The sequence below is a fragment of the Mustela nivalis genome (assembly GCF_964662115.1).
Source record: "Mustela nivalis genome assembly, chromosome: 9".
In the NCBI taxonomy this organism is placed as follows: domain Eukaryota; kingdom Metazoa; phylum Chordata; class Mammalia; order Carnivora; family Mustelidae; genus Mustela; species Mustela nivalis.
The window spans coordinates 119,258,078-119,394,288 of record NC_139028.1 but is presented as its reverse complement, the minus strand read 5'-3'; the positions used below and the strand labels follow the sequence as shown (position 1 = coordinate 119,394,288).

The 136,211-nt window shown below is 65.9% G+C and overlaps 3 protein-coding genes across 3 annotated transcripts; 2 read left to right on the top strand and 1 right to left on the bottom strand.

Annotated features, from left to right (window-relative positions):
* Positions 1-15,055: 15,055 nt before the first annotated feature.
* Positions 15,056-26,478, bottom strand: MUC6 (mucin 6, oligomeric mucus/gel-forming; the record flags this gene model as incomplete). Its single annotated transcript, XM_082684197.1, is given in 24 exon segments — positions 15,056-16,207; positions 16,338-16,478; positions 16,592-16,748; positions 16,877-17,224; positions 17,398-17,838; positions 17,918-18,059; positions 18,177-18,328; positions 18,817-19,046; positions 19,098-19,114; positions 19,158-19,407; positions 19,505-20,071; positions 20,284-20,421; positions 20,508-20,580; positions 20,700-20,804; positions 20,888-21,026; positions 21,133-21,500; positions 21,502-21,656; positions 21,812-22,316; positions 22,320-22,457; positions 22,589-22,715; positions 22,785-23,247; positions 23,468-23,530; positions 23,681-23,752; positions 26,421-26,478. Coding segments are annotated over 24 exon segments (5,382 nt in total). The 3' UTR covers positions 15,056-15,674.
* A 28,101-nt stretch (positions 26,479-54,579) lies between these two features.
* On the top strand, positions 54,580-81,232 carry MUC2 (mucin 2, oligomeric mucus/gel-forming; the record flags this gene model as incomplete). Its single annotated transcript, XM_082684196.1, has 49 exons — positions 54,580-54,655; positions 55,429-55,699; positions 56,176-56,290; positions 56,670-56,760; positions 56,851-56,960; positions 57,073-57,283; positions 57,438-57,563; positions 58,074-58,191; positions 58,358-58,496; positions 58,591-58,701; positions 58,794-58,863; positions 58,969-59,106; positions 59,201-59,365; positions 59,730-59,824; positions 60,090-60,216; positions 60,455-60,710; positions 60,832-60,884; positions 60,974-61,074; positions 61,414-61,565; positions 61,757-61,895; positions 62,203-62,313; positions 62,400-62,579; positions 62,728-62,967; positions 63,096-63,252; positions 63,448-63,579; positions 64,082-64,229; positions 64,593-64,633; positions 64,989-65,195; positions 66,191-71,980; positions 72,066-72,213; positions 72,899-73,248; positions 73,520-73,749; positions 74,057-74,231; positions 74,636-74,883; positions 75,430-75,613; positions 75,868-76,090; positions 76,723-76,901; positions 77,263-77,347; positions 77,471-77,571; positions 77,661-77,692; positions 78,333-78,507; positions 78,669-78,773; positions 78,883-78,923; positions 79,137-79,259; positions 79,342-79,440; positions 80,068-80,196; positions 80,314-80,353; positions 80,623-80,749; positions 80,841-81,232. The coding sequence occupies 49 exons, from the start codon at positions 54,580-54,582 to the stop codon at positions 81,076-81,078; spliced, it is 12,702 nt and encodes a 4,233-aa protein (XP_082540322.1). The 3' UTR covers positions 81,079-81,232.
* Positions 81,233-101,917: 20,685 nt separating this feature from the next.
* On the top strand, positions 101,918-131,434 carry MUC5AC (mucin 5AC, oligomeric mucus/gel-forming). Its single transcript, XM_082682476.1, has 56 exons — positions 101,918-102,023; positions 103,274-103,345; positions 103,919-103,978; positions 104,228-104,489; positions 104,778-104,892; positions 105,157-105,247; positions 105,896-106,005; positions 106,122-106,335; positions 106,414-106,539; positions 106,706-106,823; positions 107,079-107,217; positions 107,408-107,518; positions 108,033-108,102; positions 108,180-108,317; positions 108,403-108,567; positions 108,815-108,909; positions 109,322-109,448; positions 109,622-109,877; positions 109,956-110,008; positions 110,333-110,433; positions 110,605-110,756; positions 110,891-111,029; positions 112,055-112,165; positions 112,256-112,435; positions 113,137-113,376; positions 113,545-113,701; positions 114,229-114,357; positions 114,555-114,717; positions 115,096-115,139; positions 115,228-115,416; positions 115,949-119,067; positions 119,154-119,309; positions 119,394-119,656; positions 119,748-120,015; positions 120,309-120,656; positions 120,837-120,944; positions 121,029-121,394; positions 121,480-123,652; positions 123,940-124,148; positions 124,526-124,700; positions 124,973-125,223; positions 125,306-125,489; positions 125,894-126,101; positions 126,386-126,564; positions 126,930-127,017; positions 127,122-127,225; positions 127,419-127,450; positions 127,835-128,006; positions 128,336-128,437; positions 128,660-128,697; positions 129,080-129,202; positions 129,290-129,388; positions 129,751-129,870; positions 130,086-130,149; positions 130,264-130,378; positions 130,760-131,434. The coding sequence occupies exons 1-56, from the start codon at positions 101,951-101,953 to the stop codon at positions 131,097-131,099; spliced, it is 13,404 nt and encodes a 4,467-aa protein (XP_082538602.1). The 5' UTR covers positions 101,918-101,950; the 3' UTR covers positions 131,100-131,434.
* Positions 131,435-136,211: the final 4,777 nt, after the last annotated feature.

Here is a 136,211-nt window from a genome sequence, read left to right as displayed (position 1 = left end):
CTTCTCGCTGCCGCCCCTGCCTCTTTCTGCCCGTCCCAGCGCAGGCGTCCTGCATGCGTGGGGCCAGTGGCCCCTTCCTCAGGCCTACCTCTAGAGAGGCCTTTCTCGCTACCCCACCCAGGTACCTGCTGCTCTGGCTGTTCCCAGGGACCCGTTCTGGGAGGGATGAGAGGCCTTCTTCAAAGTCGGGGAGGCTGTGTGGACAATCTGCGGGGATGGTCAGGAGGCCACCAGTGTGGTTCAGCTGGCTGGGCTTGGTCAGGGTCTGCGGCCCCTGCCTGGCAGCCCCCTTTCCCTCGGCTGCCCCGGTAAGTCACGTGCCAGGGCTCTTTGAGGCCTTGCCTTGTGGAAGGAGGGGGGCTGCCAGGCACGGCAAGCCAGCGCCGGGAGGGGGGCGTGGGTGGTGGGAGCGCTGCTTTGCCCTCACGCCGGGGGGGCCGTGTCCCCTAGCCCCCACAGTGCTGTGGGCTGCATGCACAGCTGCTGAACATCTGTAGGGTGAGCACCAGTTGCCGGCCCTGCGCTGCAGGGTCCGGGCAGGGCAGCACAAACTGCTTCTGGTAGGAGCCGAGGGGTTCGCAGCAGCTGCAGTGGGTCTCCGGCTGGTTCGTGGGGATGTCAAAGCTGCAATGAAGCAGGAGCCAGGAGCCTGGGTCAGGGCCGCTGCCCCAGGAGTGAGTGCTCCTGGGCGTCCCGGACCACTCCAGAGAGGAGGGTGGGTCCCAAGTTCCCAGGAGGGGCCTTTGGGCCTGCCCTACCCCTCCTGGCCCTCGCTGCCCTCCCCGGCTCTGAGGCCGTCGGCCGGGGTCTGCCTTTGCCTTCCGCAGGTGTGATGGAGGGAGGCTGCTGGCCAGGGCGACCTGACTGCTGGGGAGCTTTCTCCTGGGTGGGGCAGGCTCTGCGTGTCCGGCCCAGCCCTGTGGGGAGGCTGCTCGGGACCGGCACTCACCTCGTCGAGGAGGCACAGAAGCCCTCACAGCGGGTCACTGTCACATTGGCAGTGCACCCTCGGTAGGTGACCTCCTGCTGCAGCTCCTTCACGTCACAGGCGCCTGGGGGACGAGAGAGGTGCGGTCAGACGCCAGGCCAGGGCGTGGCTGCGGGGCTGACAGACCTGCCGCCGGGCACAGGACCTGGCAAGGGGGATGGACGTGGCTCCGTTGGGTAAAGCTGTGCGGCTGCTCACGTGGGACGAGTAACCCTTCCTGCTGCGGTGGGTCCTCCCCGGGCTCCGCCCCCTGCCCTTGGCGGCCCCAGGTGGTCTCGCCTTGTCCCGGCCGCGCTAACCTCGGACCTCAGAGCTCTGCATGGGAACAGACGCTCATGGGCTCTCCGTTCGGGCGTTCCTCCTGAGACCTGGGTACCGTGGGAGTCCCCCCAGGTCAAGAGTTTTCTAAGCTCTGGTGGGCAACCCTCAGGCCCCTCCTCTCGTGGTCCAGCAGCAGCCTGTGGGCATCTCTGGCCTGTTGGAGCCAGAGGCTGCCGGAGGGATGGGGGCAGGGTCTGCACATCCGTGGGGGAGATGGATGGCGCCCCGGAGCTCCCTGCAGGGGTCTGTGCTCCTGGGGGGGCGGGGTGTGCGCCCGGCTGGAGACCTGGGTCTGCTTGGCGAGCTGCCTCGGCCGGCCTGGCATTAGGAGCTGCCCGTGGAGAGGTGAAGTGACACAGTGACGGCGTTCCTGAGCAGACTGCCCAGTTGGCCTGCGTGGTTGCTGGAGGAGGGGAGAGGAGGGCCGTCTCCCCGGGTCCCTGTGGCCCTCAGCTGTCCTCCTCTGACCCTGTCTCCTGCTTCTGCTCCCACACCCCCTGTCTGCTCACGGGCAGCCTGTGCCTGGCCCGTCTCCCAGGAGGACGTTCGTCACTATGGACAGGCCTGCCTGGGGGACAGCAGGGCACGTGTGTGGGGAGCCCACAGTACAGTGCAGTGAGCACCTGGAGGGGAGGGGAGGGGTGTCTCTCGAGGACGGTGCGGGGCAGGAACACGGTGGAGGCCTCGGCTGCTCGTCCTGCCTGCCGCCAGCGCTGTCCAGGGGGGACACTTGTAGTTACAGCCCTTCCTTTTTCTCTCTCCGTTTTCTCAGGCAGGGCAATACCTGAGACGGGACCCCTGCCACCCCTGAACGCCTGTGAGCTCCCGAAGGGGCAGCCGTGGAGGGCTTCTGAGCGAGCTGGCTCGCCGGGAGGCCGGGATGATGGCAGGGCATGGGTGGGCCAGGCACGGGGCTGGCGTGCAGGCTCAGGTGACGGAAAGGGTGCCCCAAGGGGAGGCCACGCACCCACTGTGGCCAGATGGCAGTGTCTGAAGAGAGGTGTGTAGCGAGACGTGGGGAGAGGAGGAGGCAGCTAACGGGAGGCTGGGAGAACTGTCCTAAGGACTGGGGGTCACGCAGAAGAGGGAGGCACGGCGCAGCCCCTGCCTGCTGGGGGATGTGGCCTTCGCAGACGCCCGGAGGACGTGGGGACGCTCTGAGGGATGACGGTGGTCTTAGGTCGGAGCTCGGTGTGCTGCTGCCCGCCGGCCTCAGGAGAACGGAGGCTTCAGGGGGAGAAAGCAGGTCACATGCAGGATGACCAGGGAGCTCCTGTCTGGGGCACGCGCGTCGGGCTGGGACTACGTACGGCACAGGGAGGAGCAGGCTAGGAGGCAGGAGCACAGCCCAGAAGGGCATCGGGCAGTGCGAGAGGACAGGGACAGGCAGGGACTCTGCGGGAGGGCACGACTGTGCTCTCCAGACTGAGGATGCAGAGCCGGAAGATGCGGGGCACCAAGGTCGTGAGGTGGGCGAGAGTCCGGCCCCTTACCTGGAGAGCGGGAGGTGGCTGTCACCTGAGAGGAAATGGATGGTGCCCCAGGAGACAAGGACCCCGTGGAATGGAGGGATGAGCTTCCGTGGACAGAGGTCAAGCTGGCGAGGGTCACGGTGCTTGAAACTCCAGAGCTACTGGGTTGTCCAGTGGTGAGGTTCGTGACTGGAGAAGTCAGGACGGCTGTCACCCCCACGGTGGATGAGAAGAGACTGGATGGAGGGATTCGGGTGGTGAGGGTCGTAGACTGGGAGGTCGTAGACAGGGAGGAGAGGGTGTGGGACATGGGGGGGCTGGGTGTGGTCCTGGGCAAAGAAGGAACAACGTTGGTGCTGCCCAGGGGGCCAGGAGTCCGATTGGGAGGAGGCGTGGAGGATCGAGCAGGGGGGGAGAAGGCGTGGGTGGGCGGGGAAGGCACCGCGGACAGCGTGGCAGTGGAGGCGTCTGGGGGGGAAGCAGAAGAAGAGCTGGAGACAACACTCGCTGTGCCTGGGGAGCGTGAGGAGCTGAAAGTGGGACCACGGGAGCTCGAGCCTGTCGCCGGTGAGGATGGAGACGAGCCCGTGGGTCTGGCCGTGGAGGGGGACTTAGAGGTCACGTGCTGCGTTGGCATGGTGAGTCGGTGGGTTGTGGGAGTCACGGAGGACGTGGTGGAGGGGGCAGCGTGGGTGGACACGGTGGTCTCGGGGCGTGATGGGGTGGGTAAGGCTGTGGTTGTCTGGAAGGAAGTCCCTGAGGGGGGACCTGTCGTGTGGGCACTGTTGGGGACAAGGGTCGTTTGTGCGGAGTGAGACGTGTGCGGAGTGTGTCGCTTGCTGGTGGACTCCGTGGCTGTGGCGGTGTGAGTCACGGAGGTCAGGGTTCCCGTGGCTGGTGGTTGGTGGGAGACAGTGGGCTTGGTGGCAGAAGAGGTTTCATGGTGGTTGGGTAAGGAAGGGTAGGTCTCCCAGGACGTGGAGGTTTTGGCTGTGCTGACGGAGTTCGGGGTGTGCGTGGTCCGAGTGAGTGGCGGGGTTTTGTGCGTGGGCTGTGTGCCCGTGATGGGGACGTGCGGGGACGGAGACGGGAAGCCCGTGGGTCTGGCCGTGGAGGGGGAAGTAGGGGTCTCCGGGTGCGTTGGGGTGATGAGTCGGTGGGTAGTGGGCGTCACGGAGGACGTGGTAGAGGGGGCAGCATGGGTGGACAAGGTGGTCTTGGGGCGCGATGGGGTGGGTATGGCTGTGGTCGTCCGGAAAGAAGTCCCCGAGGGGGGACCTGTCGTGTGGGCGCTGTTGGGGACAAGGGTCGTTTGTGCGGAGTGAGACGTGTGCGGAGTGTGTCGCTTGCTGGTGGACTCCGTGGCTGTGGCGGTGTGAGTCACGGAGGTTAGGGTTCCCGTGGCCGTTGGTTGGTGGGAGACAGTGGGCTTGGGGGCAGAGGATGTTTCATGGTGGATGGGTGTGGAAGGGTAGGTCTCTCCGGACGTGGAGGTTTTGGCTGTGCTGACGGAGTTCGGAGGGTGCGTGGTCCGGGTGAGTGGCGGGGTCGTGTGTGTGGGCTGTGTGCCCGTGATGGGGACGTGTGGGGACAGAGATGAGGAGCCCGTGGGTCTGGTCATGGAGGGGGAAGTAGGGGTCTCTGGGTGCATTGGGGTGATGAGTCGGTGGGTAGTGGGCGTCACGGAGGACGTGGTAGAGGGGGCAGCATGGGTGGACACGGTGGTCTCGGGGCGTGAAGGGGTGGGTAAGGCTGTGGTCGTCCGGAAAGAAGTCCCCGAGGGGGGACCTGTCGTGTGGGCGCTGTTGGGGACAAGGGTCGTTTGTGCGGAGTGAGACGTGTGCGGAGTGTGTCGCTTGCTGGTGGACTCTGTGGCTGTGGCGGTGTGAGTCACGGATGTCAGGGTTTCCGTGGCTGTTGGTTGGTGGGAGATGGTGGACTTGGGCGCAGATGAGGTTTCATGGTGGATGGGTGCGGAAGGGTAGGTCTCCCAGGACGTGGAAGTTTTGGCTGTACTGACGGAGTTCGGGGTGTGCGTGGTCCGAGTGAGTGGCGGCGTCGTGTGCGTGGGCTGTGTGCCCGTGATGGGGACATGCGGGGATGGAGACGGGGAGCCCATGGTTCTGGCCGTGGAGGGGGAAGTAGGGGTCTCCAGGTGCGTTGGGGTGATGAGTCGGTGGGTAGTGGGCGTCACGGAGGACGTGGTAGAGGGGGCAGCGTGGGTGGAGACTGCGGTCTCGGGGCGCGACTGGGTGGCTGAGACTGTGGTTGTACGGAAGGACGTCCCTGAGGGGGGACCTGTCGTGTGGGCGCTGTTGGTGACAGGGGGAGTTTGTGTGGAAGGAGACGTGTGCGGAGTGTGTTGCTTGCTCGTGGACTCCGTGGCCTTGGCGGTGTGAGTTACGGACGTCACGGTTCCCGTGGCCGGTGGTTGGTGGGAGACGGTGGGCTTGATGGCAGAAGAGGTTTCATGGTGGTTGGGTGTGGAAGGGTAGGTCTCCCACGACGTGGAGGTTTTGGCTGTGCTGACGGAGTTCGGGTGGTACGTGGTCCGAGTGGACGGCGGGCTCGTGTGCGTGGGCTGTGTGCCCGTGATGGGGACGTGCGGGGACGGAGACAGGGAGCCCGTGGTTCTGGCCGTGGAGGGGGAAGTAGGTGACTCCGTGTGCGTTGGGCTGAGGAGTTGGTGGGTAGTGGGCGTCACGGAGGACGTGGTAGAGGGTGCCCCATGGGTGGAGAGGGTGGTTTTGGGGCCTGATGGGGTGGGTATGTATGTGGTCGTCTGGAAGGAAGTCCCCGAAGGGGGACCTGTCGTGTGGGCGCTGTAGGTGACAGGGGGAGTCTGTGTGGAATGAGACGTGTGTGTCGTGTGTCGCTTGCTCGTGGACTCCGTGTCCTTGGCGGTGTGAGTCACAGTGGTCAGGGTTCCAGTGGCCGGTGGTTGGTGGGAGACGGTGGGCTTGGTGGCAGAAGAGGTTTCATGGTGGTTGGGTGTGGAAGGGTAGGTCTCCCACGACGTGGAGGTTTTGGCTGTGCTGACGGAGTTCGGGTGGTACGTGGTCCGAGTGGGCGGCGGGCTCGTGTGCGTGGGCTGTGTGCCCGTGATGGGGACGTGCGGGGACAGAGATGAGGAGCCCGTGGGTCTGGCCGTGGAGGGGGAAGTAGGGGTCTCTGGGTGTGTTGGGGTGATGAGTCGGTGGGTAGTGGGCGTCACGGAGGACGTGGTAGAGGGGGCAGCATGGGTGGACACGGTGGTCTCGGGGCGCGATGGGGTGAGTATGGCTGTGGTCGTCCGGAAAGAAGTCCCCGAGGGGGGACCTGTCGTGTGGGCGCTGTTGGGGACAAGGGTCGTTTGTGCGGAGTGAGACGTGTGCGGAGTGTGTCGCTTGCTGGTGGACTCCGTGGCTGTGGCGGTGTGAGTCACGGAGGTCAGGGTTCCCGTGGCCGTTGGTTGGTGGGAGACGGTGGGCTTGGGGGCAGAGGAGGTTTCATGGTGGATGGGTGTGGAAGGGTAGGTCTCCCAGGACGTGGAAGTTTTGGCTGTACTGACGGAGTTCGGGGTGTGCGTGGTCCGAGTGAGTGGCGGGGTTTTGTGCGTGGGCTGTGTGCCCGTGATGGGGACGTGCGGGGACGGAGACGGGAAGCCCGTGGGTCTGGCCGTGGAGGGGGAAGTAGGGGTCTCCGGGTGCGTTGGGGTGATGAGTCGGTGGGTAGTGGGCGTCACGGAGGACGTGGTAGAGGGGGCAGCATGGGTGGACAAGGTGGTCTTGGGTCGCGATGGGGTGGGTATGGCTGTGGTCGTCCGGAAAGAAGTCCCCGAGGGGGGACCTGTCGTGTGGGCGCTGTTGGGGACAAGGGTCGTTTGTGCGGAGTGAGACGTGTGTGTCGTGTGTCGCTTGCTCGTGGACTCCGTGTCCTTGGCGGTGTGAGTCACGGAGGTCAGGGTTCCCGTGGCCGTTGGTTGGTGGGAGACGGTGGGCTTGGGGGCAGAGGAGGTTTCATGGTGGATGGGTGTGGAAGGGTAGGTCTCTCCGGACGTGGAGGTTTTGGCTGTACTGACGGAGTTCGGGGTGTGCTTGGTCCGAGTGAGTGGCGGCGTCGTGTGCGTGGGCTGTGTGCCCGTGATGGGGACGTGCGGGGATGGAGACGGGGAGCCCATGGTTCTGGCCGTGGAGGGGGAAGTAGGGGTCTCCAGGTGCGTTGGGGTGATGAGTCGGTGGGTAGTGGGCGTCACGGAGGACGTGGTAGAGGGGGCAGCATGGGTGGACACGGTGGTCTCGGTGCGCGATGGGGTGGGTATGGCTGTGGTCGTCCGGAAAGAAGTCCCCGAGGGGGGACCTGTCGTGTGGGCGCTGTTGGGGACAAGGGTCGTTTGTGCGGAGTGAGACGTGTGCGGAGTGTGTCGCTTGCTGGTGGACTCCGTGGCTGTGGCGGTGTGAGTCACGGAGGTCAGGGTTCCCGTGGCCGTTGGTTGGTGGGAGACGGTGGGCTTGGGGGCAGAGGAGGTTTCATGGTGGATGGGTGTGGAAGGGTAGGTCTCCCAGGACGTGGAAGTTTTGGCTGTACTGACGGAGTTCGGGGTGTGCGTGGTCCGAGTGAGTGGCGGCGTCGTGTGCGTGGGCTGTGTGCCCGTGATGGGGACGTGCAGGGATGGAGACGGGGAGCCCATGGTTCTGGCCGTGGAGGGGGAAGTAGGGGTGTCCAGGTGCGTTGGGGTGATGAGTCGGTGGGTAGTGGGTGTCACGGAGGACGTGGTAGAGGGGGCAGCGTGGGTGGAGACTGCGGTCTTGGGGCGCGACTGGGTGGCTGAGACTGTGGTTGTACGGAAGGACGTCCCTGAGGGGGGACCTGTCGTGTGGGCGCTGTTGGTGACAGGGGGAGTTTGTGTGGAAGGAGACGTGTGCGGAGTGTGTTGCTTGCTCGTGGACTCCGTGGCCTTGGCGGTGTGAGTTACGGACGTCACGGTTCCCGTGGCCGGTGGTTGGTGGGAGACGGTGGGCTTGATGGCAGAAGAGGTTTCATGGTGGTTGGGTGTGGAAGGGTAGGTCTCCCACGACGTGGAGGTTTTGGCTGTGCTGACGGAGTTCGGGTGGTACGTGGTCCGAGTGGGCGGCGGGCTCGTGTGCGTGGGCTGTGTGCCCGTGATGGGGACGTGCGGGGACAGAGATGAGGAGCCCGTGGGTCTGGCCGTGGAGGGGGAAGTAGGGGTCTCTGGGTGTGTTGGGGTGATGAGTCGGTGGGTAGTGGGCGTCACGGAGGACGTGGTAGAGGGGGCAGCATGGGTGGACACGGTGGTCTCGGGGCGCGATGGGGTGAGTATGGCTGTGGTCGTCCGGAAAGAAGTCCCCGAGGGGGGACCTGTCGTGTGGGCGCTGTTGGGGACAAGGGTCGTTTGTGCGGAGTGAGACGTGTGTGTCGTGTGTCGCTTGCTCGTGGACTCCGTGTCCTTGGCGGTGTGAGTCATGGAGGTCAGGGTTCCCGTGGCCGTTGGTTGGTGGGAGACGGTGGGCTTGGGGGCAGAGGAGGTTTCATGGTGGATGGGTGTGGAAGGGTAGGTCTCTCCGGACGTGGAGGTTTTGGCTGTACTGACGGAGTTCGGGGTGTGCGTGGTCCGAGTGAGTGGCGGCGTCGTGTGCGTGGGCTGTGTGCCCGTGATGGGGACGTGCGGGGATGGAGACGGGGAGCCCATGGTTCTGGCCGTGGAGGGGGAAGTAGGGGTCTCCAGGTGCGTTGGGGTGATGAGTTGGTGGGTAGTGGGCGTCACAGAGGACGTGGTAGAGGGGGCAGCGTGGGTGGAGACTGCGGTCTCGGGGCGCGACTGGGTGGCTGAGACTGTGGTTGTACGGAAGGACGTCCCTGAGGGGGGACCTGTCGTGTGGGCGCTGTTGGTGACAGGGGGAGTTTGTGTGGAAGGAGACGTGTGCGGAGTGTGTTGCTTGCTCGTGGACTCCGTGGCCTTGGCGGTGTGAGTTACGGACGTCACGGTTCCCGTGGCCGGTGGTTGGTGGGAGACGGTGGGCTTGATGGCAGAAGAGGTTTCATGGTGGTTGGGTGTGGAAGGGTAGGTCTCCCACGACGTGGAGGTTTTGGCTGTGCTGACGGAGTTCGGGTGGTACGTGGTCCGAGTGGGCGGCGGGCTCGTGTGCGTGGGCTGTGTGCCCGTGATGGGGACGTGCGGGGACGGAGACAGGGAGCCCGTGGTTCTGGCCGTGGAGGGGGAAGTAGGTGACTCCGTGTGCGTTGGGCTGAGGAGTTGGTGGGTAGTGGGCGTCACGGAGGACGTGGTAGAGGGTACCCCATGGGTGGAGAGGGTGGTTTTGGGGCCTGATGGGGTGGGTATGTATGTGGTCGTCTGGAAGGAAGTCCCCGAAGGGGGACCTGTCGTGTGGGCGCTGTTGGTGACAGGGGGAGTCTGTGTGGAATGAGACGTGTGTGTCGTGTGTCGCTTGCTCGTGGACTCCGTGTCCTTGGCGGTGTGAGTCACAGTGGTCAGGGTTCCAGTGGCCGGTGGTTGGTGGGAGACGGTGGGCTTGGTGGCAGAAGAGGTTTCATGGTGGTTGGGTGTGGAAGGGTAGGTCTCCCACGACGTGGAGGTTTTGGCTGTGCTGACGGAGTTCGGGTGGTACGTGGTCCGAGTGGGCGGCGGGCTCGTGTGCGTGGGCTGTGTGCCCGTGATGGGGACGTGCGGGGACAGAGATGAGGAGCCCGTGGGTCTGGCCGTGGAGGGGGAAGTAGGGGTCTCCGGGTGCGTTGGGGTGATGAGTCGGTGGGTAGTGGGCGTCACGGAGGACGTGGTAGAGGGGGCTGCATGGGTGGACACGGTGGTCTCGGGGCGCGATGGGGTGGGTATGGCTGTGGTCGTCCGGAAAGAAGTCCCCGAGGGGGGACCTGTCGTGTGGGCACTGTTGGGGACAAGGGTCGTTTGTGCGGAGTGAGACGTGTGCGGAGTGTGTCGCTTGCTGGTGGACTCCGTGGCTGTGGCGGTGTGAGTCACGGAGGTCAGGGTTCCCGTGGCCGTTGGTTGGTGGGAGACGGTGGGCTTGGGGGCAGAGGAGGTTTCATGGTGGATGGGTGTGGAAGGGTAGGTCTCCCAGGACGTGGAAGTTTTGGCTGTACTGACGGAGTTCGGGGTGTGCGTGGTCCGAGTGAGTGGCGGCGTCGTGTGCGTGGGCTGTGTGCCCGTGATGGGGACGTGCGGGGATGGAGACGGGGAGCCCGTGGTTCTGGCCGTGGAGGGGGAAGTAGGGGTCTCCAGGTGCGTTGGGGTGATGAGTCGGTGGGTAGTGGGCGTCACGGAGGACGTGGTAGAGGGGGCAGCGTGGGTGGAGACTGCGGTCTCGGGGCGCGACTGGGTGGCTGAGACTGTGGTTGTACGGAAGGACGTCCCTGAGGGGGGACCTGTCGTGTGGGCGCTGTTGGTGACAGGGGGAGTTTGTGTGGAAGGAGACGTGTGCGGAGTGTGTTGCTTGCTCGTGGACTCCGTGGCCTTGGCGGTGTGAGTTACGGACGTCACGGTTCCCGTGGCCGGTGGTTGGTGGGAGACGGTGGGCTTGATGGCAGAAGAGGTTTCATGGTGGTTGGGTGTGGAAGGGTAGGTCTCCCACGACGTGGAGGTTTTGGCTGTGCTGACGGAGTTCGGGTGGTACGTGGTCCGAGTGGGCGGCGGGCTCGTGTGCGTGGGCTGTGTGCCCGTGATGGGGACGTGCGGGGACGGAGACAGGGAGCCCGTGGTTCTGGCCGTGGAGGGGGAAGTAGGTGACTCCGTGTGCGTTGGGCTGAGGAGTTGGTGGGTAGTGGGCGTCACGGAGGACGTGGTAGAGGGTGCCCCATGGGTGGAGAGGGTGGTTTTGGGGCCTGATGGGGTGGGTATGTATGTGGTCGTCTGGAAGGAAGTCCCCGAAGGGGGACCTGTCGTGTGGGCGCTGTTGGTGACAGGGGGAGTCTGTGTGGAATGAGACGTGTGTGTCGTGTGTCGCTTGCTCGTGGACTCCGTGTCCTTGGCGGTGTGAGTCACAGTGGTCAGGGTTCCAGTGGCCGGTGGTTGGTGGGAGACGGTGGGCTTGGTGGCAGAAGAGGTTTCATGGTGGTTGGGTGTGGAAGGGTAGGTCTCCCACGACGTGGAGGTTTTGGCTGTGCTGACGGAGTTCGGGTGGTACGTGGTCCGAGTGGGCGGCGGGCTCGTGTGCGTGGGCTGTGTGCCCGTGATGGGGACGTGCGGGGACAGAGATGAGGAGCCCGTGGGTCTGGCCGTGGAGGGGGAAGTAGGGGTCTCTGGGTGTGTTGGGGTGATGAGTCGGTGGGTAGTGGGCGTCACGGAGGACGTGGTAGAGGGGGCAGCATGGGTGGACACGGTGGTCTCGGGGCGCGATGGGGTGGGTATGGCTGTGGTCGTCCGGAAAGAAGTCCCCGAGGGGGGACCTGTCGTGTGGGCGCTGTTGGGGACAAGGGTCGTTTGTGCGGAGTGAGACGTGTGCAGAGTGTGTCGCTTGCTGGTGGACTCCGTGGCTGTGGCGGTGTGAGTCTCGGAGGTCAGGGTTCCCGTGGCCGTTGGTTGGTGGGAGACGGTGGGCTTGGGGGCAGAGGAGGTTTCATGGTGGATGGGTGTGGAAGGGTAGGTCTCCCAGGACGTGGAAGTTTTGGCTGTACTGACGGAGTTCGGGGTGTGCGTGGTCCGAGTGAGTGGCGGCGTCGTGTGCGTTGGCTGTGTGCCCGTGATGGGGACGTGCGGGGATGGAGACGGGGAGCCCATGGTTCTGGCCGTGGAGGGGGAAGAAGGGGTGTCCAGGTGCGTTGGGGTGATGAGTCGGTGGGTAGTGGGCGTCACGGAGGACGTGGTAGAGGGGGCAGCGTGGGTGGAGACTGCGGTCTCGGGGCGCGACTGGGTGGCTGAGACTGTGGTTGTACGGAAGGACGTCCCTGAGGGGGGACCTGTCGTGTGGGCGCTGTTGGTGACAGGGGGAGTTTGTGTGGAAGGAGACGTGTGCGGAGTGTGTTGCTTGCTCGTGGACTCCGTGGCCTTGGCGGTGTGAGTTACGGACGTCACGGTTCCCGTGGCCGGTGGTTGGTGGGAGACGGTGGGCTTGATGGCAGAAGAGGTTTCATGGTGGTTGGGTGTGGAAGGGTAGGTCTCCCACGACGTGGAGGTTTTGGCTGTGCTGACGGAGTTCGGGTGGTACGTGGTCCGAGTGGGCGGCGGGCTCGTGTGCGTGGGCTGTGTGCCCGTGATGGGGACGTGCGGGGATGGAGACAGGGAGCCCGTGGTTCTGGCCGTGGAGGGGGAAGTAGGTGTCTCCGTGTGCGTTGGGCTGAGGAGTTGGTGGGTAGTGGGCGTCACGGAGGACGTGGTAGAGGGTGCCCCATGGGTGGAGAGGGTGGTTTTGGGGCCTGATGGGGTGGGTAATGCTGTGGTCGTCCGGAAAGAAGTCCCCGAGGGGGGACCTGTCGTGTGGGCGCTGTTGGGGACAAGGGTCGTTTGTGCGGAGTGAGACGTGTGCGGAGTGTGTCGCTTGCTGGTGGACTCCGTGGCCGTGGAGGTGTGAGTCACGGAGGTCAGGGTTCCCGTGTCCGTTGGTTGGTGGGAGACAGTGGGCTTGGGGGCAGAGGATGTTTCATGGTGGATGGGTGCGGAAGGGTAGGTCTCTCTGGACGTGGAGGTTTTGGCTGTGCTGACGGAGTTCGGGGGGTGCGTGGTCCTGGTGAGTGGCGGGGTCGTGTGCGTGGGCTGTGTGCCCGTGATGGGGACGTGCGGGGACAGAGATGAGGAGCCCGTGGGTCTGGCCGTGGCGGGGGAAGTAGGGGTCTCCTGGTGCGTTGGGGTGAGGAGCCGGTGGGTAGTGGGAGTCACGGAGGATGTGGTAGAGGGGGCAGCGTGGGTGGACACGGTGGTCTCGGGGCGCGATGGGGTGGGTAAAGCTGTGGTCGTCTGGAAGGACGTCCCTGAAGGGGGACCTGTCGTGTGGGCGCTGTTGGGGATAGGCGTCGTTTGCGCAGACGCACTCTGCGTCGTATGTGGCGTGTGTCGCTTGCTGGTGGACTCCGTGGCCGTCGCAGTGTGAATCATGGACGTCACGGTTCCCGTGGCTGATGGTTGGTGGGAGACAGTGGGCTTGGTGGCGGATGAGGTTTCATGGTTGTTGTTAGGTAAGGAAGGGTAGGTCTCCCAGGACGTGGAGGTTTTGGTTGTGCTGACGGAGTTCTGGGTGTGCGTGGTCCGAGTGAGTGGCGGGGTTTTGTGCGTGGGCTGTGTGCCCGTGATGGGGACGTGCGGGGACAGAGATGACGAGACCATGGGTCTGGTGTAGGTGTAGGGGGGTGTAGGGATATCCGGGTGCGTTGGGGTGATGAGTCGGTGGGTAGTGGGAGTCACGGAGGAGGTAGTAGAGGGGGCAGCGTGGGTGGAGACAGTGGTCTTGGGGTGCGTTTGGGTGGGTAAGGCTGAGTTCGTCCGGAAGGAAGTCCCTGAGGGGGAACCTGTCATGTGGGCACTGTTGGGGACAGGGGTAGTGGGTGTGGAATGAGACGTGTGTGGCGAGTGTCGCTTGCTCGTGGATGCCGTGGTCGTGGCGTCGTGAGTCACGGTGTTCAGGGTTCCCGTGGCCGTTGGTTGGTGGGAGACAGTGGGCTTGGGGGCAGAGGAGGTTTCATGGTGGATGGGTGCGGAAGGGTAGGTCTCCCAGGACGTCGAGGTTTTGGCTGTGCTGACGGAGTTCGGGGTGTGCGTGGTCCGAGTGAGTGGCAGGCTCGTGTGCGTGGGCTGTGTGCCCGTGATGGGGACGTGCGGGGAAGGTGACGAGCCCGTGGGTCTGGTAGAGGTGGAGGGGAGTGTCGGGGTCTCCGTGTGCGTTGGCGTGATGATTTGGTGGGTAGTGGGAGTCACAGAGGACGTGGTAGAGGGGGCCGCGTGGGTGGAGAGGGTGGTCTCGGGGCGCGATGGGGTGGGTAAAGCTGTGGTCGTCCGGAAGGACGTCCCCGAGGGGGGACCTGTCGTGTGTGTGCTGTTGGATACAGGGGGCATGGATGTGGATTGTGAAGTCAAAGCTCCGTGTGGCCTGCTTGGAGTGGCTTCTCCTTGTGTGGTCCTGAAGGCCGTGTGTGTCGAGTGCTGTGTGGGGGTCGTTTGGTTGCTATTGTTGCTGCTCGTGCTCTCCTGTGACGACGTTCCTTCTGTGTGTTGTGTCCGTGCAGTCTCATGAGCGGTTGGGGTCCTCGTGTGAGTCGTGGCTGCTGTGGAAACATTATTTGTCAGTTTGTCCTGTTGCTTCGGAATGCGCAGTGGTGATCCACGCTTCCTGTCCCCTGTGCCTGCCTATGGCCCTACTCTCCCGGGCTTCTCACATCCCCGATGGTGATGGTCCAGGAGTTTTCGGAGTGTGTCTGTTCACACATTCTAAATGTTTTTTTTCATTGTTTTTGTTACTCCTTTCAGCATAGTTGTCAGGTGCTCATTGTGGTCCCTTTTGTAGTGGCACCTGTGACATTCTGTACTCTCAGGTTCTTCCTTTGGGTTGGGTTGGGCTTGTCCCCCTGGCCATCCCCTTTTTGTCCTGGGACGTGTGTTTCTCTCAATGCCCTGGGAAGACTGGGGTTGTGTTGCCTTCTCTGAGGGTGTGGGAAGTGTGCTCTAGGTGCATTGTGACCTGTGGCATGACTTTGGGTGTGTGGTCACGTGGGATGCGGTGGTTGCGGTGGGTTGGGGCTCTGGCGTTGTGGTCGTGGGAAGTTGGGTGGCGTGTCGCTGGTGCTGTGAGTTTGGGGTTGTGGCTTGGTGGCGCACCTCACATTTTGGCCCATTGTGGCCCATGCAGCGCCCTGCCGGCCCCTCCAGCTTTGGTGCGTTGCAGGCATATGAGCTTCTGCCCCTTTCTGGGGTCAGGCATGAGGGTGTGCTTACTTGGTGGGGGTAGTGTAGAGGTCTCTGAAGTTTCTGGGGTCCGTGGGAAAGCCGTGCTGTGCTCTGTGGAGTGAGCGGTCGATCGCGTCACTGAGCTGAGTGTGGATGCTGTGGACTTCGTTGTGGCTCCTGTCACCGTGGGTCCTGTGGCCGTGGACTTGAGAGTTACCGTTGGGGCTGGTTCCGACGTGGGCCGTAGGGTGATGGCAGGGATGGTTCGAGGTGACTCTGCAGGGAGCAGTGCTCAGAACATTCCTCCAGAGCTCGTGCCCTTTCCCCCTGGACCCGGGCTCCCTGCCCCCCTGACTGCTGTGTGCTGTGGGAGGGTTGTGGCTGCCCCCGCAGACACCCCCGGCCGCCCTGGCTCAAGTGGTCTCGCTGCGCTCACGGGGCCACTGCCTCTCCATCCACCCACCGTTGGTAATAGAATAGATGGCTTGTTCCCCTATGGTTCCTGGGCTGCTGGAAGGGGTTCTGCTGGGTGGGACAGGGTGGGCTCCCAGGGGTTCTCTAGGTGACCTGTCCTACATGGTTTTCTCACTAGTGTCAGGCAGCAAAGAACGGTCCCATTCTGTGACCAGTTATCCTCAGAAAAAGGCTTTCACGGAAACCAAGCCCTGGTCCGAAGCACGGGGGCTCTGAGGCACGAGTGAGCTCATGGCGCGTTCTGTCTGTGGGGAGGTGTGGGGCCCCGTCCCCCTGCCCTCCCCTAAGCCCCGGTCAGGCGTCTTGTTTCCCCTGGCTACCTGGGGCTGGGCGCTCTGGCGGGCCCCTTCCCCTCTGCCGCTCCCTCCGTGCAGAGCGGCCCCAGGGGTGGGCCAGACTCCGTCCCTGCCCCGTCCCACACCCGATGTCTGGGGCCGCAGGAACGGCAGTGTCGGTGGCCAGGACCCTGGGCCCCGCAGTGCCCGAGAGACGCAGCCTGGGCTGGCCGGGGGCTGTCCCGCCGAGCCAGGGCAGGGCTGGCGTAGGCCTGCTTCACTGTGGCACCCAGTGTGTGCAATCACCTGTGCTGGGCCTTGGCGTGCTGGGCGGCGGTGCTGCAAGGAGAGGAGCCGTCAGGAGCGCTGCCCCTCGCCCGGCCGAGGACCCCGGGGGTGAGCTGCCATGGGGGGCCGGGCCCCTGCTCCTGGTCTTCACCCCCATCTTTTCCCGGCCCCGTCCCCCCATCAGCAGCGGCCCGGGGGACCTGGTGCTGAGGCCCCAGCAGGTTGTGTGCCCACACGTCCCAGCCCGCTGGTGCAGGGGAGGCGGGGGTCTGCCCTGTGGCTAGCGACTGGGGCGGAGCGTGGAGGCTGTTGCCTTTCCTGTTTCTGCTGCCCTGGCCCAGGTTGCCGGGGTTCCCAGGAGGCTCCGCACCCCAGGGCACAGCCCTGCAGAGGGGCTGCCAGGAAGGAGGCTGGTGTGTGTGTGGGCTGGCAGCTCCTGCTGGAGGCTGGTGGGTGGGGAGGCTGGGTGGCCCACGGAGCTTACTGCAAGGAACGCAGGTCCCCGTGCCGTGGTCGAAATACTCGTGCTGGGAACAGTTGTAGCAGCCTGGAGAGGAGGGGTCCAGAAGGTGATGGGGACGCCCCCGTTGCCCGGGCCCGGTCCCTCCGCTCTGTCCACCCCCAGCCCCCGCCCGTGCCCGAAGCCTGGGCGCAGGGGCTCCCTGCTTGGCCCGTACCTTCGGTGTTGGTGTCTGGGACGCTCTGTGGGTACTCGGGGCAGAGGCATGGCTGGTAGTGCCACGTGCAGTCGGCCTCCTGGTCGTACTGGTACCCGCCGTCTCCCGGAGCGTGCGTGTTGTAGAAGTCGCAGTAGACAGCTGGGAGAAAGGGCTCCTGTCAGGCCCTCGGTGCGCGGGTCGTGGGGTCCGAACCCGCACCTGTGCCTGCCCCAGAGTGTGGGGTCCTATGGACAGGGGCGGGGGGCACTCACGGCAGAAGTCCGGGGTCCTCCAGTCCACACACACGCCTTTGTCCAGGCAGGCCTTGGCGTAGGCGGCCACCGCGTCACACAGGCACTCACAGTCGCCGCTGGTGTCACAGCCACACGCGTCTCGCACACAGGCTTCGTAGTAGGGCAGATGGTACACCTGTGAGAGCCGGCTGTCAGCGCCACCTGTGCCCGGTGCTGGGTGCTCGGGAGCCGGGGAGCCGGGCGCCGGGACATGGGGAGTCGGGGGACGGGGAAGCCGGGAGCGGGGGACGGGGCCGGGCACACCTGGCTGTGGCAGGCGGCGAAGGTAGGGCTGTTGATGATGCCGCACTTGCGCGTCGCCCAGCTGCGGCGGAAGGCGTTGAGGCTGCAGGGGTCCAGCGCGAGGCCGGCGTCCCCGCACAGCGGGCTGTCCTTCCACGAATTCACGAATTCCAGCTCACTGGATGCCACATAGTTGCTGCGCGTCTCGAAGTCGTCTTTCATGTTCCCGTTGTAGTTGCCGCACAGGCCGCACAGGGCACCCTGTGGGGGTGCTGGCGTCAGGCCGGGCGCTGCCCCTGCCCGTGGGTGGACCCGGGCCCCGGGGCGGCGCCAGTACCTGGCTGCCGCGCGTGACGCTGATGGAGACGGTCATGCGTTTGTTCCAGATGAGGGTCAGGTTGTAGCTGCTGCCGATGACGACGTCCAGCACCAGGTTCAGGGGGCTGGTGGCCACCCGCAGCCGCACGTGCGGGTCTTCCCCGTGGACCGTGCAGTTTCTGTCCGCTAGCACGACGGACACACCCTGTGGGGCGGGGCGGTCACGCGGCTGCCTGGCCCCCAGGCTTAGCGTCCCCTGCGCAAGTTCTCTGAGGCAGGCAGAGCCCATCTGTAAGGGAGTGCGTGGGCCAGGCCTGCCCGGGCCGGCTCTCTGCTGGGGGCCTGTCCTCTAGACACTGGGGTTGGCAGAACGTTCCAGAAAATGGTGGAAAATGCACCAAGGGTTGAGGGTGAGGCTGCTGGGAGAAAACCTTCCCTTCGCACAGCTGTCCAGCCCCAGGAGACACGGCTGCCTGCCCTGTGGACGGGTGATCTGGGGGCACCCAGAGGCTGGGACGTGGGGCTCTGGGGGCTGGGGTGCCCGGCCCACTCACCCCCAGGAAGATCTTGATGGCCCGGGAGCAGGTGACGCCCGACTTTCCACACACAACATTCTCCGTCAGGACCGTGAAGCTGGGCTGCGAGTGGTTGGTCCCGCAGCCGTCCTGTGGGGACACAGGCGCTGTGGAGGGGCCCACCTGCTGGCCCCTGGGCCCCTGCTCCCATGGCCTGGGCGGGCCTTACCGTGGCCAGGATGTACCCACAGCTGCCATCGAACAGGAAGCGCTGGCCGTCGAAGGTGACCACGTGGCCCTCCCCGTAGAGTGTGCAGGTGGAGGGGCAGCGGGCACTCTGCCAGCACGTCCACTGGCCCCCGGAGCAGGTGCTGTGGACGGAGGGGGCTGTCGGTGGCTGTACATGCATTCCCCTTGGACCAGGGCCTTGCTGGGGGGCCCAAGGGACAGGCCCAGGCCACCAGGGGCTCCGGGCAGGTGTGGCTTACCATGTCTTACAGTCGGTGTGGAGCTCTGCGCCTCGGGGGTAGGAGACCCCCGCAAACTCGCACGGACATTCCTCGGGGGGTACGCAGTGCCCGGTGGCGTTCTCGTAGAGTCCCTGGGCACAGACGCAGCCAGGCTCACACTTGGTGGGTACCTGCAGGGAGGGGTCAGTGGCCCTGGGAGGGTGGCTTTGCCGTTGGCCGCCCTCTCCCCGGGCCCCTCTGAGACCCTTAGGGCTCCCCCTGGTCTGTTCCCTGCGTGCCCCCTGCTCCAGGCCTCGCTCTTAGTGGGGCCATGAGGCATGTTCTGGTGCCTCTGTGTCACTCCTGAGCTGTTTTGTCCCCTCTCCAGGTGGTGGGGGCTTGGCCCACAGTCCTCAGGGGCTCCGACATAAGCACACGCCCCCTCCAGCTCCTGGCTGCCAGGGCCCCTTCTGACCCTCTCAGTCCCGTTTGGGCACCAGCCACCCTCATCACAGGGCGATGGGGACAGTGGGACAGCGGGCCCGGCCTCCCTGGGGAGTTTGTGAAAATCTCTCCAGGGAGAGGCCCTGGGGGCGGCCTCCACGACCAACTGGCTATCCCACCCAGCGGGGAGCACTCTCTGGGAAGCGCCGCGTGCCTCACTCAGCCCAGGCCTTACGCAAGGGGTGCCAGTGGCCAGCCTCTGACACGTGGGGGCACAGGCTGCCCCAAATGTTCTCTCTGATGACTCGTCACAGGACTGGAAGGTCTTGGGGGCCGAGCAGGTAGCTGCAGGGAGGGGGGCAGAGCTGGGGTGAGGGGCTCGGAGGGACCACCGCACCGGGCAGTCCAGGCCCCTGGCCTCAGGGCAGCTACATACCCAGGAGCAGTTGTGGGCGCCCGGGGCAGCTCAGCCTGCCGTTGACACAGTAGCTGCAAGAGGGGGCCCTGTGAGCGCGCCAGCCGCGGGCTGGGAGCTGCAGGCAGGGGGGCCGGCCCCCCAGGGAGCCCCATGCTCACCAGATGGCGCCGTTGACCATGGTGGACTCGTCCGCCGGGATGAGCCTGCTGCCGTCCAGGAGGCAGGGGCACTGGGCCTTGCGCACACACTGGGCCTTGTGGTTGAGGTAGGTGCCCTCGGGGCAGGCGCAGCCGTCCATGGGCACGGCGCTCGGGTGGCACTCGGCCGTGTGGTCCGACAGTGATAGGCATGTACGGCCGCAGGCCCTGATGTTGTCACCAAATGTCTGGTTGCCTGTGCAGGGGGTGGCTGTGGGGGGACTGGGGGTCAGGCCCTCGGGGTGCTGGGTGGGGCCGGGCGGGTGTCTGCTAGTGCCCGCGCCACCCCCGCACCCTCCGGCACGCACTGCAGTTGACGCTGTCCCTCCAGCCCCGCAGGAGGCGGCCGTGGGTGGCACATGCGCGGGCGTAGTCACTCAGGGCGGCGCACACGTGGGGGAGGGTCTCCTCGTAGTTGCAGGCCTGGTACACGCACCTCTGCAGTGGACATGGCATGGTAGCCGGGTGTCCGGCCCCCAGCCCCCGCTGCCCGCCCCCTGGTGTCCTCCCTGGCCCGCGGGCCCTGCCCACCTTGTAGAAGGGCCTGGGGTTCACGGTGGCGTGGCAGCTCTGGAACACGGTGCCGTCCCTCACCAGCACCGAGCAGTGGGTCTCTGCACACACCTCTGCGGGGATGGGGGCGGCGTGGGTGTCTCGCGTGCCCGGCCCGGGCCTCACGCCCACCCGCAGGCCTCCCAGGGCCCAGCACTCACTGTTGAGCTGGCTCATGGAGCAGGGGTCTATCTCGCGCTCCAGTGAGGCCGGGCAGTTCCCTGTCCGCCAAGAGTCCACGAAGAGCGGGGCGGTGCCCTCCACGATGCCCGTGCTGGTCATGAAGTCATCCGTCGTGTCCCCATTGAAGGTGCCACAGAGCCCTGCACCGGTCGGGCCGTGAGGGGGGCCAGCCTGCACTCCTGCCCCACCCTGTACTCCGAAGCCCCTGTCTTCCCGTCACCATGCCCAGGACACAAGGCTGTCACTGGCCCCTCTGAGGGCCAGCCTGCGGTCATGAGTGCTGGAGGTGAAGGACTCTGTTGGGCTCTTTCTGTGCTGTGGCCACGCTGGGCAGGGACGGGGAGGGGCTCACCTCTGGTCTGGCCTCTGAACTGGGGCCCGACAGTGACATACGCCTGGAACACGGGCTCCAGCTGCACCACGAGCTCCAGCCCGAAGGTGGTGGTCATCTGGAGGTGGGTGGATGTCTGCCTGAAGACCGTGATGTTGCCTGGGGGGAGAGGGGCTTAGGAAGCAGGCTGCTTTGGGGCCCGGCCCAGTGAGGTCGTAGGTGCTGGGCAGGGGCTGAGGACGTACGAGTCTTGTATGGTAGCCATTTGGTGTTCCCGCTGTTGGTGAGGACCTCGTCCCGAGAAATCACGATTTTGTCCTAGAGAGAGGGAGGCTTGAGTCACGGGGGTGCCGAGAACAGGGGGAGGCCTCCCCTCCTGCCGGCCCGGCGGGACACAGTGGGGAGGGGCCCGAGGCGGCGTGGCGGGGTGGCCTTACTTCTCCGGACATGTAGATGACGGCGGCTAGGGCGGTCTCGGAGTGAGAGTATCCAGACTTGTCGTACGAGGCCACGAGGGAGCCCCCATCAGGGAGCTGCGGGCTCTGGAGGGGGGTGTGAGGCTTAGTCCAGGGGTCTGGGGGTGCTTCTCGTGACCTCCCCCCACCCCGGGAGCCACATGTCCCACCTGGAGGAGGATGTAGGTGCAGGCGCCGTGGAAGCGATATGGCCGGGCGTCGAATGTGGTGACGAAGGAGCTGCCTTCCAGGGAGCAGTGCCCAGGGCAGGGCCGCTCTGTGCACACCCAGTGGCCCAGGGAGCAGCGGCTGCAGGCGGGGACTGGCTTACCCAGACGGCACCCCCAGACGCTGCTGGGCCGAGGGTGCCCAGGACCCCCCGTGACCCCTCGCTCCCTCCTGCCTTTGCCCTTACCACGTCCGGCAGGCGGCTGTCACCACTTCCCCGGGGGCGTGGGCCACGCCGTGGAGCATGCAGGGACAGTGGGCAACCGGCACGCAGGTATGGTTTTTGGAGACGTCATCCAGAACCATACCTGTAGGACACAGGTTTCCTGGGCCTGTGGCTCGGTGCCCTCCCACCAGCCCCGGCCCTTGCAGTTTCACGCCCCCGAGCCACTGTGCCCAGACCCACACGCTGCCCCTAGTTGGGTCAAGTCCCACGTCTTCCAGGGCCACCCATCTCTGCCCTGCTGCAGGGCCTTCCCTCCCCTGGGGCGAGTCGGGCCTGGCTCTGACGTGTTGGGAGTTGGGTCGGGGCCTCCCCTCTGTCTCTAGGTGAGTTCCGAGGGGTCCCGGGGCTGCGGTTGCCCTGACCTTCAGGGCAGAAGCAGCCGAAGGTGCAGAAGCTAGAGCAGGTGTGCTGTGGGTTGGAGCAGGTCCTGGCGCAGGCTGCGCCGCACTCCTGGTACACCTGGTTGGCCGGGCACGGGCCCACGGCTGTAGACATACAGGGGCTCTGAGACAGGGCCCCGGGCCGGGGGGGGGGGGGCGGGGGGCAGGGCCCCCGGCCGCCTGCCCTGCCCCCTCCCCAGTCTCCTTCCAGCTCCCAGGCAAGGTTCCCGGCCGTCCCTGCCGCCAGCCCCAGGACTCACAGCAGAGGCCGGGGCGCCGCCAGTGGCTGACGGGCTGGCCGGCCATGCTGCAGCGGCGTGAGTACTCGGACAGCGAGGCACAGGCGCAGTCCCGCCGGCCCCGCGGCGCGCACTCGGCCATGTCCGCCTGGCAGCTCCGCACGAAAGGCTCTTTGGGCACGCTGCACTCGGGGGCCACCTGGGTCAGCAGCTGGGCGCAAGTCTGGGCCTGGCCAGAGGACCACGCGGGGTCACGGGGGTCGGGGCCGCCTCCCATGCTGGCGGGAGACCCTGCCCCACCCTGGGGGCCAGCCATAAGCACCGACCTCCCCGCCCCCCCGCCTCCCCCACCCCCCGCCGACCCGTGGCTCAGGGGCCCCTGCGGCCTGACGTACGTGCTCTGCCTGTGGGGCCTGGGGCCTGGGGACCGGCGTGGAGGTGCAGATCTCGTTGGGGTCGTCCAGCCTCTGGAGGGCGGCGTACGTGTGGGGTTCCAGCGGTTTGCCTGGGGAGGGGTTGGGTGCGGTCAGCACCGCGGCCGGGGCCGCGGGGGCTCTGGGCCCGGCCCCCACCTACCTTCCTCGCTCGGGAACTCGTCCGCCCGCTTGCCGTTGAAGTCCCCGCAGAGACCACACAGCTTGCCCATGTGCCGCTTCTCTACCAGCACCTGCGGGCGGGCGGGCGGTGCTGTCAGAGCGCCCCGGGAACTTGCCCAGCAAGGTGCCCAGAGCCACCGTCGGAGCCCAGGCCCACGGCCGGACTCGGGACCCCAGCCTCCCCGACGGCCGGTGTCCTCACCAGCAGGTGACTGCCTGGGCCCCACGTGACCACCAGCTCCAGCTCGAGCTGCTTGGCCACCAGCTGCACGCTCCGGCCGAATGGTGTGATCTGGAGCCCGGTGCTGCTGTAGGGTAGGCTGACGACCCTGCGGGGGCACAGTGGTCAGGGGCCACCCCCTTGGCTCCCAGCCTCCCAGCCCAGCCACGTGGCCTACCCCACATCCTTCACGGAGATGACCGCCTTCTGCACGGTGACCGCGGAGGTGCCCAGCTCCACAATGATCCGGGAGATGTTCCCGCTGGGCCCACGCCGTAGCTGGACACTGAAGGTGGGTGATGTGTCCTCGCAGGTGGCCGCAAAGACGTAGTTGCAGGTCCCCAGGAAGTCATACACGTGGCCGTCGAACGTGGAGAAGTGGCCGGCCCCCCAGGTGGAGCACCAGCCCTTGTCTGGAGCTGTGGAGATCGTGGGCAGCGTCTTGGAGCCCTGTGTCCCCCCACCCCCGCCGGCTGGTGGGGCAGGTGTGGGAGTCCTCACCCCACGAGCTGGGCCCTTGGGGAGTTCATGCTCCTTTTCCAAGTTCCAGGCACTCCAGGTTGGGCGGGAAACAGCCTCTTCCCCTAGGGCGAGCCCCGTTGCAGGCGGGGTCTGCTCCCCACCCCCAGGCCTTACAGGGGCTCAGCCGCTGCCCTGCCTGGGGTCTGTGGGATGCCTGTGGCAGCTCGGCTCCTGCCCAGGGCCCCCCACCCTCCGGGAAGCCCGGCTAGTTTTCCTTCTGGGCGAGGGGCTGCTGGAGTTGCCTCATGGAAAGCCCCAGCCACGGCCACTCCGTGGTAGGGCCGCGGCACATGGGCTCTGCGTGACTCTGGAGGACGGGAAGCTGCCTGTGGCCCTCACCTGTGGGTGGGGAGTCCTGCAGCCTCCGGAGGTCTGGGCGCACAGAGGACGTTTTATTTAGACCTGTGTGGACAGGGGCTGTGGTCAGCGCTGGGACCGCCTGCTTCTGCCCTGCCCGCGGTGTGCAGCGTGTGGGCCCGGAGCCAAGGGGTGGGGAGGGCGGTGTTGGCCGTGGGGCTGACCCGGCTCTGGCTGTGCTCTTCGCCCTCTCACTGGCTGGGTTCAGCGCCTCAGCTGTGGAGAACTGGGCCCATCTGCGAGCCCAGAATGGCAGGACTTTGGGGCCTGGGGAGGGGAAGGGTCGGCAATTGCTGGTGGAGGGGTGAGAGGCCCCTGGGCGGCGGGGCAGAGGGTGAGCCTCTGTCTCCCCATCGGCCAGTCCTCTGGGTGGAGTTGGGGGAGGAGCCCTGGGCCCGCTGCGCGCCCTACTCTGCCGGCCCAAGCACAGCCGGCTGTGACCCAGAGCGGCCCCTCCTGCCCCCCGCCCCCGCCCCCCGCCCATGTCGGACAGACCGGCAGCCTCCACAGCCCGGGCTCCAGGGGTCTGTGGTTCTTGTGGACCGCAGGTGGGAGGGGCCCTGCTCGGGGAGGGGCCTGGTGGGCTTTGAGCAAGAGGCCACGGGAGACCTGGGGAAAGGTGTGCCGCCACCTGACAGCACAGGGCTGGGGTTGGCGTGTGGCTGTCTAAGCTGTCCTTCTGTCTGGCTGCAGCCCACCCCCCGAGTCCCCAGGATGAGGTCTGAGCCTCCCCGCGGACGTCTCCCTCTGTCGGGCTCTGAAAGTGGCTGTTTAACTGCTTCCTCCTTCCTAGACAGTCCTGGGAGCGAGATGACCGTCCAGAGAAATGGCCAGAGAAATGGCCAGAGAAATGGCCAGGCAGCGCCAGTCCTGTGACTGCAGAGGCGGGGATCCTGACATGACCTCACTGGTGACGCGAGGGCGGCTGGAGAGGGGAGGACTTGCCCGTGGGTCACTGTCTCCTTACCCCTCCTCCCGGCCTCACTGTGGTCCTGGCGCTCCCACCCTGCAGACCTGCGCGGGGCCCCAGTTCGGCCGTGTCTCGCACCCGGCCCTCGGGGGTCCTGACCCTGCCCGCTCCCCACTCTGCTCGGCGGTGTTTTTGGGTCTCTGGGTGATGTCAGGGAACAGGGGAAAGAGCCGGCTGCCAAGGGGGGTCCCCGGGTGGGGCGGGCGGCACACAGGCTCCAGCGGGCCAGTGCTCTTGCCCTTGTGCCCCTCCCCCCCACGTGTGCGCCACGTGGGTCCCTGTCTCTGCCCGTCCTCAGCTCACGACCCACCCCCAGGACACTTCCCGCGGCCTCCACCGCCCGCCCCCAGTGGCTTCACTGCCGGCTTTCCAGGCACCAGCCTCACGCTTGCGTGTCTCCGGCTGTCAGAACGCTGCCGGCCCCTGCCCAGGCCCCTGCCGGCGGCAGTGCTCCAGGGACCAGCCAAGGGACTCTGTACCTCCCGCTCGGAATGTCAGGACAAGTGCAGAGTCCCTGGCCCCATGGGGCCTGCAAGGTGGCCTGGTCCGCCTCCTCCAGCCCTTCCCAGCCCCGGGACAGGCCAGCGACTGCCGGAGCTTGCGCTGTTCCCCCTGGGCGCTTGGCTGCCCTGCCCGCCCTGGCCGGCGGGCTCTGCCCTCCACCTGCCTCAAGCTCCAGGTCCCCCGGGGCTCTTGCATCTGAACTCATGCTTTCGGAGCCTCTGGTTCAGGGGGCAGAGCCCACCAGTCCTCAAAGGGCGCTGGCAGATACGTGGCCGGACCACAGGACCGCTGCAGGACCCTGGCCGTCCCCCTCTGCTGCAGGACTCTGGCCGTCCCCTTCCACCGCAGGTACAGCCGGACGCCCACGGCCCAGCCATGCTGCAGCCCCTGCCGCACCAGTCCCCCCCCCCCCCCCCCCGGCAGGCTTCCAGGAGCCTCCCTTGTCCTGCTTCTGGGTCCAGGTCTCAGAGGGACAGGCCCAGGCCCGGCCCAAGTCCTGAGTGTTCAGAGCCACAGGCTTCGTGGGAGGGAAGGGGTGGGGCAGGCCCAGGGGAAACCCACTCGGCTCAGCCGTTCATAGCCCAGCCCCAGTGGCTGGGTCCAGGCTGGGGAGCAGGCTTGGGGGCCCAGGCTCTGGGGCCACCGAGGAGGGGGCAGTAGGGAAGCATTGTGGAGACAGGAGAGACACGTCCTCCTGGGCTCTCGGGCAGAATAGAGAAGACGCAGAGGGCTTGGTGCCTGCCGTCAGCGAGGAGGGGCTGTTCCCTGGCCCACCGTGGGACCCCTCGGGGCTGGCTGCCTCCCAGGCTTGGGGGTGCTTGGGGCCTGGGGTGGTAGCAGAAGGCACCAGTGGGTTGGGGGCCGGGGGGGGAGAGCGGATGCTGCTCTGTGGGCAAGACCCGGTGGGCGCTGGGAGGGGCGGTCCCTTCTGAACCTCGTAAAACGGTGGGGGTCCTGGGCCCTCCCGTGTGTTCCTTCGGCCCTTTTGTTTAATCCTGTGGTAGCCACGTGAGGGGCAGCTTTCCTCCACTGTTACAGATGCGGAAGGTGCGGCCCTGCCCCGCCCCGTCCGTCCTACAGCCCTCCCAGGGCCCAGTGGGGAGAGGGACGCAGTGGGCTCTGGGTGCTGGGCCCCCAGCACGCCCCTGGCCCACACACTCACTGGCGCTGAGGGAACTGTATGTCCCCGAGGAATGTCTGCCCGCCACAGCCCAGCATCGTGCCTCCCTGGCCGCTATGCCCAGGGCGGGGGTAAGCGGCAGCCTGGGCACAGGCTGGGCTGGGCTGGGCTGGGCTCGAGACCCCGGCCTTGGCCATGTGGGATGGCTACAGGGCAGGGAGAGGCCTGTCGTCCATCAGCTGCCTGGAGGCCAGCCCAACTCCGGCCCCGTCCGTGAGGCAACAAGGGACCCTCTGAGGGCTTCTGTCCCCCCTAGAGTGTGGCCGTGGGCCCCCACTCACCAGTGCCGAGCAGGGCCCCCCCATAGGACAGGAGCAGCAGCAGCCGAGCCCCGAGCATGACGGCGGTGGAGAGAGGTCACCAGTGGCCCCGGCCCCTGCCGCAGCAGGACAACGGGCAGGCTTGTGTGAGCTCCGCCGGCCGGAGAGGCTGGCCCTGGATGCCTTATGTAGGGGCTGCAGTCCCGGCCCTGGCCGCACCCACGGGGCGCACTGGTGCCAAGCAGGATCTTGGGCTCCGTGTTATCAGGACTTGGCCTTTGGAAAGGTCCTCGGGGGGCAGTTGCCGCATCATCATGGGCCTCCGGGCAGCGGTTGGCACAGGTCCTCCAGAGCCCTGCAGACATGTCCTGGGTTTGCTCCAGGCTGGCACGGCCGGGGCCATCCTGGGGGCGAGAAGATCTGTGTGGGCATGTCAGCCGTAGCTTGGGGCCGAGGGGCATTTGTCCAGGGTATGTGATTGAGGCCCCTGGGCACCCCTCTGCCCCTGTGGGGGGAGCCCAGAGTGCCGGGACAGCTCCTGGGGTGAGCTCTACCCTCCCTCAGAACTTACGGCCCTCAGAGGTGCCCATATGCTGGGCCCTACCCCACCTGGAGGAGGGGCACCCCCATGGGAGGACTCCCCGAGGGGGAAGCCGATGCAGAGTGCCCTTGGGGGTGAGGTTCCAGGGTGAGGCTGACGGCACAACCAAGGGCAGGGCTGGCCGGGAGCGTTGAGAGTCGCGCTGTACCCAGAAGCGCCCCCCAGGATGGTTTTCTAACCCTCAGGGCTCTGAGCTGCTCGTGGGCACAGGAGAGGGATGCAGTGGCCTGGGGGGCTGGCGTCCTGTCTGGGAGGACATCTCTGTGGAGGCTGGGTGCCAGCCTCAGGGTGCCGACCTCCCGAGTGGGGGAGCAGGGGTGTGCCTGCCACCCCCGGGAGAAGAACATGGTTCCTGGGGGACAGAATCTCGGGGAGCAGGGAGTGGGCAGGACACATGCCAGCATCATGAGGGGTCAGGGTTAAACCCAGGATGAGAGACATGATCAGGGCAAAGTCAAGATCACGGTCAAGGTGAGGTCAGGAAGCAGGTCAAGATCGGGGAGCGTTACGGTCAGAGTGAGCTGAGGTCAGCAGGTGTGAGTGTCTCAGATCTTGTGGGACCCTCTTGCAGGTGGGGAGCAGGTGTGGGTCTGGTGACTCTGGGGCAGGCTGGCCCTAGGTGGGAGCCTCTTTGGGACCCTGTGTGGGAGTTTGGGGCCCTGGTCCAGGGGTTCCCCCTTTCCTGAGGTTCTGGCCCCACGGAAACTTGGGGTGCAGGAACTCCCCGGGCTGGGAAGGCTGCGCCCTGCCTCACAGGCCCCCTCCCCCCAGAGCCCCAGCCACGAACAGTAGATGCCCTGTGTTTACCTTAAATAAACTTTAGGTTTTTGTTTTTTTTTTTAAACACTATTTATTTGAGAGAGAGAGCATGAGCGAGGAGAAGTCAGAGGGAGAAGCAGGCTCCCCACTGAGCAGAGAGCCCGATGCGGGACTCGATCCCAGGACCCTGGGATCCTGACCTGAGCCGAAGGCAGAGGCTTAACCCACTGAGCCACGCAGGCGCCCTGTAAACTTTAGTTTTGATAGAACCTTGTTTGGACAAAGAACGGCGTGTAGTGGGTGGCCAGCCCTGGCCAGGCGGATGGGAGGTCCCCAGGCGCACTCGGTGCTCCTGTCCCCTACTTCACTGGAAGCAGAGGTGGGTGGGGAGGGCACAGTTCTGAGACGCTGTGTTGGATGCTCTGGCACCCCTGGCTGGGGTCACGGCAGCGAGGGCCAGGGGACACAGCCTGGGCTCTCGGTCCACAGGACATAGGGCCGCTGCGTGCTCTCCCTGACCTCGGAGAGCTCACTCTCTCATCGGGGGGCTTCTGAAGCTCTGAAGCACGGGTGGGAGCGGGGTGGGCCCTCCTTGAACCTCAGTCCTGGCCAGGGAGCTGGGTGGGTGGCACCCAGGTTGGGGGGCAGGGGGAGGAGACGTGTCAGGTCTTGGAGCGAGCAGGATAAGGAGAGAGGCCAGAACCCCGCTAAGAAAATGTCCTGGGGCTGCCGGGGTCCTCCCCGCCGATTAAAGCCCCTCCTAAGGTGGGCGGCTGAGGCTGTGCTCCTCGGTCCCCTGAGGCCAGGGCTGAGGGAGCCCCAGGCCTTGCTATCTGCCCACACCCTCGCTGGTCCCCCAACTGCTTCACCTGCTAGTGGTGTCCCCCCCAGCACCCCCAACAGGCACCCGACCACAGGGCCTGGGCACGGGCTACTCGCTGCCTCCCTGCTGACTGCCCCTTTTAACACCTCCCTCTCAGCACCCTGCGCAGAGTGTGCCGTCCCGTCTCCCACAGTGCCTCGACCCCTCCCGTCCTCCACGTGTCCAGGTGTCCCATGGCCTGGAGGGTGCCCTTGCCTCGGGATGCGCCAGGGGGCAGGGACGGATGGAACCAGAGGCAGGGGACTGTGGTCATGTGCACCCTCTGGGGAAGGGGCCAGGGCTTGGGGCAGGCCGGGGGTCCCCATGTTGGAGTCCCCAGTGTCACCCCCCAGCAGCTCAAGGGGCTCAGGCTTGGCCTCAGCAGGGGTGGGGACTGGGACTGGGCTGCCCACGCGGCCGGGAGTAGAGAAGCCTGGGCACGTGTGTACGTGAGACTCTGAGTTTCCTGGAAAATGTTACTATGCGTTCCAGCGCCCGTCACCGCGGGGCTGGTCACGCTGCGTGTGCACGGTTAGCGGACGGCCCTTGGCCTCCAGCATTGCCCATGCCCGGGTCCGGCTCCATCCCGGTGGGGCGGGGGCTCCTTGGCGGTGGGCCCCATGTCCCTTTCTGTACACCGGTGCCACCCCGGGAGGCTCGTGTGTGCTGGGCAAACAGTGTGAGATAAGTGTGTGTGTGCGGCCATTGTTCCCTGGCCGTGGGGGTGACAGAGGCCCCTCCTGCTGGCCAGCCTTGGGCAGCGGAACCCGCGGGCCACACAAGTGTGTGATTGTCCGGCCTCATAGCCCGGCACAAACCCTCTGCCCTCGTTCTTGGTCTGCACGGCCGGGCCCTGAGCCGCACCCTTGGACCCAGGCCCGGCTGACGTGGTGCAGGGAACTCGGGCGGGCCTAGCACCAGCCCCTAACCCAGTGTGTAGGCTCTGGGGCCCTGCCCACCGTCTCCAGCTTCGGGGCTCAGTGGAGAGGGTGGGTGCTGGCCCCGAGGCAGTGGCTATCCCAGTAGCCTTGCCCTGACCTTGGTGTGGGATTGAGAGCCTACCTGAGGACTCTGGCTTCCAGAAAGCTCCTGCCCAAGCTTGGGGCCTGGCTCTCGTCCCAGGCAGGGAGCCCCCAAGACCCTGGGTTTGCTGGACTCCGGTTTCCAGAGGATCCCGAGTGCACAGTGGTCGGCTAAGCCCTCTGGGCCCCACCTGTCAGTGTGACGTTCTTTGGGGACGGGTGGGTATGGCTTCACCCCCTAAGGCTTGGCCCCCCGATCCCTGTCACATCAAAGGACTGAAAGCCATGGCTTTGGGGTGTGTTAGGGATTTCCATGTGGGAGCCAGGCGGTGGCTTTGTGACAGCTGTGCCCCTGTCTGGTGAGCTGCCACTACCTGTGGGAGTGGGGGGCCAGCGTCCCGAGGCGGGCTGGTGTGTGCGGCCCTAGATGCCCCACTGCTGGGCGCAGAGCGGGGCCGTCTAGATCCCTGGCATCGGGCAAGACTGAGGGGCTGGGGGCAGGGCGCCCCTCCTGTGGCTCCCCTGGGGGTCAGGCCCCGCCCCTAGGTGCCCGCTGCTTGGACAGATGGTGGAGGCCAGGAGACCTGGGTCTAGAGGGGACCTGAGACCAGGACCTCAGGCCTGCAATGAGAGTCGCGTGTCTACCCCGGCTCCGCCTTCACCCCAAGATCCGGGGGCAGCTGGGGTTCCAGCAGGTCCCAGCAAGTGCCCTTCCTTCTTTCTCCCCGCAAGTGTCATTCTCGAAACCCGGGTCACCCTGCTGCCCTCCCACGACTGAGCCTGCTTCGTCTGCACGCTCAGCCTCTTCCTGCCCTTGGACCTGGGTTTGGGGTGGCTGTTGCCCAGCCCTGGCCTCTGGTGGGGCAGTCTGAACACCGATGCCTGCGGCCCCACTGTGTGGCCATCAGGTGGACAGACGTCGTGTCTGGGTCTGCAGGAGGCAGTCGTGGAGGCCTCTGGGCTTGGAGGGCAGGTCAGGGAGTCCCCGGCAGGGGAAACTGTCGCCCGAGCTACTGGCTGGTGGCCGCAGGCCTGGTGGAACCGTGCTCCGGAACAGGGTGGTGAGTGCCCTGTATGGCCTCTCCCAGGCTCCTGACTTTCCGTTCCTTTGCTGACCTGACCCTGGGCTGAGGCTCGGCTGGAGGAGCTCCAGGGCAGCTCGAGCCGGCGGTGCTGGGAGAGCAGGCTGGGGCTGGACGACCCTCCTCTTCCACCAAGGCCGGGCTCGGGGGGGCAGCGGGCGGGGGCACCCACGCCGGACCCCTTGATGTCTCCCACCTGTGGTCAGGGCTCCTCAGAGTACCCAGCCCTCTGTTGGGGGACCCTGTGCGGCTCTCCCCATCCGTCACTGGCTCACTCCCCCGAGTGCCCGGGGCGTGAGCGCTCCCGGCAGCTGTGGCTTAACAGCTGTCCCTCAGCTGGGGGCCAGCCGGGAGCGGCCACGGTGGCGGGCCACCAGCCGCTGGTTGGCCCCCAGCGGCCCCCCGGCCTTGGCTCAGTGCCACCTGCCTCTCCGTGCCAGCGGATGTCGAGCGGAAAACAGATAAGGTTGGTAAGGCAGGATTCGGGGTTTGGGCCCGTGGCCGGCGGGGTGAGGAGCCACCCTAGCCGGGCCGGGGCGTGCTCTGCGCTGCCTCTGCCTCCCAGGTTGCGAGTGTGCGTTGCCACCGAGGCGGCCGGTGAGGGGCTCTGCAGGGTGGGGAGACCCAGGCCGCTGTCCGTGTGACCCCGGGAGCAGGTGGTCTGGTGCTGGTGGCCACCAGGGCAGGGCCGGGGTGCACATGACCCCGTGGTGATGGAGCATAGGGGAGGGGAGCCCCCAGGGCGTGGTTCCGAGGGGGCTGGTTCTGGCTGCGTCCCGGCTGCGGCTGGGGCGTCCTCGCTGCGCACGGCGGGACAGGAAAGCGGTCCGGTGTCTCTCCTCGCAGGGGCCTGAGTCCCACTATGGGGCTCCACCCCCACGACCCCTTCACCCCCCCCCCGATTCCATTCCCTTTGGGTAAGAGCAGCCACATATGAATCTGGGGGGTCGCAAGCAGGTGGTTCGTAACCGGCAGTGTGGGGGGTGCTGGCAGGACCCCCGGCAGCGTGAGTCAGTGGCAGATGCATCTCTGAGCTGGGAAGGCCCTGAGGAGCCTAGGAGGGCTTCTTGGAGGAGGTGGGCTAAAAGGGGGCAGCCAGACCCTCAAGGCCAGGGGCTGGGGCCAAGGTAGGGAGAGGCTCCCCAGCCCTGGGAGTGTGTGCCGTGTGGGAACACTGGTGAGAGGGCGGGGGCCAGGCCAGAGTGAGCTGGGAGAAATGGGTAAGCCCAGGGGCTCTGCACAAAGGGGTGACACTCCGATTCAGGCACGGTGGGCTGCACTGGCCCGCTGAGGCCTCCAGATGGACGAGGAGTGGCCCGGCGCCCCCTGGCCACAGCCGTTCTACGCGGCTGCTCGAGGAGAGTTTGGAACTCTCTGTGGGGCAGGTGGGCTCCGGGCCGGCCCGGGGAGCCTCGGGGCCTGGACCTGCTGCCTGGGGGCCATGCTGTCCCGCTGACAGCGGGGGGTGTCGAGCAAGTACCCCTGACTGCTGGCTGCCCGTAAGGGGCGGCTGCCGTGGGCCCCACCACACATGGGACTGGACGGCCAAGGCCCCGGAAATGCCCGGTCGGGGGGAGGCCCCTAGGGGTCCGAGGCCCCAGACCACCTGGCGTCAGGGGAGGTGCTGAGACAAGCAGCCACTCGTGCGGCCCCTCCTGCTACAGCAGACCCGCGGCCGCAGGCTGCTCCCCTGCTCACGGATCCTGACCGTCCCCCGGCCCTGAGCACAGGTGGGGGTGACGAGGACGGTGCCGACTCACCCTCGGAGCCTGGTTTGGGGCATTGACATCTGCTGTGTGCGGGCGGTGGCCTCTGGGGCCTCGGACCCCAGGTGCAGGAGGAGCCGAGAGAGGCCCTGGGGGACGGTGGCTGGACGCAGGGCGGTGTGGACCCCTCCGGCCGCGCAGCGAGGCAGGATGGCCCTCCCTCTCCCTGCTCTCGGCCTTCTCCAGGCGCAGAGCCAGGTCCCAGGGACCCCAAAACCTCAGTTTAAGAACGATCTCTGGAAGCTTCCCGAGATCGTGGAAGCCACAGGCCTGGGAGGGAGCCTTCCCTGCCGGCAGGTGAGAGCACGTCCGGCAGCTCTAGCCGCTGTAACAGCTGCAGAAGCCCGCTTGGGTGCAAGAGTCCCGGTGAGTGGGCTTCGGCCCGCACCCGTCCCCTGCGACCATCCCCGCCACGGCGACAGCCACCCAGAGGGCTGCTCCCCTGTGCCGGGGCCTCGTGCCCTCCGGGGCCTCGTGCGCATTACGGCACAGCCACCTGCCGCGGTCGCTGCACGCGAGACGAGCACACGAGTCGCGCCAGGTTGGTCTGCGAACCTGGCTCTGTCTTGAGGGACGTCGCTGGGGTTCAGCTCGTCCCCTTGTGCTGCCGGGCCTCCGTGCTGGCTCCCCCGGCTCGGGGAACGTCCTCCGATGACTGGAGCAGGCGGCTGGTGTCCTGCTGGCTTTTTCGGGACCCAGCCAACCCCCCGCCCCCCGCCCAGCACCCCCCTCCGCAGCCCTTTCCCCACTGCATGCCCTGCCCGGCGGGTCGGAGGGCCTCCTGCCTGGACGCCGCGTCTGTTGTCCGGGGCGGCAGTCGAGCTCCTCCGGTCCCCTCCATGCGGCCTCCCTCTCCTGGGACGACGGCTCTCACTGCCGAGTCCCAGCCTCTGCATGACTGTTCCCCACACTCTGTTCCACCTTCCAGACTCAGGCTGGAGGAGAACCCAGGCTCTACTGCTCTCCTTGAGGAGACGGAATTTAAATTTAAAAAAAAAAAAACTGTACTGTGCAGAGTCATTTTTTTATTGAGAGTCACTCAGTAAAATGTGGAAAGACGCGGAAAGGCCACAAGAAGATAGACACGCCCTTTGTCCAAATCCATGAACCTTGTCTGCGGGCCGTGCAACTGTCCTGGGGTTAGCCACGACACCAGCAGTGTCCACCTTCCGGGCCCTGGGGGCCCATCCCAGCGTGGGCAGGGCTCGCTCCTGCCGCGGTGTCCCTCCCCTGGCTGCTGGTGGTCCAGGCTTCCCGGGGCTCGCTGGTTTGTAGCCGCACGCCACCTCTGCCTCCGCTCACTCGCAACCCTTCCTCTCCCTGCAAACTAGCCCAGTTCAAGTTGCCCTTTCTCGTAAGGACGCAGTCGTATCAGATGAGGGGCGGGCCCTAAAGACCTCACCTGCAAGGACCCTATTCCCAAGTCCGGTCCCGTCTGAGGTCCTGGGGTCAGGACTTCCCCTGAGGAATGCGGGGGCACGACCAAGCGCCAGACATAGGCTTTTGTGCTCAGTGACATGTCGTGGGGTCACGCTGCAGGAGCTCCTCTGCTCTTTGGAGACCGTCCTGGCGGCTGTGTGGTGCGGCTTTTTCCTCTTCCGGGCACCGGGTGGGTGGGCCAGTCCTCCCAAGGCCTCTGGGCTTGCCCTCCGTTGCAGGCTGTTGTCACAGAAGGAGGAGCCCATTTCTGGAGGCCCTTTGGGCTGTTGCTGGGGGAAATGCAGGCCCCTGCCTTGCCCGAGAGGCGTCTGCGCTGTGGGTACCCCTGAGCTAGGCCTTTCTCCCCCAGGCCTCCTGAGCTGCTCACAGGCTGCCCTGCCCCGGGGCCACCCAGGGTACGAGTCTCCCTCTCCCTCACCTCGTCCTGGAGATCGCCGAGATAAATGTGGGACCCCGGGCCTGGGCCTGGACGCCAGAGTCAGTCCCCAGCCCCCAGGGCCCCATAGCCTCCCTGGGGCCCTTGAAGTCTGTAGGACAAGGGTGCCTGTGACCGCGAACCAGGGCGGCCTGCACTTCTCGCCGGGCTCTGCTGCCGCGTGTCTGAGGCCGGTGTTCTCCGGGCCCCCAGCCTCTCCACCCCCAGCCCTGACCCCATGCCGGGTACATAGGCAGCCCCACGAGCCCCGTCGCCGATGGCTGACCCCGTGCTGCATCGACAGGCCTCCACCAGGAGCCTCACGTCTGGTGCGGACCCCGTGCTGCGTCCACAGGCAGGCAGGCCCCTGCCAGCTGCCCCTTGAGAGCTTTCCGCTGACTTCCCCCCCCAGCCCCCTCTGTAATCTGTAATCAAAGGCCACATCCGCTTCCCGGAGACCTGTGCACGTGGCCACTGGCAGAGCCCCCCACCCTTGCTGTAGCTGGGCCACCATGGACCCTGGCCCCTGGTCCAGCTGTGGGCCCTGCTTCGTGGGGCCCTGTCCCCTCCTGGGAGTGGCCGTCCCTGGCTGGCTGCACCCCCTGGCCACGGCCTCTCCTTCTTCAGGGAGATGGGGCTGTCGGAAGCTGTCCCATTGTGGCTCCCCAGCCTGTGGACGTGGCTGAGGCCGGCTGGGCCCCTCCTGGGAAGATGGGAAGACAGCCTCCCTTTCCCTGGGCCGGGCCGTGTGCGCTTGAGCGGCTCGGCTGACCGATGGGGAGCGGGGGGCTGTGCGGCAGGGGCAGACAGGTTCCATCTCCTCCCTCCCCCGGAGCCCAGTGGTCATTCTGGGCATGCCCCAGCCTCACCAGCCTTCGCACTCATCATGCGTCCCCTGCCCCAGGGACCCACTGCCCGGACGGCCCCGGCTTTGCCAGGGTGGGCCCTGACGGTCCTCTGGGAGTTGTGCTGAGCCCTGGGGCCTCTGCGTGGGGCCTGGGAACCCCTCCGAGGACTGGTGTTGCTGCTCCTCAGGCCGAGTCTCAGGTAGCCCAGTGGCCCAGGCTTGGAAGCCGGTGGCCCTCCGTGGGATAGGAACCAGGCAAGGAGGGTCCAGGGCCGTGACAGAGCAGGGGATCTCTGGCCTCCTGGGGCAGAGTCCCCATCGAGTGTGACTCTCAGAGCGATGGTCCCTGGGCTGCGAGTGACCATCACTGTCCATTCAGCAGAGGGAGAAGGAGCCACTGTCCCACGGACAGACAGGGGACACACCTACCCTGCGTGCAGGCTGCAGACCTGCGTGTCCCTGTGGCCGTGAGTGGTGGAAGACGCCCCCGGGAGCCACACTGCACAAGGACAGAGGGCATCAGGTCACAGCGGGATGTCCTCCAACCCGGTTCCAGGGACGTGAGGCTGCTGGCCTGCCTGACCCCCGAGGGCGGGGGTCCCGACGGCGGGGCCACGCACTGTCACACTCACGGTCGTGCACTCAGGCCTCGCCCTTCCCACGCCCCTGGGGCCCATACGTGATCTCCCCGATCTCGCGACCCCACGCACCCCCCCCCCCCCCCGCAGGGCTGGAGCTGGCGCCACCTGCTGGTGGCCTCAGCACCCTCATGGGCCGCCCTCCTGCGGAAACTTCCAGTGGCCTGGCTCAGGGATCCCGCGGGACCCAGCTTGGTTCGGGGTGGGCGGAGGGGCTGCAGGGTGGCCTGGACACGCTTCGGGGTGCCTGGGGGCCAGGTCTCTGCACATCAGGCTGTCGGAACCCCTGGACCCAGAGCACAGCCCAGGTGGGCACATGGGCCTGGGACCTCGGGGCCGGCAGGGCCTGGGCGTGGCTCGGGGGGCGGAGGCCAGTGTTTGCACCTGAGGGACTCAGAGCCCTCTCCTGCTGCAAATATTCAAGGCCCCAGACACTGGACAGCTGCTTCCCACCCCTGCTGCCCACAAGGACCGGGTGGCTTGATGACCCAGGAGGTAGGAGCAGTTTCCTGAAGATCAAAGGAAGGTCACCTAGCCTCCAGCCCCTGGGGGACCCGTGCCCAAGGACTCGGGTGGGGTCTTCCCCCGTATCTTTCTGCTACGTTGGGTGCTATCCAGTCTCCTGGACACCCCTCCCTGCCCCATCACCACCCCAACCCCGTTCTGCTTTCCCTTCACCTCCCAGGGGTGCCCCTCCCCTGCCCCTGGGGCTTTGTTCCCCGCCCCCAGATCTGATTATGCCCCTTGGGAAATGTCCACAAGCTTTGGTGGCCCCCAGACCCACCGTCCTGTGCCCCCAGGAGAGGGAGTCTGGGGGGCTGCCTTGTGTGCTGTCTGACCCCTTGGGGATCCGGGTTTCTGCAGAGTGCGGTGTGGTCTGGGGCCTGGCCCGAGACTCTGCATTGTTCACTGAGTACCTGGCAAGTCTAGGGACATGGGGGTGGACTTGGAGGGGTGGAGCTGGTTTCTGCCTCCCCAGCCGGCCTTCCTGGCTTCGTGGGGGCTCCAGGTCATGGTGCACAGGTTCCAAAATCTGAGGTACCCCCTTCTTCCCCTAAAGCACCCTGGTGGTCAGTCTCTGTGCTGTCAGAGCCAAGGCCGAGGTCAGTGGTCTTGGGGCGCGTCAGCCCAATGTGGTGGGCCCCAGACCCCAGGCCCGGGCACCCCGGCCCCAGGGGGAGGGCTCTCTCCACAAGGCTTTTCAGGATGGGACCCCCTGGCGCCCCCACTCCTGGGAACACTGGCAGCGGACCCTGCCTGGTCCAGCTCTGCCCCTGGTGGGACCTTGGCCTGTTTCCTCATGCACCCCAGATGGGGACGAACCACATCAGGGAAGCGGGTGACATTGGGTCATGCCCTTCAGGAGCCTGGTCTGGGCTGGTCCCCTTGGGCCCAGTCATCTTGGTGGTCACTGTGATTGGGGGTGCTGTTGGGGGCAGCAGCTGAGGGCCATGTCAGGCCCGAGGCCCCCAAACTCCCAGCCAGACACGTACCCATTTCCCAGGTGGCCCCTTTCGGGGGCCCCAAAGTCACTGCCTGTTTCCTCATGGGCAGACCCCTCCACGGAGGCCCCCATGGGATGATGAGACCCTCGCCCATGGCCTGGTCCTCAGCAGCCCAGCTGTGGGCGGCCTGTGCCTCCCAGGACCCTGCTGTCCCCTGGCAGTGTGCAAGAGCACCCCCAAGAGCCCTCGCTGACCTCAGGTAGAGATGGAGATAGGAAGTGGCAACCCACACGGGCACAGGGACTGTCCTCTGCCATCAACAACCATGAGCTTTTATTAAGCACCAGCTGTATGCTGAGCCTGCAGTGGGGGAAGGCCCCAGAGCAAACAGTGGGTGGGCTCCGAAGAGGCCAGTGAGGGTCTGTGGCTCCAGACGCCCCAGAAACAGGCACTTCCAGCCCTGGGGGCTTGGGCCCAGCCCCTCGTCCTCCCCTCCCCCACTTCCTTCTTCCTCCCCAGCTTCCGGCTGTTTGGGGTCCCCCTAGGGCACCTGGCTGAGCTGCTGCAGGAGTTGGGGGCCCAGTGAATGTGGCCACTGCCCCCCCCACCCATGCTGGACCTGGGAGAAGATGACTCTGAGGGACCTTACCTGGGTCCGGAGAGGTGGGTCCCAGCGGACGGCGGCCTGGCCACTCTCCCCCGCCATGGCTGGGCAGGGCCCCGCCGGGTCTCCTGGGCCCTCGCTGGAGGGAGTGGTGGGCTGGGTGTGGCCAGGGCCCCCCGCCTGGGGACAGACGCAGGACCGGGGAAGGCCCCCCCAGGGCACCGCGTCGCACCGCGTCCTGCCCTGTCTGGTGGCTAACATGGGGTTCCTGATGTGGTCGCAGCTCCCTGACCCTGCTCCCTCCCTCCCACCTCAGCCAGCCTGGCCCTGCCCTGACTGCTCCCAAGCCTCACACCGGACCCCGTGCCCACAGACCCAGCCCTGGGCCAGCCTAACCTCTCTCCAGGAAGCCCCCAACCCCCTGGGCTGACCCCCCAGTTGTGCAGACTCTTGTCCTATCTATGCCCGCAGCCACAGCTGGTTGGTTACACGGGGCTCAGGGGAGGCAGGTGGGTCTCCGCTGAGGCTGCGACCCCAGTGTGAGTGTGAGACACGCGGGCCGTGAGCCCCGGCCCCCTCTGGCTGCGTCTGGGATGCCCACGGCATGTCTGCCCTGGCCCAGAGGACAGCTCGGACTCCGGGGGAGGTGCGCAGAGTGGGGCTGGGGATACCGCATCCTCGTCCACTCCCTGTGTCCCTGCCCGGTTCTGGGGTCCAGACGAGGGGACGACGGCCCGTTTCCTCCGTGTCGGGGAGTGAGAAGCCGAGGAGCCGAGGCTCCCGGAGCCGAGGTTGGTTCCGGCCGATGCCAGGAGGAAGGGCGTTGGCTCTGGACCCGCGCCCGCAACAGGACCTGGCCATAAACTGGGGCAGGGTGGGGCCGCGCTGTGGACAACAGACCCCGGCCGGCTCTCGCCGCAGCCTGGCCCCCAGCTGTCAGCGCTTCCCAGGAACTGGCACCTTGTTTATCCTTCGAAGGAGCGTGGTGGCTTTGCCTGTCTGAGCCCCGGCGGGCTCCTCGCTGGGTCCCTGGCAGGTGGGCCGGTGGGAGGCCAGGCTGTCCCTGAGCCCTGGACCTGGGGGCGGCAGACACAGAGCCCGCCCCTCCCACCAGCAGGGCCTAGTGACCAGGGAGGGAACCGGGGCCCAGAGAAGACGCAGTGTGTGTCCAGTGCCCCCAAGCGGCTACCGCCCCGAGCAGGGAGCGGGAACCCGTGCTCACCCTCTGAGTGGCCCGGCCTCGTCTCGGGTTGAGGAAGACGGCGGCCCATTGTGGCAGAATTGACCATTGTGATTTATTTCAGGTTTTGGAGGGACCCCTGGAGGGGCTGGGCCACAGAGCTGTCCCCAGCCCACAACCCCGTCCGGGCGTCCACATTCACCAGGTGATTCTGATAATATCGCCCCATGTGGGCGGTCTTGGCCGCTCTCTCGCGAGGCCCGCGATTCCCTGAGGGCCCTGAGACCCTCTGGGGGCCTGTGAGCTCCGGACTCTCTTCACGACAAGACGGAGAAGTAATGTGCCTTATTCACCGGCTCACGTGGGTGCTAAAGCTGCCCTGGGGAGGGGGTCTCTTGGCTCCTTTGCAAGGACCAGGCTTGGCGCACCCCTTCCCCCCACGCGCGCCCGGGGCGGTGCGAAGTCCGGGGAACAACCACCTCATCTCTCTCCACCCAGCCGCGGCCCGAGCTGAGGCCCACGGCCAGGCCGCCCCAGGCAGCGCTCTCCTGCCGCGGCCGTCCTGGCCCCTCGGGAGACCCCGGCCTCTGCCGTGGCTGCTCGGACCCAGGGTCCCGGCGGCCCTTCTCCCCGAAATGAACGAGGGGCCCCGTTGCTTCAAGGAGAACAGGGGCCGGCGTCGTGGCCATGGTGAGTCGGAGCGTCCGCGTCAGGCGGGTGGAGCCCCACGTGAGACGCGTTTTCAGGCAAGTCTCCCGTGGCCCAGCCCCGGCTGCAGACAGGGGCCGGCCACGCGTGCAGCGGCACCCACGGCTGCAAACACGGGCCCCCCGCCGTGGCCACGCGGGTCGGTCAGTACGGGGTGACTCCCGCCCCTGTCAAGCGGGCCAACGATGCGGCCGCAGGGCCCGAGCCCAGCTGCCCAGCGCGGCCACTCGCAGAGTCTTCGTTTCCAGTCGTCGTAAAATACACAGGACATAAAACGTACTGTCTTCCCTGTCTCTAAGCCCACGGCTCAGGGGCACGAAGCACATTCACACTTGTGCGGCCGTCCCCACCGCCCGCGTCCAGAACTCTGCATCTTCCCAAACGGAGACTCTGTCCCCCCGAGACACCGAGCCCCGCCCTCCCCTGACACCCACCGTCCACTCTCTGTCCCCCTGAGACACCGAGCCCCGCCCTCCCCTGGCACCCACCGTCCACTCTCTGTCCCCCTGAGACACCGAGCCCCGCCCTCCCCTGGCACCCACCGTCCACTCTCCGTCCCCCTGAGACACCGAGCCCCTCCCTCCCCTGGCCCCGGCGCTCGCCGTCCACTCTCTGTCCCTGCGAATCCGGAGACTCCAGGGACCCCATCTGGGTGGGATCCTGCAGTGTTTGTCCCTCTGTGTCTGGCCTGTTTCACTCCTCACCACGTCCCCCAAGTCCATCAGCTGTGGCAGGTGTCTGTGTGTCCCTCCGTGGGACCGAGGGACAGGCTGGTGTTGTGGATGGACCACGTGTACCCACATGTCCGTTGATGGACGTGGGGGCTGCTCCCGTGGGTCAGCAGCTGTGAACGCGGGCGTGCAAGCGTCCACACGCATCCCTGCTTTCAGTTCTCTGGGGCAGCCCTCGGTGGCGGGACACACGGAAGCTCCGTGTTTTACCCCGGGGGCCCTCTCAGAGTGTCCCGGAGCACCTGCCTCTTCTTGCCAGCAGTGGAGCATGAGGGCTCAGTCTGCCCACACCCCTGCTAACACTTGTCATTTTCTCTTCTGTTTGTTTGGTCACACGCAGTCCAGTGGGTGTGAGGTGACAGTCTTCCGGCTTCAAGTCTATTCTCAGAGGCCGAGGGGCTTGGGGAGGACAGCGCGGAGCCCGAGGCGGGTCTCAGGCTGCCCGGCTCCTGAGCCCTCGGCTGGCTGCCCTTCTCCTCCCTGGGGAGACCGTCCCTGGCTCTGTCTGGTCAGAGGCAGAGGGGCTGAGCCACACACCTGTCTTGGGGGCACTGACCCAGGGATCGGGGAGCCCCGAGGCCTTCTGCCCCTGGAATGCCCGGTGGGTCCGTGGGTCAGAGCCGAGGCCTGGACGTCTGGCTGGGATGTGGGCCCGGGCCTCCCTGTCCGGCCGGAACCCAAGGAGCAGGACACTGGACGTGGGTTCCGGGGCTGACATTTGTGACTTTATGGTCGTCCTTTATTGTGCTGTTTGATTGCGTTGAGCTGATGCCCGAAGTGCCGGAAGCAGGACTTTATGGCTGTGGGTTCGCCCGGAGCCCGCCTGCCTCGGTCCGTGTTTGCTTTGTGAGGTGCGTCTGCATCAGCCCTGCCCTCGGCGGCCCCACGAGGCGCTCGAACGCCCCCGACGTGGCAGGAGGTTGGAGAGGCGCCCAGGACGGCCCTGGACGGCACTGGGGCAGCGGGGACGCGTGAGCAGAGCGCCGCAGGCAGTGCTGCCCAGGGTTTCCGTTCTGCACCTTCTCGGGGACGACGTGTACCTGATTCTCTTCATTAGTCACAGTAACTTCGAGCAGAAGCCCATGTTGTGCCCGAGGACGTGACCAGCTCAGACGTGTTAGGAATTCCTCCCTTGAGGTTCCATCCTGGTCCCCAGTGATAGGCCTTTGGGGACACAGGGCTCCCCGGCGCCTGCCCTCTGAGCCCCGAGTCCCAGGCCCCGGACATGGGGATAACAGTGCCCGCCTGCCGTTGCAGGCTTCCCTGAGCGGGGGAGTGACGTGAGGGGCAGGGCCAGAGGCTGGGAGGTGACCACAGGCCACCCCCGAACACCTGACCCGCAGGGGGGTCCTGGCTGAAGGCCTGCAGGCCCCCAGAACCAGAGGGACACACGGTCTGGGCTGCGCCGAGTCGGGAAGGCAGGCGAGGTTTCTCTGCTCCGGAGGGTGGCGGGCACCTGTCCTCCTGGAGACGCAGAGTCTCTTCCACAGTGGGCTGGCCATCGTGCTGCCCTCGCTGGGGTGTCATGGGGCTGGGACAGTTTGTGGGTCCCCCTGCACTGGCCCTTGGGCATGTGGGCGCTCCTAAATGAATTTCACATGACATATTTGCTGAGAACAGTGACGGTGGGGGGCTGGCAGCTCTGGTGTTTGGGAAACACGTGGTGTCCTGCTGGAGAGCATAGAAGCCCGCTGGGCTACAGGGCCCGCGTGTGTCTGTGACCTGACTCGGTCACTGGCCAGAGTGCTTATGGCCCTTGCCAGAAGGCTGGACAGCCCGAGCTGCGTGTCACTCCCTGTGTGTTTCCTGGGGGTGCGTCTTCTCGTGGGTTTGGTCACGGCCCCTCGACACTCGAGGCTGGTGAGGCTCAGGGCAGTACAGGCTGGGGTCCCGTTGTGCCCCTGGAGCCGGAGAGGCCGCCACAGGGTGGGGTCGGGACCCCTGGTCCCCGTGTGAGGTGGCCCTGGGCTAGAGCTGTGTGGACGGCCCGGCCTGCACCAGCCCCGCCCCGCCTGGTGGGGACAGGGATGTTCGAGGCCTCTGGGAATCGGGGTCGGTTCAGAGCAGGGTCCCGCAGCCCCCGAAGTCTGCAAGCCACCCCCCCCCCCCGGGGCACAGTCACCCTGGTCAACGCTGCAGGCCCTTTGGAGAAGGCGGGGAGACGGCGACCAGCAGGGCCCCGGGGTCCTCCCTCCAAGCGAGGGGTCGGGGTCCATGAACTGGCTGGAGCCTCGGAGCTGAGCGGGGTGGGGGGCCGTGTGTCTCTGTGGGCGGGGCTCGGGGGGAGGTTTGCTCGCTGCACCCTCGTAGACGTGGGCTACGGATCCCGGGGCCCCGGCCGACTTCCCTGCTGGGAATGCCGAGAGCCACCAGCCGTCCCGCAGGTCTCTGCCGGCCGGACTGGGCTGCCTGCCGCCTGCTCTTGGCCGTCTATCCCGCCGGCCACGTCCAGCTTGCGCCGGCGGCTGAGCGCCCTGCCGGGCCCCTGCCCCCGGGATCCAGCTGCTCTCACGGGGTCTACGTTCCAGGTCAGAGGCTGCCGTCCCCTGCAGAGAAGAGTGACCTCGGACGCCCGCAGACCTACATGGGGGTCCCCTCGGTCACGGTGCGACAGGCATGTCCGGGCCCCCTCGGGGTGGATGAGAGGCTCCCCAACAGAGGGCACAGGCGTCAACCCCTCACGCCTCTGGGCCTCCCTGTCCCTAGGTCCACCAACTGGCCACGAGGCTTGCCACGTGGACTGTGGGCTCCCTGCTGCGTGGGTGCAGATTTGCGCCCCTAAATTTGGCCTGCCCCCCCGCTGCCCCCTGCTTCCCCCCGCTTCCCGCTCTGCCGTCCCAGCCCGGCGACCGCTGCAGAGGGCGGGCGTCGGGCGGCAGCGGGAGCCCGGCGAGGCGCTGGTTTCTGTCCGGGCTCGGAGGGGACATTCCTCGCGGTGTCCTTCCCTTTCCTGCTCAGGGAGGCGCTCGCCCCTAAAGATCACTTTATTTTTACCGCACGAGCCTTGCTCATGGTATCAGACTCTCATAAACACTATTTTAAAATGTGAAAGTGTTGCCTTTGTTTTTTGCGAACTCAAACGGCCGCGTGTGGAAGCCGCGTTCCCGGCCAGCTCAGGACCCCAGGCCCACGGACCCCGGAGCTGAGAACAACAGAAAGTGCGTCTCACGGTTCTGGAGCTCAGGGGGTTTGTCCTGCCCAGCCGGCCTCTGGTGGTCCCGGGGCTTGTGGCCACGCTGCTGCAGCCTCTGCCGCCGTGGTCACGTGGCCGTCATCCCTGTGTCTCTGTCTCTTCTGGGCTCTGGTGGGGATGCCTTTGTTTGATTTAGGCCGTAAATCTGGGTGGTCACGTCTCACCGTCCTTCAGACCCTTGTTCCAAATAAGGTCACCCCGAGGCCCCCAGGTGGACGTGTCTTTTGGGGCACCATGAACCACTGCAGGACACTGGGACGTGCGTAAGGATCCGGCGTCCTCCGCACTAAGCCGGTGGCACCCTGACTCCGTCCGGCGCCGGGCCGGGCCAGCTGAGACGTTTCTGGCCCCGGGTTACTCTCAGCATGCTCCGCCGCATGAGCACGCCAAAGGTCACAGTTTCACCCTGGCCGAGAGCCACGGTGGCAGGAAGGGGACGTCGCCTGTTCCCTGCCGGCCCGGCTGTGGCAGGCTGGCGGTAATCGGGGGTTGGAGCCGCCTGGGGGCTGTGGCGGACGCAGGACGGTCCTGCTCACGTCCCCTTCCCTCGGAGCGGAGGGCCTGTGGTGGCGCAGCGACGCTCCAGGTCCCGGGGACGGGTGCCGCACAGACGGTGCTCTGGTCCGGGCGCTCCGGTCCGGGCGTTCCAGTCCTGCGGCCTCAGCTCTTACCGCTCGGCCGGAGCCGGGAGCCGCGTGCCCAGTGTGTGGCCAAGACTCTGGGATCAGGCTCTGTGCTGGGTGTCGTGCGGGGCGATGAGTCCCCCTTCCCCAAACAGACCCGTGTCTGGGCGACTGCCTCCTCCTGCCTCTCAGCCCCCAGCCACCCCTCTTCTCTCGCTCTTTGGGGCCCCTCCAAGACCCCCTTCCAGCTGCTTCCTGGGGGGAGTCCTTGGCCAGGGCAGGGGCTGAGGGGCTCGGGGGGATGCGTTGGAGGACGTGGGGGGCTGCATCAGGGTGGGGGTGGGGGCAGGGTAGGGGAGCGTCCGTGGGGGGAGGGCCAGTGTGGAGGGGAGGCTGTGGGAAGCGTGGGAGCAGCGGCGGGGGCGGGGCCGGGGTCTCCTGCTCCTTCCAGCCCCGCACACACCAGCCTCAGTGTCCGGGAGCCCCAGGTGTCTGAGCGCCGTGTCCTGGTGACCCCCGCCTCCCCGTTCTCGGGGCTCACAGCCTGCATTTATGAAACCCTGGAGTCCCTCTCGGCACCTCAGCCTCCCAGCACCGAGTGACAGTCTCTGAATCTGCCTCTGCTGGAGGCAGCTGTCACAGCTCGGGTCTCTCGGACGTGCTCCAAGTCTCTGCGGCCGACAGGCCGGCGTCCCAGCCAGCCGCTCAGAGCTGGGGGCGTTGCAGCTCAGGGCCCTGGCTGTTTGCGGGAGCCCAGGCTATGACCTCTGCTCTGCTTTGGAAGGACAGGCCCTGCCTCGCCCCCAGTCCCCATGGGACGCCCTGGGACAGAGCCCTCCTGCCCCCGGAGTGGGGTCCCGGCCCACCATGCTGTGGGCCAGCTGCAGGGCCCGGGGGAGCTCTGACGGGCGGAGGCGGAGAAGTGGGCTGCGGCTCCTGGAGGTCCGGGAAGACCACGCGAGGGCAGGAGCCGCCGTGGCGCCCCTGCCTGCGTCCCTCGCTGTGGACTCCCCTGCAGTCTTCTGTGTTCCCTTGGCCGAGGCCCTGTGACCCTAGGGAGCTTGCTGCCTGAGAGCAGAGTCTGAGGCACAGAATCCAGCCGTGCTGTCTTTCAGGGATCTGCAGGGGTGGGGGGTGCGGTGCCGACGCGGCCCTGAGCAGGTTGGTGGGGGCGTGGGGGTCACTCACGCTGGGGCCGGCCCCTGCAGCTGCAAGCAGTATTTCTTCATGGTCCCTTGGTGGGGGTTGGGGAGGATTTGCCTCAGGTGACCCTCCCCCATGGGTCGGAACGTCCCCCAGGGGGTGCCCGCACGGGCGCCGGCCGGGTATGCTGCTGATGCTGGCGGGGCGGTCCCCGAGGACAGCGCTCCGGCCTGGGCCTCGCTCGCTGCCCACCTGGACTGCGGCGCGGCCTGACGTCCGGTTCTGCGCTGGTTCCCAGAGCGGCCAAAGCGGATTCGGCTTATGTCCCGGCCCTGGAACACAGCGTCATGAGCTCAGGGCTGGGAGGTCTGCGGTGGGGGTCTGGACGGGCCTCTGGAGGTGGACAGAGCCCTTGGTGGCTCGTGTGAGCACCTGCCATGGGGGTCACGGTGGTTGGCAGAGGGATGACCGGGTCCGAGGGGCCCAGCGCCTGAGTCTCCCCGGGGCTCGCTTGGTGGCCCAGGAACAAAGTGGCCCTCGTGGCAGGTTGCAGGCTCTGTACAGCGGAACGCACAGCCCCCTTGCTGACCACAAGGCCACTCCCCGGTGGCCAGGTACCTGTCCAGCAGTCGGTCCCCACAGTTTCCCTGGGCATGGATTTGCTTTTCCTGCCCACAGAGCTGCTGTTGGCCCATCGTCCGTAGACCCAGCAGTATCTCCTTCACAGCCGTGTGCCTCTCGGCTCCCCTGCTTCCCGCCGGTGCTTTCCTCTTGGAGCAGTGAGGGCAGCCGGACAGCGAGACACACGCACCCGTAAGCGCCGGTCTGATAAGGCAGGACAGCCTGCGGCGCTCAGCTCCGGCGTCCGCTGGGCCCTTTCGCGGTCGCGGCTCTTTTGCTGGGCAGCAGCTCCTTGTTCGTTCCTTGTCCCTCTGACCTTGACGCTTCGCAGCAGTGCTGCCAGGCGTCTTGTAAAACGTCCCTAAGCTGGAGTCTGGTGGATGATTTCTCAGGGCCCAGTGGAAGCTTTGCAGAAGCGAGGTGCCCTTCTCGGGGCTCCATACCCATGGGGGTGACGGGGCATCTGCCGGGTCTCTCTGCCACTTCTGCTACTTCTGACCATTTTTCTTTTCAAAAGGTTTTATGCCTTTATTTGAGAGAGAGCATGAGCGGGAGGGAGAGGCAGAAGGAGAGGGAGAAGCAGACTTGGACCCCGCCACGGCCTCCGAGATCAGGACCTGAGCCCAAGGCAGCCGCTTAACTGACTGAGCCGCCCAAGCACCTCTGCTTCTTACCATTTTCCTACTTCTTGACTAATTTACCTTTTTTCTACTTTTTAACAGATGAATATCTGTAGGAAGTTACTTTGAATCTGTAAGTTGTTTCTCTTTGGACGTGGGCCGGCTGATGGCAGGACCGGTCGGGAGACGCTGCCAGGACCGTCCCGCAGGGTGTGGCGCTGGGGTTGGGATCCCTCCCTAGGAGTGAGCTGTTCCTGCTCACGCATTTACTGGTCTAGTCATTTGTATCGCAATGGGATCATTGATGTTTGTTTTATTCTCCAGGTGATAATCTCATTTTACAGCTACTAATTGTTTTGCTTAAATTGCTCCAGCTCCGGCCTTTGGGTGTGGCCCCCGGTGGCTTCCTGGGCCCTTCTGACGCTCCTCCATCATTTTTCGAACACTTCCTTATTTTCTGCCGCCACAGAACACTCCAGGTTTATCTCATAATTTCCTTGTCTAGAAGCTCAACACCTCCTCCAAGGAGCCCTGTTTCCTTCTACAGGAGAATCGTATTTAAAAACCAAGAGCCAGGGGCGCGTGACTCTTGATCTCAGGGTCATGAGTTGAAGACCCACGTTGGGTGTGGAGGCTACTTAAAATAAAAAATAAAAATAATAAAAACCAAGACCTGGGTCCTGGGTGTGGTCAGCTGCTCCGGGGGTGTAGGGCCTCTCAGTGGGCCGCTCTAGAACAATACATGTATGTATATTAACTACATACACATGGTCCTTCACTTACCTATTTCTGTTACCTATGTATCTCCATCTGTCGGTCCATCTCTCCATCCATCCGTCCGTCTGTCCGTCCATCCGTTCGTCCATCCATCCATCCTCCATACATCCATCCTCCATACGTCCGTCTGTCCATCCGTCCATCCATCCATCTGTTTATCTGTCTGTCTGTCCGTCCGTCTGTTCATCTGTCTATATGTCTGTCTGTCCGTCCGTCTGTCCATCCTTCTGTCCGTCCATCCGCCTGTCCGTCCGTCCATCCATCCATCCATCCATCCATCACCCATCAGCTATTGACCCAGTGTGTATCATTTGAAGCCACGGGGGTTGGGTGTTTTGTTACGCAGCAGTAGCTGACTGATACACGCAGCTGGGACTTGGCAAACTGTACTTCCAGCCGGCTTCTGGAAGCCCTCCTTGAAGGGCGGGGGCAGGAATGCGTTTCCTTCCCGTTTCCGGCTTCACCAGAGCCCCTGCAGCCACAGCTCTCTTGGGCACCCCCACCACCAGCCATGCCAAACCCCTCAGGGCCCCTTTCTGTGGCCCACCCCCCAGCCATGGGTGTGGACGCTGTTCTCCGCTGCTGCTAATGTCAGTGCCTCAGGACCCCTTTTTCCTTGCTCTTCTAGCCTCCAGCACTGGAGTAACCAATTCTCTCTGTTTGAAACACCCAGTATGGTTTCCTTTTTCTGTTGGGGCAGTAATTGATACAGGGTGGATTTTTGGTTCAGCCCAGGCTGCAACGGCTGGAGAGAGACCACAGAGAAGGTGAGGGGTCAGGCGGGTCCCCAGACATCGAGCGTCTGGGAGAAGGGGCTTCACAGTTGTGACATGACAGTCACAACTTGTGGGTGCCACAAAAGCAGGATTTCGGGGATGCATAGGACTAAACAGAACAGAGAGGAAGAGAGAAGGGTCTTACCTCAATGACATCATGACTTCCACCTCGGGAAATCAGAAAAGAAGAGAGTTCATTAAACCCAGAAAAGAAGATCACAGATCAGATGAAGCAGAAAACAAAATGGAGCACCAGAGGAAAGTCAATGAATTGGAACGCTGGTTCTTTGAGAAGATCAATGAGATTGATAAACTGACAGGAAACAGAGAAGACAGGAAGTCTGAACACTATGAACAAGCGGTGACATCACTACAGAGCCCACAGACGTTGGGATGACGATGAAGGGAGCATTATGAACAACTTCCTGCCAGTAAATGTAGCAACTGAAACAAAATGGAGAGATTTCTTTTTTTTTTTTTTTTTTAAGATTTTATTTATTTGATAGAGAGAGATCACAAGTAGGCAGAGAGGCAGGCAGAGGGGAGGGAAATCGGGCTCCCCACTGAGCAGAGCCCAATGCGGGGCTCGATCCCAGGACCCTGAGACCATGACCTGAGCCGAAGGCAGAGGCTAAACCCACTGAGTCCCCCAGACACCCCCGGAGAGATTTCTTGAAAGACAATTTATCAAAGCTCACTCAAGCTGAAGTAATTTGAAAAGCTCTTTATATTAAAGAAAGAGAAAACAAACCTAAAACCTCCCACAAATAAAGCTCTAGGCCCAGACTCGTCTTTACTAGTGAAACCCATCGAACATTTAGGGAAGGAATAACTTCAGTGCTGCCCAGGCGCTTCCAGACAAATCAAAAAGGAAGGAACACTTCCCGCCCTTTTCTCTGAGGCTGTATTAATTATCCTGATGCCAAAACCCACACAGAGACGTGGAGTAGAACAAAACCATAGACCAACGTCCCTCACGAACATAGTTGCAAAAATTCCGAACTAAAATTCGGCAAATCAAACCTAACCACGTGACAGTCATGCCTAACTGGGTGTTGTTCCAGCAGGGCGAGGCTGCTGAGAATTCAAAGTCTGCGCAGGTCACCGTATTACCAGACTAACAGCAAAAACCATATAACCCTCTCATGAGATGCTGGAAAAACCCATTTAGCAAAATTCAACACCCATTCCTATACAAACTCTCAGCAAACTCAAAGTAGAAAAGACTTTCCTGTGAAAGGGCATTTATGAAACGCCACAGCTGACATCGTACTTAACGATCGAGTGCTTTTCCCTGAAAGTGGAAACATGACCGGGACCCAGGCTCACACCTCGTCTGGGCGACGCGTGCCGGAAACCACGGCGGGCACATTAAGGAATGAGAAGCGTCTGGCAAAGGAAGAAGTAAGACTTATTCACAGATGACATCACGACCTTCTACGTAGGAAACCTAGAATCTACAAAAAAGCTGCTATAATTAGTGGGTGAGTTTATCAAGCTTGTAGGTAGCATAAGAGAAATGTACAAACATCAATTATATTTTTATAATCTGGCAACAATCAAACACTGAAATAAAAACCCCATTTTCAAAAGTGTGAAAAACATAAAATACTGAAAAAAAATTTGACAGTGGACGCGAAAGGCCCCTGCAGCTGAGCGCCACACGCTGCTTGGAAAAAATGAAAGGCATGAACCGGGAAGAGCCAGACCACGTCTGCGGGTTGGAAGACGCGGGGTCCGTAAGACGGATTCTGCCCAAACTCGGTTGTGGATACAATGCGGTCTCAGCCCAAGTCCGAGCAGGCTCTTTGGTCTTCCTTAAATGTGTGCCGGATTTCCTCTCCCGCGAGAGGCAAACTAACCTGTAGGGTCAGAAAAGAGGTCGGAGGTACCTCTTGAGCCGGGAAGGGCCACGCGGAGTCTTTCACGGGTCACCGGCCGTACGCAGGGTCGCCTGACTGCGGCGACTGCCTCAGGTGCGTGTTTATGTCCAACCCACGGCCTGGACCCCAGGCAGGCTCGGTGTGTGCATATGAGCTACACCTCAGAAAAGCCGTTTTAAAATATTTTGAGTTGCAGCTGTTAGATGAAATTTTGTTCTGAAAATTTCAGAGCAGAAATCGGGAGTGTCTCACAAAACCATAGCCGTAATTTTTAAGAGGAACATGACATGCTAAAATTATTTAGGCAGTTAGAGATTGGAAAGTAATCATAAAAGTATATTCAAGGCAAAACTGTAATGACGGTAGAACAACACGAGGGATTGCGGCGGCCTTGAGGGAGGGCTGAGGAGGCCGAGGCAGTGGGCGTCGGCGCGGCGGTCGCTCCGACTCACACAACTTCACACGCTTGAGGAAAACCGAGTGAGGACGTCGGGGATCCCAGGGTGCGTGCGGGGGTGTGACAGACCATCCAGCTGTATTGCACATACATGAAGTGACTTCCCTAGGGGCTGGGGGGTGCAGGGTGCTGTCCTTGGGGGCTCCGCAAGGGACCCGATACCACCCGGAACATCTGATTTCCTGTCACTCACACCGGCTTTCTCCAAAGAGCCGCCGCCAGCCCTCTGCGAAACGTGGCCACGGCTCTGTCGCCCCGCGGACACCGTGGGCTCAGGGCAGAGGCGGTCCCGGGATCCACCGTATGGCTCCGCCGCTCTCTGGCTCGAGAGCTCACGGTGATGGTTCACCTTCCCCGACCCTCGGTTTCCTCACCTCTAGGATGGAGTAATGTGAGCCCGAGCCTCCCAGAACCGTGGGGGCTTCGATGAGCCGTGGCGGCTCAACACCCAGCCACGGCCTGTAGATGACAGGCATCGCGGCGCGTGAGCTCTGCGGGCTGCTATGGAGGGCGTACGCCATCAGCCCGGATGTCATTTCTTTACCACGCATTTAGCCCACCTACCAGCCACCCATCCCCACGTCCGTGTCTTCACCTGCCCACATCCTCCCGTCCGTGCGTCCATCCATCCATCCATCCAACCATTGAGTCGTCCGTCCGTCCACCGGTCCATCCGTCCATCCGTCCATCTGTCCGCTCGTCATCCCTGTTCCTCCCTCTACCACCACTCAGCCCCCCAGAAGCAAAGCCACTGAGCGCATCCAGATGGCCCATGGAGGAGGCCACAGAGGCAGCTGCCCTCAAGGCCCGCACAGCAGGAAGGCCAGCAGCGGGACGCATTCTGGCTGGGGTGGCGAGGACAAGACTCAGGGCAAGGGCATGACGCTTGGACCAGATCTCGAGGTGGGGGTGACTGCCCAAAGGCGGCTGTGGGGCCTGGGCCTGCGCACCCCAGATCTTTCAGAATCTTTGAAGGTGCGTGTAGTGGGCACGTGGTGGGGTCTGAGTTCCCCCTTCTGATGTCTTGGGGAGGACACGGGCAGACATGGGCGCGGCCGGCGCGCTGTTTCCTGCTCGCGGGTCCACAGACGCTCACATGCCAGGGGCGCTGTCCCCGTGGCTGGCTGGGGCTGGAGTCTCCCTGGGTGTCCATGGGATGAGAACCCATGATGTCTCTGGGCGCACTCTCCATCTGCCTGACCAGGCTCGGCCAGAGCTGTGGAGCTGGGCTTGGGCGTAGGGTCTGAGAAGGGCACGTGTACGTATATATGAGAGAGAGAGGGAGAGACAGACATTTGAAGGAATTGTGGGGGGCTGCAGGCTGGACATCGGGGAAGAGCTGATGTTGCTGCTCCAGACCGAAGGCCACCTGGAAGCAGAACTATTTCCTCCTGACAGCCTTCAACTGCTTGGGTGCGGCCCACCCACACCGTGAAGGCTGATCCGTTTGCATATAAAACCTGCCTTCATGGCAGCATCTAGACTGGCGTTTCGACGATACCATGGCCTAGCCCTGTTGACACATAAAATTAACTTTCACCCCAGGTGACTCAAAACGGGGTGTTGGTGGGCTGGGGACACACCTGCTACCTTCAGGTCTCTCCGACAGGTGTGAGGCTCCCTCGTCTCTCCACAGCCTTCCTTCCTGCTCCCGCCCCTCCCCCACAGCCCCCCTTCCTGATGAGTCAGGTTTGTGGACGGACAGAAAGCGGTGGGACAGTCACTTCAGGCTGTTTCGTGACGTCTTTGTGGTCTCCCTGTGGTGAGGTCATGCAAGCCTCAGGGACGGTGTCTTGTCAGGGTAAACACTGCCGGGCGTGGGGCCTGGCGGGGAGGCTCCAGGCGTCCCGGCCCCGTGCTGGGGGTCCACCTGTTGGGGACGGGCAGTCAGTGTCTCCTCGATGACCTCCCACTGCCGCTGGGCCGGGCTGTGTCCCCCCGGGGCCCTGGGGAGAGCACGCTCCAGCTGCAGACGAGACACTTCCACACGTCTGTCCCCGCGGTAGAGGTGGTGGGGGTTTGTGTTGCCGGTACCAGGCGCCCGCGGCCCGGTCTGGGCATCTCCGTGCCGTACGCAGCAGAGCCTGCGTCCCACCGACTCACCAGTGAGGAAGCCCAGCTGGCTGCGAGGGTCGCGCTGAGCGTGGGAAGCTGACCCAGATTCTGCTAGGGGCAGTGGGGTGACGCTGGTCACCCCGGCCTGATGCATTCACCACCTGCTTCTGCAGGCTCCTTCCCCCGACGTGCTCTGTGCCTCTGTCCTGTGCCTGGCGGCCTGATGTCACTGCTGCTCAGGGTGCCACCCGAGACCCCACAGCTGGGCCAGGAGGGTTTGGCTCAGACCTCTGGGCCTCAGGTCAGCACAGCTGCCCCACACACAGGACACGTAGGGCTGCCTTTTTCAGACCCCAGTAGTGGACTCTCACCTTCTCAGTCCCTGTAGAGGACTCCACATCCCCATCTCAGTAGAGAACCCCAACTTCTCAGTCTCAGGGAAGGACCCCATGTTCTCAATCCCAGGGGAGGATTCCTGCCTCTAATGCTCAGGGCAGGAGGGGCTGGGCCGGTGACCATTGCGGGGCCAGGATTTTCTCTGAATCCCACCAGGGCTGAGGAAGCCTGTCATGGAAAATCGCTGCCTCTGGGGCTGGGAGGGGCCCCTGTCCTTGGGTTTCCCCAGGGCTCGGTGCCAGCCTGTTTGGCCCCACAGGGAAGTGGATAATGGGCCGGCAGGCCCCTCCGGCTCTGGTTTCCTAATCCCTGTGGCTCCTGGCTCAGACCACACGCTCGGGCCCGGGTCCCTGGGTTCCTGAATGAGGACAGTTTCCAGGCCTGCAGCTGGCGTCAGACTGAGACGGGAGAAGGGGCTTCATCGTAGGTCCCCTGGGAGGGGCGGGCTCCCGGTTACCCTGTCCGACCCCGGCCCTCGATGCGACCCCAGGAGTCGTCAGGTGGTGTGAGAAGCGTCTCGTCCTTAGACGCCCACTGTGGCGTGGAGGTCCTGTCCGCAGCGGAAGGGCCCCCGGGAGGTGAGACGGTCGGCCACGGTGCCGCTGGGTTCAGAGGGGAGCCGGGGTCAGGGAGACAGGGTGTCCCACGCCCCCACCTGCGGCATCCGCCATCCCCAGGGTCTCGCTGATTGTTGACGCGAGTCCCTCCCCGCTTGCCCCGAAGCCTGGGGACCGCGAGGTTATAATCGGTGGCGTCCGAGCCTACTACTTCCCACAAGGTGACATTCTGGTCCTGCAGGGGCGGCCCCAGCCTGGCGCGGCGTCTGGGCCTCACTCCCCGCGAGGACGCCTGCTTCCAGCTTCCCGCCAGGCCTCCGGGCCCCAGAGCATGTGTTTCAGTTAGGCGGCCCCTGGCTGGGCTTCCCAAGTTCCAGTTACAGGTAATTCCAGAGACTGGCCTGGCCTGGGAACACGAGGGGATTAGAGGGTGTGCGGGGCGGGGCGGGGGCCCGGGGGGGCCGGGGGGCCGGACGCGGAGCCACCTGCTGACCCGAGCCAGCGAGCCGAGTCCACACGGAGGCGGGGCAGCCCCGGGACCTCCCAGGTGCCCACCCGTCCCCTGGCTTAGGGGCCTGGGGCCCCTCGTGGGACCAGAGTGGGACAGAGGAGCTCGCGTGGGGCAGGGGTCCTGTCCGGAGCCACCATCGGGATGGCGCCCCCGTTCGAGCCTGGCCCTGTGGGGACGCCGGGGAGGGTGGCCCGGGGCTGGGAGGGGCCGCGCCTGCCCGGGTGCGGAGGCATCCCGAGGAGGGCGGCTTTACCGAGGGCTCAATAAAAAGATAACCCACAGATAGCCTGAGTCAATATTCCCAGGGGCCCCTCCGGAGCCCCCACACCTGTTTTCTTGATAAACTGGCAAACGCCCCACCTCCCCTCGCCCCTCCCCTGCTCTCCCCGCCTCTGCCGCTCCTGCTGGGCCATATAAGGCCCGGACCCCTGGCCCAGGTTGCTCTCCCTCCCGCCCTCCGGAGCCACCATGGGGCTGCCGCTCGCCCTCCTGGTGGCCGTCGGCCTGGCCCTGAGCTCCCCCGGGGCCGCAGAGCTCCAGAGAGGTGAGAGGCGACGGGAAGGCCAGGGCGGCCCCCAGGAGAGGCTCTACCTGGGAGTAGTGACCCTCCCTGCCCAGACGCTGGGGTGTACCACAGGGGTCAGGGGTCGTGCCCACCAAGCCCTGCAGACTTCGAGTGCAGGGAAGGAAGGAGGAAGGCAGTCTTGGGTCCGCGCCGTCCCTTCGACGGCGATCTCCTGGCCAGAGCGTGTGTCCGGAATGCAGTGCCTTCTGGAAACACCTGCGTGGGGCAGGCAGGGGCAGCCAAGAGGGGCCGGCTGTTAGGGACCCTCGGAGGGCCGAGGCCAAGACGGCCCTTCTGCAGAGTGGGGTGTTGGACACACGATGTAGGGGTCGTTCCAGGAAAAACTGGGGACGTCTCCATCTGACGCGGGTTGGGGGAAAAAGCCCCCGGAGGGGAGCTGGTCTCCAATATGCGGACGCGATGTGGGCACCCCCTGAGCGTGCTCGGACTCCGGCCACGACAGGGCAGGGGACCCCGGGCTGGGCGGACAGGGTACGTGGGCTTCCGGAAAGCCCTTCTGTCCCCACTGCCTGCCTGGCAGATCCCAGGCCAGGCTGGGGCGTGAGGGTGTGGCAGCTGGAGATGTCCTTTTGGGAGGCTGAGACCCCCCGGGCAGGGTGACCAGGGTCCAGCAGGGGCCACTCCAGCAGGACAGCCTCACGGAGGGCGCTCGGAGGGCGGCTGCTGGGCGGGCCTCGGGACAGGCCTCCTGGGGGCGCGGGCTGCTCACTCGCACACCCCTGCTCCCCCAGAGGGCAGGACCCAGAACCACGGCCACAGCGTCTGCAGCACTTGGGGCGACTTCCACTACAAGACCTTCGACGGCGACGTCTTCCGCTTCCCCGGCCTGTGCGACTACAACTTCGCGTCCGACTGCAGGGGCTCCTACAAGGAGTTCGCGGTGCACCTGAAGCGGGCCTCCAGCCGCGATGGGGGGCGCCCCGGGCTCAAGTACATCCTGCTGACCATCAAGGACGACACCATCTACCTCACCCGCCAGCTGGTTGTAGTGAACGGGGCCATGTGAGTGCGGCTGGGCGACGGCCCCCCAGTGCGGGCGAGGGGCTCCCTGCCCCTCCCTTGGGGGCCCCAGGCAGCACCCAGGCTCCAGTTACAGAAGGGGGAGCCCGTGGGAGCCCCTCCCGCTCCCAGGCCATTGTCCCCCATTGTCCCTGGAACAATGAGGCTGTAAGCTCATTCCTGCTCTTTGTCTTCCCCAGTCCCCGTGGGCTGGGCACAGCCCTGGTCGGGGGTGGGCAGAGCCCGGCTCTGAGGACAGGTCCCTGCGGAGGGGGTGCGGACAGGGAGACAGGCAGCCAGGGGGCGGACGGGGGCTGTGCCGCCGGGGTCCAGCCGGCCCACACAGCGGCTGGGAGCTGAGGACTCCCCCGCGCGCCTCAGGCCCTCCTGTCCCCTGGGGCGGAGGGATGGCGGAGGGCCTGCCACGGCGGGCAGCTCGGTGGCCGGCCAGTGAGTCCCGCCCCGCGCCCCTGCCCCAGGGTCAGCATGCCGCACTACAGCTCTGGGCTGCTCATCGAGAAGAACGAGGCTTACACCAAGGTCTACTCCCGGGCGGGACTCACCCTCATGTGGAACCGCGAGGACTCACTCATGGTGGGTGTGGCCCCTCCTGGGCCTGGGGCCAGGTGCTTCCTGCAGGCCTCTGGGGTCCAAGGGGAGGGCAGGTGCCTGGGGCCCGACCCTTGTCAGGGGGCTTCTGTGGGGGCCGGCAGTGCTGTGGGGGAGCCCGGGTGGGGCCGTGCAGCCCTCCCAGGGTGGGGAACCTCAGGGAGAGGGGAGCTGGGCTCGCCCTCCCCCCGCCCAAGCCCCTCCTGGTCCTCGGTAACCCCTGCCGCCTGCGCCGCCCGGGCCGAGCCCAGTGCCACTTGGAGGCGAGGCTGAGGCCGGCCCGGCCGTGGGACGCTCACCCCGGCCGCCGTGGCTGTGGTCCTGCAGGGCCCCGGCCCCTCACCCGCCCCTCCTCCCCCAACAGCTGGAGCTGGACAGCAAGTTCCGGAACCACACGTGCGGCCTCTGCGGGGACTACAATGGTCTGCAGACCTACTCCGAGTTCCTGTCTGACGGTGCGGGCCTCCTCGGGGCCGGCGGGGGCGGCGGGGGCGGTGGGCGTGCAGGCTCTGGGCGCCCCGGCTGACGGCCCCCCGCGCCCCCAGGCGTGCTCTTCAGCGCCATCGAGTTCGGGAACCTGCAGAAGGTCCATAAGCCCGAGGCGGTGTGCGAGGACCCCGAGGAGGAGCCGGCCCCGGAGTCCTGCTCCCGGCACGTGAGTCAGGGCCGGGGCGGGGGGTGGTTTGCCTGGGGGTGGGGGGTGCCGCGGGCATCGCGGGAAGGGGCGGCCATGGGCCGTCACCGAACCCCGCTCCGCGTGTCTGCAGCACGCCGAGTGCGAGGAGCTGCTGGCGGCCGCGGCCTTCGAGGACTGCGAGGGGCTGGTGCCGCGGCAGCCGTTCGTGCAGGCCTGCGTGCAGGACCGCTGCCACTGCCCCGACGGCCCCTCCTGCACCTGCAGCACCCTGGCCGAGTTCTCCCGCCAGTGCTCCCACGCCGGTGGCCGGCCCGGCAACTGGAGGACCGCCGAGTTCTGCCGTAAGTGCCACGGGGCGGCCGGCATGGCCGGGGAGGCGGGCGCCCCTGGGGCCCTGAGCGGGGTGCCGTCGGGGAACGTCCTGCTCCGCTGCCTGCCGCACTCCCCTCCCCTGGGCGTGTGTGTCCGCTCAGGGGCCTGCCTTTGCCCTTCTAGCCAAGAGCTGCCCCGGGAACATGGTTTACCTGGAGAGCGGCTCACCCTGCGTGGACACCTGCTCCCACCTGGAGAGCAGCCGCCTGTGCGAGGAGCACCGCATGGACGGCTGTTTCTGCCCAGAAGGTGTGCGCCCCGGAGGCCACGGGACGGGCGTGCGGGTGGGGGCGTGGCCCCAATGTGGCCCCCTGAGGCCGGTGCACCCTGGAACCGGGCTGGGGGGGCCGGCCACGGTGCCAGAAGTAAGGTGCAGTGCTCCCCTCCCTGGCAAGTGTGGAGGACCCCCTCCCCCTAAACGCATGCCGTGGTGGCTCTGGGGAGTCTGGGCGGGGCTCCTTCCTGGTCATTGCTCTGTGGGCTCACGCCCTCCAGCCCCACTCGCAGAGCCTGGAGGTCCCCAGGAAGGCGGTCCGGAGGCCAGGCTCCCGCAGCGTGGGGAGGGGGCACAGGTGCTGCCCAAAGGAGCAGGGGCACCTGCAGGAGGAGGGGGAGGCGTGGCTGGGGCCCCACCTCGGGGGTCGCCTCACCTCTCACACACCAGCCCAGGGCTCTGGCCCCACCGGCGGGAGCCCCGGTGTGGGGATTGGGGGCTTCCTGAGGCCGGCCAAGGGTAACGTTGTGTCCTGCACCATCTAGGCACCGTGTATGACGACATCGCAGGCAGCGGCTGCGTCCCTGTGAGCCGCTGTCACTGCAGACTCCATGGGCGCCTGTACTCGCCCGGCCAGCAGCTCAGCAGTGACTGCGAGGAGTGGTGGGTCCGGGGCCCGGGGCGCTGGGGGGCAAGGGCTGCCGGTCCGAGGGGCTGGGGGGCAAGGGCTGCCGGTCCGAGGGGCTGGGGGGCAGGGCTGCCGGTCCGAGGGGCTGGGGGGCAGTGCTGGTGGCACCGCTGAGCCTGCTGTGTGTCCCACTGCCCACAGCGTCTGCACCGCTGGCCGCTGGGTGTGCAGAGACTTGCCGTGCCCGGGCACCTGTGCCCTGGAGGGCGGCTCTCACATCACCACCTTCGACGGGAAGAGGTACACCTTCCACGGGGACTGCTACTACGTGCTGATCAAGGTAGCTGGCCGGGTGGCGGGTGGGCGGGCTGAGGTGGGGCTCGGCCCCGCACCGGGCTTCCTACCAGTTACTGCCACCGCCCCGTGCCTGGCAGGGCGACCACAACGACTCCTACGCCCTCCTGGGTGAGCTGGCCCCTTGCGGCTCCACCGACAAGCAGACCTGCCTGAAGACGGTGGTTTTGTTGGCGGACGACAGGAAGAACGTGGGTGCCCCCGCCCCTGCCCCCGCCCCCGCGCGGCCCCCCAGAGCCCCCCAGCCCCTCTCAGCGTGGCTGTCCCCCCCGCCCTCCTGCAGGTCGTGGCCTTCCAGTCGGACGGCGGCGTGCTGCTGAACGAGCGGCCGGTGAGCCTGCCCCACGCGACCGGTGAGTCCCTCCCCGGGGGCGCCTGGCGGCTCGGGGGCTGCGGGCGGGAGACGACCCCGCAGCTGCAGAGCCCCCGCTGACCGGCCGCCACGCCCCGTCCCGCAGCCAGCCTCTCTGTCTTCCGGCCGTCTTCCCGCCACCTCATGGTGAGCACCTCCGTGGGGCTCAGGCTGCAGGTGCAGCTCGAGCCCGTCATGCAGCTCTTCGTGACGCTGGACCGGGCCGCGCAGGGGCGCGTGCAGGGTGAGTGCCGCGCTGGGCGGGCCCCCCTCAGAGGCCCCGCGCGGGGCCCGCCTCCCCGCCCCCTGCCCCTTCCCAACCCTGTGCTGCCCCTCAGGCCTCTGCGGGAACTTCAACGGCCTGGAAGGGGACGACTTTAGGACGGCCGGCGGGCTGGTGGAGGCCACGGGGGCCGGCTTCGCCAACACCTGGAAGGCCCAGGCGAGCTGTCACGACAAGCTGGACTGGCTGGACGACCCCTGCTCCCTCAATATCGAGAGCGGTGAGGCCCGGCCTCGCGGGGTGTGCGGCGGGGTGTGCGGCGGGGGCGGGGCGGGTGGAGGCCGGCGGCCGGCCGCGCACCTGCTGCCTTCTGCCACGTGGCTGGTGGATGGTGGCCCACGGTGGCTGCCCGCCAGGAGACCCAGCAAAGGGGCCGGGCCTGCTCCTCCGTCGCTGGGTGGCGGCCCTCGTCCCGGGGCCGGTGCCGTGCGTGTCACCTACCCTGCCAGGGGAGGTCGTGGGAGGGGTGGTGGTGGGGACCCCGCCTTCCAAGGGCGGTGGTCTTGCCCTGGAGGGAGGGGCCCGGGCGACCAGGCAGCGGGGCTCAGGGGATGACCCCTGCTGAGGTCCTGACCCCCCTCCAGCCAACTATGCCGAGCACTGGTGCTCCCTGCTGAAGAAGACGGAGACCCCCTTTGGGAGATGCCACTCGGCTGTGGACCCCTCAGACTATTACAAGGTGCGTGGGCTCCGCACGTGCACCACTCGCCACCTGACCGGGCCCGCGCAGTGTGCTGTGTGCCCCGGGCTGGGCCTGACCCCGGCCTGCAAGGCGTGTCCGTGTGTGTGTGCGTGCGTGTGTCTGCCCGTCACACGGGAAGGTCCGTCCGTGTGCGAATGTGCACGGGTGTCGCTGCGTGTGCACGTCTGTGTGCGACTGTGTGTGCACGTGGGGGTGTGCCCGCCTGCTTCTCCCCGTCACGGCCTGCCTCCTCCGCCCGCAGAGGTGCAAATATGACGCGTGTAACTGTCAGAACAGCGAGGGCTGCATGTGTGCTGCGCTGTCCTCCTACGCCCGCGCCTGTGCTGCCAAGGGCGTTCTGCTGTGGGGCTGGCGGGAGCAAGTCTGCAGTGAGTGCCGTCCCTGGGAGGCCCCCGGGCGCCCTGGGGCGGGAGGGGTCGGCCCACTGCTCTCCTCGTGAGGGGCTCCCTGGGGGTGGGCTGGGGACTTCCGGGGACCCTCGTGGGCCCCTTGGCTGGACAGGCCTCTGCCTCTCCCAGACGGAAGTGGGGTGCTCGGGAGTGGCCGGCGGGGAAGGAAGCTGGGGTCACCCCTCCGCGCCTCACGCCGCCCCTCCCATCTCCGCAGACGAGGACGTGGGCTCTTGCCCCAACTCCCAGGTGTTCTTGTACAACCTGACCACCTGCCAGCCTACCTGCCGCTCGCTCTCCGAGGCCGACGCGCACTGCCCGCAGGGCTTCGCGCCTGTGGACGGCTGCGGCTGCCCCGACAACACCTTCCTGGACGAGAAGGGCCGCTGCGTGCCCCTGGCCAAGTGCTCCTGCTACCACCATGGCCTCTACCTGGAGGCCGGGGAGGTGGTGCTGAGGCAGGAGGAGCGCTGGTAGGTGGCCAGGGCTGGGAGGCGGAGGGCCCACGTCCCCGCGCCGCTGGCGTGTCCCCCCCCCGCCCCGTCCCCTGCCCGCCAGGAGCCGGCCCGCTCACCTCCGCCCTCCTCCCCTCAGCGTCTGCCAGAACGGGAGGCTGCACTGCAGGCCGGTCAGGCTGCTCGGCCAGAGTAAGTCGGCGCCGCCCCGCACCCCGTCCTCACTGGCCCCGCCCCCGCCCCGGCTGCCGTTGAGCTGAGGTGGCCCCTCTGTCCCCCAGGCTGCTCGGCCCCAAAGATCTACGTGGACTGCAGCAACCTGACGGCCCTGACCGTCCAGAGCTCGCGGCCCACCAGCTGTCAGACGCGAGCCGCCGGCCACGTGCGTGCGGGGGCCCGCCATGGGGGAGGGTGGACGCGGGCTTCCTCACTGGCCCTGGGGTCCGGCCGCCGGGTCCCGCACACGCATGGGCCTCCTCGGCCCTCCCCGTCCCAGGGGTCCCCGCCCAGCCCATGGAGGGCTCAGGGCCGTGTGGGGACCCCTGGCCGGCAGCCTGCGCCTGTCTCCCGGGCCTGTGGTGAGGCCGAGCGAGAGCGCACAGAGGTCGGGGGGGCAAGGGAGAAAGGGGTGTCTGCAGAGCAGGAAGAGGGGGCGGCTCCAGGAGAGGCCGGCTTGGCCTTCGGGGCCTGAAGCCTGCTGTCCCTCCCCGGCACCCTGCAGTACCAGACAGAGTGCGTCAGCGGCTGCGTCTGCCCGGACGGGCTAATGGACGACGGCCGCGGCGGCTGCGTCAAGGAGGCCGAGTGCCCGTGTGCGCACAACAAGGACCTGTACTCCCCCGGGGACGAGATCAAGGTGGACTGCAACACCTGGTACGTGGTCTGGCCTGGCGGGAGTGTGTGGCGGGCGGGGGGGCGCATGGTGCTCACGGACGAGGGCGTGGCGGCCGGGCGCGTGCGCTGCCGAAGGGGTGGCCCCGTGCTGCCCGGCGGCCAGGCCGCCCTCTGAGCAGCAGGGAGGCCCCGGCCCCCGCGGCCCCTCCAGCCCCTCTCGCTCCCTTCAGCACCTGCCGGCGAGGGCGCTGGGCGTGCACCGAGTCCCCGTGCCACGGCTCCTGCTCCATCTACGGGAGTGGCCACTACGTCACCTTCGACGGGAAGTACTACGACTTCGACGGACACTGCTCCTACGTGGCGGTTCAGGTGAGGCCCAGTCCACCCCGGCCCTTGTCCCGCGGCCCCGCATCACACTCTGAGCCGTCATCAGCCCGGCCAGGGGGCCCCGTCGAAGGGGGTGCGGTTGGGGCCCAGCCCTGCCTCCGACCGCCCGTTCTGTGACCCTCCCACGCCGCACAGGGAGCGAGGGGCTTGTGCGTGGGGTCAAGGGCCCCTGCCTCGTGGTTACCCCTCTTGCTGAGGAGGGCTGCGTCTGCGCGGAGCCCAGCTGGGGCGGGGCCGGGGGGCACCGGTGGCCTGGCCGGTCTGGCTCACGTCCTGGGTGGGCCCCCAGGACTACTGCGGCCAGAACTCCTCCTCAGGCTCCTTCAGCGTCATGACCGAGAACGTCCCCTGTGGCACCACGGGTGTCACCTGCTCCAAGGCCATCAAAATCTTCTTGGGGGTGAGTGCCGCCGGACCCCGGGGAACGTGTGAGCCCTCGCGGCTGCGTGGACGCGGCCAGTGACAGGGCCTCTCCCCTGGGCACAGAGGACGGAGCTGAAGCTGGAGGACAAGCACCGCCTGGTGATTCAGCGGGACACGGGCCACCACGTGGCCTACACCACGCGGGAGGTGGGCCAGTACCTGGTGGTGGAGGCCAGCATCGGCGTCATCGTCATCTGGGACAAGAAGACCACTGTCTTCATCAAGCTGGCCCCGTCCTACAAGGTGCGCGGCAGCTCTCACCTGCCCGCCTCCTGCCTCCCAGGTCCCCCCAGTCCCCCAGCCTCTCCCACGCCGTCCCCCGTGCCCCCAGCCTGCTCCCGGAGCACCCTGAGCCCCCCCACCCCGGTCCCACTGCTCTCTGTCTCTGCAGGGCCGGGTCTGCGGGCTGTGCGGGAACTTTGACCAGCGCTCCAGCAACGACTTCACCACGAGGGACCACATGGTGGTGGACAGCGAGCTGGACTTCGGGAACAGCTGGAAGGAGGCCCCCACCTGTCCGGACGTGAGCGTCACCCCGGATCCCTGCGCCCGGAACCCGCACCGCCTCTCCTGGGCCGAGAAGCAATGCAGCATCATCAAGAGCTCGGTGTTCAGTGTCTGTCACAGCAAGGTGGGGGGCGGGGCCTGGGGGGTGGGGCGGGGCCTGGGGGGTGGGGCGGGGCCTGGGGTGGGGGGCGGGGCCTGGGGGTGGGGCGGGGCCTGGGGGCGGGGCCGGGCACACAGAGCCTTCTCCCGCAGGTGGACCCCAAGCCCTTCTACGAGGCCTGCGTCCACGACTCCTGCTCCTGCGACACGGGCGGGGACTGTGAGTGCTTCTGCTCGGCCGTGGCCTCCTACGCTCAGGAGTGTACTAAGGAGGGAGCCTGCGTGTTCTGGAGGACGCCGGACCTGTGCCGTGAGTGTCCGCCCTGTCCTGGAGCGGGGAGGGGGGGCTGCGCTGTGTGGGGACAGTAGTCCTCACCATGAAGTGATGGGTCATCGGGGTCTGCTGCCGCCTCCCTGACTCCAGGGGCTGAGTGTCGCTCCTCAGGGGCCGCGCTGGCCTGGCCTCGGCCCTCCCTGAGTCTGACCCCCACCCCCGCCCCTGCAGCCGTATTCTGTGACTACTACAACCCCCCAGACGAGTGTGAGTGGCACTATGAGCCCTGTGGGAATCGCAGCTTCGAGACCTGCAGGACCATCAACGGCATCCACTCCAACATCTCCGTGTCCTACCTGGAGGGTAAGCGGCCCTCGGCGAGGAGGGACGCTGTCCCCATGCCGCTGGGGACCCGAGGTGCCGGTGGACCGGGCCCACCGCGCTGCAGAGTGTGTTCCACGAGCTTAGAGAGGCAGAAAGAATCCGGGAGAGGACAGGGCCCCCAGGAAGCTGCAGATCAGCCCAAGATAGGGTGTCTCGGACTCCAGGTCCGGCAGACTCAGCCTCGGAGCTGAGAACTCGGGGCGTGAGGGAGTGAGCCTGCTCTGGGGAGGGAGTGTCCTACCCCCTGGAAGGAATGCGGGGTCAGGAGGGGGTGCTGGCTGTCCCCTTGGCCATCTGGCAGTGTGTGGGGCCCAGTGTGGGGGGTCCGGTCCACTGTCCTTTTGTTCCCTGGCCTTCCCGGAGGAGCATCCTGGAGAGAAGGACCTGCCGTGGTGGGGACAGTGGGTGGGGTCTGGTGGCCGTGGGACCGTGGGACCCTCTGCAAGTCCAAGCCCCATGCCCCGTGTCCTGTGCCCGCCAGGCTGCTATCCCCGGTGCCCGGAGGACAGGCCCATCTATGACGAGGACCTGAAGCGGTGCGTCACGGCGGACCAATGTGGCTGCTATGTCGGGGACACCCGCTACCCACCCGGAGCATCTGTGCCCAGCGAGGAGGACTGCCAGTCTTGGTACCTGAGCTCAGCCCGCTGGGGTCTGGGGGTGCGCCAGACGTGCGTGCACACACACCTGCACGCACAGCCACACGCACGGGCCGACACAGAGCCCCACAGGCACGCTGTGGGAGCCGGGCGAGTTCCCGTCCACGGGCAGAGGACCTGGAGCTGGGCCCGGGGCGCTGAGGGCGGGGGGTGGAGGCCGGGAGGCCGGGAAGGGCCCGTCCCCGCGCTCTGCAGCGCTGTGGGGGCCGGGCGAGTTCCCGTCCACGGGCAGAGGACCTGGAGCTGGGCCCGGGGCGCTGAGGGCGGGGGGTGGAGGCCGGGAGGCCGGGAAGGGCCGTCCCCGCGCTCTGCAGCTCGACGCTTGCTTTCCAGCGTGTGTACCAACACCTCGAAAGTCTGCCGGCCAGAGGAAGGTGAGCTGTTCCCTGCCTCTACCCCAGTGCAGCGGCCCCCAGGAGAGCCCCCAGGCTGTCTGCTCTGGACCCCGGGGGCAGGGCTCCGTCTTGCCCTCCTTGGGCCCGGGACCCCCAGGGGCCTTTCCCAGCTCAGAGCTGGCTCTGACTCGCAGCAGCCTCCCCATGTTTGTGATGGGAGCTGAGGCCACCTCTGTGCCGTCCGGCTTCTGTGCCCTGATGGGGGCCCTGTCGGTGGAGTCCCGAGGGGGCACGGGTCTGGCATTTGTGGGGGCTAAGGGATGCCGGGGGGGGTTCTTGACAGTCCTTGTCCTTTTCCGGCCATGTTGACCTTGGTCTCTGTCCTGCTCTCCAGGGAAGATTCTCAACTACACCCAGGACGGCTTCTTCTGCTACTGGGAGATCTGTGGCCCCAACGGGACGGTGGAGAGACACTTCAACATCTGTGTGTCCACCACCTCCCGGCCGCCTTCCACCACGATCCCCGTCACCTCCAGCACCCCCCTCACCACCACCACCACCACCACCCCAACTCCCACCCCCTCCCCGACCCCCAGCACAGGTAGGACCCCAGGGCCATGCATCCCTCACCCCTAGAGCACCTGCCTTGCCCTGAGCCCAGTGGAAGCGGCCCTTCTAGGGGCCAAGAGGGGGGTGGGGGGGGCGGGTCACAGTGAGCTCTCACCTCTGCTTATGGGCTGGAGGTGACAATGATGGGCGCCTCAGCTCAGGGGGTGTTCCTGGGCCCCTGGCCTTTCACCTTAAGATGCCAGCCGGCATCACAGCCACACCCCCGAGCCCAGACTGCAGTGAAGGACCTGTGGACACTTCCTGGACCAGCAGGGGAATACCTCCGGGGCTGTCTCTGCGAAAGCAGACCAATGTCCCAGACTCCCATGCGCTCAGCCTTGCTGAGGCGGCAGCCGCCGCTGGACAAGCCACTGGGGCGTGGAGAGAGAAAAAAGGAGGAAAGAGGAAGTTGTAAAAATGAAAAAGGCTTTGAGACATGGCCAACTAGCTGCTGACAGGCTTCCTTCCTCCCCGTTCTTCTGTAGGTCCGGCCTCCACCCCAGAAACTCCAGGTAGGTCCTAGGCAGCCCCCGTGCCCGGTGAGCCAGGAGGAAAAGGGAACCTTCCGGGAGACCCAGCTGTGGGGCTGGGTGGCCAGTGACACTCCCTTGTGCAGAGACGGGTGCCCTCAGTGGTCCCCGGGCTTAGCGCCCGGAGCAGACTGGCACTGGGTGAGAGCACTGTCGGGCAGGAGTCCAGACCAGGCCCCTTCCCATGGGCCTCCTCACTGCAATGGGTGACTCTCCCTGGATTTACTTTTTTTGGGCACTGAGGCCGGGGTCTGTCACCCAGGTGTGGCACGAGGGGCTCTTCTGTCTCGGGCTCAGCGTTCAGCTGCAGGACCGTGTCTGGCTCTATACTCTCTAAGCTGGCTCTTCGGCCATGATAGGAAGGGTGGTCATGGGGACTCTGACTTCTCTGAGTCCCCGGGAGCTCCCTGGAAGCGGCGTCTAGGGTGGGGACCAATCTTGGGTCTTCCTTCCGTAGGGACGTGCTGCTTCTGGTCCGACTGGATCAACGAGAACCACCCCAGCGTGCACAGCGGCAGTGGCGACTGGGAGACCTTTGACAGCGTCTGTAGGGCCCCTGAGGACATCGAGTGCAGGCTGGCTGTGGAGCCCCACCTCAGCTGGGAGCAGGCGGGTCAGAATGCGCAGTGCAATGTCACCTTCGGGTTCGTTTGCTACAATGAAGACCAGTTTGGAAACGGGCCATTTGAGGTCTGTTACGACTACGAGATTCGCGTCAATTGCTGTGTGCCGATGGATCAGTGTCCCCCGTCCACGACCACGGCCACCACCACCACCACCACCACTACATCCACACCTACACCAGAACCCCCGACGACCACCACCACTACCACCACAGCCACGCCGACCCCCACGCCCACCACCACGCCGACCACCACCACCACAGGCACAGAGCCCCCCACCATCAGTACCACGGGCCCCAAGACCACAACGCCCAGCCCCAGCACCACGACCACCACCACCGTGACCCCGACTTCGACCCCCACCATCAGCACCACCACGGGCACCAAGACCACAACGCCCACCCCGACCACCACCACCACCACACCGACCACCACCACCACAGGCACAGTGTCCCCGACCACCAGCACCACCACGCCTACCCAAGGATTAAGCACCACAGAGCCAACAATTGTTCCGTGTGTGCCTCAGTGCAACTGGACAGGCTGGGTGGATTCCGGGAAGCCGAACCCTTCTAGACCAGGTGGGGATATTGAATCGATTCAGGGCCTTTGTAAAGAAGGCTGGGCAGCCAACATCTCTTGCAGAGCTGTGATGTTTCCCCACATTCCCATCGAAGAACTTGGGCAAAAATTGGTGTGCGACCTCTCTGTTGGGCTGGTGTGCAAAAATGAAGACCAGAAGCCAGGGGGCATCACACCGCCCATCTGCCTCAACTACGAGATTAATGTTGAATGCTGTGTATTGCCGGACTACTGTATTTCCACGCTGCCACCTGCCAGCACCCCGACCCCGACCCCCACCACGACAACCACCACGGGCACCTCGACCACCACCCCCCCTACCACAACCACAACAGGCACCCCGACCCCTACCATGACCACAGGCACCGCAACTACCACTCCCATTATCACTACCACTACAGGCATCCTGACTTCGACCCCCACCATCAGCACCAGCACGGGCACCAAGACCACAACGCCCACCCCGGCCACCACCACCACCACGACGATGACCCCGACTTCGACCCCCACCATCAGCACCACCACGGGCACCAAGACCACAACATCCACCCCGGCCACCACCACCACCACGGTGACCCCAACTTCGACCCCCACCATCAGCACCACCACGGGCACCAAGACCACAACGTCCACCCCGGCCACCACCACCACCACGGTGACCCCAACTTCGACCCCCACCATCAGCACCACCACGGGCACCAGGACCACAACGCCCACTCCGACCACCACCATGACGGTGACTCCGACTTCGACCCCCACTATCAGCACCACCACGGGTTCCGAGACCACAACGCCCACCCGGACCACCACCATGACGGTTACCCCTACTTCGACCCCTACGATCAGCACCACCACGGGCACCGAGATCACAACATCCACCCCGGCCACCACCACCACCACGGTGACCCCAACTTCGACCCCCACCATCAGCACCACCACGGGCACCGAGACCACAACGTCCACCCCGGCCACCACCACCACCACGGTGACCCCAACTTCGACCCCCACCATCAGCACCACCACGGGCACCAGGACCACAACGCCCACCCCGACCACAACCATGACGGCAACCCCAACTTTGACCCCCACCATCAGCACCACCACGAGTTCCGAGACCACAACGCCCACCCGGACCACCACCATGACGGTTACCCCTACTTCGACCCCTACGATCAGCACCACCACAGGAACCGAGATCACAACGTCCACCCCGGCCACGACCACCACCACGGTGACCCCAACTTCGACCCCCACCATCAGCACCACCACGGGCACCAAGACCACAACGCCAACCCCGGCCACCACCACCACCACGGTGACCCCGACCTCGACCCCCACAATCAGCACCACAACGGGCACCGAGACCACAACGCCCACCCCCCCCACCACCACCACCACGGTGACCCCGAATTCGACCCCCACCATCAGCACCACCACGGGCACCAAAACTACAACGCCAACCACCACTACCACCACAGTGACCCCGACTTCGACCCCCACCATCAGCACCACCACGGGCACCAAGACCACAACGCCCACCCCGACCACCACCACCGCCACGCCAACCACCACCACCACAGGCACAGAGTCCCCGACCACCAGCACCACCACGCCTACCCAAGGATTAAGCACCACAGAGCCAACAATCACTCCGTGTGTGCCTCAGTGCAACTGGACAGGCTGGGTGGATTCCGGGAAACCGAACCCTTCTAGACCAGGTGGGGATATTGAATCGATTCAGGGCCTCTGTAAAGAAGGCTGGGCAGCCAACATTTCTTGCAGAGCTGTGATGTTTCCCCACATTCCCATCGAAGAACTTGGGCAAAAGTTGGTGTGCGACCTCTCTGTTGGGCTGGTGTGCAAAAATGAAGACCAGAAGCCAGGGGGCATCACACCGCCCATCTGCCTCAACTACGAGATTAATGTTGAATGCTGTGTATTGCCGGACTACTGTATTTCCACGCTGCCTCCTGCTAGCACCCCGACCCCGACCCGCACCATGACCACAGGCACCCCAACCACCACTCCCATTATCACTACGACTACGGGCATCCCGACTTCGACCCCCACCATCAGCACCACGACGGGCACCGAGACAACAACGCCCACTCCGACCACCACCACGACCACCACCACCACGGTGACCCCAACTTCGACGCCCACCATCAGCACCACCATGGGCACCGAGACCACAACGCCCACCCCGGCCACCACCACCACCACGGTGACCCCGACTTCGACCCCCACCATCAGCACCACCACGGGCACCGAGACCACAACGTCCACCCCGGCCACCACCACCACCACGGTGACCCCAACTTCGACCCCCACTATAAGCACCACCACGGGCACCAGGACCACAACGCCCACCCCCACCACCACCACCACCACTGTGAACCTGACTTCGACCCCCACCATCAGCACCACCACGGGCACCAAAACTACAACGCCAACCACCACCACCATAACAGTGACCCCGACTTCGACCCCCACGATCAGCACCACCACTAGCATGGAGACCACAACGCCCACCCCGACCACCACCACCGCCACGGTGTCCCCAACTTCGACCCCCACCATCAGCATCACCACGGGCACCAAGACCACAACGCCCACCCCGGCCACCACCACCACACCGGTAACCCCAACTTCGACCCCCACCATCAGGACCACCACGGGCACCAAGACCACAACGCCAACCCCGGCCACCACCACCACCACGGTGACCCCGACTTCAACCCCCACCATCAGCACCACCACGGGCACCAAAACTACAACGCCAACCACCACCACCACCACAGTGACCCCGACTTCGACCCCCACGATCAGCACCACCACGAGCACGGAGACCACAACGCCCAGCCCGACCACCACCACCGCCACGGTGACCCCGACTTCGACCCCCACCATCAGCACCACCACAGGCACCGAGACCACAACGCCCACCCCCACCACCACCACCACCACGGTGACCCCAACTTCGACCCCGACCATCAGTACCACCACGGGCACCAAGACCACAACGCCAACCACCACCACCATCACGGTGACCCCGACTTCGACCCCCACCATCAGCACCACCACAGGCACCGAGACCACAACGCCCACCCCCACCACCACCACCACGGTGACCCCAACTTCGACCCCGACCATCAGTACCACCACGGGCACCAAGACCACAACGCCAACCACCACCACCATCACGGTGACCCCGACTTCGACCCCCACCATCAGCACCACCACAGGCACCGAGACCACAACGCCCACCCCCACCACCACCACCACGGTGACCCCAACTTCGACCCCGACCATCAGTACCACCACGGGCACCAAGACCACAACGCCAACCACCACCACGGTGACCCCGACTTCGACCCCCACCATCAGCACCACCACGGGCACCAAGACCACAACGTCCACCCCGGCCACCACCACCACCACGGTGACCCCAACTTCGACCCCGACCATCAGTACCACCACGGGCACCAAGACCACAACGCCAACCACCACCACCATCACGGTGACCCCGACTTCGACCCCCACCATCAGCACCACCACAGGCACCGAGATCACAACGCCCACCCCCACCACCACCACCACGGTGACCCCAACTTCGACCCCGACCATCAGTACCACCACGGGCACCAAGACCACAACGCCAACCACCACCACGGTGACCCCCACTTCGACCCCCATCATCAGCACCATCACGGGCACCGAGACCACCACCCCCACTCCGACCACCACCACCGCCACGGTGACACCGACTTCGACCCCCACCATCAGCACCACCACGGGCACCGAGACCACCACCACCACGGTGACCCCGACTTCGACCCCCACCATCAGCACCTCCACGGGCACTGGGACCACAACGCCCACCCCCACCACCACCACCACCACGGTGACCCCGACTTCGACCCCCACCATCAGCAGCTCCACGGGCACCGAGACCACAACGCCCACTCCGACCACCACCACCGCCACGGTGACCCAGACTTCGACCCCCACCATCAGCACCACCACGGGCACCGAGACCACAACACCAACCACCACCACCACCACGGTGACCCAGACTTCGACCCCCACCATCAGCACCACCACAGGCACCGAGACCACAACACCAACCACCACCACCACCACCACGGTGACCCAGACTTCGACCCCCACCATCAGCACCACCACCGGCACTGAGACCACAACGCCAACCACGACCACCACCACGGTGACCCCGACTTCGACTCCCACCATCAGCACCACCACGGGCACCAAGACCACAACGCCCACTCCGACCACCACCACCACCACGGTGACCCCGACTTCGACCCCCACCATCAGCACCACCACGGGCACCGAGACCACCACCACCACGGTGACCCCGACTTCGACCCCCACCATCAGCACCACCACGGGCACCGAGACCACAACGCCCACTCCGACCACCACCACCACCACAGTGACCCCGACTTCGACCCCCACCATCAGCACCACCACGGGCCCCGAGACCACTACGCCAACCACCACCACCACCACGGTGACCCCGACTTCGACCCCCACCATCAGCATCACCACGGGCACCGAGACCACCACCACCACGGTGACCCCGACTTTGACCCCCACCATCAGCACCACTACGGGCACCGAGACCACAACACCAACCACCACCACCACCACGGTGACCCAGACTTCGACCCCCACCATCAGCACCACCACCGGCACTGAGACCACAACGCCAACCACGACCACCACCACGGTGACCCCGACTTCGACCCCCACCGTCAGCACCACCACGGGCACCGAGACCACAACGCCAACCACGACCACCACCACAGTGACCCCGACCCCGACCCCCACCGTCAGCACCACCACGGGCACCGAGACCACTACGCCAACCACGACCACCACCACAGTGACCCCGACTTCGACCCCCACCATCAGCACCACCACGGGCACCGAGACCACAACGCCAACCACCACCACCACCACGGTGACCCCGACTTCGACCCCCACCATCAGCACCAGCATGGGCTCTACACCTGCAGGTAAGACCCCCATCCCCCCTCCCCAAACCCCGACCTGAGCCTTCCTTTCCTTCCAACTCTCAGTTCACCTTTCCTGCTTCCACAGAATCAACGACGCTTCTGACCAGCACGACAGCCATCGTGGAGATTTCCAGCACACTGTCTCCCTCTCCGCCAACTGAACCGAAGGGCACTACCACTGGGGGCACCTCGGCCTCCCCTCCGCCCTCGCCCGGGAGCAGCCCTCCAGGCACGTAATCGGCATGGAGACTGTGTGCTTGTGGTGTGCTCAGGCCCCTTGGTCTAGGCGAGCGAGCTTTCCTGCCAGGGAGCTGTACGGCTTCTCACATGTGAGGTGCTGCCCCCATGCTGCCCAGGGAGAGGGTCCCCGAGCGAGGGTCCGGCCTGCCTCGCTTGCATGGCAGGGTGGCTACTGAGCATTGAGGGAGCTGCTGACCGTCAGGCTGTGTGTGAGCGGCAGAGCTGAGGGCTCCCCACTGCTCCCCTAAGGTGTCTTTCCACAGGCACAGCTGCCCGAGGTCCTTGTTCCTCTGTCCTTGGCAGAGTGATGGGCACCAGGGCAAAGTAGCCCAGGGAGGGAGCCCCACTGTGGCATGTGGGGCCAGTGGGGAAAGGAGGCTGCTGGCCAGGTGCCCTAGGGACCCTCCTTCTGTCTGCCACTTGTGTCTGCACCTCCCAGTAGGGCTTTGGAGGGCAGCTGGTCAGCACGATCTCAGTGGGACCGATGTTGTGACCACGGCTTCCGCCTCCCCGCCGGGGACCTAACATTGTGGAACGGTGGGCGCTGCGCTCCTTGTCCTCCCTCGAGGCCGAGAGCCAGGAAAGTGGACAACGGCCTTTCCGTGCCACGTGCCACGCCTCGAGCGGGTTTTTTTGCGAGGAGGCGGCATCTGCCATCAGGCTCCTGTGGCCTCTCAGAGAGCGGTGCCGTCAGCTCCGCCCTGAAATCTCCATTCCTACAGGCCTGCAGACCTCTGGCCCCACCTCCTCGAAGACCACGCCTACCAGCGAGACCACCACCAGGCCCCCCTCGCCCACCCCAGGAACCCCCTCCACACCCACTCCTACGACTGCGTCCACGACCACCACAGGAACCCCCAGGCCGCCCATGCCTTCCAGGCCCCCAACCGCCAGCACCACGACCTCCTATGTGCCCACCCCCACCCTGACCCCGATCTCCACCCCCAACGTCGGTGTGAGCACGGGCCCGGTCAGGTCCTCCACTCAGGTCCGCTGCTGCGTTTTGAACGAAACATACTTCGCACCAGGTATCCCAGCTTCTCACTCGGGTTCTTTGGTGATCGGCTGGTGGGGCTTCGGCCTCTGCTTTACCAGGGGTGAGGGGTCAGGCGTGAGTCGAAACCGGGAGCTCGTCGGGGAAGCTGGATGCTGGGTGTGGGCGGCTGTCCCTGTGCTCGGCCCCCTTTGCTGCAGCCGTGTGCCAGGGGCGTGGGGGTGGGTGGCCTCGTGGGGACGCGCCTGCACAGCCCGGTGGCCAGCCCTGTCTGGACAGTGGGGGACCGGCCTCTCCCCCCGCAGGCGAGATGGTATACAACGGCACGCACGGGGACACCTGCTACTATGCGAACTGCTCGCTGGCCTGCACCATTGAGATCTTCAACTGGTCATGCCCGTCCACGCCCTCCCCGGCACCCACCCCTTCCAAGCCGACACCCATCTCAACACCCAAACCACCCATGCCTACAGCATCGAGCACAGTGGCCACCACCAAGCCCCCTGGGTGCCCGGACTTTGACCCTCCCAGACAGGTCAGTGTGCCGTGGGCCAGTTTTTGTCCCCTTGGCACTAAGCACACGCACCGGGCCACCAGGCGTCTGGAGCCCAGGCGCTGCCTTTCCGCGGGTCACCCCAAGTTGTCCCCGTCTCTGCGGCTGCACCACTGGCTTTCCGGGCACAGGATCCGCTGGAGCCCCCGCATCTCCCCCAGCCTCCCCTGCTGCAGGGAGCCGGCTGGCAGTGAGCCGCGTCCTGCACGGGGTGCCTGGTGGCTCGGCCTCCAGCGGGCGTGGGAGGGGGTCCCGGCTGGTGCCTCTGAACCGCGCCCTCCCGCCGCAGGAGAATGAGAAGTGGTGGCTGTGTAACTGCACCATGGCGATCTGCAAGTACAACAACACCGTAGAGCTCGTGGAGGTGGAGTGCGAGGTCCCGCCTGAGCCCACCTGCGCCAACGGGCTCCGGCCCACGCTCGTCTACAGCCCCGAGGAGTGCTGCCCGCACTGGGAGTGCGACTGTAGGTCCCCCCGAGGCGCGGGACCCTTGGTGGTGGGGTGACTGCAGGGTCTGAGGCCCTTGGGTGCGGGGCCTGGGCTGGACGCCGTGGCTGCCTGCGGTGGGCTTCCTGCTCACTGCCCCTCCTCGGCAGAGGGTCCGGGGAAGGGAGGGGCTTGCCTGGGGGAGCAGGGCCACCCCTGCAGAACGGTGCTGCTCCCGGGGCTGGGGGAGCAGAGCTGGGCTTAGAGCCTGGGTCTTCTGGCTCCAAAGCGAGGCTCCGTCCCACAGAACGGGCTTGGAAGCCCCACACGCCCTGGGGGTTCCTGCTCGCGGTGCCCGTCCGGCCGGGGCTTCCGCCGGCTCCTGCCCCCAGCGCCGCCCGGGCCCGGGTCTCGGCGTGGCTCAGCGGCGCACCCTCCACAGGCTACTGCGCGGGCTGGGGGGACCCCCACTATGTCACGTTCGACGGGCTGTACTACAGCTACCAAGGGAACTGCACGTACGTGCTTGTGGAGGAGATCACCCCCACGCTCGGCAACTTCGGTGTCTATATCGACAACTACCACTGTGACGCCAACGACCGGGTGTCCTGCCCCCGCACGCTCGTGGTGCGCTACCAGTCCCAGGAGGTTCTCATCAAGACCCTGCAGATGATGCCCATCAAGGTCCAGGTGCGCGGCCAGGTCGGGGACGCCCACGCAGGCTGCGCCGTGCGCCCGTGCCCTTGCTCCGTGGTGGACCGCGCTGTCCCCTGACCTCCGCGCTCATGTTCCACCACCAGCCCGGGCCCCAGGTCTCTGGGCGGAGTCCCCTTCCCAAGCACGGCGCTGGCCACACACTCGCGTGGGGCTGCTCGTGTCCTGGAGCCGGAGCCGCACCCTCAGCCCCGGCGTCTCCCGGGCCTCTGAGTGCAGTGTCCTGTGACCTCCCCCCGGGGACTGGCCAGGACAAGTCTGGCGAGAGCGATGGAAACGAAGTGGGGAAGGGACCAGGGCCGCCGCCAGGGAGCCGGGGGACAGGCTGAGGTCCACCCACTGGACACACCAGCCTGAAAACAGGCAGGGGTGGGGCGATCCCAGGTGCTCTGGGAGGTCTCGGCTTGCCCCGACTCACCCCTGTCAGATCCACGAGGCTCTGTTTCCCGAGTGGCCAGGTTGAGGTCAGCTGAGGGTCCCCCGCCTGCCCGCTGGCTGTCCTGACCCCGTGTCCGGTCACAGGTGCAGGTCAACAGGCAGGTCGTGGCCTTGCCCTACATGAAGAACGAGCTGCACGTGTACCAGTCGGGCATCAGCTACATGGTGGAGATCTCCAAGCTGGGCGCGCTCATCACCTACAACGGACTCTCCTTCTCCATCACGCTGCCTCACCGCCTGTTTGGCAACAACACCAAGGGCCAGTGCGGTGAGCCCCTCGGCCCCTGTGGGCCCCTCCCCCCCCCAGGAGGGCAGCTCGGAGGTGGGGGGCTGGGTGAGGGCTCCTGCCAGCCCTTCCGTGGTTCTCCCGCTCCCGGCCCCGGGCCCCGTGGGAAGAGGCCGATGGGAGTCTTGTCCCGTCTGTGCCCTTGGCCCCGGCCTGACGGTCTCCGGGGGCCCCAGGCGGGAGAAGGAGAGGGTCCGGGGGCTGGTGTGTACGACGTGGGCTCCCTCCCCACACAGGCACGTGCACCAATGACACGGCGGACGACTGCATGCTGCCCAGCGGGGAGGTCGTGTCCGACTGCGAGTTGGCGGCTGACCAGTGGGTGGTGAACGATCCCTCCAAGCCACACTGTCCCCACACCAGCGTCACCACCAAGCGTCCGGCTATCACGCCGCCAGGGGCCAGCACCACCTCCGGCAAGGACTGCGCGTCTCCCCTCTGCGAGCTCATCAGAGACAGGTGCCCCTGCCAGCCCCTTGCAAGCTGCGGGGTCAGGGTCTCAGGGAGCAGTGGCGTCTCGTGCTGCACTCCCATCTGCAAAGAGGAGCTGAGGCCCAGGGCTGAGCCCGGGGCCGGGACGTCCAGGGCAGTCAGGGTGCCCTGGGCAGGTACTGGGTCGCGGGGGGCCCAGGACTGGGGCTTCTCACGTCTACGGGGCTGAGCTGTCTTGTCACGTAGCCCCGTGCCTTTCCTGACCTACTGATCTCTCCTGCCTCGGTGGGAATGGCTGAGCTGCAGGCCACAGGGAGAGGGGCTGCGGGGCCAGCCCGAGCGCTCAGGGCTGGGATCCGGGAGAAAGCCCAGAGCCAGCGGCCATGCGCGCGAGGGCCTTGTCCCCAGAGCTGTGCGAATTGAGTCTGGGGGACTCCCTGGGGTTGCAGGCGGGGGTCCCGGAACCTTGGCAGCCACTTAGCTTGGAGCTCCTCTCCACCCCCAGGCCGGGTCGCGCGGTCACTCCCCGGACACTGTCCTCCCACGGGCGCCTGTTTTGGGGGGATGCAGGCTGAGCCAGGCTCCAGGAGGGCCTCTGGGTGGAGGTGCTGGGTGGCTGGGGAGGGCCGGCCTGAGCATGACCCGCCCCTCCCCCACAGCTTGTTCGCGCCGTGCCACGCTGTGGTGCCCCCCAAGCACTACTACGAGGCCTGCGTGTTCGACAGCTGCTTCGTGCCCGGTTCGGGCCTGGAGTGTGCCAGCTTGCAGGCCTACGCCGCCCTCTGTGCCCAGGCCAACATCTGTGTCGACTGGAGGAACCACACCCACGGGGTCTGCTGTGCGTGTCCCCCCGCCCCAGACCTGCGGCCCGCGGGTCTCTGGGCTTCTGGGCTTCCCTGGGTGCCGTGTCTGGCCTGAAGCCACGTCGGGGGTGGGAGGGCCGGGTGGGCGGGGAGCGCACGCAGGCCTGGGCCTTGAGGCGGGAGGAAAGACGGGCTGGGGGTGCCGGGGGGCCTGGGGCTCCCGCCAGCCTGGCTGGGCACTTGGGCACCCGCATCCCAGCTCGGGGATGGCGTGGGGGGCTGAGGTGGGCGGCGCTGGACGGCCAATCGCTCTCTGCTGGGCAGGCCTGTCCCTCGCCAGGGCCCGCGGGTGCTCCCTCCGGACTCCGGCTCCTCTGATCCCTCTCCCTCCCGCAGCCATGACGTGTCCACCGCACAGGGAGTACCGGGCCTGCGGCCCCGCGGATGAGCCTTCCTGCGAGTCTAGCACAGCTGCTCTAAGGTGCGCAGGGACAGCCAGCTCCCCCACGGGTGTGCGCCAGGGTGGCAGACACTGTCGGGCGTCGTGGTCCCGCGGGCCTGGCCCTGCCTGCGACACACCCGTCTCGTGATGTCCTCCCCCCAGGCCCATGGCGCAGAAGAACGCCCGCTTGGTGGAAGGCTGCTTCTGTCCTGAGGGCACCATGAACTACGCCCCCGGGTTCGACGTCTGCGTGGAGATGTGCGGTATGGCGCCCGCCCTCCTGGCTCGGCGAAGCCCCCGGGTCCTGCGGCGCTGGGCTCCGCTAACGGGCTTGTGTTCTCTCCCTCCCCAGGCTGCGTGGGACCTGATGACGTGCCCAGAAAGGTCGGCCCTTCCTCCCGGCGCTGGGAGGGACTCACCCACACACCCGGACTGTGGGGGGCTAGGGCGGGTCGCACACAGGAACCTGGGAGTCTCAAACCCTGCGTCCTGTCGCTCAAGTCCTGGAAGGCTGAGCCTGCAGGGGTGCCCCCTGGCTGCCCCCTGGCTGCCCCCCCATCTCCCACCCTGCCTCTCCGTCCCCCCACCTCCTTCTACGTATCCACACCGGCACGCAGCCACCCTCTCTCCCTCTGTCCGTCCAACTGTCCACCCACCCTCGGGCGTCAGACACTCCGTCCAAATCCAGCATGACATCTTGGCAGTGTTGTCCGTGTCTTCCACGTGCGCTGGACTCCTTGGTTCTAGCCCATGAACCCCACACCCCCCCCCACACACGTGTGGCGATTTGCCGCGTGCCAGGCCCGTGGGGGTAAATGCTAGGATTGGGTCACGGCTGTGTTGTCAGTGATATGGCCCGTGTGCAGGGACGTGGGAAGGGCACGGGGTCCCTGAGGACCCTCAGCACCACGCCCGCCACGGTGCCCCTCCCGGCTGAGTGCTGGCGCCTGGCGGGCGGCCCCGGCACGCGGAAGGGGGCGAGAGGGCAGGCGCTGTGACCCGCCCGCCTACTTTCTGCCCCCAGTTCGGGGAGCACTTTGAGTTCGACTGCAAGGACTGCGTGTGCCTGGAGGGCGGCCGCGGCATCATCTGCGAGCCCAAGGAGTGCCGCCAGGAGCCGGTCACGTGCCCGGAGGACGGCACCTACCCGCTCACCGAGGTCAACCCCGCCGACACCTGCTGCAACATCACGTCCTGCAGTAAGAGCCCCGGAGGGATCCCCAGCTCCGCACCGAGCGTGCCTCCGACCTGGGGGCCCGCAGGGGCTGGGCCAGCAGGGCGCGTCCCCCCGAGCTGCGTGTGGAAGGCGGCCGCGGCCTGCAGGCCCTGCCCTTCCTACCGCGTGCTCCGTCCCCTGCAGAGTGCAACACGAGCTTGTGCCAGGGGAAGCCGCCCAAGTGCCCGCTGGGCTTCGATGTGAGCAGCGAGACCAAACCCGGGAAGTGCTGCCCGTCCTACTCTTGTGGTCAGTGGGGCCTGGCGTCGGGGAGCCGTGGGGGGTGGCCCCACACGGTACACACACCCAGCGTCGCCTGCGGGGCCTGCCTGACCCCGTCCCCTTTCTCTTCCTCCAGTGCCCAAGGGCGTGTGTGTTCACGCGAATGCTGAGTACCAGGTGAGCCCCGGCCGAGGGGCGGTCCCGGGCGGAGGGTCCTGGGCCAAGGGGGGGTCCTAGGCTGAGTACCAGCTGAGCCCCGGGGGGAGGGGTAGTGGGGTGGGGTGTGTGCCCGCCCTGGGCCTTCCACGCTGTGCTCGGGCCTGCGGACGACCCCCTGCGGCAGGCGGCAGGCGTGGGCGGGGCCGGCCTCACCGGCCTCCTGCTTCCCAGCCCGGGTCGCCAGTGTACTCCTCCAAGTGCGAGGACTGTGTCTGCACCAACCGCACGGACAGCGGCTCGCGGCTCAACATCATCTCCTGCACCCATGTGCACTGCGAGGACAGCTGTAGCCCCGTAAGCGCCCCCCCCGCCGGCCCCCCGCCCGGCTCCCGGCGCCCCTCCTGCTCCCGCCGACCCGAGCGTGCGTGTCCCGCAGGGCTTCGAGCTGGTGGACGTGCCCGGGCAGTGCTGTGGCAAGTGTCAGCAGACCCACTGCATCATCAAGAGACCCGGCACCGAGACCATCATCCTGAAGGTGCGCGGGGAGCCCCCCCCCCCCCGCTGGCTCACAGGGCTCGTCCTGCCTCTCCGCGCGGGGCGGGGCGCGGGCGACCCGGAGCCAGCGGCGGAGCCTGGGACCACTCCTTGTCCCCAGCTGGGTCTCTGCTGGGTTGGGTGCGGCTTTGCAAGGGTCCTGGGGAGGCCATGACCCGGGACTACAGATGAGGGCTGGAAACACCGTGAGTGGCTGACTCTTGCCCCCCGGCGAGTCCGGCGCCAAGATCAAAGGGAGGCCCTACTCCCTGCAAAGGCTCTGGGGGCCCTTCCTGCCTCTGCAGCCTCTGGGGCTCCAGGCAGCCCTGGGTTCGTGGCCACATCCGTGCACTCTCTGCCCCCTGTCCCGTGGCCCCTGCTCTCTGCAAGGACACTGGTGGCTGGATGAAGGGCCACCTGTGTCATCCACGATGGTCTGCTCTCCTGACCTCTGACTTTGTCACATCTAGAAACACCTTTCTCTGCACGAGGGCCCATCGGCAGGTGCCGGCGGTTAGGGTGTGGATGTGTCTCTGGACCGCAGGCTGGCAGTTGTCCCGAGGCCCCTCCTGGGGGTCCCCTGCCCGGTGGCTCGCTGTCCCTCACCACACCGCCCTCTGTCCTACAGCCCGGGGACATACGTCACGACCCCACCAACAACTGCACCTTCTTCAGCTGCGCGAACATCCACAACCAGCTCATCTCCTCCGTGTCCAACATCACCTGCCCTGACTTCGACCCCAGCATCTGCCTCCCAGTGAGTGGGGGGTCCCCAGGAGCAGTCCGGTCCTTGTCGCTGCACACCCCGTGGCAGGAGGGGCTGCTTACTGTTGGGGGGCGGTCCTGGGTCCTGGCTCACTCTTCTTCCCTCCAGGGCTCCGTGACGCTCATGCCCAACGGATGCTGCAGGAAATGTGAGTGCGCCCGGGTGGGGCGGTCCAGCCGGGGCCCTGGAGCGCGGGACCCTGGAGTGGGAGAGGCACAGGGGACGGCGTTTTGCCTCTGTCCACTGGACGCTGAATTTGACGGGATGCCCTGCGGGCTTGGGGGCAGCCGAGGCCGGATGAGATTGGGGAGGGAGAAGCAGCCGTAGGGAGGAAGCCGTGGGCCCCTGAAGGTGTGGAGAACCCCTGCCCCGAGCTCCGCCAGACCCTCCCCCAGAGCTTCCGCCCCCTCCTGCCAGGCATCCCTCGGAATGAGACCAGGATCTTCTGTTCCACCGTCCCCATGACCAAGGAAATTTCTCACTCCGGCTGCACCAAGAAAGTCGTGATGAACTCCTGCTCTGGGTCCTGCGGGACCTCCGTCAAGTGAGGCCCAGCCCGGGGGTGGGGGTGGGGGGTAGGGACGGGGCTCCTCCGCCTGGGAGCGGCTCCTCACCCTGGCCCTCCCGTGCCCCAGGTACTCGGCCGAGGCCCAGGCCCTGGATCACCAGTGCTCCTGCTGCAAGGAGGGGCGCACCAGCCAGCGGGAGGTGGAGCTGAGCTGCCCGGACGGCAGCTCCCGGAAGCACCGCTACACCCACATCGAGAGCTGCTCCTGCCAGGACACCGTGTGCGGGCTCCCGCGGGCTCAGCGCGGGGCCCCCGGCCGCGAGCGGCGCGCCAGCCCCCGGGGCCTGCCCCTGGGGAGGGACTGAGAGCAGTCCTGCCGTCCAGGACCCCCCCGCCCTCCACCGCGCCCTCCCGCTAGCCTCCGAGCTCCCTCACCAAGCCGCCTCGTCTCGGTCCATATTTATTTTCTGAGTCTTTCTTCAATTCTTCGCTTTCCCAAATAAACTCAGGCAGACGCTGTGCCGGTGTGTTTCAGTGGGGGCTGGGCTCTGGGTGGCTGCAGTGGGGTGAGCGAGTGAGAAAGTCCGGGGGGACAACCCCAGGGACCGCCTCCCCCAGGTCACCTGCGGAAGCCCTGTCCTGTCCTGCTCTTGGCACGTCGCAGAGCCGGGGCGGAGCAGGTGGCCCCTCCGGGACTTCCAGCTTTGACTGCACAAAGGGGCTGTCTGGGGTCTTAGAGGCTCAGGGCGTGTGTGCATGTGTGACTCAAGTGGGGATGTGCACGCGTTTGCATCTGTGTGAGGGGACCGTGCCTGGACCTGGGTCTCTCTGCTGCGAAGAGCTTTGTTCTTGGTCCACGACCGGGGCAGCAAGCCGGCTCCGAGGCCGAGGCAGGCCTGGCCGGTCTCTCCTGCTGCTGGGCGTGCCCACAGGGCCACCAGCCCCTAGACCCCACGTGCGGAAGTTCAGGTTGGCTCTGCGGATGCCAGCAGGAGGCTGACCTTGTGTGTGTGCGCCACCGCCTGGCCACCGGCCCGTGGGTATTTGGGAAGCGGTTGTGGGAGCGGAGCCACCAACAAGGGAATTTTCAGGAAGGGGCCCCTCTGGTCCTTTTCCGACAGAGTGCCGGGCTGCTGGGCTGTCTGGGTGGCCGTGGAGAGAGCCGGACCTGAGCCGGAGCTCGCAAGGTCAGGCGGGGCCCCTGTGTTTCCCGAGGGGCAGACCCCCAGCCTGACCGGCAGGTGAGGGCTTGAGGTAAAGTCACCTGCGAGTACCCTCGGAGCCCAAGGGGAGGCCCCCAGGTGTCCTCCCACGAGTCCACTGCAGTTTACCTTGGCCGAATGGAGGCTCTCCGGGAGGCTGGTGCCCACGGTGGGCTCCGCAATGCAGGGGCCAGTGAGGGCTTGCACTGCAGAGACCAGGGCCCCTCCTGTGCACTCACTGCGTCCCTAGGAGCCAGCTGAGCCCTCCCCGACCTGCCCCTGCCGGACCCAGGGAGGGCTGGGATGGGCCGTCAGGATTCGTCTGCACATCACCCTGGGACCCACGACCCTGGGACCCGGAGGACAGTCCAAGGCCCTCCTGGCCTGGGGGTGGGGCCCAGAAGCCCCGGCACAGCTCCCTCTGGTGACGGCAGGAACCTGCATCGTCCCTGGCCAAGACCTGTGGACTTTCCAGGGGGCAGGTGGCCTGGACTGGCCTTGCAGCCGCCAAGTGACCTCCTGGAGCAGGAGGTTTGCTGAGGGCATGGGGTAGGGGCTCCCAGGCTCTGCTGCATGGCCGCGTGGGGTCTCTGGGGGCGTCAGAACCAGCCTTTCTGTCTCCCCGCAGCTTGCACCTGTTTCGAGGTCCCCACCCCCAGCCCTGGGGCCTCCAGGGCCTTGAGCTCTCTCAGCTCCTGGAGCGTGGTGTGTTCCGTGGACGTGGAGCCGGGCTCCTGGCCTGTCCTGGCGCTGGGTCACTTCTGCCCTGCCTGGCTGAGCCCCTCCAGCCGGACCACCTGCAGGACAGGAACGGGGTGGGGGTGCTCAGGGCCTGCATCCGGTTGGGAGGACGGTCAGCCTCGGGCCAGGGTCCTCATCCACCTCCTGGCTCTCTGGCTGTGAGGCAGGGGCTCTGGGTGACCAGCGGTCGTCAAGGGGCAGCCGGGCAGGCGCTCCCTGGAGGGACGCGTGGACGCTGTGTGCCCTGCACGGCAGTCTGGCCCTGCCCGAGCCCGTGGGTTGGGGGAGCTCTTCGCGTCTTACAGGATGCTCCTTCTGCTCCCTCGTTGTCCGTGAGGGCCCTGCTGGGGATGCCCTCTGCCCAGGAGCAAGCGCCTTGGCCGTGCCCACCCAGCCCTCTCTCCGCAGCTTCCTGGCCTCGGCTCTCCGGCAGAGAGTGCCCGAGCCTGCTCTGTGGGGGCCCCGCACTGCTCCAGGTCTGGTTTCCAGCCAGGGAGGGGTCCGTGTGGAGACCCCAGTGTGGAGGCCACCCTCGCCCCGCTGTGGGCCCTCCTCCTGTGCCCTGACAGCCTGGGTCCCACTGGGGATGCCGCTCTGTGCCCTGCCTCTCGCAGCCTTTGGGTGCAGCAGACCACAGGGGCCCGGCCTCAGACGTGCTCCAGCTTGTGTGCGGGGAGCCCAGCCTGGTGCCCTTCTGTCAAGCTGGGGTTTCTCAGTGAGGGCTCAGCAGAGCAGGGGCCTGGCAGCCCCCAGACCCTCGCCCTGCTGGCCCAGCCAGGACACTCTTTTTGGGGTCCCTCTGCCCAGAACCAGACGGGCAGGTGCTGGGGCGTCCTCTTCAGAGGAGGAGGGTGGGTGCAGGGGAAGGGGTGACAGGCAGTGAGGGACAGGCTCCGTCCCGTCCGGCTCTCTGGCTTCCTCATCCGGCCTCATCCGGCCCACGCCCCTGAGCTGCGTTGTCGGGGGCTCGGTGGGGATGTGGGACGTGGATCAAGGGCCAGGTGGCAGCTGCTCCTGCTGTAAGCTCGGACGCTGGGCCACGCGGTCCCTGCTGCACCTGAAGGTGCTCTGGGGAGAGGGCCCTGGCCACCAGGGCTTGACGTAGTGTCCAGAGGTTAGGGCCTCTCTTGACCACACTGGCCTACGTTGTCTGTCCACACGCGTCCCCTAGATTAGATGCGTGCCTCACAGTGCTGCTGCCCCTGGTTCCGGGGGGGCCACCATGTCCCGTGGGGCAGGGGGCAGGGGGCATTTGCACTCTCAGCAGGCGGGCCTCACGGGCCTGGTGTGGCCTCCAGAGGTCTGTCCGGTTCAGACTCCGGCTACGCCCCAGCCTCGGTCTGTTGAGGGCCTGGGACGCCCTCCCAGCCCGTCCCCTCCCAGTGGGATCGTGACCATAACCACAAACGGACAGTGGCCAGCCTGCTGCCCACCAGGCCTCGCGGGGGCTCATTCTTCACCACGGGGGGAGGTGGCAGAGCCCGGGCCCCTGCCCGGCCCCAGAGAGCAAAGGGGCTCTGGGGTCACCTTGTAGGGACGTGACGTCCAGCCAGACGCTGGTGTTCCTCCTGGGCTCTGCCGGGCACCACGGGTGAGGGGACCCCGGGTCCCACCGTCCCGCCCTCAGTCATGGGGCCTCCGTGGAAAGAACCTACCCTGAACAGTGCTTCCTTGAGCAGGAGGCAGGGCGGGGGGCGGAGGCGGCTGCCCCTCCTGGCGTCGCCCCACCGCCGTCTCCAGGGGGAGCGTCTGTCCAGAGTCAGAGCCGCGCCGGCTGTCCGAGTGGTGAACACGGGCTCGTACCGGCGTGCACCACGGGTGCCTCTCGCAGGAGTGGGCGACCCACGACCTGTGGGTCCTGCAGAGGGGTCCGGAGCGGACACAGTTGGGGGGCAGAGGGCGGAGCCATGGTTCCCTGGGACGGGGGCCTGGGGCAGGGACCGGCCGCGGGGTGGCGCGGACACGCTCCGTGGTGGGCATGGGACGGCGCGGCTGACATTTACCGGACAGCTGCCACCGAGGCGGCTTACGGCCGGTGAATCCGACTTCCAGACGAGAGGAGTCTGACCGTTGCCCAAATCGGCCAAGGCTGTTCGCCACCTTCTGGCGGTTCAGGCACTCAGGCTGGGGGGGTTCGCTGTGCACCAACCCCCCCGCACCGCACCGCGCGACCCGACGACCCCAACCAAGTGGGGCTTTCCCAGGATCCAAGGACATTCCTGGCGGGTGGGCCGGCGGGAGGTGCAGCGCCGCGGGGCAGCAGCAGGGGGCGTCGACGGGCAGCGCCGCACCCGCAGGCTCCGGAGGAAGCCGCCGGCCTCCAGGGACAGAAGGAAGCTGCGGTCTCCAGCGTGGGGCCGGGAGGCTTTCTCTCCCGACGGACACGCGGGCGGAGCGGGAACCCCCTCGTGGCCGGTGGATCTGTCGGTGCTTCTCGGGCACCGCGCGGCACGGCCGGTCCTCGCGGCGTGTTCCGGTCACTCCCGGTGGAGCGCAGGAGGCGGCGGCGCTGCTGGACCCTCGCGGGCTGCCCCACGCCGCGGCGGCGCGGGAGGGAGGAGCGGGTGCCGGCCGGGAACCCAGAGCCGGCCGCGCGGTTTCCGCACAGCCCAGGCGCTTCAGGGGACAGGCGGGGACGGGGCAGGCGGAGCACGCGCCCGCTCACGCCTTGGGCCAGGGGCAGATCCACTGGGTCTGCGCAGCGAGCTGGGGGTCGATCCTCATCTTCACTTCACAGAGGGCGAGCTGGCGGAAACGGGAGTGCGGCCTCAGGTCACGCCCTGCGGCCAGCGTGGTCCCCCCAGCCCTGCTGCTCCTGGGCGCCCTCCCTGCAGTCGGCGGGGGCTTGGGCATGTCCACCTCTGATCTCACTTGTCAGCCGGCTTCTTTGGTGGGGGGGTCCAGAGAGGCAGCGGGCTCCTCCCGGCAGCCGGAGCCGGTCACTGGGCTGTCCCCGGGCCAGCGCCGCTTCACTGCACTTTGCCTGTCTGGGCTCAGCGAGCTCTCCAGCCACTGTCCACTGTCCTGCATGGCTGCGAGGCACTCCTGGTCTGCCCACGACAGGGACGGGCTTTGCCACAGCTCTGCAAGGTGAGCAGTGGTGTATGGGGCCGCCCTGCCCCCTCCCTGCTCATTGTCCCTGAGCTCCGGCCAGCCCCCTCCCCAGGGAGCCTGGACACTGCCCCTTCTGCAGCCTGGACCCCAGCTGCCTGCCCCCCTCCACTGTCCGAGCTGCCCCCTACTGCCGGCAGAGTCGACTCCCACCATTGCTTGAGGACCCCAGAGGGAGCTGGACCCATGCTGAGAACCTGGGGGGTGACCCCTGCAGTGAGTGTGGACCCCGCTGTGACCCCACTTAGTGCTGCTGGCCAAGACCCTCCTGGGGAAGGGCGCCAGACAGGGCTTCCGGCACAGGCAGCCCATACCAGTTCACTGGTGTTCACGGTGGCCTCTTGTGTGAAAGCAGCGCCCAAACGAGACCCCACCCCACAGAGCAGGTCCCTCCCCTCTGAGGCCGTTTGTCTTTTACTGCTGGGGTAGAACCCCCGTAGCTGCCCCAGTGTTGTTCCTCTTCATGAAATTAAAAAATTCTGATTGTGGTAAAATATACAAAAAACGTACCGTCTTCCCGTCTCTAAGCCCACGGCTCAGGGGCACGAAGCACATTCACACTGTTGTGCGGCCGTCCCCACCACCCGTCTCCAGAACTCTCCATCTTCCCAAACGGAGACTCTGTCCCCAGGAGATGCCGACACCCATCTCCCCCGGCGCCCACCGTCCACTCTCCGTCCCCTGAGACACTGACCCCCTCCCTCCCCCGGCCCCTGGCCACCGTCCACTCTCTGTCCCTGCGAATCCGGAGACTCCAGGGACCCCATCTGGGTGGGATCCTGCAGTGCTTGTCTCTCTGCGTCATAGTCACTCCGCACCCCATCCCCCAGGTCCATCCTGTGGCAGGCGTCAGCGTGTCTCTCCGTGTTCAGGCTGAGGGACAGTCCGGCATGTGGATGGACCGTGTGGGCTTGTCGGAAGCCCCTTTTCAGTTGTTGGGGGATCCCAGAGTCTGAGGGAGGAAGGAGTGACAAGCCCAGGCTCTCAGGCCCACCTTGATGTGTCCCCTTGAGCAGACCCCGGGCCGGGCCCTTGCTGGAGCCGGGCTGGGCAGCTGTGGGAGCTCCGACCCAGCCGCCCGGGCGCATGCAGGAGGGTGCGGAGAGCAGGTGCCGGGGGGTCTGGCCCATGGCCCTGGCTGGTTATCGCCATTATGGCCCCGATACACATCTTTCCCCTCGGCCCACGGGCACCGCGGCTGACTGCCGACCTCCACGGCTGGGAGCCGGGCTGGGACGAGGCTGGGAGAAGTGGCGGGTCCTCACTGGCCTGCGTCCCCGCGGCCTCCTGCTGCCCCTTCCCGCTCAGCTGCCCCCCAGCAAAGCAGCCTCGGGCTCTGTCTCTGCGCCCTTCCGCGTCTCTGTGTGTCTGTTTCCTAGACCAGTTCCCACGTTGGTGCTAAGCAGCGAGTGCGTCATCAGTGAGGTTTCATTAAAACCCCATCAATCTCAGAACCCAACGGGGCGGCCTGGCCAGGCCCCATGTGCAAACAGGAAGCACCGTGTGGACAGCCCCACAGTTCAGGGGGTGGGGATGGACAGCCCCCCGCAAGCCCCAGCTCTGGGACCGTCCCTCCCAGCAGCGCCCACACGTCCTCACCCAGGTCCCTTCCGAGTGCAAGGGGACAGTGGCCTGGTCTGGCTGGGGTCGAGCTGTCCCGGAGACAGGGCAGGGGGCTTCGGGGACCACCGCAGCCTCATCCCTGCTGCCCGGCCCAGGCCCGGCCCATGGGGTGACTCGCCAAGAGAAGGGCGAGCGGCCATGGGAGGGGACAGGCCCCAGGACCCGGAGGCAGCAGCTTGGGGCTGCTCAGTGTGGCCTGCCGGGGCTGTGCTGGCTCCATCCTAGGTCTGGCTCGGTTGGGGCTGGGGGCCCTGCAGGTCCGGCTCCTGGTCCGGCCTGGGCTGCTGGGGATGCCGGCCGGCTCATTCCGCCCATGGCAGCCCCGCGGTTCATATGACGGGGCGCGGCGAAGGTCGGACCCGTGGAAACCGCGCTCCCCAGCGTCTCCACCGGATCCTGGGGCGTGGCGGGGGTGGCGGCCGGGGGCTCCGTAGGAAGGGCTGTGTGGCCCGTTCTCCACCATCCTGGGCCCGCACCGTGCGGTGTCTGTCCTCTGCCTTGGCATCGAGGGCAGCTAGGAACCTGTGTGCCACAGCCTGACCTTGGCCTGTCCCCACCAATGCCACCCCTCGTGGTCGGTGGGGGCCGAGGCAGAGTGAACCCTGTGCGTTCTGGGGGCGGTGGCCCTGCTGGGGAGGGACAGTGGCCGGCAGGCTCTGCCCTTCCACATTGCCCCAGATGGCTGCAAGCTGGGCACAGGGCAAGCCAGGGGACTGTCCCTCTGACGGACCTCCTGGCCTCAGCTGAGCAGGCGAGGTAGGGCTGCTTGGGCCCCAAACGCCGTGACCTGACATCTGGAGCCCTTGCCTCTGTTTGACCTGCCAGCACGCACGCCCCCCTCCCCAATTCCTTCCAGGCCCTGGGCACAGCCAGGGCTGGACAAAGGCCGGGCTGGGCAGACCACATGTTCCTCGCGGCTCACGTAAACCCGAAGCCTTGCTCTGGTGACCCCAGGTTTCCTGTCCTGCAGCACGACGGGGAGGGCCAGCGAGGTCCTGCTCTCCTGGGGCCGCTCCTGTGGGCCTAGTCATGGGGGCCCCGGAAAGGGCGGGTGTGAGATCTGCAGGTGGACAGATGGCCTCCCCGCCGCCCCACGGTGCCCCAAAGGGAGCTCTGCTGTGAGCACCCCACATAGCGGTCGTTAAACAGCAAGGGGATGGTCTCCAGCCCAGTGGGCTGGCGTGGGTGGCTGCTGGGAGCCCTTGGGGGTGGGTGGCAGGACAAGGTCCCTGAGTCCAGTATCCCGCGGTCCAGCGCCCTGCACGGGGGCTGCCTGGGGCGGCGGCGGTCCGAGACTCTGCTGAATGTTCTGGTCACCACCCGTGTGACTACTATTTGCCATCGTGTCCCCTGAGCTGTGAGGTTCAGGGGTGGGGCCACCTCCTGCCTGTCCCTTGTCCTCCTGGGCCTTGGCTGGGATGTGCTCTGCCGGGCAGCCCGGCCCCAGGGACGGTGCGTGGAGGCAGTCTGGCCATTGGGGAAACCTGGCTCTGGGCCACGGGCTTCTGCCCACCGGGCCCAACCTGCCAGAAGGGGCGAGAGCCCAGGCCTTGAGACCGGCCCCGGGCATCGTGGGGGGGTTGTTCAGAAGGGGCATCTGGAGACCCTCCGTCCAGCTGTCGGCCCCCAGTGCCCTAGCCCCTTCGTGACTGAGGCCTGAGCAGTGGCTCCTGGGACACTGGTCAGCCTCCGATGGCCCAGGGTTCGGTCGCGGCTGAGTCATGTTTTCCCTCCTTCCCGCCAGGACCTGGCCTCTCCAGCCCAGGGCATGTCCCCAAAGGCACCGATGAACCAGGCCTTTGTTTTCCCAGGGAGGAGGGGACCAGAGACCGCATTTTCCGACGTGACTTTTGCTGTCCTGGTGCCAAGTACCTGGCTAACAGGCCTGTGAACCCCACGGGGCCGCAGCCTGTGACTCAGGCTTCCCCAGGGAACCCGGAACCGCTGTGCCCTGCGCTGTGGAGATCCTGCATTAGCCCCGGGGCCGGAGCCCTCGGCTTTGTCATCCTGCGCTGTCATCCAACGCCCATTAATCCACCACAACCCTCAGCAAAGGCCGCGGTTGGGGCCCGGCCTCCCGGAGGCAGGCCCCCTCTGCCAAGACACCTGCGCAGACGGCTCCCCAGGAAGCCCCCCGTGGGTCAAGGGCTCCGGGTAGAACGAGCGCTCCCCTGGGCACAGCGATGCCTGCTGCATGGTCGAGCTCAACCCCCGTTTGCTGAACGAGAGAAGGAGAGTGTTCCCACCCACGGCCGCCGGGACGCGTGTCCGCGGAGCCCCCAAGTCCCCAGGCCTCTCGATCTGCGGGCCCACGCGGTCCTGTCCTCTCGTGTGGGCGGCGGCGGGTGTGTCACATGCCGAGCAGAGCGGGTGCCTTCCGTGCCTGTGCCCGCTGCCTCAGCCAGAGGGGTTCCTCTCCACTTAACATAAAATTCACCAGCTTGGCGGTTTGTGAGTGCGGACTCAGCAGCACTAAGTCCCCGCGGAGCGCCCGGGACGGGGAGGGAGGGGTGCAAAGGGCCGACTTTCTGGGCCGAGCAGGTGAGCGTGGTCCGTGAGGTGGCCCCAGGGACAGGGACGGGCCCTTGCAGCAGGCCTGCGGCCTCATGGGTGAGCCCTTCAGAACACACTGTGTCCACCCAGCTCGGGCCCAGTGATTGGGGCCTGGAATTTGGCCTCAAGCCTCCCAAGGACTCTCCGGGGTCAGGGCCCCCCCGGCTCCCAGTGCTGACCCGAAGCTGCCCCTTCACACTGCCAGTGCGTGTGAGTCGTCTGTCCCCTGAGCCCCAGCGTGCTCCAGAGGGCAAAGACGCACCAACGCGTGGGACAGACGCTGAGGAAGGAATGAAGGAGTTTGGGGGCAGGAGAGTGGAACGGTCCGGTGAGGGGCCCGCGGCCTCCTCAGTCCACAGCCAGCCAGGGAACTGGGGTCTGCTGGCCAGCGTGACACAGGCCCCTCCTGGCACTGCCCGCGGTGGACAGAGGCCGGCTGCGCTGGTGGGCGGTGGGGGCGGGTGGAGAGCAGGCGTGACCTTCCTGTACCTGTCTGCTTGGGGACGCCGCGCCCCGCCACACCCCCTCAAGTCAGCTTGGCCAGTGCTGTCCCCTGGGGCAGGATGGGAGGTGCCAGGCACCCGGCAACCCCAGGCCAGAAAGGCCAGCAGGCTTTGTCCCCAACTGTGCCCAGTACCAGCGGCAGCAGCCTCTGTGTGCGGGCACCGCTCCATGGGCGCACCGGCTCTTCCAGGTGGGGGGACGCTGGGTCGACCTGCCAGAGGAGGCCCTCCGCTGGAAGGACCCAGCCGCACTTGAGGGCGACAACCAGCAGTGTGGCATAGACAGTGTCCCACCAGGGGCCTGACCCGCCGGGTCCCCAGCACACTTCCTGCCAGCCCCACAGCACGTGGGGCAATGCCCAGGGGCGAAGTCGCTGGCCAGTGGGCCTCTGTGGAGCATTTGCTCTTTGACACGCTCTGGGTCGGCGACAGAATGTGCCTTGTTCAGCCCAATTACTTTTGCGTCCGTGGAGTAAATCCCTGAGCGGCAGTGGTCACCTGCTGCCGGGAGCCGGGCAGGCCTTTCTCTGGACACAGAGGGAGCAACAGACACTGGCCCATCCGAGGGGTCGAGCAGGGGTGGGCAGGGCTGTGGGGAGCACCACCTGTGGGGTGAGGGGCGTCTCTGTGGGTAGATGCACCGGCCTGGGAGTCCTGGTGCTTGGGGACATCGGGGCGGGGACGAGGGGCTGGGCCCGTGTGCCCAGGAAGCGGGCTGTGGGGGCGGCGGGCTGCTCCCGGGGAGGTTGGCCCAGTCTCATAGCCAGTGCTTCCAGGGCCCGAGGGAGGGGACGGGGCTGTGGTCCCAGAGCGGCCCAAATGTCACCCCACGGTGCCCACCGTGCCAGTCACTTCTCGGTGCCCCCTTGTCTGCCCCCAAGCAGCTTGCAGGGTGCGGGCACGCTGGCCTCACTCCCAGATGGTTTTCCCGGGGCCTACCCCCTTCAGCTCCCACCTTGGAACCACTTCCTGCACCCACCAACCTGTTGCACCCCACGGGACAGGGAGAAGCTCTCCCTCTCCCCATGCCCTGTACCCTGGCAGACAGCTCTGTGGGCAGGCATCTCATTTCCTCCCTCTGCGTGCCCAGTGCCCAGTCCCGGGGAGGAGCCCGGGGCCATGATGCGCCTGCCCCAGTGCTCTCAGTGTCCAGCCAGAGAATGGAGACCCAGAGTCACCCAGCGAATGCCCCCTTGCCCACAGCTACGTGATGGAAAAGGGGTCCAGGGACTTGGTCCTGGTTGCAAGACTGGTCTGTGTCCAGCCATCCAGGAAGGGGTTAGAGGTCCTGACATTTTCCTGCCACATATGGGCATCCCCGCCAGCCAGGGGCCTGGCCACTTCCATGGATGGAGGTCCCTCCTGGCCCAGCTGCCCTTTAGGCGGGCATGGCTCCAAGGTCACCCCTACCGGGAAGGGGGGGTACCCTGCTGGACAGCTGCGCTGGGGCAGTAGGGGGAGCCCCTCCCTGTTCCCCTGTCCTCGCCTGGTGTGGGCTTCTCTTGGGCCTGGCCTGGATGACCTGGCAGATTAAGGCTGTGTGCGCCCCAGTGCGTGAAATTGGCCTTATCGGGCCCAGGATGTTGTCTTAGGTGGAGCTGGCAGGCCCGGGTGGGGTGGGCGTGCCCAGGCCACCAACGGGCAGTGCGGCTCACCCCCGCCCCATGGCCGTGGGAGGCTAACCCTCCGATGCTGGGGCTTTAGGCTGAGACCCCCCCAGGGCACCCAGGAGCCCCTTCCTCCTCCCACTTCTTCACCCCCTGACCATGCCCGTTCTGAATCTTGGCCCCCAGGATGCCGGCCCACTTCCAGCCCCATGTCTACCTGTAAGTCATACTCTGCATCCGAGCCTAGCTGGGACACCCCCATGAGACCCGCCTCACCCCCCTGCAGGCAGCGAAGAGGACACCCCCATGAGACCCGCCTCACCCCCCTGCAGGCAGCGAAGTCTTGGAGTCTGTCCTCGACCTCCTGTTCCCCTTTTCTGTGTCTGCAGATAGGGGATGGGGTTCTGAGGTCAAGCTCCCAGATTGGGCCCTCAGCCTGAGCCCCAGGAATGCCCAGGCCTCCTGGGAACTTGCTCCAGCCTCTGTCCCACTGGGAGACGGGGCCCAGGGCCCCAAGGCTGGCCCAGAGCCAGGGTGAAGTCACCAACTGGGGAGAGGAAAGCAGACACCCCTTCGTCTGCAGCATTGGCTTCTGCTTGAGGGTCTCAGGGGGTCAAAAGCCAGGTGGGCTGAGGAGCCTGTAGTCTAGACAGGTCCAGCCCCAGGCAGTGGGGAGGGGACCTGGACAAAGATGCAGAAGCTCTCAGAGCAAGCTCCCCGTGTCTCTGAGACCTCTGGGAGCCTCCTGAGGGGCCAAAGGAGGGATAGCCAGGGCCATGGTCCTGGGCTCAGGCTGGGGATCTACCCCACCGTCCTCCTCCCACCGTGAAGCTCCAGAAGACCCACCTGGCTGGGGCCAATTCTCAGGGACTGCCCTGTGGCTTTCCTTCTAAGGGCCATGTTAGACGCACCCTTCCCTACCCTTATCACACGCACCTAGAGCCACAGCCCAGTGTCAGCCTGTTCCCCCTGCCCCTAACTAGCGTCAGACCGTCTCCAGGGTGGGTCTCACCTGCAGGGCTTGAGTGAAGAGGCTGGGCCTGGGGGGAAGATGTGGTCATGTCATATGTTGTCACTGACTGATAACCTACCTGACTCGTGAGTCTGGGAATGAGTTGAACCCATGGCCCTTATGAGTAGGGACATACCAGAGGTCAGGAGAAGCCATCTCAAAACAAGCAAGCAACGAACAAGTCAAACCACCTAAAGTGGAAAGATTCATTATTATTACAACAGACATTTCCCTTGGGAAGTGGGGGGGCTTAGTTTTGGAGGAAAAAAATAAAAAGGAAAATGAAGTATATTTTAGATAATATTAATTCAAGAAACATTGACTCAGCGAAGCCAAAAGTGAAAGATGGATGAGAAAGGTAACAGACCGAGATGTGAGAGGGCGACCATCAGGCAGGGGTATGAAGGAAACAGAAGGGAGAGCAGGTGTCTCAGGCAAAACCAGTACAGAGCAGGGGGACGGTGCACAGCATTGAACAAGTAGTGTGGACAATGTCGAAAGTTCTTTAGAATAAAGAAGAAAAGGATGACAGGATGAACTGGTGTGAGTGGTCAGTGTTTTTGGAACAGGTCATATCAGACTAGCACGCCTGCCAGTAAGGATGATACACTTGAGTCGGAAGATAAAGTATGACAGTTTTAAGTATGGGGAGCCACTAAGAGCAGATGGCAACCAGATGCGTACTGCCCTTGAGAAAGAGAAGCCAAAGAGGAATGGTCCACATTTTGCTGGCTTCCCCTGGAAGAACAGCCCCGAGTTGCAAGCACTCTGGGCAGCGCTCAAGGAAAATGCGGCTTGCTCATGGGACTCAGGAGTCTCAGGTCCAAGCTCAAGGCTGCTGAGAGACTGAAAGTTAGGAAGGAAGGTATGGAAACAAGGCAGCCATAGGTTATTGGTTGAATTCTTAAACATGGCACATAGTCGGGAGCAACTCTAGCAGTGCGGTGGAAAGAAACAGTGGACGGCTGACAGAGGCACGAGTCTGGAGTTGAAGTCGGCCACCTTTGAGACACCTGATGAATGGCTTGCACTTCCCATTAAAACTCCATCAGCACTGCGTCTGGGGTAAGAACAGGAGCTGTGGCTTGGAGTCACTGAAACCCGACACAAAACTGAACGATGTCCAGATAACAGAGCCTAAAGCATCTTCCCCAAGATCACCAATCCACCAATAATTTGCCTCCTGCTAGCACCAAACAGAACACTCTTGCAGTGAAGATGACAGAATCTAAGTCTCTGCCATGTGTCGCACACGAGGTGAGAAGGGCACAGCGTGAGAGTGTGACCCACAGCCGAGATGAAGAGAACCCCACAGAGATCATGTTTTGAAATTACAACGCAATTTTTTAAAAAGCCATTATGAGGATGTGAAGTAACTTCCGAGGAACATGGATATAACGGAAGGAAAAGAGATGAGGAAGTTCAGGAGAAACTCTGGAAAATGACCAAGGGGAAACCCTAAAACTGAAAAAAAAAATCTGAAATAAAATAGTCATGTAATGGCTATGAATGAGTCATCATTAACAGAAGATAGGGTAGTGCACAGGGAAGAATCAACAAGTTTGGAGGAGGTGAGTAGAAATGATCTACACTGAGGAATGAAGACGAAATGCTTGTTCTAAAAAGTCTCCGTGACCTGAGATAATGTCAGAAGTTAAGTTGATTATAGAGAAGAGAGGAAAAAGATGATAGAAAACATATTTGAAGGGGAAAAAAATGACCAGATGTTTTCTAATTTGACTAAAAATTAAGGATCTTAGTTCCAAGGAGCAAACCCTAAGAAGAATAAATGATTAAAAAATCACATGTAAGCACATGATAGTCAACGTGCTAAAAAAAAGTATAAGAAAATCTTCAAAGTGGCCAGGAGAAAAGATACATATAGCATACAGAGGAAACAGATAATAAAGTGGTAGATATAAATCCAATAATATAAAAATTTACAATAAATGTAAGTGGATGAAACTCTCCCATTAAAAAGGCAATTATTTTCAGATTGGATACATAAAAGCATGGGCCAACCATAATCTGCCTGTAAGAGACACATTGTAAACATATGTATGCAGAGAGGTTAAAAGTGAAAAGATGGGAGCATGTATGCCCTGTGATTGAGAATCACAAGGAAGCCCAAGTGGCTACATTACTATCAGACACAGGAGACTTCGAGACAAGGACTATTACCAGAGATAAAAAGGGTCATTTTACAATGATAAAGTGCCAGTTCACAGGAAAGCGTGACAATGTTAGCTATGTATATGCCTAATGACAAAGGTTCAAAACACACCAAGTAAAAATTGACAAAATTTAAGGGAAAAACAGATACATCCCTCAGATTTGGAGAATTTAACCCCTTTCCCCCCTCAGTAATTGGTAAAGCAAATAAACAAAAATTCAGTGAGGCTGGCAAAGATCTGAAAGACACCATGGGTGGACTTGACCTATAGTGTTTTCAATCTACCCAGGAGTCCCCAATACATGTCCTTTACATGTCCATGTGGACCATTCATCAAGATCTCGAGAACACCACCAGGCTATAATACAGCTCAATGAGTTTCCAAGGACTGAAATCATTACAGTACGCCTTCTCACCAAACTAGAAATTAACTGAAAACCAGTACCAATAAGGCAGCGAGGAAGTATTTGAAAATCAAGTGACATAGTGAGTTCTAAATCACTTATAGATCAAAGATGTCATATAGACCTAACAGAAACTGTAGTATGTGGGTAAATATAAATGAAAAAAAATGTTTATTACTTTCTTTACAGAACTAGTAGATCTTTTTTTTTAATTTTTAATTTTTTAAAAAGATTTTTATTTATTTATTTGACAGACAGAGATCACAAGTAGGCAGAGAGGCAGGCGGAGTGGGCTGGGTGGGGGGGGAAGCAGGCTCCCCGCCGAGCAGAGAGCCCGATGCGGGGCTCCATCCCAGGACCCTGAGACCATGACCTGAGCTGAAGGCAGAGGCTTTAATGCAGTGAGCCACCCAGGTGCCCACAAGGACTAGTAGATCTTTAAATTAAACAATTAGTTATAGGAGTTTATGACACATGTAGTAGTTAAATATATAACACTAATAACATTGAGGAGGAGGGTAAATGAAATCAGACTGTTCTTTTTTTTTTTTGGCAGAAAGAATGAGAGAGAGAGCGAGCGCACAAGCGGGGCAGAGGGAGAGGGAGAAGCAGGCTCCCCGCCGAGCAGGGAGCCCGACGTGGGGCTCCGGGCCAGGATCCTGGGATCATGACCTGAGCCAGAGGCTGAAGTGTCACCGATTGAGCCCCTCAGGGGGCTCAGATGCCAGCCCAGCAGCTGCCCGACTGCAGGAGCAAGATGTGAAGGCTGAGCGGGGTCAGTCTCCCACTCCCGCCAGGCTGCCGGGGGCGTCCCACTCTCTGGCTGGAGGTCCGGCAGAGTCAGGGCAGGAAGATGAGCCCATCCCCCAGGGCTAGGGGAGCTGTGCCCATGCAGCCCTGCCCCTCCCAGCCAGGGACGCATCAGTGGACAGAAGACAGGACGTCGTCTGAGGAAGGAGCAGAGAGCCGCTCCCCAGAAGAGGGCCCCTAAAAGCTGTGAACTATGTGAGCGGAGCACAGACGAAACTGAAGGGAGACTTACACAAACTGACAATTCCTTGAGGAGATGCCACACGCCCCTTCCCACAGCGGACAGAAGAGCCGGTCAGGAAGTTCACAAGGATGTGGAGGAACTTAATCCCGTGGGCAGGCAGGAGCTGACCGGCGCTTAGCCAACAGCAGCAGAGCGCACACGCCCCCCGGGCGCCCACAGGGCGTGGACCAAGGTGGGCCACATCCTGGTCACGGAACAAAGCTCTGCACCTGGACATGATGGAAACCGAACCGGGCAGGGTTTGTCTCTGACGACAGAGTTTGGAGCCGGCAACGGAGAGTTAGCCAGGAACCCCCAAGCGGTCCGAAATGTGGTCTAAGTAATCCACGGGCTGGGAGGGGGAGTCGGGGGAGCCCAGTGACACACCGAGCCGCGTGAAAATGAAAACACCACGTGCCAGAAACTGACACAGAGGCGGGGGCAGGCAGAGCGGCCTGGACACAGCCGTGCACAGGGCCACCCTGTCTGTGCCTGACGGACGGGCAGAGCCAGTGGCGCAGGCACACCCGCCGTTGGGTTGGACGCATGGGAGCCTCCTGTGCCCTGACTGGGGCACTTGTGTCCCCCAGGAAAGCCAGGGCAGGGCCCCTCATGGGTAGAGAAGAGAGTGGAGAGTGAGGTGCTCACAGAGGGGAACGGGGTGACACCTGTCCGCCCGGGGCTGCGGCTTGTGGGGACCGGGGTAGATGCTCTAAGTGGCCCATTGTCTCTGCCCGTCAAGCTGCCTCGGCTCCAGGGCCACAGGGACAGGGCTTCCCTGCCCAACCTGAGCCTCTGAGCCGGGTGGGGTGGGGGGGTCTGCAGCCCATCAGGGCCCCCCGGTGCCTGCTCTCCCTGCCTCTGTGTGGCCTTGGCCTCGGGTCCAGGGTGAGAGGCTGTGTCTGGCCTTGGGAGTAGAGGCCAGACGGGCTGGTGCGGGGGCCTCTGCTGCCCCCAGGGCTCCCGAAAGCTCCTGGGGTCTGTCAGGGAGGGGGTCAGGGCCCCCCCAGCACTGCTCCCGGGACGCCTCCGCCGTGCTTCAGCTCTCTGGCTGGGGGATGTGTTTTGGGAGGAAGCCGCAGCCCCACTGTCCCCTTGGTGATTTCCTTCTGCAACTCGCCATTGCCTCTTTACAAATCCCGGTCCCCCAGGCCGCGAGGGTCTCTCTCCCAGGGTCACTGCCTGGCTGCCTGGGCCCCTGGCTCCTGCGTCTCTGGTCCCGCCAGAGGAAGACAGTGTTGTCCCCGCCCCCCAGGAGCCAGGCAGAAGGGGGTGGGGTGTCACCGTCCAGACGCGGTGCAGGGTGGGGGCCTGGGGGGCAGTGACCCCAAGCACGTGTGTGCAGAGCGCCCGCACGGAATTCCTCAGAGACTCCGGGTGTGCCTGAGTGTCCGCACGCCCCTGCTTTGCTGAGTGCGAGCCCCGGGCACAAGAGCTTGTGGCGCCGGCGCCCGCGAGCCCTCTGAGCCTCGCTCACTCCACGCTGTGGCCTTTGCGGACTTACCCGAGACCTGGCCGCTTTATTGGTGTTTGATGGGAACCTGGGAATTGGTAGGAGCAGAAGCCCCTCTGGCTAGGGGGGGCTGGACGGGGCTGAGGGCAGGAGGGCCCCCGGGGGCCACCACCGGGCGCCAGAGTCGCGGACCCCTTTTCGGTCTGCAGGGCCTGCTGAGCGTCCAGTCACTGTCTGCAGGCGGGGTTTTGCTTAACATTTTCTCCAATTAAGAAAAATTGCGGTAAAATACATGTAACAAAATGCCGTCTGTTTCCAGAAGCTTCTAACCTCCCGAGAATCCATTCCCTGAGACACCGACTCCCGTCCCTCCCTCGGCCCGGGCGCCCACCGTCCACTCTCTGTCCCTGTGAGACAGCCCCACTGTCACAGACCCTTGGGGCTACGGGGGCGGGGTGGGGCCCTCTGTGGATGGGGTGGTGCTGGGCACATGGGGTGGGGGGTGGGGGGACCCGTCCTTCGGCCAGACCGTGGACCTTCGGGGCCAGGGCCCAGCAGCCAGCCCAGCTCTCCAGAGGAATTCTGTTTGTTCAGTGATTCAGATAAATAAACACACACACAAAGGTTTCAAATCAGGGCAGCCCCACCAGAAAACCAAATTTACTCTCGGCTCCCCTTCTCTCTCACGGGAGAGCACACCCCTGACCCCTACCTAGCCCATCGGGCAGCGAGGGTCTCAGCCCACCGGGGCCAGGAGGCTGAGCCCAGCTGTGGGCACCGCGGACGGCTCTCCCTGGGGCCCCAGGGCCACGCAGAAGAGAGATCAGTGGTCCTTGTCCCTATGAGGAAGCGCCTGGCCAGGAGACACCCGGGCCCACACCTGCCCTTTGCGTCAACAGTGCCCGCAGATAATCCGGCCGCTATCAGTGGCTCCCAGAGCCCCAGCCCACTGCCCACTTCCTCCTCGGGGCTGCGAGGGACACGGCCTGTCCTGGTTGAGAAATCACTCCCTATCACCGGGACAAGCGGTAACCCTTCCGCAATGCCCGTTTTGCCATCTGTGACGCCAGCGATCTCAGTGCCTGCGCGGGGTGTGGGGGCTGGCCAGGGCCACTCCCACAACCCTCGGGGGGCGTCCTGGGCGGCAGGAATTTGGGCACTGCCAGGAGAGGTGGGCACCGCCCCATTAACTGCCGTGGTGTGAGACTCAATGTGCTTCGGGGGAGCCAAGATCCGGCACTCATTAAATATACAGGAAGTCCAAGAAATGGCAGAGCCTGGGTCTCATCTTCAACCTCACCCCCAGAGGGGAGACGGCCTTATGCCCCCCTGTGGGACCCTTGGCCCCGTGGGGCCCTGCTCAGGCCAGATCCTGCTGGGGGGGCTTCGTCCTCGCTGGGGTCAGCCTCGGTCCAGCCACCGGTGACAAAGAGGGCCGTCTGATGGCCACTTCCTGTCCCAAATCTGAGTGGCCCAGTGATAGCAATGTCAGCAAGAGCCCCACTCGGGGACACAGCCAAGGGCTGCACGCCACTCCTCTCGTCTGCAGGGCAAGGCTGGCTAGATCCTGTGAGGGCCCGACCCCATCTCCCTGGAGTCCAGCAAGCCCATCACTATCAGACCTGGGGCTGGGGTCCTGGCAGTGGCCGTGTGGTCCTCAGGGACCCCAGGGGAACAAAGGCTTCTGGGGCCACTGCCCTGGGCCAGGCCTTTCCCTACGTGTGTCCCTGGGCATGGTCCCCGTGCCGCGGGGTTCCTCGGTGTGTGACCTACTCCCTGCCAAGCTTCCCACGGACCCCGTCTGCAGAGAGGCCACAGCCAGCCACAGCCTCGCCCTGTCCCCATACCGCCGCTCCTTGAGCAGGAAGCCCTCTGAGAAGGGGCAGGGGGCAGAGTCACTGCCGGGCTGCTCCGGGGAACCCCAACCCCTCACCCTTCCACGGCCCCCTCCATAGACTTGGCCTTGGCTCTGTGCTTGGCCATTCAATGGGCGATGGTGGGGACAGGCTGGCCACGCACCAGGTGCTCAGAGGACAGATGATCACCTGAGAACTGCCCAGGGACACAAGGTCACAGGGAAGAAGGGCCCCGATGTTTGAGGTTAGGTGGCCAGTCCCACACCTGCTCTGACTCCAGCGGCCTCCCCAGGGGTCCCTCAAGAACCCCAAAAGCTGAGACGTGAGCAGACGCCAGGCCTGGGGCCTCCCTGGGTGTCCTGCTTGGACGAGAAAGTGCCCGGTAGCCCGGGTCCTGTGGTTCAGGTCGCGCCCCAGGAGGAAGCCTGGGTCAGCCAGGCTGTCTTGGACCCTGGCTGTGGTCACGGAGCAGCCCTGGGCAGTGCCTTACGGGAAATGGTGGGGGGTGAGCCTGGGAAGGGAAGTGAAGCCAGGCAGGGACCTCCTGTGGCCTGGAGGCGCCTGGGCAGCCGCTCCGAGCAGAGCAGTGCCTGCAGCTTCCTGGGTGGCCCGGCCTTGTGCAGGCAGGACCTATCCCCCAGCAGCACGGCTGTGGCTCGGAGGAGCAAGGGGTCCCGTGTGAACTCCGGCTTGAGTCCAGTGCCAGCGGCATGGACCTTGCTGGACCTGTGCCTCCTGCCTTTGGGGAGGCGTCTGTCCCTCACATCCCCTCAGCCAGGGGCCCGGCCCCGCCCACAGATCCTTGAGGCCCTGCCTCCCACCGTGCCCTGTCCTGCTCACCAAGCACTTGCAGCACTTTGGAGCCGGTCCGTGCACTCTGCCTGTCCCTGGGGACCCCGCTGCCCTGCTCAGCTGCGGGTGACCCGGTGTCCGGCTCCAAGGCCCAGTAGGGGAGCCTGGGGTGGGGGTTAGCAGCAGGCTCTGCTGGGGCCGCACTCACTCACGCCCGTCAGGCTCCTGCTCCTGCTCCCACAGGCTCCCCCTTGCTCCCCCACGGTCCCCCTGATGCGCGCAGTGCTCTCTCTCACAGGACCAGGGCCAAGTCAGGGCACGGGGAGGGGACGACTCAGAGACCGAAAACCGGGTTGGGACGGGCCCCTCCGTGCAGGAAAGATCTCGGAACGGCCCAGCCCAGGCTTTGCGCCTCCGTCCCCAGTGGGGACCTCCGGGTCGGGCCCACTTGCAGTCAGTGGAGCTGCTGGTCCGTGGGGCATGTGGCCGTCTCGTGCGGAGAGTTCAGCACCGTTTGCCCCGCCCCAAAGGACCTGATGCCCACACACCCGCGGTCTGGGGCCAGGTCTTTGCTGCGCTATGGGGCCATCTCAGCCCACCCGGTGGGGTGATTTTTGGGGGCAAGTCAGTGGGCACGGCTACTTTCACCCCTGGTGGCCACGAGGCCATGTGTGACTCAAGTTGCCCCGGGGCCCGCTGCCGCCTGGAGCCAGGAACCGGAACCAGAAGCCCAGTCAGGGTCTGAGGCGGTGCCAGGCTGGGGGCTGTACTGTGGGGCTGGGTCCTGTCGCTGCGGATGCTGCCCCCAGGCCTCTCCCGAGAGAGCGAGGCCCCGGCAGCCCCGGGGAGTCCGTGGGGTCAGGGTCCACAGAAGCAGCGAAGCTGCAGGGGTGGGGGCCACGGCAGGAGGGTCCCCCCAGGCCAGGACTGGGGGGCCCGCGGGAAGCCGAGCCCCACCTGGCAGCTATGCCCATCTCTGCCTGTCGCCGGCGGCTGGCCAGCTCCAAGCCGGTGCCCACTGTTTACCCGGGTGAGGGGAAGAGCAGGACCTGCCCCGCCCTCCCACGTGAAGCCACTGGGGCCGGAGCCAGCTCCTGGGGCTACAAAAGGACCCTGCCCACTCAGGTCCTTCCTTAGACGCTGCCCCCGGGGCCTTCTCCCCTCCCTCCGCAGGATGGGTGTCGCCAGCAGGATGCTGGCCCCGCTCTGGGCCCTGGCCCTCGCCCTGGCCTGTGCCCAGCACGTAGGTAAGGCTCCCACTGAGCGGCTTCCAGGGCTGGTCCTGACCTGGCAGCCCAGGGGCCCCCCACTTCCTGGGGTGGCTCTGGGGCTGGGAGGGCGGCAGACAGCTCCGCGGCCTGACCCCAGCCCCGGGGAAGCTGGGCTTGTCTGTGAGCGGTTCCCAGGCTGGACCCCGGCCCTGCCCCTTGCTGTCTTGTGGGCGCCAGCTTGTGGGTTTGGGGGTCCCTTGGACGCTGCGGGGGCCCACGTCAGGGAGGGGCCTCTGAGGCTGAGCCGCTCCCCTGAGGTGGGGGAGAGGAACCCAGCCTCTCTAAGCCCCCAACTGCCTCCCCGGCCGGCGGGCACGTCCATCTGTGCTGCTTTCCTGCTGCCTCTGCCCCCACCAGACCTCCTCTGAGCCGGTCCTCGGGGCCCTGGGACCCCTCACGCCCCAGGTCACCAGCTCATTTTCCCTGTCTGGGTCTTGAGAGGGCCCTCCAGGGGACCTCAGCCTTGGGGAGTGGGTGTGATCGAGAGGTCCACGCTGTGGGGACGCTGGGGAGAGGCTCCTGGACCCCCCGAGGCCCCTCCCACCCAGGTTTGCACCTCCCGGCCTCTGTGTCCCAGAAGATGGCTGGGTCCTGCACAGCTGTCAGGTGACAGCGTGCTCCTGGAGGAGCTGCCCTGGGTAAGGGGACAGCATTCCTGAGGCCCTCAGCACCATGGGGACCTCGGCGCGCGCGCCCGCACCCTACTGTCCCGGCCTCCTGCCTCCGTGTGTGGGGCCCGTCTCTGCTGGCTGCTCCTGGGGCACCTGCGTCACGGATGAGTGTGGACTGTCCCCTGCGAGGTCAGGGGCAGGGCCAGGCAGCCCCACCGCACTCGACTCCACACCCCCACATCCTCGCCCGGGGCCCTGGTTGTCTCCTGACGTGCTCAGGTGACCCGCAGCTTCAACCGTCTCAGGCTGTCCGTGCAGACATTCGTCCCTGCCCCAGGCCCCCCGCAGGGAGAACCCGCGTGAACAAGGGGATAGTAGAGGAATGCAGGGCTGTGGGTGGTGCCATGGGGTGGCGCCATGGTGGTGCTCGTGGGGCAAGCGGGGAGAAAGCTTGTACAGCGCGTGAGCCTGGTGCGGGCGTCGTGGACAGAGACTCCCCCCGCATCCCCAGCCCTGTGCAGGGAGAACCCCCACCAGTTCTGGGCCCTTCCGGGGCCCGTCCCTCTCTGTCCCCTGTCTCCTGGCTCAGGCCCAGCGCCCTCGCTCTTCCCGTAGGCCAGGCCCAGGGCAGCTCTGTGGAACACAGCCACAAGTCCCCAGAACTTCATGTCCCCCAGGAGCTTGGTGGTGAGTTGACCCCCACCTGTTAGTGCGGTCCTGCCCCAGCCCCTCGGGGCCAGAACTTGGGGGCCCGGAGGACACCCCAACACACAGCCCTGGTTCGTTGCCTGCAGCCCCTGAAGTCCCCTTCTGTCCCTGCGGCCGCTTCAGACAGGAAGGTCGATGAGGCCCGAGCTCAGAGCTCCGTCCTCCTGTCTCCCCGCAAGTCCCGGTCCCTTCACCACAGGTGTCCCCTTGGCTGGTGGGGGGCTCTCCGGTACACCTGTGCTGCCACGCTGGGTGTGTGGCCCTAGGAGAGGATCACTCCCCCCGGCTGGCCTCAGGGAGGCTCGTCTGTGCTTGGCCTCAGCATCCAAGGGGTCGTCCTGGGCGCTGGGCACTGACTTGACCCCGGGCAAGACCTCCGGGCAGAGTTCCGGGCCGGAGCGCTTGCAGCTGCTCGGGATGGCCCGGAGGGAAGGTCGCGGGCCTGTGGGGCCTCAGCTCCAGCCCCAGCTGGGCGTGGTGCCGGCAGGCTTGGCGGGGTCAGCAGAGACCCCGTGTGTGCAGGCGGCGTGACCCCGCGCCCTGTCCCCGCAGGCCACCCACTCCGCGGGATGAGCTTCCTGCCCCCTCTGAGGACGGCCCCGGTGGTGCGAGGTGAGAGGGGGCTGTGAGGCTGGGGGGCGGCTGGACGGGGTCCCGCTCCCCTCGTGGATGGGGGGTAAGTGCTGGAGAGAGGCTGCGCCCCCCTCGTGGATGGGGGGTCAGTGCCGGAGAGAGGCTGCGCTCCCCGAGGGCCTGGGTCCAAGCAGCTCCTCCCTGCCGTCCGCACCCCTCAACCCCGGGGCAGCTGCGTCCCCGGCCCGGGGCGTAGTCCGGCAGCCTCTGGCCCTCCTTGGCCCGCAGCCCGGAACCCCGCGCACAACGGGCGCGTCTGCAGCACCTGGGGCGACTTCCACTACAAGACCTTCGACGGCGACGTCTTCCGCTTCCCCGGCCGGTGCAACTACGTCCTGTCCGCGCACTGCGGCGCCGCGTACGAGGACTTCAACGTGCAGCTGCGCCGCGGCGGGGAGTCCAACGCCACCACGGTCACTGCAGTCACCATGAAGCTCGACGGCACGGTCATCCAGCTGACCCAGGGCTCCATCCTGGTTAACGGCCGCCCGTGAGTCCAGGTGGTTGTGGGGGGCACATGGCGTCATGCCCGGGCAGGCCCCTGAGCGCACCCCCAGAGGCCTGAGGCTCTTTCCCTGCCCCGGGAAGTGGCCCCCTTCCTAGTTCCTCCGTGAGCATGCAGCTCTGGGGTCCCCTGTCCTCTCGTGCCCGTGGTGCTGTCTGTGGCCCAGCATTCCGGTCACATTCGTGCCGTCGGGGGCCCTCCCTGGCCGGGATTAGGCCCCCATAGCCCTGTCCCGCGTGGCCTCGGGGCCTCAGCCCGGCCCTCTCTCCACAGAACTCAGCCGCCCTTCAGCCAGTCGGGGGTCCTCATCGAGGTCAGCAACGGCTACCTGAAGGTGGACGCCAAGCTGGGCCTCGTCCTCATGTGGAGCCCTGATGACAGCCTCCTGGTGAGGCCGGGGCGCAGGGCCGGGGTGGGGGGGGGTCGCCAGCCCAGCGGCCTCCCCAGAGAGGGAAGAAAGTGCTCTGGGCGTGGGGGCTGGGGGACGGCCGGACCCCACTGCCTGGGGCTGGTGAGGAGGGGGCCAGGGAGCCTATCTCTCCAGTCACGGAGACCCTGGAGCGTCGGAGGCAGGGGTCCACGGCCTGTGGCACCTCTGTGGGGCCTGACATGTCCCTGTGGGGCCAGGCATCTGATGTGCGCCTCATTCCAGCTGGAGCTGGACCCCAAGTTCGCCAACCAGACCTGTGGGCTCTGCGGAGACTTCAATGGTCAGCCTGTGTTCAACGAGTTTCTCTCCCATGGTAAGCCCCTCCCCACAGCTGCCCATGGTAGCCGGACTCCTTTCCCAGTGCTCCCTGGAAGGCTGCACTTCCAGAACCTTGGGTCAGGTGTCCCTGGTTTGCACACGCACATGCATACGCAGAGCTGCGTGCACGCCCACGCGGGCACAGACATGTCCCCAGCACGCGTGCACACGTACCTCCCCGCACCCTCAGCACCGCCTCCAAGCAGACCTTCTCCTGGTTTCTTGGGCCTCCTGCTGCCAGGAAGGGAGGTTTCACGTGACCCACTGGAGTCCCCCACCCCCAGGACCCCTCGCCAGGCCCATGAAGCCCAGAGGAAGCTCACCCGCATGGGGCTGGCAGCCCCGGGGGACGCGCCTGCCCAGTCGTCGGCAGGGGGGCCCTGTGCGGGCTTGGCTGGGCTCCAAGGGCTGGGTGAGGTCAGGGTCACTCTCCGGCCCTTTGGGCAGCATGCTTCCCCGGGCTTGGAGAAGCCTCAGGCCTCAGCCCTCTGCCCGTAGCCCTGAATGACTTGGGTGGTCCCCCGCTTACTTTCAGACTCCCTGAGCACCTCTTCACCCAGCAGGGTGGTTGGGGGACGAGAGGCAGTGCGGACCCCTTGGGGAGCCTCAGGAGCCTCAGGGGCCTGGGGTTGTGTTCCCGCAGGGGTCAAGCTGACGGCCCTCGAGTACGGGAATCTGCAGAAGATGGACGGCCCCACGGAGCAGTGTCAGGACCCTGTCCCCGTGCCCCCGACGGACTGTGGGCGTGGCACCGTAAGCCCTGGCGTGGACGGGCCCTGCTCCTGTGGGGGCGAGGGGGGTTGGCGGCCCGGAGCCCGGGGGAGGGTCCCGAGCCTGCACTCAGTGCGTGCCCCCGGCTCTGCCCCCAGGGCCCCTGCGAGGAGATCCTGACCGGCCAGCTGTTCTCGGGCTGCCGAGCTCTGCTGGACGCCGGCAGCTATGTGCAGGCCTGCCGGCAAGACCTCTGCCTCTGCGAGCACGCGGACCGCACTCGCTGCATCTGCCCCACGCTCGCCGAGTACGCGCGCCAGTGTGCCCACGCCGGGGGGCTGCCCCCGGACTGGAGGAGCCCCCACCTCTGCCGTGAGTGCCCGTCATGCTGTCCCTCCTGAGCCGGGAGCTGGGGGCCAGCGATGACGCGGCTCTGTCCTCCCTCCACAGCCCAGACCTGCCCCCCCAGCATGCAGCACCGGGAGTGCGGCTCGCCCTGCGCCGACACCTGCTCCAACCCGGAGCACTCCCAGCTCTGCGAGGACCACTGTGTGGACGGCTGCTTCTGCCCTGAGGGTGAGAGGGGCCTCCCCGGGCATCCCACAGAGGCAGGCTGAGCCCCTGGGTCCGAGGAGCCCCTGTAGGGCGGGGCGACCTGGGCCCAAGGTCGGGTCCCCTCCACTGGCTCAGGGGTGGCCCCTGCCCGGCACCTGCCCCGTCCATGGCCTGCCTGCTTCTGCAGGGACGGTGCTCGACGACATCGGCCAGACCGGCTGCATTCCAGCATCCCAGTGTCCTTGCGTGTACAATGGGGCCACCTATGCTCCGGGGACCAGCTACGCCACAGACTGTACAAACTGGTAGGACCCCAGACCCTCCCGCCTACAACCCTGGACATGGCCTGGGACGACTCAAGGGCCGAGGCCCAAGGGCTGGCTGTCCTCTCTTCCTGCGGACCCCAGGCGTGCCCAGGGTTCTCTACGCAGACACCGCCAGGCGCCGGTCTAGGCGGGGATGCAGGTGGGCCTGGGCCGGACCTGTGTCCTCCGGCCAGTGCACAGGCTGGGGCTGGATGCCCCCAGGGGCGGCACACGCGTGGTCTCTACTGTCCACAGCACCTGCTCCAGAGGCCAGTGGAGTTGCCGGGAGCTGCCGTGCCCAGGCACCTGCGCGGTGCTGGGGGGCGCCCACATCTCCACGTTCGACGAGAGGCAGTACACGGTGCACGGGGACTGCAGTTACGTGCTGGCCAAGGTGGGACCTGGGCCTCGTGCCTACCCGGCAGCTTTGGGCCACAGCCGTGCAGCTGGCCCACCCCTGCCCGGGCTGCTGGGTCTGCTGCATCTGCGCCCCAGCTCCCGGCGCCACCCCACAGGGTGTCCAGGGGTTAGAGGCGGCCGGGGGCGGGCGCCTTTGGGCAGAGTGTGAGGACCTGTGTCTGTAGCCCTGTGACAGCAGCGTCTTCACTGTGCTGGGAGAGCTGCGGCGGTGCGGCCTGACGGACACTGAGACGTGCCTCAAGAGCCTGACGCTGAGCCTGGATGGGGGGCACACGGTGAGAGCAGACCCGGGCGTCGGGGGGCACGGTGAGAGCCGATGCCAGCTGAGGGGAGTCTATGTCCCTCATGGCAAGTGACCTCTGCCCAGGCCCTTGATCCTGGCATGGCGGTGGGTGAGCGGGATGTGGGCTGAGGACCTCCCGGCCCACAGGCCTCTGCATGAGAGTCCCCAGACAGAACCACTCCGGGAGGGGCACCGGGGCCTCCACACCCGCCCCACCAGCCCTGGAGGGAGGGACCAGGGCTTCACTGGAGCCAACTTCCCCTGTCCCGGTTTAGTTTTATTTTTATTTTGTTTTTCCAACTTCCCTATTTCATACATTCACTTGGGTTTTTACCGGAGAGAATGCTCAGCCCTCCAGGGAATTGTGGGCAGACCAGCTGAGCCTGAGGCAGAACTTGACTCCTCCGTCAGCCCCTCCTCGTGGGAGCTCGTGGCCCTCCGGGGCAGGGGTCCCGCTGGCACGTGTCCCGGGGCCACCCTGACCTGCTCCCTCCCTGTGCTCTCAGGTCGTCACGGTCAAGGCCAGCGGGGAGGTGTTCGTGAACCAGATCTACACCCAGATGCCCGTCTCGGCAGGTAAGGACGTGGGGCCTGCCCCCTTGGAGGGTCCCGGCCCTCCCAGCCCACTGAGGCCTCGTCCCCCGTGTCCACAGCAAATGTCACGCTCTTCAGACCGTCCACCTTCTTCATCGTGGCTCAGACCAAGCTGGGCCTGCAGCTCACGATCCAGCTGGTGCCCGTCATGCAGGTGTTCGTGAGGCTGGGGCCCGAGCTCCGCGGCCTCACCTGCGGTAAGAGGGGCCGCCCGTCCTGGGAGCGGGAGCCCACTCCCGGCAGCCGGGGCCCCCGGCGCCTCATGCCGGCCTCTCGCCGCAGGCCTGTGCGGGAACTTCAACCGGAACCAGGCCGACGACTTCCGGACCCTCAGCGGCGTGGTGGAGGGCACGGCCGCCGCCTTTGCCAACACCTGGAAGACGCAGGCGTCCTGCCCCAACGTCAAGAACAGCTTCGAGGACCCCTGCTCCCTCAGCGTGGAGAACGGTATGTGGGTCCCCGCGGCCACAGGCCTGCCCGGTTGCCGGTGACCCCAGGTCGCAACATCCACTCTGGCCTGGAGGAGGCCTTCAGGGGCCAACTCACCAACGCGTTTCCCAGTGTGGCCATGGAAACTTCCGGAAGAAGGAAGCAGTGTGTTGTGGGGGTGGGGAAACCTGTCCCGGCGTGCCTGCTGGCCACAGCAGGGGACGACTGTCCGCCTTGCTGACCGCCCTTGTTGCTCTGTCCGCAGAGAAGTACGCTCAGCGCTGGTGCTCCCGGCTGACCGACCCCCGCGGCCCCTTCGCCCAGTGCCACGTGGCCGTGAACCCGGGCACCTTCTACTCGGTAACGCAAACCCACCAGCCTCTCTGCTCCGCACGCAGCTGTCCTCGGCGCGGGGACAGGGGCTTCTCCAGGGTCCGGCCTGGTCCTGAGCTCCAGAGCTCATCCGTGCCTCCAGCCCTGTAACCAGGCATAGGGTCGACGACCCCTGAGGGCTTGTGGCCCACCAGGCCCTGGAGTCCACATGAGAAATCAGTGGTGGCCAAGATGCTCTGGGGTCCGAGGGCCGGAAGGGCTGGCCCCTGCCGGGTCCCCGAGAGGAGGGGCTGTTGTCTTTCTAGCACCCGCCTGGAGGGGGCTTGTCTGCGGAGGGCGTGGGGGCCCCAGGTGCGGGCTCGGGGAGGGTCCTAGCGGAGCCGGGGCGGCCGTGTGGGGGATGCTCACGGCGTGTGGGTGACGACGGCCCCTTCCCCAGAACTGCATGTTCGACACGTGTAACTGTGAGAAGAGTGAAGACTGCCTGTGCGCCGCCCTGTCCTCCTACGTGCACGCCTGCGCGAGCAAGGGGGTGCTGCTCCGCGGCTGGAGGGACGGCGTGTGCAGTGAGTGTCCCTACTCCCCAGCAGAACACGTGCTCCTGGGCTCCTGTCCCCGGGTGGGGCTTGGAGGGCTGGAGTGCCCGGCCTGGGACCCTGACGCAGGGGCAGGGGGAGGCGGGGGCGGGTGATGGCAGCCGCTCCGCCCTGACTGCCTCCTCCTGCCTGGCGTCCCGCAGCAAAGCCCATGGCCACCTGCCCAAAGTCGCTGACCTACCAATACAGCATCAGCACCTGCCAGCCCACCTGCCGGGCCCGGAGCCACGAGGACATCACCTGTGGCATCAGCTTTGTCCCCGTGGATGGCTGCACCTGCCCCAACGGCACATTCCTGGACGAGGCGGGCAAGTGCGTGCCGGCCACCAGCTGTCCCTGCTACCACGAGGGCTCTGTGGTCCCCAACGGGGAGTCGCTTCATGAGCGTGGAGTCATCTGGTAAGAGCCCCTCCTGGATGGGGCTGGTGGGCAGGGCGGCTAGGCCGGGGAGACCCTCTGACCACCCTCTTGTCCCAGCACCTGCACACAAGGCACGCTGACCTGCATCGGAGGCCAGGTTCCCACTCCAGGTGAGTCTCCGGGGAGGGAGGAGCGCTCGTGATCTCCAAGTTTCTGGGTGGACGGCCAGACCCCCACATCAGTGTGGCTGCTGGGTGTGGGGGGTTTCCCTCTTTGGCCTGATCCGCGCCCCCAGGCACGCCACGCATATGCACCATGAACACAGGTACACACTGGGGACACACGCGCCCCGCACACACGCACGTGCATCCCGCTGGCCGAGCCCCAGGCTGGCGGCACAGACTCGGCTGCTGGGACACGCCGTGTGCGGCCGTGACTCTCAGAGCCAGCCTGGCGGTGGGTGGTGGGACCCTGAGCAGCCTCTAACCCCCCAGTCTGCACTCCGCCCATGGTCTTCCTCGACTGTCGCAACGCCACGCCGGGGGCCTCCGGGGCCAGCTGTCAGAAGAGCTGCTTCACTCTGGACATGGACTGTGTGAGTGCCCTTTATGGCCTGGCGACACCGCGTGGGCATCAGCCCATGTGCCCTCGCGGGGTGGTCCCGGGAAGACCACTGCCTGAGGGCTCCCTGGGCTCAGTGCAGGCCGTGGTGGGGGCTCAGCGGTCGACCCCCAGCCCACTGAGCCGTGTCCCCTGCGCCCCACAGTATAGCCCCCAGTGTGAGCCTGGCTGCGTGTGTCCCGACGGGCTGGTGGCCGACGGCGAGGGCCGCTGCGTCGCTCCGACGGACTGCCCCTGCGTGCACAACGAGGCCAGCTACCTGCCCGGCCAGACCATCCGGGTGGGCTGCAACACTTGGTACGCGGTGGGGGGGCTCCCTGCCGTGGGGGGTGGGACCCCGGCCTCTAGGACCGACCACGGTCTTGCAGGGACCTGCCCCACCCCCATTCCCCACGCCCAGCTCGGGCCTGACTGGTGCCCCCTGCCCCCAGCACCTGCGAGAACAGGAAGTGGCGGTGCACAGAGGAGCCCTGCCTGGCCACCTGCGCCGTGTACGGGGATGGCCACTATGTCACCTTCGATGGGAGGCGTTACAGCTTTAGCGGGGACTGCGGGTACACGTTGCTTCAGGTACATGTCCCGGGGGCTGCCTGGTCTTCCTGTGGCCCCGCCTCCAGTGGCAGGACAAGCCCCCACCTCTTGGGGTATCCCAGCCCCCAGCGGCAGGACGACCCCCCACCTCTCGGGGCACCCCAGCCCCCAGCGGCAGGACGACCCCCCACCTCTCGGGGTACCCCAGCCCCCAGCGGCAGGACGACCCCCCCCTCTCGGGGCACCCCAGCCCCCAGCGGCAGGACGACCCCCCCACCTCTCGGGGTATCCCAGCCCCCAGCGGCAGGATGACCCCCCACCTCTCGGGGCACCCCAGCCCCCAGCGGCAGGACGACCCCCCCCTCTCGGGGCACCCCAGCCCCCAGCGGCAGGACGACCCCCCCCTCTCGGGGCACCCCAGCCCCCAGCGGCAGGACGACCCCCCCACCTCTCGGGGTACCCCAGCCCCCAGCGGCAGGACGACCCCCCCCTCTCGGGGCACCCCAGCCCCCAGCGGCAGGACGACCCCCCCCTCTCGGGGCACCCCAGCCCCCAGTGGCAGGATGACCCCCCCACCTCTCGGGGTATCCCAGCCCCCAGCGGCAGGACGACCCCCCACCTCTCGGGGCACCCCAGCCCCCAGCGGCAGGATGACCCCCCCACCTCTCGGGGTATCCCAGCCCCCAGCGGCAGGACGACCCCCCACCTCTCGGGGCACCCCAGCCCCCAGCGGCAGGACGACCCCCCACCTCTCGGGGTACCCCCACCCCCAGCGGCAGGACGACCCCCCCACCTCTCGGGGCACCCCAGCCCCCAGCGGCAGGACGACCCCCCCACCTCTCGGGGCACCCCAGCCCCCAGCGGCAGGACGACCCCCCCACCTCTCGGGGCACCCCAGCCCCCAGCGGCAGGACGACCCCCCACCTCTCGGGGTACCCCCACCCCCAGCGGCAGGACGACCCCCCCACCTCTCGGGGCACCCCCACCCCCAGCGGCAGGACGACCCCCCACCTCTCGGGGCACCCCAGCCCCCAGCGGCAGGACGACCCCCCACCTCTCCCCAGGACCACTGCCGTGGCAATGACACCACTGGGACCTTCCGCGTCGTCTCTGAGAACGTCCCCTGCGGGACCACGGGCGTCACCTGCTCCAAGGCCATCAAGCTGTTCCTGGGGGTGAGCGGGCGGCCGGGTAGGGCTGGGCCCCCCTGGAGGGACGCCTGGGAAGTCGAGCCGGCACAGGCCTGAGCGACCACTTCTGCGCAGAGCTTCGAGCTGAGGCTGAGTGAAGGCCGCGTGGAGGTGCCCGAGAGCGGCGTGGGGCAGGAGCCCCCCTACTCCGTCCGCCAGATGGGCATCTACCTGGTGGTGGACACTGCGGCCGGCCTGGTGCTGCTGTGGGACAGGAAGACCAGCATCTTCCTCAAACTCAGCCCTGAGTTCAAGGTGGGCCCCCGTCACCCCCCCGGAGGGCCCGCTCTCGCCCCAGACCGTGCGGGGTGGCAGGACAGACGGGAGAGGAGGGAGTCAGCGGGCAGGCAGGAGGCCCTCCGCTGCCTGAGCCATGTCTTGCGGCTCCCGGGACACCCTCACAAACGCGGGGCTCCTTCCCGTGTTCTGGACCCTGGAAGTCCCATCCAACTGTTCCGGGGCCCGCTTCCCCCGGGGGCTTTGGGGGAGGACCCCACCTGCCTCCTCCAGCTCCTTGGGCCCCAGGCGACCGTCCAGCCTCGTGGAACTGTCCTCACTCCTGTGTGTGCCCACATGTCCTCAGGGTCACAGGCCCCGTGTCGTCAGCCCACCCCCACCCAAGACACCCTCATCTCTGCTGGACCCCATCGGCAGGGGCCCTATTTCCACATGAGGCCACGCTCCTGGGTCCTGAGTCAGGACCTGTGCTGGTCTTTGGGGAACACCACGTAGCCTACAGTGCTGCCTCTCCTGTTCCCTTTCCTCCGGGAGGGGCACCACCATGGCCCCGTGGGCTGAGTGGGGCCGTACATGCTGAAGGTGTACTTGGGGACCCCTCCTCCTGGGGGTGGACGTGGGCCCCAGGGGAGCGAGTGGGGTCCCAGGAGGCAGGGTAGGAAGCTCGGGCCCCTCCGGCACATGCCTGAGCCCCCCGTGCCGCCGCCCCCCGTCTGCAGGGCCGGGTCTGCGGGCTGTGCGGGAACTTCGACGACAACGCCATCAACGACTTCACCACGCGCAGCCAGTCCGTGGTGGGCAGCGCCCTGGAGTTCGGCAACAGCTGGAAGTTCTCCCCGGCCTGCCCCGATGCCCCGGCTCCCCGCGACCCCTGCACTGTCAACCCATACCGCAAGTCCTGGGCCCAGAAGCAGTGCAGCATCATCAACAGCGCGACCTTCACCGCCTGCCATGCCCACGTACGTGGCCCTTCCCCGGGGACAGCAGCTGGGGGCCGCCGTTTAGACCAGCCCGTGGTCAGCTGCTGTCCCTGAGCTCTCGGGGACGCCACCCCAGGCTGGGACATACCACGGGCCTGACCCCCAGGAGCCCCAGCCCCCGAATCCGAAGCCTCTTTCCCCCGCCAGGTGGAGCCCACCAAGTACTACGAGGCCTGCGTGGGCGATGCGTGTGCCTGCGACTCGGGGGGCGACTGTGAGTGTTTCTGCACGGCCGTGGCCGCCTACGCGCAGGCCTGCCACGACGTGGGTGTGTGCGTGTCCTGGCGCACCCCGGACACCTGCCGTGAGTGTCCACGACACGTGGTTGGGAGGAGGGGCCGTGGGGAGGGGCAGAGGAGTGTGGGGTCAAGGCAGGTCAGCCATGGGCTGGACGGGAGGCTGTGGAAAGCTGGGTGGAATGGGGGAGTGGTGGAGGGTATGGTCAGGGGAGACGTGGCAGAACGATCTGGAACTGAGAGGGCTTAACAGAGCCCCTACCTCCCACGCTGTCGGAACCTGGCTGGACTGGGGTGTCGCTAGGGAGCTGCTCCGGCCAGAGCCCCCACCCCAACGGATGGCACCCCTGAGAAACCAGGGGACCTGCGGCTGCCTCTGACCATGGCATTCGAGGCCCCGTCTGGAAGGCACAGTGGAGGGAATGGCTTGAGAACAGCCCATGAGATGTGGGGGAAGGTCAGGGTGCAGGGGGAGCTTGCCAGGCCCGCGTGGGTCCCCGAGGCTGTCTTCCCGAGGGCAGCACTCTGCATGGGGCCGCCAGGTGGCTCGCTCCGGGTGGGAGCTGGCCCACTGAGCCTGCCCGCTGGCCCGCAGCCCTGTTCTGCGACTACTACAACCCCGAGGGCCAGTGCGAGTGGCACTACCAGCCGTGCGGGGCGCCCTGCATGAGGACGTGCCGGAACCCGGGCGGCCGCTGTCTGCACGACCTGCCGGGCCTGGAAGGTGAGGGCAGGGGATGCTGTCTGGGGGCTTCTGGCTGGGCTGGACACGTCCCAGCCCCTCAGGGTGCCTTTGTGGGTACAGCTCCACGCGCCCACTGTGCCGTGCGCGAGGCCTGGGGCGGGGGGCTGAGCCCAGGCCACGGTGGGGAGGTGGTCAGGCAGGCAGTGTGGCTGGCACTCAGCCTCTCTGGACCGCAGGCTGCTACCCCAAGTGCCCGCCTGCGGCCCCCATTTTCGACGAGGACCGGATGCAGTGTGTGGCCACGTGCCCGACCCCACCCCCGCCACTGCCCTGCCGCGTCCGGGGCAAGTCATACCGGCCTGGCACGGTGGTGCCCTCCGACCAGAACTGCCACTCCTGGTGAGCCGCACGCCCACGGGGCCTCCTCCTTCAGACTGGTGGGGGTGGTGTCACAGCCTTGAGGTCCAGAGGTCTGGCTGGGAGCCTCCCTGGTGCAGAGTGGGGGTGGGCAGCCCGACGGGTGGCGGGGGGTGGGATTGAAGCAGGAGCTGAGTCATGACGTGGAGCAGAGGCCTCGGAGAGGAAACGGCCGTCAGACAGTCACCGGGGTGTGTGGGTGTCAGACGCCCACCTGCGTCACTCAGAGATCGGAACGGGCTCCCGGAGTGGGTGTGGCCTCGGGCTCCGTGTGCCCCGGCGGGGCTGCGGGGTGACCCCGGCGCGGCAGGGGTGCCCTACACCCACCCCCCCGGCTCACTTCCTCCCTCCCGCCACTAGCATTTGCACCGAGAATGGCGTGCAGTGTGCCTACGACTCTGAGGGTGAGCGGCGGGGGGCCTTCCTGGGGTCTGGATTCTTGGGGTGCCCACCTCCCCCCAGCCCCTGACGTGCCTGGGCTCGTCCTCACAGCCTGTGTCTGCATCTACGACGGACGGCACTTCCGACCGGGGGACGTCATCTACCACACGACGGACGGCACAGGGGGGTGCCTCTCTGCCCGCTGCTCCGCCAACGGCACCATCGAGCGGGGCGTCTCCCCCTGCAGCGCCACCAGCCCCGCCCCACCAACCACCTTCTCCTTCTCCACGTCCGCACCCGGTAAGGCAGGCGCACGGGGGCACCGTGCAGGGCTGTCTCTCTCCCGAGAAGGCAGGAGCCTGCCGTCCCTGGGAAGGGCCAGCTCAGCCCGTCCCCTGGCAGGACGGCTGTGCTCAGGGGCACAGTCAGGACTAGGGCCCCCGGCAGAGGGCGGAGGCCGGCCTCTGGGAGGAGGTGCACGGAGTGTCAGGCACCCTGACTCCTCTCCCTCCTCTGGGGCACCCTAGAGCCTCATCGGACCTTCCCGTAGGAGGGCTGGTCCTGCGCAGGGCCTGCGGAGCGGGCTTTCCCTACCTGAGCGCCCCTCACCAGCTCATTCAACTGCTGAGGGCTGCACATGCGCCCCGTGCCACACGTGTCAAAGGGACTTGGTGCTCCCACCCCGCCAAGCTCCGTCGCGAGTGGAGATAGCCGCACAGATCGACATGGCGAGGCCACAAGCAGCTGGTGGGTGGGGGGCAGGGGCGGCGGATGAGGGGAGGTCCCGGGACCCCTCGAGACTCAGCCCTTCCGCCTTCTCTTCTGTCCTCAGTCGTGAGCTCAACACGTCCGCCCCGCACGTGCCACGACTGTGGCAAGAGCACGGCGCCCACGGGCACAACCCCCGGCACCACCGTCCAGCCTCACCAGGCCTGTGGGGAGGAGTGTCAGTGGTCGCCGTGGCTGGACATCAGCCGTCCGGGCCGAGGCACCGACAGCGGCGACTTCGACACCCTGGAGAACCTCCGCGCCCATGGGTACCAGGTTTGCGCGGCGCCGGAGAAGGTGGAGTGCCAAGCTGAAGAGGCCCCCGGGGTGCCGCTCCCAGTCCTGGGGCAGCATGTGGAGTGCAGCCCGACGGTGGGCCTGACCTGCTACAACCACAAGCAGACGTCAGGGCTCTGCCACAACTACCAGATCAGGATCCTGTGCTGCTTCCCCCGGACCTGCTCCCCCTCCAGCAGTCCGGCCCAGACCACCCCTCCTGCAGCTTCAGGGAATACAGAAACAGGGCCCACACGAGAGGTTAGCGGGGTCTCATCTGTGCCGACAGAGCACAAAATATCCCCAGCCACGGTCGCTGCAACTGGCACAAGCATTCTCTCCACAACTAGTGAAACACCTGCTCCGGGTGCTACTGCACCAGTCCAAGCGACTGCTACAACCACCACAGGTACCCCTACACCTGCCCCGGGGACCACCACGACCCCACCAGGTACCCCTACACCTGCCCCGGGGACCCCTACACCTGCCCCGGGGACCACCATGACCCCACCAGGTACCCCTACACCTGCCCCGGGGACCACCACGACCCCACCAGGTACCCCTACAACTGCCCTGGGGACCACCACGACCCCACCAGGCACCCCTACACCTGCCCCGGGGACCACCACGACCCCACCAGGCACCCCTACACCTGCCCCGGGGACCACCACGACCCCACCAGGTACCCCTACACCTGCCCCGGGGACCACCACGACCCCACCAGGTACCCCTACACCTGCCCCGGGGACCACCACGACCCCACCAGGCACCCCTACACCTGCCCCGGGGACCACCACGACCCCACCAGGTACCCCTACACCTGCCCCGGGGACCACCACGACCCCACCAGGCACCCCTACACCTGCCCCGGGGACCACCACGACCCCACCAGGCACCCCTACACCTGCTCCGGGGGCCACCACGACCCCACCAGGTACCCCTACACCTGCCCTGGGGACCACCACGACCCCACCAGGCACCCCTACACCTGCCCTGGAGAAAACTACTCTCTTGACTCTGACTCCGATGCCAATTTCAACAACACACGAGCCTTGTTTGAAACAGTTGTGCACATGGACCCACTGGATCGACAGCAGCTACCCTGAGCCGGGTATAAACAGTGGAGATTTTGACACTTTTCCTAATTTGAGAGCCAAAGGCTATAAATTCTGTGCAAAGCCCAACAACGTGGAGTGCAGGGCAGAGTTCTTCCCGAACGTCCCACTCGAGGAGTTGGGGCAGGACCTGATCTGTGACAAGAATGTGGGGCTGCTTTGCCTGAACAAGAACCAGCTTCCCCCAATCTGCTACAACTACGCGATCCGCATCGAGTGCTGTGAACAGGTAGATGTGTGTACGAGCACCCCACACGCCGGCTCTTCGGAGGTCACACACCCAACCCCGAGTGACACGGAGACCCAAACACAGCTGACTCGAAACACCGGAATTCCCTCGTCGCCGACACAACATGGCATTGCCAGCTCGGCACCTGTGCACCCGGCAGCCAGCACCACACCTAACACATATGGGCTATCCTCACCTGTGACTGTCTCCTGCCAGCCAAGGTGCACGTGGACCAAGTGGTTTGACGTGGACTTCCCGTCCCCGGGACCCCACGGAGGAGACGTGGAAAGCTTCAGCAACATCATGAGAAGGGGAGAGAAAATCTGCCACCAGCCCGAATACATCTCGCGGCTGGAGTGCCGGGCCGAGAGCCACCCCGAGGTCAGCATCGAGAAGCTGGGCCAGGTGGTGCAGTGCGACCTCAGCAAGGGCCTGGTGTGCCGGAACCGGGACCAGGGAGGCAATGTCGGGATGTGCCTCAACTATGAGGTCCGGGTGTTGTGCTGTGAGCCCCCAGAGCACTGCACGACGCACAAAACTGTCACAGTGCCTCACACCCCAAGTATGAGCCCCACCAGCCTAACTGAGACAACCGTCCACCTGGTGACTTCCCACTCAACCTCTGTGCCAACAAGCAGCCCAACCTTGGTGCCAGAGACCAGCTCAACCACTGTGCCAACAACCAGCCCAAGACCTGTGTCAGAAACCAGTTCAACCTCTGTGCCAACAACTAGCCCAACCACGGTGCCAGAGACCAGCTCAACCCCTGTGCCAACAACCAGTCCAAGACCTGTGTCAGAAACCAGCTCAATGCCTGTGCCAACAACCAGCCCAAGATCCGTGCCAGAGACCAGTTCAACCTCTGTGCCAACAACCAGCCCTACCTTGGTGCCAGAGACCAGCTCAACCCCTGTGCCAGCAACCAGCCCAACATCAGTGCCAGAAACAAGCTCAACCACCGTGCCAGCAAGCAGCCTAACCTCGGTGCCAACAACCAGCGCAACCACTGTGTCATGGACCAGCCCAACCTCCGTGACACCAACTGGCAAGACGTCTGCTCCTACAGCCAGCACCACCCCCGTCCACACACCTGAAGCAACCCACTCCCCTCCTGTGACTGTCACCTGCCAGCCAAGGTGCACGTGGACCAAGTGGTTTGACGTGGACTTCCCGTCCCCGGGACCCCACGGAGGAGACGTGGAAAGCTTCAGCAACATCATGAGAAGGGGAGAGAAAATCTGCCGCCGGCCCGAATACATCTCGCGGCTGGAGTGCCGGGCCGAGAGCCACCCCGAGGTCAGCATCGAGAAGCTGGGCCAGGTGGTGCAGTGCGACCTCAGCAAGGGCCTGGTGTGCCGGAACCGGGACCAGGGAGGCAATGTCGGGATGTGCCTCAACTATGAGGTCCGGGTGTTGTGCTGTGAGCCCCCAGAGCACTGCACGACGCACAAAACTGTCACAGTGCCTCATACCCCAAGTATGAGCCCCACCAGCCTAACTGAGACAACCGTCCACCTGGTGACTTCCCACTCAACCTCTCTGCCAACAAGCAGCCCAACCTTGGTGCCAGAGACCAGCTCAACCACTGTGCCAACAACCAGCCCAAGACCTGTGTCAGAAACCAGTTCAACCTCTGTGCCAACAACTAGCCCAACCACGGTGCCAGAGACCAGCTCAACCCCTGTGCCAACAACCAGTCCAAGACCTGTGACAGACACCCACTCAACCTCTGTGCCCACAACAAGCCCAACCACGGTGCCAGAGACCAGCTCAACGACGGTGCCAACAACCAGCCCAAGACATGTGTCAGAAACCAGTTCAACCTCTGTGCCAACAACTAGCCCAACCACGGTGCCAGAGACTAGCTCAACCCCTGTGCCAACAACCAGTCCAAGACCTGTGTCAGAAACCAGCTCAATGCCTGTGCCAACAACCAGCCCAAGATCTGTGCCAGAGACCAGTTCAACCTCTGTGCCAACAACCAGCCCTACCTTGGTGCCAGAGACCAGCTCAACCCCTGTGCCAGCAACCAGCCCAACATCAGTGCCAGAAACAAGCTCAACCACCGTGCCAGCAAGCAGCCTAACCTCGGTGCCAACAACCAGCGCAACCACTGTGTCATGGACCAGCCCAACCTCCGTGACACCAACTGGCAAGACGTCTGCTCCTACAGCCAGCACCACCCCCGTCCACACACCTGAAGCAACCCACTCCCCTCCTGTGACTGTCACCTGCCAGCCAAGGTGCACGTGGACCAAGTGGTTTGACGTGGACTTCCCGTCCCCGGGACCCCACGGAGGAGACGTGGAAAGCTTCAGCAACATCATGAGAAGGGGAGAGAAAATCTGCCGCCGGCCCGAATACATCTCGCGGCTGGAGTGCCGGGCCGAGAGCCACCCCGAGGTCAGCATCGAGAAGCTGGGCCAGGTGGTGCAGTGCGACCTCAGCAAGGGCCTGGTGTGCCGGAACCGGGACCAGGGAGGCAATGTCGGGATGTGCCTCAACTATGAGGTCCGGGTGTTGTGCTGTGAGCCCCCAGAGCACTGCACGACGCACAAAACTGTCACAGTCCCTCACACCCCAAGTATGAGCCCCACCAGTCTGACTGAGACCACTGTCCACGTGGTGACTTCCAACTCAACATCTGTGCCAACAACCAGCCCAACCTCAGTGCCAGAGACCAGCTCAACCCCTGTGCCAACAACCAGCCCAACCTTGGTGCCAGAGACCAGCTCAACCCCTGTGCCAGCAACCAGCCAAACCTCAGTGCCAGAGACTAGCTCAACCTCTGTGCCAACAACCAGCCCAACCTCGGTGCCAGAGACCAGCTCAACCCCTGTGCCAACAACCAGCCCAACCTCGGTGCCAGAGACCCGCTCAACCCCTGTGCCAGCAACCAGCCCAACATCAGTGTCAGAGACCAGCTCAACCTCAGTGCCAACAACCAGACCAACCTCGGTGCCAGAGACCAGCTCAACCTCTGTGCCAACAACCAGCCCAACCTCGATGCCAGAGACCCGCTCAACCCCTGTGCCAGCAACCAGCCCAACATCAGTGTCAGAGACCAGCTCAACCTCTGTGCCAGCAACCAGACCAACCTCGGTGCCAGAGACCAGCTCAACCTCTGTGCCAACAACCAGCCCAACCACGGTGCCAGAGACTAGCTCAACCCCTGTGCCAACAACCAGTCCAAGACCTTTGTCAGAAATCAGTTCAACCTCTGTGCCAACAACCAGCTCAACATCAGTGCCAGAGACCAGTTCAACCTCTGTGCCATCAACCAGCCCAACCAGGGTGCCAGAGACTAGCTCAACCCCTGTGCCAGCAACCAGCCCAACATCAATGTCAGAGACCAGCTCAACCTCTGTGCCAACAACCAGCCCAACCTCAGTGCCAGAGACCAGCTCAACCTCTGTGCCAACAACCAGACCAACCTCGGTGCCAGAGACCAGCTCAACCTCTGTGCCAAACACCAGCCCAACCACGGTGCCAGAGACTAGCTCAACCCCTGTGCCAACAAGCAGTCCAAGACCTGTGTCAGAAATCAGTTCAACCTCTGTGCCAACAACCAGCTCAACATCAGTGCCACAGACCAGTTCAACCTCTGTGCCAACAACCAGCCCAACCTCGGTGCCAGAGACCAGCTCAACCTCTGTGCCAACAACCAGCCCAAGACCTGTGTCAGACACCCACTCAACCTCTGTGCCAACAACCAGCCCAACCATGGTGCCAGAGACCAGCTCAACCTCTGTGCCAACAACCAGCCCAACATCAGTGCCAGAGACCAGCTCAATCACCGTGCCAGCAAGCAGCCCAACCTCGGTGCCAACAACCAGCGCAACCACTGTGTCAAGGACCAGCCCAACCTCCGTGCCACCAACCGGGACAACGTCTGCTCCTAGAGCCAGCACCACTCCCTTCTACACACCTGAAGCAACCCACTCCCCTACTGTGACTGTCACCTGCCAGCCACAGTGCACGTGGACCAAGTGGTTTGATGTGGACTTCCCGTCCCCGGGACCCCACGGAGGAGACGTGGAAAGCTTCAGCAACATCATGAGAAGGGGAGAGAAAATCTGCCGCCGGCCCGAATACATCTCGCGGCTGGAGTGCCGGGCCGAGAGTCACCCCGAGGTCAGCATCGAGAAGCTGGGCCAGGTGGTGCAGTGCGACCTCAGCAAGGGCCTGGTGTGCCGGAACTGGGACCAGGGAGGCAATGTCGGGATGTGCCTCAACTATGAGGTCCGGGTGTTGTGCTGTGAGCCCCCAGAGCACTGCACGACGCACAAAACTGTCACAGTGCCTCATACCCCAAGTATGAGCCCCACCAGCCTAACTGAGACAACCGTCCACCTGGTGACTTCCCACTCAACCTCTCTGCCAACAAGCAGCCCAACCTTGGTGCCAGAGACCAGCTCAACCACTGTGCCAACAACCAGCCCAAGACCTGTGTCAGAAACCAGTTCAACCTCTGTGCCAACAACTAGCCCAACCACGGTGCCAGAGACTAGCTCAACCCCTGTGCCAACAACCAGTCCAAGACCTGTGTCAGAAACCAGCTCAATGCCTATGCCAACAACCAGCACAAGATCTGTGCCAGAGACCAGTTCAACCTCTGTGCCAACAACCAGCCCAACCTCGGTGCCAGAGACCAGCTCAACCCCTGTGCCAACAACCAGCCCAACCTCGGTGCCAGAGACCAGTTCAACCCCTGTGCCAACAACCAGCCCAACCTCAATGCCAGAGACCAGCTCAACCCCTGTGCCAGCAACCAGCCCAACATCAGTGCCAGAAAAAAGCTCAACCACCGTGCCAGCAAGCAGCCCAACCTCGGTGCCAACAACCAGCTCAACCACTGTGTCATGGACCAGCCCAACCTCCGTGACACCAACTGGCACAACGTTTGCTCCTACAGCCAGCACCACCCCCGTCCACACACCTGAAGCAACCCACTCCCCTCCTGTGACTGTCACCTGCCAGCCACAGTGCACGTGGACCAAGTGGTTTGATGTGGACTTCCCGTCCCCGGGACCCCACGGAGGAGACGTGGAAAGCTTCAGCAACATCATGAGAAGGGGAGAGAAAATCTGCCGCCGGCCCGAATACATCTCGCGGCTGGAGTGCCGGGCCGAGAGTCACCCCGAGGTCAGCATCGAGAAGCTGGGCCAGGTGGTGCAGTGCGACCTCAGCAAGGGCCTGGTGTGCCGGAACTGGGACCAGGGAGGCAATGTCGGGATGTGCCTCAACTATGAGGTCCGGGTGTTGTGCTGTGAGCCCCCAGAGCACTGCACGACGCACAAAACTGTCACAGTGCCTCATACCCCAAGTATGAGCCCCACCAGCCTAACTGAGACAACCGTCCACCTGGTGACTTCCCACTCAACCTCTCTGCCAACAACCAGCCCAACCTCGGTGCCAGAGACCAGTTCAACCCCTGTGCCAACAACCAGCCCAACCTCAATGCCAGAGACCAGCTCAACCCCTGTGCCAGCAACCAGCCCAACATCAGTGCCAGAAAAAAGCTCAACCACCGTGCCAGCAAGCAGCCCAACCTCGGTGCCAACAACCAGCGCAACCACTGTGTCAAGGACCAGCCCAACCTCCGTGCCACCAACCGGGACAATGTCTGCTCCTACAGCCAGCACCACTCCCTTCTACACACCTGAAGCAACCCACTCCCCTACTGTGACTGTCACCTGCCAGCCACAGTGCACGTGGACCAAGTGGTTTGACGTGGACTTCCCGTCCCCGGGACCCCACGGAGGAGACGTGGAAAGCTTCAGCAACATCATGAGAAGGGGAGAGAAAATCTGCCGCCGGCCCGAATACATCTCGCGGCTGGAGTGCCGGGCCGAGAGCCACCCCGAGGTCAGCATCGAGAAGCTGGGCCAGGTGGTGCAGTGCGACCTCAGCAAGGGCCTGGTGTGCCGGAACCGGGACCAGGGAGGCAATGTCGGGATGTGCCTCAACTATGAGGTCCGGGTGTTGTGCTGTGAGCGCCCAGAGCACTGTGGTCACACTTCAGTGACGCCAAGCTCAGCCCCTCCGGAGCATACGTCCGTGGTGTCCAGTGTGCCATGGCCGAGCTCCACGGCTCCGGCCAGCACCACGTGCTTCTGCAGCGTGTCCGGCAAGCTGTATCCCGCAGGTATGTGACTCGTGCATGTGGTGTGGTGTGTGTGCTGTCTTGTCTCCTGCTGTCTGGTCTATGAAGATGCCATTGCTATGGGAGAGGGCAGGGGTCGCTTGTCACTGACTCGCCACCATCATCTCCAGGTGCGACCTAGCCATCTTTGAGTATTTCTTCCGTTTACTTCTGAGTAGAAAGGCCTCGTGCCGTGTCTGCCCCTGGGGTGGTTGCCGAGCATGGAAGAGTGTCTCTGGGCCGTGGCTCCCCCGCAGGACGGCTCCGCTCACCCCCGCCTCCTCTCGCAGGATCCATCATTTACCAACAGACTGACCTCGACGGCCACTGCTATTATGCCACATGCAGTCTGGACTGCCGTGTGGTCCGGCAGATGGACCAGTCCTGTCCCAGCAGCGTGGCACCTCCTGCCCCGACCACCTCCCAGCCTGGCTCCTCCCCTTCGGCCCCCGTGCCCATCACTACGCAGGGGTGCCCGAATGCAGTCCCTCCAAGAATGGTAACTCCCCATCTGCCCTTCTCAGATGCTGGTGCAGGGACCCCTGGCGCCTTTCCGGGGGTGGAAAGTTAGCTGCGGGTAGGCTGAAGCCGGCTGGCTGTTGGGAAGCAGCCCGTGGTGGTCCTCCAGGGCTGCCCAAAGTGGGCGCCGCCTGGGGAGCCAGGAGTGTGTGCAAGCAGCTGGCGATGGGCGCCCGGCCGGTGGCTGCAGATGGGGCAGCCTGCGGTGGGGTGCGGGGTTGTGTCCGAGCTCCATGGGGCGTGGGGGCCTGTGGGAGAAACAGGGGGGCAGGGGTGGGGAAGGTGGGTCCCATCCCGACTTCCTGTGCCTCCTGCTCCCCCCTGGGTCCAAGACTGAGCACTGTCCTTCCCCCACAGAAAGGCGAGACCTGGCCCATGCCCAACTGCTCTCAGGCCACCTGTGAGGGCCACGGGGTCATCACCGTGCATCGGCGCGAGTGCCCACGGGCACAGCCCCCGACCTGCGCCAACGGCTTCCCCCCTGTGCAGGTGGCAGACCAGGACGGCTGCTGCCCGCGCTATCAGTGCCAGTGTGAGCAGGGAGCTGCTGGCCGGTGGGATGGGCGGGGCTTCCGGGGCAGGCGGGGCTTCAGCGGATGGGCGGGGCTTCGGCGGAGTGGGCGGGGCGGACATGGGTGAGACCCTAGGAAGGACTTCCTGACAGCGAGGCAGGGGACAGAAGGCCCCGGGCCTCCACCAGGGCAGCAAGTGGAATGCTGCCCAAACCCCAGGGCCCCGTGGCCGTGTCAGGTGGGAGGGGCCCCAGGGGACCGAGCCCCGCGTAAGGCCGGTGCGCGCCCGCAGGTGTGTGCAGCGGCTGGGGCGACCCCCACTACATCACCTTCGACGGCACCTACTACACGTTCCTGGACAGCTGCACCTACGTGCTGGTGCAGCAGGTCGTGCCCGTGTACGGCCACTTCCGCGTGCTGATCGACAACTACTTGTGCGGGGCGGAGAACGGGGTGTCCTGCCCGCAGTCCATCATCGTCGAGTACCGGGGGGACCGCGTCGTGCTCACCCGCAAGCCCGTCCTCGGGGTGATGACCAATGAGGTAGGGGACCCCGGGGCTGTGCCCTGCGGACCGGGCCGGCTTGGGGACATGCCTTATTCTGCCTCATCCTTCCCCTGTGTAGATCATCTTCAACGACAGAGTGGTCAGGCCCGGCTTCCAGAAAGATGGCGTGAGCGTGTCCCAAATCGGCATCAAGATGTACGTGACCATCCCTGAACTTGGCGTCCAGGTCATGTTCTCTGGGCTCATCTTCTCGGTGGAGGTCCCTTTCAGCAAGTTTGCTAACAACACGGAGGGGCAGTGCGGTGAGTCCCGGCCCCACCGGGCTCTGCCTGCAGCGGAGGGTGTCCGTGTGAGGGGGGTCGCGCTGAGGGACACCCCTGGGGGCCGCACTGTCCGCCGGGATGCAGGCTGCCTGAGTGGCCCCGAGCCTGCAGCCGTGTCCGCTTTCCAGCTGCACTGAGAGCACCCGGTCCCCACAGCAGAGGGCCCAGCCACACACCTGAGGCTCACACCTGTCCACCCTGCAGGGGAACTGTCTGGCTTCTTGGGGGGAACAGGGAAGCGCCTAGGATCAGGTCCCACAGCCAACCCGCCGAGTGCTGCCCTGAGCATCAGGACCCCACTCCAGTTCAGTGACCCCGCGGCCCACGGGTGGGCTGCGCTCGGCGGTCCCCTGACGGCCTGACACCCGCCCCCCCAACCCTAGGCACCTGCACCAATGACAAGAAGGATGAGTGTCGCCTGCCTGGCGGGGCAGTGGCGGCCTCCTGCTCTGATATGTCCGGCCACTGGAAGGTGACGACACCGCAGCAGCCGTCATGCCACGGGCCCTCCCCGACGCCCACTGCGGCCAGGCCCGCGCCCTCCCCAACCCCGTGCTCCTCGTCGCCAATCTGCCGGCTGATTTTGAGCAAGTGAGATTTGGGGAGGGCCCAGGGAGGGCAGCCCCCCAACCTCACCCTCGGGGTGGGCAGGACGCGTGGGCCTGTGGCGGCTCGAGGGAGCAGGGTGTCGGAGCGGGAGGGCGGCAGAGCCGCGGCTCACTGCTGGGACCCTGGGTGCGGGGGTGGCTGACTGGGTCGCTCCTTCTGTCTGGCTGTGGGTCTGCGCCCACGTGCTGCGGTGGGCCGTCCTGCTCGGGGCACGCAGGCCGCAGGCAGAGCCCGAGCTGCCCCCAACCCTGCGCTGCTGGCCGTAGGGTCTTCGAGCCGTGCCATGCGGTGATCCCCCCGCTGCCGTTCTACCAAGGCTGCGTCTTCGACCACTGCCACGGGACCATCTCCGACGTGGTGTGCTCTGGCCTGGAGCTGTACGCGTCCCTCTGTGCCTCCCGTGGCGTGTGCATCGACTGGAGAAGCCACACCAACCACACGTGCCGTGAGTGCCCACCCGGTCCTGGCGAGCGGCAGCCGCCGGCATGCGGCCAGGGCACAGACACACCAGGCGGGCCAGTAGCTGCAGGGCTTCCTGGGCCAGGGGGAGGGGAGGGGAGGGGAGAGGTAGGAGGGAGGTGGAGGGGTAGACTGGCCTCAGGGCCGCGTGTACTCAGCTCCAGGAGAGAAGGGAGGAGCACCCCCATAGGGTGCCCGGAGCCTGGAGTGCGGGGCTGGGGGTGGGGCCGAGGGGCCAGCTTCCAGCCGCAGGCCCGTGTCCGGCCCTCAGCACGTGCCTGGGGACAGGGCCTCGGAGTTTGCTCTGAGCAGATGCCCTTGGCCTCAGCCGTGGCCTCTCCCTGCACACAGCGTTTGCCTGCCCTGCCGACAAGGTGTACCAGCCGTGCGGCCCGTCCAAGCTCTCCTACTGCTACGGGAGGGACAACGCCAGCCTCATGTACGCACCAGCATCTCCCTCCGGACCTACCCCGGGGCCCCCAGGCTGGCCTTCTCCTAGCTTGGAGGGCACAGGCCAGGCCAGCCCCTCTGCTGTCCCCACAGGGCCTTACAGGATGCCGGCCCCATCACGGAAGGCTGCTTCTGTCCAGAGGGCTTGATGCCTTTCAGCCCGAGCTCCGAAGTCTGCGTGCCCACAGATTGCCACAGTATGTCGCCACGGGGGGGGGGGCTGGGGGCCGGCAGGTGCGCCAGCACCAGCTGCCCCCTCGGATTTGGGCTTCCCAGCCAGATGCTGGGGCTTTCTGTCGTGGCCTGGGACTGCCTGGGCCGCCACTATGAGTCCAGTCCCTGAAAGGCTGGGGCTGCCACTGCCTACCTGTGGCCTCTCTTTCCCTCCAGGGTGCCTGGGGCCCCACGGGGAGCCTGTGGAGGTGAGTGTGGCCAGATGGCGTGGGGGTAGGGCATCCACTTAGGGCCAGAGCCTCAGAGGAGGAGCACAGAGGGGGCTCTAGCTGGATGTGGGGGCGTCCGTACGGGGAGTGCCCGCTCCTGGGGTGGTCCTGCTCCTACGTCCGCTGGGGTCCCTTCCTGCTCCCCTCAGACGCAGGGAGCTAGAGGTGGTCACCCACCTGGCATCCGCCCACCCCATCTCCCACCCCTGAAGCCACTTCCCCCAGTTTCCTCCGGTTCCCCCTGTTCCCCCAGGGTCCCCCTCTGGCCCTCAGCTGTGGGCTCCCGCACCCCTGTGGTCTGGCTGCTGTTGTGCCCAGACAGGCCAGGGCACAGCCCTGGGCTTACACACGCTCGTCCTGCAGCCCGGCCACGCTGTCAGCGTGGGATGCCAGCGGTGCACCTGTGAGAACGGCACATGGACCCTGAGCTGCCGGCCGCAGCCCTGCCCCCTGCCCCCAGCCTGCCCCGCACCCGGCTTGGTACCTGTGCCTGCGGCCCCCCAGGCCGACCAGTGCTGTCCCCAGTACAACTGCGGTGAGCCCGGCCTGATGCCCACAGGCCCTCGGCTGAGTGCCGGGGGCCACGGGGTGGGGGGCACAACCAAGGGGACCACACCCTTCGTCCCCCACTAAGGCCTCCGCCGGTGACCCCCCAAAAGACAAGCTCTGGGGAGGGTGTGTATGCCAGGAGGACGGGGGCTCCTCTGCCCGGGCTGGCCCAGAGTGGCCCGTGCCCCTTGGAGAGCCTACCCTCCGGGTGCTGGGCCCCGCTGGAGACCCCTGGGTGCAGCCCTGGGCTGGGTGGGGGCGGGTGTGTGCAGAGCGAGAGCCGGGCCCTGAGGGCCGTCTTCCCGTCCGCTGCAGCCTGTGACACCAGCTACTGCCCCAAGCCCGTGGCCTGTCCCGAGGGCTCCCACCCCATCCTGACCTACGAGGAGGGAGCCTGCTGCCCCCACCAGAACTGCAGTGAGTGCCAGCGACCTCCTGGCGGGCCGGGCGCTGTGGAGGGAAACGCACTGGGGGTTCTCTGCGGCTGGGGGGGGGCGCGGCTGGGGCATCGCTGCCCGGGGCCCGGGGGCCAGCCACCCCGGTGACGCTTATGGCCCCCGCTGTTCTGCGGGCTGGGGCGTGGTGGGCCGGGCGGAGGGGCGAGGCCGGTCCGTGAGCCCGTGCGTCCCCCCTGCACAGGCTGGAGCGTCTGCAGCGCCAATGGCACCTTGTTTCAGGTAAGAGGGTGCGGAGGTCAGGACCCCGGGGGCATCCGTGAGCCCTCCGGGGACCACAGCCCACAGCCCAGGGTAGCCGAGGCTCCAGGTCGGCCGCCGGCTGGGCCGCTCCTCCACATCGGCAGGGTGGGCAAGGCCAGCGTCCCTCCCGCCCTCCCGAATGTGATGAGGGCCCCCAACATCAGTGCCCCCGACTGGGCCCTCCCAAGCCTGCGACGTCCCGGGCACCCTGGTCTCCAAGGTGAGGGCTCCGGGGGGCCCCGTCCCCCGCCAGGAGGCGGCACTTAGGGGCACCTGGAGGGCCCTGGCTGCCTAGCGGGGACCAGGCCCAGAGGGGTACGTTCTGGAAGCTCACCGGCCTCAGCTGCCCGACTCTCCCCAGCCCGGCTCCGTGATCTCCTCCAGCCTGTGTGAGACGTGCCGGTGCGAGGCGCCCGGCGGCCCCCATTCAGACACGGCGGTGATCAGCTGTGAGACTCAGATTTGCAACACCCGCTGTCCCGAGGTGAGTGGCTGCGGTGGTTGCCCCACACTGCCGCCGGGACCGCTGGGGATTGGGGGTGCTCAGGCCACACGCCCGCCGTCCCCGCAGGGCTTCGAGTACCGGGAGCAGAGCGGGCAGTGCTGTGGCGGGTGCGTGCAGCAAGCCTGCGTCCTCAACGCCACGGACGGCTCCCCCCATCTCTTCTACGTGAGTTGCAGCTGCTGGGCCTGGCTGGGGGGCTCGGCGGGGGGTTCCGGGGCCACGGAGTGAGTCCTGGGGGTGCATTGAAGCCACCCTGCCCTGCCCAGGAGCTCTGGGGAAGCCGGGGCGGGGCCAGGTCCCACCCCTGCCTGGACGGGGGAGCTGTGAGGTCCCCAGTGGCCGCAGGGGCGGGAGTGCAGGGGCAGGAGTGCGGAACCAGCCGCCCCGGCACACGGGGGCCCCTGGGGAGCCGTCATCGCAAGGCAGGTGCCCGGCCGAGACCGGGAGGACCCCGGAGGCCCACGGGCTGGAGGCCGACACACAGAGCTCCCCGTCCTCTTACCTTGCTGGCCGGCTCCTCCTTGTAGCCGGGCCAGTCCTGGCCAGACCCCATGAACCCCTGCGTGACCCACGAGTGTGAGAAGCACCAGGATGGGCTTGTGGTGGTGACCAGGAAGAAGGCGTGTCCCCCGCTCAGCTGTCGTGCGGTGAGCTCCGGGAGCCCATGGCCCCGCCTGGCCCACTGTGGGTCATGGGAGGCCACGGCCAGGGTCACCTGGGGGTGGGGGTGGGGAGCCACGGTTGGCCCTGTGCAGTGGCCGCAGGGGTGCCACTCACCTCTGTGGGGCACCGTCCCCTCCTGTCCATTCCTCCACTCCTGGGCCAGCGGCTGGCCCTCAAGGAAGCCCTCTTGTTGGCACAGGACCAGGCCAGGCTGAGCGAGGACGGCTGCTGTCTGTCCTGTCCTCCACCGCAGCCCCAGAACAGTGAGTGGGCACGTCCACAGGGGGGGTGGGCCATCCTACCCATCTGGGGCGCCCAGGGGGCCCAGGGGGCCCGGCCAGGCCTGAGCCTCCGCCGGTCTTTTGTGTCACCCCCAGGGTCAGCCTGCGCCCTGTTCCACGAGCGCCAAGTCCTCCACCAGCAGGGCTGTAGGTCTCCCCGGCCCGTGCGCCTCGCCTTCTGCCGTGGCAGCTGTGGAGACAGTGTCTCTGTGTACGTGAGCCCCTCCCCCGGCCTGCAGGGGTCACAGAGCCGTCAGGGGCACAGGGGGTGGCGATGAAGGGCAGGGGAGGAAGAGCTGGGAGCCGCGGTGGGCTCTGGGGTGGGCTGAGCGGCTGGTCCTGGGCGTTCGGAGGCCACGGCCTGCGCCCTGGCAGGAAGCAGGCTGTTCCGAGACCACAGACTTGAGGGCCCCACCGGCGGCGTGGCAGGGCTCGCCGTGGCGTGTTGGCGGCCCGGTTGGCTGCGGAGTGTTCACACCTGGCCACGGGCGCGGGAGTTTGCGTGGCGGTCACACGCTGCCCGAGAGCCTGGAGGATGGGTGGTGGCGACACGGGGTGGGGGCCTGGGTCTGATGCGGCCGCCCGCCCACAGCTACTCCCAGGAGGCCAACGCGCTGCGGCACAGCTGCGAGTGCTGCCAGGAGCGGCGCGTCTCCCTGAGAAACGTGACCTTGCGCTGTCCCGACGGCTCCCACCGGGCCTTCAGCTACCCCCAGGTGGAGGAGTGTGGCTGCGTGCGGCAGCGCTGCGGCTCCCACGGCGCCCTGGGCCACGGGGCAGACTCGGGGCCTGTGCAGAGCGACGAGGAGCAAAGCCAGGAGGTGGGGGACACGGGCTGGAGGAGGGGCTCCAGGGCCACGGGCTCCACCGGCGGACTGACCAGCCCCCGTCCTCAGGGCTCCCGGCCACGCCCCTCCGGGATACACCGATAAGGGCATCCTGGCCCCTACAGCTTTGGCTCCAGGGACCCGAGCCCTGGCCCAGGGGGCCCGAGGCCATGATGCCCGGCCCACTCACCTTGTGCCTCTCGGGGGTCCAGCTGGCCCTCGGGTGTGCGGTGGCCCCGACCAGCCCTCAGGCCACTCTGGCCGTGGGTCCAGCGTGCGTTCCCAGGACTTGTGCATCGCGTGGGGGTCTTAACAGGGATGGGCACTTGGACTCTTTGGGCCGGGCCGTCCACCAGGAGGCGCAGCCTTGCTCCTCCCTTGGCCCTGGGCTTCAGGAAATGACCGTCTGGTTCATAAATACACTTGGAGCATTTTGCAAACTGTGGACTCTGTGTGGTTTTTAAGGTGATCTGCGAAACCCAGAGACGGGGTGGGGACAGGCTGCGCGCCAGGGGCTCACACCACACCCTCGGCCGGCCCCAGACGGGTCACACTGGGGAGGTCCACCCAGGGGCGTCTGCTGCCTCCAGGGGCTGGGGGACGACACCCATCCTTTCACGGAATCGAGGGAGGGAGGGAGTCCTGTGTGGCCCTGCCTATGCCCCAGCTGGCCACACTGGACACCAGTAGGCTTTGCATGGCGAAGGAACCTTCTAGAAGAGGGCTCTATCTTTTCCCCACAAGGCATCAGACCCCCTCATCACACACTTGCTGGGTTTGGTGTGTGTGTGAGTGTGTGTGCGGGTGTGTGCGTGTGGGTGTGTGTGTGCACAAAAGCCACCAGCATCCAAGCCCCTGCCCCTCCCACGTCCGTCCTGTGACCCCCAGCTCTGCTCTGAGAACCTTTAGGTTCCTCGACACCTTCCTTGGCGGCCCCAGGGGAGCTTCCAGACCACCTCCCTGGCAACATGCAGACCAAAGGCCTGACCCAGCCCCGCAGATGCCCTGGGAGTGTGGACAGGGCTCACCCTGGTCCAAAGACCTGGCCAGAGCAGCCCCGGGGGTTGGGGACCACCCTTTACAGTTTCTGTAGGGGACCCACCCGGACAATGCTGCTCTTGCCCCTGGTCCAGGCACACGGCAAAGGGGACCGACCTTGGAGCTTGACCCCTCCTGTCAGCAGTGACCAGCTGGGGACGGAGGGTTTCCCTCGGCCAGTACCCCGTGGCCCCTTGGGCTCAGGAGACCACTTGAGTGTGAGGTGGATGGCCATGGCCCCACAGGGACAGGGAGCGGGCTGTCGACCCCCGGGATGCCCTCCTTGGGCACAGCACATTCTCAGGCCTCTGGCTTTGGGAGCGGCTGTTGCACGAACCAGCTGGCCCCGCAGCAGTGGGCGGCTCCCACGTCAGCGCCGCAGACCCCCTGAGCGGCTCGGGTGTCGGAGGGAACTGCCCCTTCCTCGGGGCGCAGGGTGCAGTGACTAATCCTCCACTCCCTGGGAGAGCACCGCCCCTGCCTGGATCTGGGGCTGGTGGCAGGAGGTAACCAGATAGCAGTCCCTGCCAGCCAGTCCAGCCACAGCAGCCCATGGCCAGGTTATGCAAGCCGTTTCTGGAAAGAGCTACAAGCCGGGTGTGGCCCCAAGGCCACCAGGAGGCTCTTCCCACAGGGGAGGCTCCCCAGGCCACAGCCGGCGGCTACCACCCCCTTGGACCCCAGGCGGGTGTGGGGGATGAACTGTCCTTTCTGGGGTGGAGCTGCGTGACCAGCAGAGGCCCCTGTGGGCATGGGCTGCCCCGGCAGCTTGAGACCCCACCTCCCGTGGCCTCGGTGGAGTCCTGGCCCGGAGGGCCTCCAAGGCTGCACGAGATGCTCATGGCTCTGCCTGGGACGGGGGTGGGGTGGGGGGTGGGGTGGAGGGTCCCACCCTCGTGCATGGGGGGTCCAGACGGGGTGGGCAGCTTCTGCCCAGAGCAAGGGAGGCCAGGGGCTCCGAGAGAAGGACCCAGGATGCTGGGGAGCCTGTGACCACGTGTGCCCCCAAAGCCAGCACCCCAAGGCCCTGAGGCCTCGTCCAGGGTGCGTGGGGGCCGCTACTCCATCTGCTTTGGCCACAGACCTGGGCCCTGGGTGGTGAGCTGGCTTCGCAGAGAGCCCAGGGGGCCCAGGTGGGGGACACAGGGGCCTCTGGGTGGCCGCTGAAGCTTTGGGAGCAGAGACCAAAGAAGGATGATTCTGGGGACAGAATCTGGGCGTGGGGTGAGGCCGGAGGGCAGCGGGCGGGCGCAGCTCCTGCGGGACGCTGGACATATGGGTACTGCCCTGGTCAAGACCTGGGCGCCCATCAGCCCAGTGACACTCTCTGTGGGCAGACGGTGTCCACCTGGAGGAGAAGCCCCAGGGAGGCAGCGCAAGCCGCAGAGGCGACGAGAGCCTGGCTTGGCGGCTGGACCCAGGATGTTCCCTCGGCCCCTCTGGGGACATCCGCAGGGTCGGGGCCGCACCGCGAACGACCGTCCCGGGGGCGGGGGGATGGCCGTGCCTTGCACAGGGGACACGTGGGACAGGGGCCGGACCAGAAGGAGGAAAGGAGAGTGTGCCTGAGTCAGCTGCCCCAAGGAGCCCGGGCAGAGCCGCCCCGGTGAGGTCCGGGGAGGAAGCTGGCAAACGCGTCGTGTCAGAGGTCTTCAAACGTCCGGCACCGTGACAGAGCACAGGGAGGTCACAGCCAGGGCGCACGCGGAGCCTCCCGCTGGCAGGGGCGGGGCCCCGGGGAGAGCCTCCTGTTCCTGGGCCCGGCTGAGCTGGGCAGCGGTGGGCAGAGCACACAGATCGGGGGACGGTCCCAGGGGAGCAAGGCGGGAAGGGGAAGAGGTGGCGGCTGGGGCGATACGGGGGCCTGCGGGCACGGGCGGGGGGGCCTGGGTCGGGGCCCGTTGTGTCCGTGGTGGGCCAGGAGAAAGGCGGCCAGGGGGCCGAGTCAGGCCCGAGGGTCAGGGAGGACCAGGCTGTAGTCCTGGGGGGCTTGAGTGGGGGAGCCCTGGGGGCCTGGGCAGAGCTGCCCCAGCCCCGCCTTGTCCTTCAGACGGCACTGCTGGCTGAGGTGGGCAGCGGGGGTGGCGGGAGGAGCGGGAGGCCAGCTGGGAGTGAGGACGCGTCGGGTAAATAGGAGGCCGGCCCGCGGACAGTGGGAAGGAGGCGCTGGGAGGCAGGAGCCCCACATGGCCGTGCCGCCCGGACCAGGCTGGAGGGGACAGCGGTGAGGGGAGGGGAGGGTGGGCCTCCTGACGGTGCTTCCAGATTGAGGACCCTGGAGGGACGACGGGGACGGGGGGAGGGGTCCCCGGACGAGAGTGTGCACAGCAGATGTGCCCGACAGCTCGGGAAAACACATGGATGACTTGGGCTTCCCAAGAGACCTGTTTTGGGCCCAGGACGCCGGCCCGCCCAGTGCCTGCCCCCGGGTCTCAGGGGCGGGGCAGGGGCTGCCTGGCGGGGCCGGCAGGGGCTCCTGGAAGGGTTTCCAGGATAGGCTGGAGGAAGACCCACCCCTCTTGCAAGGCAAACAGCTTGGGCGGCCTCGGGGCGGGGGGGGGGGGGGCAAGGGGGCAAACAGCTCCCTGCCTCAGGGACACGTGCCCCACGTCCCACTCCATAGGTGCCCCCCGCCAAGTTCAGGGCCACATGGTCCTCCTGTGAGCACCGCCGCCCATCCCCCGTGCAATGGCAGAGCTGATCGGGTGCCCTTGGTGGGGGAGGAGGGGGGCCCCAGCCTGTTGACACAGGCAGCCCACTTGAGGGGCTCTGTCAGAGCAGGGGCGCAGAAACTCCCTGCCTGCCTTGGTCCCAGCCCTTCCTGCTCCCAAGAGAAGCAGTCCTGGGAGCACCCTAGCTGAGCACAGAGCCAGGAGCCCTAGGGCAGCCTGTCCCCAGGGGAGGGGTCCTTCCGGGGCTCCACCCCCACAGCCATGGGCCCGGGCCCAGGAGGCTGTCTAACCTGGTCTGTGCAAGAAGCGGGGGCCTGGGGCTGCTTGGTGGGAGGCTTGGGGGGGGGGACGCATCTCGAAATAGCCCCAGACCACTGTTCTGCTGTCCCGTGCGGCCTTGCTCTGTCCTCAGCCGATGGCTCCCAAGCTCCCACGGGTGCGCAAGAGGGCCAGTCGGCACTTTGTGGAAACCAACAAGAAGCTGCTGCCTGCGGAGAGCAGCCGGGGTGGGGGGCGCACCCCCCAGTGGGTCAGGACCTGCCCCAGAGCCCAGTTGGACGCTCTGGACCTCATCCATTGTCGGGAGACCTTGCCTGGTTCCCGAAGCCGACTGAGCTCCCACGGGGATTCTGTCTCCCCACCCACGGTCACCACAGAGAGCTGTCCTTGGGCAGTGTCCACACCTCTAGCTCTGGGTATCGGGGATGCTGAGCCGCTCATCTGTGGGCATGTGGGTGTGGGTGTCCCTGTCTGGCCGGATATGCGACATGGGCACAGGTGAGGTCACCAGAGCCCTAGGAGAAGCAGAGCCCCTCCTGCAGAGACACCATTGCTGGGCACAGGGGCCTGGCTCTGACCCTCACCGCCCCCATACACACAAGTCTGCCTCGCCCTGTGGGCCTCCAGGGGCCCTTCCTGACTGCCCAGACCGTGCTGGGCGCTACCCACCCCCACCCCCCCCCTGAGCTGGGCTAGCAGTTCTGAGTTAAGGTCACTGACTGCTGACCTGGGGCAGCTCCAGCTTCAGCCTGTGGCCTCATGACCCAAGCCCGGGATGTAATCTCATGTCCCCCTTGAGTCCCCCCAGGGGCAGCGTGGACGCTTCTAGCCCTGGGGTGTCAGCGGCGTGTGCACCACACCTACTTACCGAGCGCGTTGGCCACATCCCTGACTTTGGGACGTGGCAGGGCCCCGACAGAACACAAGTAAGGAGGTAGCCAGGCACGGGGGATCCCCTGACAGCCTCCCCGAGAGAATGCAGGAGGGCGAAGTTGGGGCAGCCGGAGAGCATTGCGGGCCCTGCGTCCACCGAGAGGAGTGGGCCCCATGGAGGGGCGGTGCCGTGCTGCGTGGCCTCCCCAGCTGTGGGGCCTGAGCCAGGACAAGGCTGGCGTGCAGGACGTGGGTGTGTCCCTCAGTCCCTTCTCCAGGTCACTGGTCACTGCTGGGGCCCGGGGGCTGGTGGGGTGGGCCAGAGGGGGCAGTCGGCAGGCGGGCCTGGGTGTGG

Coding starts and splice junctions, on each gene's coding strand:
- MUC5AC (XM_082682476.1), top strand. CDS start 101,951: ATGGGTGTCGCCAGCAGGATGCTGGCCCCGCTCTGGGCCCTGGCCCTC. Junction 106,006..106,121: donor CGGACTGTGGGCGTGGCACC/GTAAGCCCTGGC, acceptor CTCTGCCCCCAG/GGCCCCTGCGAGGAGATCCT. Junction 115,417..115,948: donor CTTCTCCACGTCCGCACCCG/GTAAGGCAGGCG, acceptor TTCTGTCCTCAG/TCGTGAGCTCAACACGTCCG.